This window comes from Panthera tigris, chromosome A3, assembly GCF_018350195.1.
Source record: "Panthera tigris isolate Pti1 chromosome A3, P.tigris_Pti1_mat1.1, whole genome shotgun sequence".
Lineage (NCBI taxonomy): Eukaryota > Metazoa > Chordata > Mammalia > Carnivora > Felidae > Panthera > Panthera tigris.
This window is the reverse complement of record NC_056662.1, coordinates 15,158,134-15,301,249: the sequence shown is the minus strand read 5'-3', so window position 1 is coordinate 15,301,249 and position 143,116 is coordinate 15,158,134. Positions and strand designations below refer to the sequence as shown.

Here is a 143,116-nt window from a genome sequence, read left to right as displayed (position 1 = left end):
AGTACCTCATCCCCAAGTAAGTCCCGCTCCCCTGTCTTCTACAGGCTGAGCCCATAAAGGGGAGACATTCTATGAAAGGGGAACCAAACATCCCTTTGCATTTCTCCAGGGACATTAGGAAATTTTAATTGCAGGGATTTTTCATGACTCTAAGAAGTAAATCAGTATGTTTTCAGCTTTTAAAACATTATCCTGCCTAATGCTCATCAGACGACTCTACCAGAACCTGAGCCCCATCTCTGAGACTCCCTATTCCTGGTTTCTGCCTCTTCCCTGAACCTCACTGTAGTGTAATGAACAAAATGACTATTAGATCTTTGTCTTGCTTCCAGCCACGACTCAGGAAACCCTTGTGATGTACTGTCTTTTGGGTGCTAATGAATGACTACAGGCTGGATAGCATCTGGAGGGGCTGGTGGCCAGAAAAACTGCTCAGGTTATTAAAGGGCTAGAATTTTCAGCCCCTACCACTATCCAACCTCTGGAGAGGAGGAGGGTACTGAGAGAGTTCAATCACCAATGGCCAATGATTGAATCAGCCATATCGACGTAATGAAGACTCCATAAAAACTCCTAACCATGAAGGTTCAGAGAACTTCTGGGCTGATGACACATGGAGGTATTGTGAGAGTCACCCTCCGGGTCCTTCCACCCCCCACCCTGCCCTACACATCTCTTCCATTTGACAGTTCCTGAGTTTTATCCTTTGTGATCAACTGGTAATGGCAAATCAAGTGCTTTCCTGAGTTCTGTGAATCATTCTAGTGATTACTCAGCCTGGGGAAGTGGTGGTGGTCAAGGAACCCTGTATTTGTAACTGGTTGGCCAGAAGTATGGGTGGCCCCAGGGACTTGTGACTGGCACCTAAAGAGGGGGCAGTCCTCTGGGACTGAGCCCTTAACCTGTAGGCTCTGTTCTAACTCTGAGGATTTCAGGTCAGAAGTGAATGGACTTATAGGACACCCAGGTGGTGTTGGAAAATTGGTTGATGTTGGCAGAGACAACACATATTTGGTGTCAGGAAAAAACCCCAAGACTCATTAACCCCTGTGCTTTGGTGGCTGGGGTGAGGCTCAGGGACAGGAGAGTAATGGGTGTCCTATTATCTACATTTCTGAATATCTACTTCTCACCTGCATTTTAACAATTTCCCACAGAAGTCGGGTGTTTCATCATTGGGGTTGTGGTGGACTAGTATCTTGTCCTGACCTTACCACATAATAGGTGTCACTTTGGGAAAGTCACTTATGCTCTAGTTTTTTCACCTGTCACCTGCCACCCAGGTTCTTTGAAAGGATTACCAACCACGAATATAAAGATTTAATAACACACCATGGCCCAGGATGTCCACTCTCCACTAAGGTGTCTCAGTCTGAAAGACTTGGTCTACCCATCTCCTTCCCCCAAGGAAAAAATATTCAGGTGTCCAATAATGATTTTATTTCTCCATTACTAAAATTAATCAGAAGGGCCTGGAACAGCTGAATGGAGCTTCTGCTGTGCCTGAGGCAAGCGCAGACAGAGAGCAGGAAATATAACGCTTCTGCGAGTTTGCCCTCCAGGCCAAGGCTGTGCTTCCCCCAGGCTGTTAGAATATTAGTAATAACTCAAGGCCCTTCCACTTGCCCCCATGTCTATTATTTTATTATCCTCTCAGGATACAGAATGGTGGAACCAGCTTCTTAATTATATATACAGAGGTGCCCCATCATCAAACAGATATTTTACTAACGGGAATTTCATTATAGTCATTCTATCCAATGACTGTGCACCTGGGTGAACATGAGATGGGAGATGAATTCGTTTGACAAATAGTAACTCATTTGACAAATATTTATCAAGTAGCTACAAGGCACTGTTCTCGGTGTGGGGACACAGCTATGACAAAACACAGCAAAGACCCTGCCCTCTAGGAGGGAAACAGACAATAGAGCCAGAGGGAAATAACACGCCAGGTCACGACAAGTGTTTTGCTGATGGGGAGTGGCGGGTATAAAGAAGGCTATGCCCTTTCTACAGACTGGTCAAGGAAATCGTCTTTGAAAAGGAGATGTTGGAGCAGCGCTTGGAGAAACCAAGGGTGTGCCAGCTGACCAGCTGATGGAAGAGCAGTTCAGGAAGAGGGCTCAGCAAAAAGAACTTGCCTGGAGTGTTTGAGCAGCGGTGAGGAGGCCAGCGTGTCTGGACCTGAGCGGGTGGGGTGGGGTAGTGGAAGGTGAGGAGGCCAGGGAGGCCCTGGGGAGCAGGTCGTGCAGAGCCTTGTAGGGCTTTATAAGAACTCCAACTCTGGTTCTAAGAAAGGGGTGGGGAGTTGCTAAGTGTTTGGATGTAGGAGCAATTCAATAGCACTCAAGGATCCCTCTGACTGTGGAGAGTGGTCCCTAGGGGGCTAAGGGTAGAGACAGAGGGACCAGTGGGCAGGGTACTGCAATAATCCAGGCAAACAATGATGGAGTGTGAACGTATGCGACTCCCGCGGTCTATCCAGTTCTCTTGAATAAAACAAATGCCTTACTCTGTTAAGAATGATTCTCTTCCTGGGGCGCCTGGGTGGCTCAGTCGGTTAAGCGTCTGACTTCAGCTCAGGCCATGATCTCGTGGTTCGTGAGTTCGAGCCCCGCGTCGGGCTCTGTGCTGTCAGCTCAGAGCCTGGAGCCTGTTTCGGATTCTGTGTCTCCCTCTCTCTCTGTCCCTCCCTCGCTTGCGCTCTGTCACTCTCTGTCTCTCAAAAATAAATAAACACTTCAAAAACAAAAAAGTGTAAAGAATGATTCTGTTCCTTTTGTGAGTAATTAAACATCTTTTCTTTTTTTATTTAATTTTTTTTAAATTTTTTTTTTAACGTTTATTTATTTTTGAGACAGAGAGAGACAGAGCATGAACGGGGGAGGGTCAGAGAGAGGGAGACACAGAATCGGAAACAGGCTCCAGGCTCTGAGCTGTCAGCACAGTGCCCGACGCGGGGCTTGAACTCACGGACCGCGAGATCATGACCCGAGCTGAAGTCGGCCGCTTAACAGACCGAGCCACCCAGGCGCCCCACATCTTTTCTTTTTTTAAAACATCCTTTCTTTGCTGTTTTCTGATAATACATGCAGTAATGTGTTCATTACTGAAGACTTAGAAGATAAAGAAAAGCATTAAAAAATAAAGATTTCCAAATCCTACAACCCAAAGAATACAGATGAACCATTCTACTTTGAGAGCTCTTCATGTATATGAATGAATTGATTCGCTCATCATGGAGCCTGGCCATGCCAGGAACAGCCACCACGCAGGCGAAGCTGTTCTCTGAAACCACAACCTTCCCTTTCATTTCTCCTTGTGCCCCCCCCCCCCCGCCACTTCCCTCCTCAGGGCCCTGGTGCCACCTTCCCTCTAGGTCCCTATCAAGTCCCTCTCAGGAGAATATCCAACTCATGAAGCCCACCCCGAGAGAGGACACACTTCACCTCAGCAGGAGGGCTGGGCAGGGAGGCACCTGCCTCTCACACAGAATATAAGGGAAGCCAAATACAGCCAAACCTTGGTTAGTGAGCATAATTCATTCTGAAACATGCTTGTAACCCAAAGCACTCATATATCAAAGTGAATTTCTCCATAAGAAATCATGGAAACTCAGACGATTGGTTCCACAACCCCAAAATATTCATATAAAAATGATTACAATGCTGTAATATAATACAAAATAATAAAGAAAATACAAAATATAAAGAAAAATAAACAACTTAACCTGCACTTACCTTTGAAAACCTTCATGGCTGGTGTGAGGAGGACAAGAGAGAGGAGGGTTATCGTATAGAACAACTTTCACATATCACTGCTATCTATTGGCTCAGTGAATCTTTTTCTTTTTGTGAAACTTTAACAAGGAACGTATCCAATGACTTAGAATGAAGCAAAGTATTCTTAAGGTTACACTTGTATGGAAAAGCAAAGGACTGTCCATAGGTGCTTTGAAGTGACAAAAAATACATTAGTGCCACTTGTGGGCACCTTCCCTCACTCCGAAAAATCACTGATTTCTGCCAAACACTATGGCCTCCAAGCATGGGAGACAATCACCTACAATCCCGCAGAGAGAGAGAGAGAGGAGAGAGAGAGAAGAACCATTGGCTCAGGTATGATCATGTGACATTCAGTGTCACATACTACTCGTTTTGCAAGACATCACTCATTTATCAAGTTAAAATTTATCAGAAATGTTTGCTCATCTTGCAGAACACTCACAGAACCACTTACTTGCAATCCAAGGTTTAATGTACTTAATCATTCAGATAAGCTGTATTTGAATACAATAGTTAAAAATCATAATTAATGCAAAAAGCCCCTTATGAACAGAATATTAACATTTCAATAAATGCAGGATCCATCCCTGTACTTGCTGACCTGCCTCACCTCAGTCCTGGCCCCGCTCAGCTGAAAATCAAGACCTTTACATTCAAACCTGAATAAGAGTCATTCCCAACTTCAAGTTCAGATGTCCATCAGAATGTGATTTCCTACTTCAAAAGGAAAAAACCTTTCTTTTAAATAGAGAGTTGCGATTCCTTACGTGCAAGAAAGCAACTTCCAAATCAATTTAAAGGTTTTCTCATAAATGAAAGATTTCCCTCTGCCCTCTGGACACCTAGTTGATGGTTTCAGCCTGTGTTGCACAGGATTTTTTTCCTGTTTACTTGACGGTTTATTGAAGGGGTTAGAAGTCTGTGGGTGAATCAACACATTGAAATATACAGAGACTTAAGTAAAGACTTAATATTCATCAAGGTATTTTACATTTTGACAACTTAGATCTAAAATATTAGATCTAAAATATATAATAATTATTTTTCTGATTCCTGGATAGATATTTTAAAGCTTTAGCTTGATAAAATATGTTTAAAAAAAAAAACAAACAAACACTGCAATCCTTAAAAGTAAGTCATTTACTTAATATGACTCTGAAAAAAAGAAGCATGGGTTTATCCTACCATTGGAAAAATCTGGTTGTGCTGGTTTCCAGTGGAGGGTCACTGGGAATGAGTCTATTGTGCTTCAATGGGTTGGGGAGAGGTTCAAGGGCTTTTCTTGGGCAATTTTGTCCCAGGTTATTTATAGCTTGAATATCGAGTTTGAGCATTAAATTAGAATTTAATGAGTGCACCTAACAGCTACTCAAATAACTAACACTTACTGAATATTGTTAATTGCTACTTCCTTTACAGACATCATCTCTAAGCCTCTCAACAAATCTATGAGGTTGAGACTATTGTTTGTGCTTATTTCCCCGAATAGGCTGCTGTGGCTCAGAGTGATTAGTTTTCTTACCTAAAATCACATAGCCAATGAGTGGTGAGCTTAAATAACATGCAGTGCATTTTGCCCAAGATGTTCCTTAGGCCTTGGGGGTACTGGGATATGAAGGGGTGGGGGAACAGTAGGGGGCAGTGAGAGGGCTGAGGATGGGGCTCCAGGCCCCACACCGAAGTACTTACCAGACAGCTTTCTCTTGGTAAGATTTCATTTGAGAGAAGGGATCTGCTGCTAAAAAGGATTGGCATCCACATCCGCATAGCACATATCCTATGCTTCACAAAGCCAGGATGTCACTGGATGCAGGACTTTATTACTCCACGATATCCTGCAACCATTTTCTAATGTCAGTATTCTTATATAATGTTACTTACGTGTTGCAAAAATTGTGGCATATTTATTTTAAATATTTCTTTATTTTTAATTACAAAAGGTGTATATGCTTCTTATAACTAGTGGAAGGACACAAAGATGTGTAAATAAAGTTTTAAGATTCCTTCTCCAGTGTTGGGGAGGAAATTTTTTCCTTAATCTTTCAAAGGTTCTTCTGGCTGTCCTAAGAATTAAATTGACATGAGACAAATTAATAGGAGAAAACCTAATTTAATTTTGTATTTACAGGAACCCCACGTCCATGAGCAGTTCAAAGACAGGTAAATGAGGTCTATAGGCCCTCCTGGGCTAAGGTATGGGATAGGGGCATTGGGCTTTCAAGGGGAGGAGGGCAAGTCATAGGGCAATAAGAAGAAGGGCAGATGTTTGGCAATTAGATGTTTGCCCCACCCCACAGAAGAGTGAGTCAGATAAAGTTTTTCTCTGGCAATAACTCTTACCCTAGGAGAGATCCTCAATTTAGATTCTTCTAGGTAGTTAAGGAAGGTGTAAAAATATCTCTTGAGCCCACAGGGTCTCAGCTGCCTTTAGCTTGAAATAGACCACATATCAAAGTGGCACATTTTGAGAAGACTTGTTTGGAACCCCTTCACTGGTAGGTGTTTGTTGTTTCCAGCACCTCCAAATAATTCTCTGTTTCTCAGCACATACTGACTGGGTGTCCTACCATTTAACTTAACTCTGACTGGAAATAGTGGCAGCTCCCACTGCTCAGTAAAGGCTCCGTCCTATAAAACTGCATACCTAACCCCCTCACTTCAGATGCCAATTGCAGGTCCAGATTGTTACCTGTGCTTCTTACCAACTGGTTATAGATTAGACGTTCCCATGACCCCTCCTCGGGTTCTATTAATGTACTAGAGGCTCAGAGAAACATTTTACTTACTAGCTTACTGGTTTATTATAAAAGGATATAACTCAGGAATAGCCGGATGGAGGAGATGCATGGGGGCAAGGTATGGGGAAAGGGTGCAGAGCATCCATGCTCTCTCCAAGGGTGCCACTCTCCCAAATCTTCATGTGTTCACCAACCCTGAAGCTCTCAGAACCCCAAAACCCCTTAGGGGTTTTGAAGAACTCTCAGCAAAGTGGCATGATTGATAAAATCATTGGCCATGGTTGATTAAACCAATCTCCGACCCCTCTCCCCTCCTGGAAGGCAGGGGACGGGGCTGAAATTTCCAACCCTTAAATCACACGGTTGGTTCCCCTGGCAACAAATCCCTCTCCTTTGGTTACTTAGGAGCTTTCCAAAAGTAACATCATTGAGGTTAGATGGACACCTTTATGGTTAGAAAGACACCTTTATGGCTCTCATCATTTGGGGAATGCCAAGGGTTTTAGGAGCTTTGTGCCAGGAAAGGGAGGAAGATCAAGTATATATTTCTTATTATAAATTACAACGCCACATCCCCTCAGTATCTCATTATTCCCAGCCCCTTGGGGCAGCCATGGTTAACACACTGCTACATTTGCTTCCGTGTCTTTCTTCATTACAGCAGGATTCTTTAAAACATTTTTTGAAAATAGTATAAGCTTTCAAGCATACATAAAAATACAGCGAATAGTGTAATAAATCCCCATGTACCCATCATCCGGCTTCAGCAATTATCAACACATGGAGAATATTATTTATGTCTGTCATTTTTTTTCTGGAGTTTTTTTTTTTTTGAAGCTAATCTGAGGCATCCTGCCAGTTAACCCATAAATACTTCATTAATTATATACCTTTTTTTTTTTACATTATCACTATGTCATTGTGACACGTAACAAAATCAAGAGTAATACCCCAGAAAGCAGGCCACCAAATGGAGGTTGCACACCTCATGCTCCCCACCCCCTACGACTGTCTGGAGGCATGTGGGCTGTTTCAGTTGTGCACTGTGCAGACTGAGTTGTGCTGACACCTCATAAGTGACCCAGAGCCCCCTCGCACCCCAGTAGGCTGCAGCCGGCCTTCTGCCCGGAGCTCCCTTACCCAGGTTGCTGCAGGGTCCTGAAGATCAGTGGTTCTTCAACACCGATGCTGGGCACTGCCAGACTTTCTCATATGGTGGCTGCAGAGGGAAAGAGGACTGCTTCTGGGGTGAGCAGGCGTGCATCCACACCTGCATTGGTGGGAAAGAACCCAAAACAGGTGGGTGAGGTGGGGGGTAAGGCAGGGAGGGGAAGGGGCAGGGAAGAGGTGGGGTCCAGGAGCCCGGTGCCCCTCACCACTTCCTGAGGAGAGAGTGGCCGTAGTGTCTTGTGAAAACACACACTGAGCACACTCTTCAGGGACCGGCTCCACAGAACGTCCCCGCTAGTGGTGGCCCCGAGATAATCCGAGCCAGCCCCCCTGCACCCCCTTTTCAGATGGAAACACTGAGGCAGCCTCCCTGCTGAGTGGTCTGTCGTGCTCCTGAGCAGCCACCACGGAGGCTTGGTAAGTTCCCTTTCTTCTTGCCGGCCATCCCAATAGTGGGGAGGATCCAGGGTGCTCATTCCTGGGACGGTCCAGGACCTGTCAGGGCCTAAGCTATGTGGGTCAGGGACTTCAGTGATGACAGCCAACACATTCTTTTCTCCCGAACTCCCCTGAGATGCTGAAGTTGGAGGAAGCCCCAGCGGGGCTGGGCTGTGGCTGCCTCCTGAAATAACTCAGCCTCCTCAACCCTACCCTTCTTAGCACAGCCCTGCCTCCTTCCTTCTCCGCATGGGCCTACTTGGTTTAGCCCTGTCTCTGCCTTACCCAGTAGACCCCAAAACCACAGGAGCAGGAACTAAGCACCTTTGTTCTTTCCCACCGCTTTATCCTTAGCACTTAGCGTGGTTCCCAGCACGAAGGAGACGGTCCATACATATCTGTGGAATGAACGAATCAATGCGTGAGCACATCTCCTCGCTAGCAGAGTGAGCCTAGGGGGAGAGGTTGGAAGCCAGGACTCCTCCCCGACCTCATCCTCACTGCATCCTCACCTTCATCCCCCAATATCACTGGGCTTTGAGGGTAGACGGCGGTAGAATTCTGGCACCCAGTTCCGAGCATCGTGGCGGCAGGAGTGCTTTCACCAAAGAAGCCCCTTTCTCCCCTCAGTGATGCTGTACATTTTCCGGTCTAGGACTTCAAACTCTTTGGCCTTGAGTTTAAATAAATTCGTTTTCCCATTAAGCTAACCTGAGTGGATTCTGTTGTGGGAAGCTAAGAACCTTCGCTGATACAGTCTGCCACAGTGGTGGTACGTCACATTCTCCTGCAGACCTGTGGCGTCTCTTCTTTTCCTGCCTTCAGACTGGGCCGAACCAGTAAGGGAAGCGAAGCCATCAGAGGGCCATCTACCTCTTCGCGACTACCCCAAGCCACACAAAACCCCTGGGTGACTTTAAGGCCCCTTTTCCATTCAGACTTTTGTTCTTTAGCTTTTGGGGCCAGGTCAGTTGTGCGGGCAGGCTGTTGTGGGCTCGGAGGGAGAAAAGAAGGAGTATGGGGCTCAATTGTCCACTTGTCCAAGGAACCCCTTTCCTATAGATGTGTGTGCATGCAGGGGAGGGCTCTTGCAACATGAGCAATTACCCATCTGGGGAGCACTTTCCATGTATGGGCTCTGTGCTTAGCATGTGATTTAATCACCCTAAGGATCCTGTGGGGGAGGAAACGGGGGCTTGGTAATGTCTCGTAGCTGGCAAATTCATTTCCTGGGGCCACTGTAACAAAATACTACAAACTCGGTGGTTTAAGCAACAGCTATTTATTCTATCACAGTTCTGGAGGCCAGAAACCTGAGACCAGGGTGTCTGCAGGGCCATGATCCCCCTGAAGGCACTGAGAAGGATCTGCTTCGGGCCTCTCTCCTAGTTCGTGGAAGTTCGTTGGCTTGGGGCAGCAAAAATCCAATCTCCTCATGGCATTCCTTCCGTATTCTGATTTCCCCTTTTTATAGGACACCAGTCATAGGTAGGGCCCATCCTAATGACCTTATCTTCACTCTGATCTCTGTAAAGACCCTATCTCCAAATAAGGCCCCATTCTGAGGTACTTGGGATAGGGACTTCAACATATTCTTCTTGAGGGGGACACAATTCAACCCATAATAGCAAAGAAATGGCAAAATGTGGACCTGATCGACCTCAGCCTTTGTCCTTTGGATGGAGGAAGACTGCAGAAGGTGAGAGCCCAGCCTCTCCAGCCAGGCTGCAAGGGTCCAAATGCCTGAGTCTGTCTGCATTTGGGGCTCTTAAGAAGCAGAGGCAAGTAGCTTATTACGTAAGATGGAGGCAGGTGAGAAAGGGAAGGAGAGGCAGGCAATAAACATTGAGTTCTCAAGCCCACTACCTCTGTTCGTGACTGGTGTTTAATCACATGGGGGATTCAGGGAAGTGGGTAGAACACTGTCCCTGCAGTTACCTCCCCCAAGAGGAGACGGAAAAGTGTTTACACACCAACTCCCTGTTATTCATTGGCTGAGGACTTCTGGCTTGTTCTGTTCACAGGCTTTCCTTGCGTGGCTTCCAAGAAAGCCCTCAGGCAAAGACGTGCAGGTAGTGGCTGTTGGAAGTCAGCCAGCAGCACTGAACGTGGCCGCTCCCAGAGGTAAGGGTAGGGCACATATCTTGTGCCACGCTGTTTATGTGGCTTTGAACAAGTTATTTAACCTCTCTGTTCCTATCTTCTTCCTACGTGGGGTTGTTGTGAGGATAAATGACTTCATCCATGCTGATCCCTTAGACCAGAGAGCCTGGCATATAATTAGTGCAATTGAAACATTTGCTAGGATTATAATTGACTAAATTGTACTGTCCTTTGCTGGAGAAGGAGCGACTCAGACACTACTCTTCAGAATACTCCCTTTTTCTCTTTGAACCAATAAGTCTCTCCCTCACCCCTGCCCGGGCTTGCCACATTGGTCTTGACTCTACTCCCGAGAAACCCACCCACCGACAATTATACACAGACTGGGAGATGGCCATCAAGAAAGTCCTCCCATCTCCCATCAAGCGTCTTTTAGGTTCTTGTGCAACATTTTGCTAAGTCCCCTCTATCAGCTTTCAGATTCTTGGGACTTCAAGTGGGAGGAATCCCTCTTTTTCAGTTCCCTACAATTTATGCAGAGGCTGCTAGAATGCCACCTTACTGTGTTGGGGGAGAGAGGTTCACGTAAGAACAGGATGGTCGGTAGGGTAAGAGCTTTCGAACCACCCTCCTGACTTGCTTCCCCTAGTTAGGCAAGAGAGTGGCAATCAGATAATGTGAAAATATGGACAACTGAAAGAAGATCTCGAGGTGGGGGCAGGGAGGAGGGGGGGTGTAAGCTCATGGAGATATTTCTCAGGATGTACCACTCTTCGGTTCATCATTAAACCTTCCCAGCTGCAAGGCCTTGTGGGACTTCTTCAAAATCCACGGGGTGCTCAGCCAAAGGGAGGCGCCCTAGCCAGAGTTCCCAGCTCTTGCAAGCAGATGCCCTTGACAGTGCTTTCTGGGAAGACGTGAGCTGAAGCGGCTTCGGGAGAGCAGTCTAACTGTCTCACTACAGATGAGGAAAGTGAGCCATAGAGTGTTCACATAGCAGGGATTGTTAAACAGAAGAGAGACATAGACAGAACTGGCTCTGTCCCACATTACCTTGTAGTCTTGGGCAAATTTCTCAACCTTTCCAAGTTTCACTTTCCTTATTTCTAAAACAAGGGTAATGAGAATATCTTTGGATGTCTCCATCCAAAGATCACTAGAAACATTCCTGTTTCTGCTGGAACGAGTTGGGTTTATTACTCGTTGCGGCAAGGGAGAGCGCACACACACATCTCATGAAGAGGATGTTAGAAAGGACTTACGGGATTTGGGCTTATGTCAGGTGATTTTGGGGACAGGTTCAAGGAAGCTGGCTCTGCTCTGGATCGGATGTTGTCAGGAAGTGGGGCGGTTCTCTGACCGGGTATCTTAACCCCAACAATAAGAAGGGACTGCTAGGTAGAGGTTACAGCCATGGTTGGTAAAGAAGGAACCGTCCTCCAGATTGGCTAGGATAGGGGATGCTTGCTTATTTTCGTGGCTTGTGCAGCGCTCACTCTTTGCTCAACCAAGATCACAGAGGGCCTTGTTTTTGTCTTGGTCCACCACAGGCACAGAAGGGCCTTGTCTGATGCTGATGTTCTGTGAAATTGTTTGTGTTCAGCAGGAGAACATCAAAGGTCAGCTGTGAGTGCCAGGTCAGCTCTCAGAAGTAAGCCAGGGGCTGCTTTGTTCTGTCTTGTATCAATCTCATAGAATTATGGGGAGGATTAAAATGATATGACGTTTGTCAAATGCTTTGTACAAGTGGCTGGCAGAGTACAAGAGCTCTGATAACAGCAATAATTAATACTGCTATTAATAAATGCATTCTTTAATTGCTAATTTAAAACTGTGTAATAAAAAACAGATTTGATACTAACGAGGAGTAGCTCTGGATGTTGCTGTGTGATCTTGGGCAAGTTGCTTCACCTCTCTGAGCCACAGTTACCTTCTTTGTCAAACAGGGTGGTGGTGTCTGCTTTCAGACATTCATGAGTTTGGTTATTTTTTTTTTTAATTAAAAACAAATTTTAACGTTTATTAATTTTTTCAGAGAGAGAGAGAGCACGAGCAGGGGAGGGGCAGAGAGAGGGAGACACAGAATCTGAAGCAGGTTCTAGGCTCTGAGTTTTCAGCACAGAGCCTGGCTCCAGGGGCTTGAATTCATGAGTCGTGAGATCATGACCTGAGCCAAAGTTGAACGCTTAACCGACTGAGCCACCCAGGCGCCCCGCAAGTTTGGTTATTTTTCAGGACTATGATGATTATGGTGCTGAAGTGCTCTGAACAGCACACACCAAAACAACTTACCCAAAAGCACATATGTGTTTAGTTTCTTTGGTTCTTGACTGCTTTTTAAATGTGCCATTGGTGGCATTTAAGAAAGGAACAAATAAACTTTTTTTTTTTTTTTCGTAGTGTCACCTCCCGGAAGTCTGCCCTTGGAAAGTCCCTCCAGTGCCCAAGGAATGTCACAATCTCTCTTCCAAATGGGTCCCAGGCTTCCTCAGGGGTAACTGAAGCCCTCTTGCTTCAGTGATAGGCCTCACCCAGGTCCATTCTCGCGCTCACCCCACCTTGCCTTTAATTTGACTTTCCGGTCTCTCAAAAGTGTGAGCAGGAGGTGGAAGATACCTCTGATTTTCTTTGGGATCAAGGACACCTCATCTTCAGCGGGTAGGAACCTCTCTTTGAGGAAAGCTCTGCCTGCCCCCTGGTGGCAGCAGGAGGAAGTGCCGCCCCTCCCCTGTGACAGGGAAGATTTAGCTCTTTTGGTATCTGCTTTAAAAAAAATGTGTTTTTTTTGTAGAGAAAGTGAGTTCATAAATCATAAATTAGTAGGAATAATTAATATACAATACTTGTTGTGCATCTGCATGCAGGACAATCTCTACTCTCACGGTCTTCACCTTCGAGCAGGAATTCCCGTGAGACATTGAACAAGTGATTAACAATGAATGTGGTGACCATTTGCGAAGGGGAAGGGCAAGGTGTGACGGAAAAGTTAGCAAGGGACCTGGTCAAGTGTGGAGGCCGTAGTGGTGGATGGGAGAGATGCCCTGGGGACGTGAACTTGCAGCTGAGACCCAAGGGGTGGGCAAGAGTTACTTGGAGGAAGGTGTGTGTGTTGGGGGAGAGTGTTCTAAGCAGATGGGAAAGCAAGAGGCGGCTTGCAGAAGAGAAGACACTGTGAGAATAAGTGGGAGGCCAGGATGAGATGGTAATGGGAGTAAAAGTAGGGACCCAAGGAGTCTTGCAAAACAAACTAAGAGTTTGGGGCTTTATCCAAAGGCCAGAGAAAGGGCCTGGGCATCTCAGAACCTGTTGGCTGGATGGGAGGAAGGGTGGGACCTGTGGTGTGGGGGCATGACAGTTGTCTAGACGGCAGAGGAGAGTGGCCTGCACTCAGCAGAGAGCAATGGCCTGGGGAGGAGATGGTGAGAAGTACAGTCAACAGGCTTTACTGATGGATTTCTCACAGGGGAGGTTAGGAAAAGGAAGAATCAAGGACAAGAGTCTGCTTTCTGGGAGAATGGGGAAGCAGGTCTTTGGGGGAAGGATGTGAGTTCAGTCTTGTAAATGTTGAGTCCATGGTGCCTGTAGAGCATTGAGGCGAAGATGTTGAGCTGACGTTGATTCAACCATTCACTCGTTCAGCAAATGTTTATTAGGGAGAGTATATGTGGTGATTGAAAGCAAAGACCAGACTCCATGGCCTCAAACTCTGGCTCTGCCAACTCACTAGCTGTGCGAGCAAATAAACCACTTCACTTCTCTGTCATCGTCTGATTCACCTGCAAAGCAGGACGGGTAGTAAGATTACCTACCTCTTTGGTTCTTAGTGAGGACCCAAGGAGTTAATTCATGTAAAGACGTCAGTGTCTGCACTCAGGAAGGACTCAATAACCGTGTCCTAACTGAGTGCCCACTGTGTGTGCCAGGCACTGTTCTAGGCTCTGGGTCATAGCCATGGAGCTGACCTTCTAGGTGGGGCTGGGGGATGGTACACAAGTAAATGATAATGAGCAAGATATGTTTCAGATAGTGATAGCTGCTAGGAAGAAAGGGACACAGAGTACAGGGCCAAGAGGGCTACATTAGTCCAGGTGGTTCTGGATGGAGTGAGGGAGTAACCATGTGAGTATTGGGGGGATGCGGGTGGAAGAAGGAATGCAAAGATCCAGGATGGTCGGAGAACACAAAGGCCTGCATAGAGAAAATACAGAAGTAGGCAGGGGCTCGCCCACAGGCTGTGGCACCACGTTAGATTGTGATTCCAGGTGTGGTGGGCAACCACCGAAGGGCTTGGAGCATGGGAGTATCATGGCCTGATTTAATTTTTTCCAAGTCACCCACTGGCCACCAGGAAGAGAATATAATGCACCAAGAATGGAGAGAGGTCCGGGTTAGAGGTGAATATTGGAGATTCTTCTAGATGGAAGACGGTGTAACAGGGGCCGACGATATGGCCTGGGGACTGAGTTAAACAACAGCAACAACAGGGAGAAGGCAGCCCTGTTCTTGCCTTGTCAGGTGACCCTGGAGACGGGTCTATTTACTTTGGAGGGTGGTGCTAGGTGCCCCCATGAAATAACATGAAGAACAACCACCATGAAAATATGCTGTACATGTCTGCTCCTTCCTTAGACGATTCTGTGAAGCCTTCCACACTGATTCCTGGACTAGTGGCTGTGTATGTAGGCTGCCCTCAGGACCTGTGTGGTGCTGCCTGACCTCGAGATGCCAATTCCTCCTTAGTTCTCTCCTCTATGAAGTGGGTGTGATAAAACCTGCCCTGCCCACCGCCCAGGAATACATGGAGGATATGATTAGATAAACCCTGGGGAAAGACGTCGAGGGGAGGAAGGGAGGGTTTCCTTCTTCCTCTCTTTCTACTTCACATCATGGATGTTGCAAAGGCAAACAATTTTTAGGTGTCGTGACCTAGTGCGGAGTGTGTGCACAGAGTATCTTGGTCCAGAACTTGAGGCTGTCTGAGTGTGACGGAAACATTGGAGCCCGAGGGGATGAAGCAGAGCCAGCTATAAAGAGCCCAGGGCACCTACATGGCATTTTGACAAGAGCTATTGCTCACATGTTGACACTATCTTGGTTGCTTTGCAAAAAACTATCCCTTAATCCATGTTGACCTTATGAGGCTAGAACTATTATCTTCACCTTAAAATGAAGGAACTGAGGCCCAGAGAGGTTAAAGAACTTGCCCAAGGTCACAGAGCGAGGAAGTGGTAGATCTGGACTTCAAACCAGATCTTCTTGACTCCAAATGGCCGGCTCTTAACTATTCTCAAGGGATGGGGAGTAGATGGCCATTTGCCGATGATGAGCCTACTTGCTGGGTGTCTCTTCTTCACTTCTGCTGCAGAATGATTTCTGTGGGTTAACTTCAGTAACTGACAGCCTATTCTAATTCTACATAGTTCACTGACAAGGCCAATAGGATTATAAAAAACCCTACCAACATTTTTCACCTGCTCAGTTACCTATTGGCATGGTAAACAATCCTAAAGCTAGTGTAAAATAACAATCATTTTACTACGTTCACGGATTCCATGGGTCAGGATTTTGGACAGGGCACAGCGGGAATGGTGTCTCTGTTCCATAATGCTTCGGGCCTCAGCTGGGAAAACTCAAACAGCTGGAGGTGACTCCATACTGGGGCTGGAATCATCTGGTAGAGGCTTCTTCACTCGTGTGTCTGGGCTCAGATTACAGTAAGGCTGGGCTAGCTGGGATGGTGACCCAGAGTGCTTACACGTGGTCTCTCCATGTGCCTTAGGGTTCCTTACAACATGGCAGCCTCAGGATAGTCAGACCTCCTCCACGGCAGCTCAGAGCTCCATGAGCTAGTATTCCGATAGAAACTTCCAGGAGAAAAGGTAGAAACGGCATGACATTTTATGACCTAGCCCCAGAAGTCCATAGTATCACTTCTATTAGACTATTGACTGAAGCAATCACAAGCCTGCCAAGATTCAAGGGAAGGGGACATAGACCCTCACTTCTCAAAACAAGGAGTTACAAGGAGTGTCAAAAATGTTGCAGTCGTGTCTAAACATTGCCACATTACTCTTAGTCTCAAGGTAGGAATATTTCATGGTTCTCCAACATGCTTCCATTTGGGATGCCCATGACATGCATGACAATTATGTGGATCTCCATCCTTTCTGTCCCAGGAGGGCCCAGAAAGAGCAATAGATTGATTGTTTATGCCTCCCCCAAATTCATATGTTGGCAGTCTGATCCCAGTGTGATGAAATTGGAGGTTGGGCTTTTGGGGGGTAACTTGGTCATGACGGTGGGAGCTTTCATGAACGGGATTAGTGCCCTTCTAAGGAGAGGCCAGAGAGCTAGCTAGCTCTTTCTACCACATGAGGCTAGAAGGAGAAGTTGGCGGTCTACAACCTGGAAGAGTGTCCTCACCAGAACCTGGTTGTGCTGGTGTCCTGATCTTGGGCTTCCAGCCTCCAGAACAGTGAGAAATAAATTTTTTTGCTTGTGGTACTTTGTGATAGCAGCTTGGAGGGGCTCAGACAAATAACGGGCATCCCAGCAGATGAATCGGTCACCACACAGCACCTCTCTGTGGCTTTATCTTCCTTTAGGGTGACAAGTCTAATAAATCAGCCCTGTGTTCTGGATGTTCTGGATGGACTGACCGCCACCAAGTGATCCAGGATCCTTTGCCTAGTAGAAGGAACCATTACCGCTGATACTTGGCTCAGTCGACTGCAAACAAAACAAAACAAAACAAAACGGACAAAAAACCTCCCACTGTATCTCCAGTTTCCACAGCTGCCCTCTGACAATCCATTTGTTGAGAGCAGCTGGAGTGATTTTCCTGAATTATAAATCAGATGATCTCATCCCCCTACCTCCTAGCTGAAGCCAGCCCATGACTTCCCATTGTGCTGAGAAGACATCCCGGATCACAGGGCCCTGCACAATTTTGTCTCTGCTCCAGCTACACGGGTTTTCTTACTCCTCTTGGCATTCATCAGGCATGTTCCCGCCTTAGGGCTTTTGGATTTACTTTAGACTTTTTTTTTTTTTTTTTAAACAATGGAATTTTATCTTGTTGAAAAACTCAAGTTTACAATCCCTCAGGAAATGGTGAACAAACACTTCGTTTCTTATCCCATGACTCTTTTAAAAATCGTTGGTAGATAAATATCCATGAACTGATGAAGGGTAAGGCGGACCGATGAACGGCTCTGGTGTTCACACTCCCTGCACGTGACTCACTCCACAAGGGTGAAAACAGCACTGGTGAGAAGTGATATGGCCCAATATGGGCATTGGATCGCATGCGAATCATTCAGATCAAGCCGGTGATAAATACTCATGTTTTGCTCATCCTGGGCAGCCAACTATACGTGTTTTACTGAAGAAGTATTTTGAGAGAGTCCTTATTTCAGTTATATTGTGAAGCACAACTATAAACATGGCTTGAACCGTTCCATTTAACCATCATTTGTAAAGAACAACTATATAACATTCTGCATTAGATCTGAGGTGTGATGAATATCAGTCTAGACCGAAAGTACCCCAGCTGCCGATTTCCACCATTTCTGAAAAGATCTAGATGTGTGAAAAAGGACTGTCCCCCACTCAAAGAGGACTGTGTCAGGAATTTAAGCTTTTTTTTCCTTTCTGTTCGTAGTGCCCATTCAAGGGAGGAAAAGAAAATTTCACACTGTCCCTTCTTGCCAAATCCAGACCCATCGGCTATTGATTTTTTGTCTCCAAGAGATAGCTACTGTCTTCTTGCCTCGTTGTCGCTGGGCTTGGCTTTCTGCCTGCCTGTCTGGGACGGACAGGTGCCTGGTTCTTTCTTTTGGCTCTCATTGGGACTGACTCTGGATTTCAGAAAGGTAATACTCTCTGCACTCTCCTTGGGGACCCTTCTGACGCTAAAGGCGGGGGCTATTCAACACTGCCAGAAATATTTAAAATGACAACTATGTTCTCAAAGGGAAAGAAGCAAGGTGAGGAGACTGGAGCTGGAAGAGGCGGATCAACTTACGACGGCATTTAAGTTACGGACCAGTTCTTTGAGGAGTTGAAAGCAATTTTCCACATTTTACAAATTTTACAAAACTGGAAATACAGGTCTGAAGGCAATTTAGGGTTCCCCTTTTCCTTTCCCAATCCCTGAACTTGCCCCATTTGTCTTGAACTTACAGCTTGTAAGTTACAGGCTTTAGAAAACCAAAGTCCTTAGAAAAACTTGCATTCTTTCTCCGTCCCTTAAAATGATACATCTTATCATGTTTTTTGAAATGTGAACACAGCTCACAATCACTGAAGACTGGAGGAAAAGAAAGGGAGGGGAGGGGAAGAGGCCTTTTTAAAACAGGAACTGCTAAAAGGTGTCTTGTGCCCAAATTCTCCTACATATATCTCTTTAAGAAGAATTTTAGGGACAAGTACAAATTTTAAAAATCTTCTTCACAAATATTAGTAACTACAAGGACTTTAAATCAGTGTGTTCATGTGCATGTTGTACCTGTGAGATACTGCTCTACTTTGGGACGGTATTGCTAAAATTAATTTGTAAAAGAGCCCTATTTAGTATGTTCGAAAGTAAGCACTTGTAAGGATTGGACGTTCTAAAACTCTCAGAAAAATAGAAACTAACCCCTATTTTTTTTTTTTTTCAAGTTCACCTGATCTGGGAAAACATTTTGATTGTTTGTTAAGTTAAAGTAGACATGGCTCAGGGCTCCTGGGTGGCTCAGTTGGTTGGGCAACCAACTTCAGCTCAGGTCATGATCTCACGGTTCGTGGGTTCAAGCCCCATGTCGGGCTCTGTGCTGACAGCTCAGAGCCTGGAGCCTGCTTCAGATTCTGTGTCTCCCTCTCTCTGCCCCTCCCCTGCTCATGCTTTACGTCTCTCTGTCTCTCAATAATAAATAAACATTAAAAAATAAAAAAATAAAATAAAATAAAATAGACATGGCTTAAGCCCGGCTGGCTCAGTCAGGGGAGCATATAGACTCTTGATCTTGGGGTTGTGAGTTCGAGCCCCATGTTAGATGTAGAGATTACTAAAAAAGAATAAAGTTAAAAAATAGACATGTCTTCAGAGTCATCAGCATCAAAATTAAAACTTTTATTCTGCCTGGGTTTACTTAAGTTAAATAAGTTGATATGATCTCTGTTACCAAAAAAAAAAAAAAAATTTTTTTTAATAGCTTGGGAAAATGACGGACTTTGATGTCTTATAAAGTTTCTATGGGTAATCTAAGCACAACTGTTAGTAACAAGTATGTAGGGGTAAATCAAATAAAACAATTTTTAAGTAAACTTTAAATAATCTCCCAAATCTTTTTGGTAACCTAACACCTTCAAGTTTTGCTGAGTTAGGTTAAGTGATAAGTTAAGTTAAATTCACTAAATATCTAGATCATTTCCAAATAAGATTAAATGCTCCAACATTAATTACTGAGCCTAAGTTTATCTACTTTTGGCTCCTTATTACAGGGAAACTAAAGATAAACTTGGGTCTGTTAGTAAACATGTTTTGTGCTTTATTAAAAGACTATATGGGGCACCTGGGTGGCTCAGTAGGTTGAGCGTCTGACTCTCGACTTCAGTTCAGGTCATGATCTCACGGTTTGTGAGATTGAGCCCCACATCAGGCTCTGTGCTAACAGCATGGAGACTGCTTGGGATTCTCTCTCTCTCTTCTCTCTCTCTGCTTCTCCCCTGTGCACACTTTCTCTCTCTCTTGCAAAATAAATAAATAAACTTAAAAATAAAATAAGACTATACTATGAAAAAGTACATGTCTACAAATTATGAAATGTATTCATCAATTTGCCAATCTTGAGAACGCTGGTATACAGGTCACAGCTGCTTACTTATTAGCTTTCACTAGAAATGAAAGTTTCTAAGAGTTAAAAATTCTAATAAGGGAAACAGCTCTCTATGCAAGAAAGTAAGATGTGTGTTTTTGGTAAAAAAGAAAGTATGAGGAATAGAAATTCATTTTTGTTGAGGAAAAAGAAAGTAATTTTGTCCTGAAGTGAGGCTCTTATTTAAAAAGAGAAAGCTGAAGACAACATCTGGATGTGAAAAAAGAAAGTTGTAGAAGTTTCATGAAAAAAAAATCATTGGGAAGGAATTGTATGTGTGGTCAGAACTGAGGAAGATTAGAATGAATAAGGTGGGGGTTTTGAGGGTTTTGTTTGGCTGTTTTTTTTGTTTTTTGTGTGTTTTTTTACATTACTTACTGGTAAATTGCTTATTTGTATCCTTTGCACAATTTATTTTGGAATGACCTGAGTTTTAATATCAAAAGTAAGCTGGTGCAACTAGAATTTGGTTTTCTCTCTGTTAAAAGGCCAGTGTTTTTTGTTTTTGGTTGTTTTTTTTCAGACTTGTGGTCTGCGTAAGTCTTTTCGACCTCAAACATTCCAGAAGATTTGCTAAACTCATTAGGCTTACTTGTGTTCAATTGCCTGGGGAGCTTTGTCCAATAAGAAGTGACACTAAGTTTTCTTTACGTTGTATTTGTAAGATTGTGGCACCTCCATTCTGCTTCTATAGTGATGGTCCCTCATTGCCAGACCTTTGCCATCCTGATGTCCTGGTAACATGGCAATAGTCAGCAACCCAAGCAGAGAAATTGAGGTGGGGAAACAATGGCTGTAAAATTAAGCAGACAGACAGGGCTATGGGAAAACCCAGACAACTGCTTGGTTCTTCCTAGCTTTCTGACAAACTTCTTTTTTTGGTGTTTGCATTCCTTCACCCATCAGAGGCCCTTTAAGATGACTCAAATTATAAATGGACGTTGGTGCAGAGACTTACCAGCAATGTCTGACTTGTCGGGTCCATAATCCTGGAAAAACTCTCTTTGTCTCCAGAGACCTCAGACCTCCTTCTTCCAAACACTTTGAATACCTACAGCTGGATTTCTTTTTAACTGCTGCCAAGTATGGGTTACCGATGCGTTTTTGTCATTGTTTGTATGTGTTCTGGATGGGTTGAAACTTTTCCCTCTTGCAAGGCTGATGCCCTCACTATGTAGGGAGAAAACTGTTAAAAATGTGTTTCCCACTTGGGATATACCTTCTATAATCTCCAGTGATTGGAGCACCTACTTCATTGGACAAATCATACAACCCTTAATGAAAATCTTGCAGACTTCTTGGAATCCCATCAGTGTATAACCTTCTGCCAATCCCTTGTCTCATGCTAGTATGCCCAGCTGCTGTAAACTTCTAAAGTCTTATGCTCAAGCCTATCATCAACAGGTTAAGGGAGACTTCCCAGATCCCAATGCAAAGGAAATTGCTGGTCACATTCTAAAGCCTGGTAACTGGGTATTTTAGAAATGTCATCAGAAGAAGACAGCCCTCGAGCCCTGTTGGAAAAGACCCTACCAAGTGTTCCTGATGACTAACACTATTGCAAAACTAGAAGGCATTGACCCTTGAGTCCACATTACACAGCTAAATGAGGCTCCACCTGTCACCTGATCCTGTGCAGACACCGGAGATCTCCAAACCAGGTTGGCAAAGGAAGAGAAGTAACTGACTTCTAGGTAGACTACTTCCTCCCAAGATGACTGATCGACTTCATACTTTAATTAAACGCAACACTCTTTCTCCTTCTTTTCCTTTCCTTTGCTCTGGCATTGCCCTGGAAAGTAATGCCCTCATCTGTATCTCCCAGGTCACTGCTAAGGGGATTAGCATCTAGTTTTTATCTCAGGATAGCAGAAAATCTAACTGTGCTCCTAATGTTTCATAAGCAAAATGAGACATTCCCTAAATTTACATCATGAGTTACAAGGACCTACCAAGAGGCTTTCATGATTCAGGACTCACTCCTTTTGGCAGGTTCCTACCTCCCTGGTTAAGGATAAATATAAATGAGGCTGTGATCAAGAACGTATTAATTCTTGAAATTGTTGCAAAATCTGCTGCTAAAGCAACAGCTGCCCAATGAAGATCCCTTAGACTCTCTGGCCAAAGTTGTTCTTGATAATAAAATAGCCCTTGATTATGTTTTATCTGAACCAGGGGATGTCTGCTGTGGCCAACACCACCTGCTATACCTGGATTAACGCTACTGGGGAAGTTGAAATTCAATTACATAAGATCACTTAGTAAGCTACTTGGCTTGAAAGAGCGATTCCTTCAGTGGGGTCTTTCTTTCACTTATTTAATTTTGATTGGCTTGAGTCTTGGGGACCACGGCTTCGAAGGGCAGACCAAATATTGGGAATTATCCCGTTTATAGTAATCATAATCATTCTCAAAAGCTTTAAATGTGTGTTCATAGCCACTAACCACCAAGCAAATGACCTCTCTGAGACTGAAATGTCAAAAAAGGAACAAAGATGACCAATTGAAAGCATGTGAACCTGAAGTCATAACCTGTGATTATCACAGCGATCGACCAAAAACATCATGACCTGTGAATGCCACCCAAGGGATCAGCAGAAGCTGCAAGAACTATAGAATAGCCGAGAGTAGAGCTAATGCCTTGAATTTTGAGCCCATCTCTCAGTTAAGCTGAGATTCTGGTCAAAAGAGAGTAATTTTAAAAAGAAAACCACAGGCCCCAAGTGGCTTCACCTAGGTTCAAGCCCCAAGTCAGTAAACCAAGACTTAACACCCAACCTGACTGCAGTCTCAACCCCCTAGAAATGTAACTTTTCACTAGTCAACATGGGAATTTCCTGCTCAGCCCTAGGAAACTGACCGATTCACCCCTTCTATTTCTCTTAGGGAGGGTGACCCTTGCCCAAGACAATAAATAGATACTTTGTTAATGATTTCCTTTTTTCTGCTCCTTCTTTACCTTTAAAAACCTTTCCTTTTCTGTAGCCCCCTTTGGAGCTCCCCTCTACTTGCTGGATGGAATGCTGCCCCATTCATGAATCAATTAGCAAAGCTAATTAGGTCTTTAAAATTTACTCCATTTAACTTGTGTTATTTAACACCAGGAAGTGGCCAATCCCTGACTCAGACCCAAATGTATTGGTTCTAAAGCCTCTGCCCTTATTACCTTTTATGGAGAAGGGAAATATATATATATGCATGTTCTTAGCACAGAGCCTAGGATCACAAAAGTGAAACATCTTTTCATGCTGTCGGCCATTGGCAGAGGAAACTCTTCTCCATCTTCTGGCCTACCCAACCCCCCTCAGCTTCAGACTAAGTGGCATTCCTGCAAGAAGCCGGAGCCAACCAGTAGGGAAGGTGGGGCGGGGTTGGGAGGTGGGGGGTGTAAAGGCCGGGGAGGAGCATGGCTGGGCAGTTTCCCTGCCTGGGTAGCTGTGTAAGAAAGAAGCTGTGCCCAAGGCTGAATACAGCCCAGTAAATAGCCAACTGGGTCCAAAGGCTTTTAGCCTTTTGTATGCCCTAGACTGAGTTTCAGGAGTGTGCCTAGTCCTGTCCCCCACCTGGCTCCTGCCTCATTGCTGCTGACTGTTCTCCCACCTCAGTAAACAGCCCTGACCCCCTGCAACCATGGCACATCTCTCTTCCCCAGGACGGGCTTGGGAAGTTGGGGGAGGGATTCTCGACCTCTTTTAGCAGGAGCCATCTGTGGGGACAGTGGCCTGATATATTCATGTCACCAAAGCCCTACTCACCGGTCATCCCAATGGTCGGTGCCCCAGATACCCTCTAGCCTCCAGCAGCAAAGACCTCCTGGGGCTTACAGAGCCTCAGATTGTTGGTGCAGGAAGGGTCTTGTCTAATGCCCTGGGTAACCCTAACCTTTGCCAGCCTGGATTCTAAAGCTTGGGTATATACTTACCAGGCTCGTTGGTTACAGGAGGCACCATTCATCGAGCTCTCACACTCGCTGATGTACAACGTGCTGTGTGTCCAGGCTGGAGTTCCTATGTCAATCAAGTGGACCCAGCCCTCAGTGAGTACACAGCGGGTCCATGGCAGTAACATTACATTCCTGTTCTCCCTGAATTCTTATACGGTCACCATCTTTGTGGATGACAGAGTGGAAGCTCAGAACAGGGAGGTGATTCATTCAAGTTTCCTCAGCTGGGACATAATGAAGATGAAATCATACCCAGACCCCACCACCGCGCAGTCAACGCCAGATGGCTCCTTCCATTTCTCTGCACCAACTGTCTTGCCCGATATGTGTCACGTGGTAGGCACCTGGTGAATATTTATGATGGAATGGGAAAAAACACAAGGGCTTGAAGGGAAGGAGATGTGGGTCCAGAACCTTGTCTCTAGAGCTTTGCATGGGACCTTGAGGGAAAGGTCGAAATCTCTGACTGGCATATACAGCTGATGATAATGGTAATTCTTGATTCATAGCTCTGCTGGGAAGATGGATGAGACTCCATGAGACCATGAGTACTGAGCCTGGCACACAGTCAGCCCTGACAGAGTGTTGGTGTGGAAAAGAGATGGAGAAAAGAAAGAAAGAAAGAAAGAAAGAAAGAAAGAAAGAAAGAGAAAAGAACAGACAGGACAAGACAAGGTGAGGGAGAGAGAAACATGTCCAAAATGGTTTGAGGCTCTTAAAAGGGGTTTCACCTTCATGGGCCTCAGTTTCTGTGCCAAATGGGTTCATTTATTTAAAACAAGTGCTTTTTCCGTAGCCCCTACCGTGTGCTCTGTATCACTACACTAGCCCTCCATCACTAACCCTTCAACCCTTCAACACGCTGATCTAGCTGCCCCAAATCTAACCACTTAATCCCCAGGCTCTACAGCTTTTTCCCGTGGGCCCTGCCCTTCCCTTTCCAGGCATTACAGGGAGACTCAGGAGTCAGGGGCCCGGCCCTCGCCACCGCAGCCGGGTGATCAGGCCCCAGGGGGTAGGAGGGAAGGGAGGAGCGGGACAAGGGTCTGGCCGCTGCTGGTCTATAGCTGCGCCAGGCCTGGAAGCTAATCAGGTTCCTGGTTCCCACCGGGGCCAAGAGCGACATCTGATCCTGGGGGATTGTGAAACGGAGTGAGGTGGCAGCCCGCCCGCGGTGGCCGCTGAGCCCTCTCCCCCCCGCCGGCGTCGCCCCACCCCTGCCCCACTCCTCCCCGCGCGCTTCGTTAAATCCCCGCATCCGGGCGGCGGCTCACACCAGCACCCCGCCCGGCGCAGCACCATGCCTGTCTGCCGCCCCGGCCTTCACGCCGTCCCCCTCCTCCTCGGCCTGCTGCTGCTCGGCCTCTCCCCTGTCCCAGGTGAGCCGGGCGGGGGAACCCCGGCGCCCAGAGGGGCCGCTCCCGGAGCGCCAGGACAGGCCCGGGGCTAGCTGCACGTAGCCTCTCTGAGAGCTGGAGGAATGGGGATTCCTGGGGGCGGAAGTGGGGACGCCCATGAAGACCAAAATTTGAGGATTCCCTGGTGCCTGAAGGTGGTGACCCTTGGAGCTGAAGGTGTGGGGTCCAATGTGCTGGAGGTGGGGGAGACCAACGAAGACTGAAATTTGGGGCAGAGGCTCTGTGCTGAAGGTGGAGACTTAGTGGCGGGTGGGGGGACCCTCTGCCGACACATCGGAAGCTTCTAGATGCTCAGCTGTGCGGGGGGGGGGGCGAGGATTGAGGGCTCTGAGGACAAGGGTTAGGTAAACCCTGTACTCACAAGTGTCGGGGACCCCGGGCCTGGAGGTGGGGCCCTCTGAAGGCTGTAAGGGGGGCGCCTAGGGCCAGAGACTTAATTCCTAGGAGCTGACGATCTGGGGCCCCAGGTGGGCGTCTTCCGGGACTAGGTCTCCTGGCCCCACTGACCGTCGGCCTCCCAGGCAGAGAAGCGGAGAAAACGGGCGTGTGCCCCCAGCTGCAGGCGGACCAGAACTGTACGCAGGAGTGCCAATCGGACGCCCAATGCGCCGACAACCTCAAGTGCTGCCAGGCCGGCTGCGCCACCATCTGCCACCTGCCCGACGGTAACCCCGGGGCGCCCCGAGCGGGGCGGGGAAGGGCGCTGTGCGCTGGAGGAGGCAGAGCGCCGGGATCGGGGCAGGGGGACGCTCCCGCCGCACCCAGGGACCCCTGCAGAGTGGAGACGGATGGAACCCGATCCGCCGTGCGCTCCCTCTCGGGGCCCCGGGCCGGGAGGGGGGGGGGGGGGGACAAAGGCGTCGCTGAAGCGCAGCGGGGGAGCGGGGGGAAGGGAGGTCCCCCACCCCTGGCCGGATTCCATTCCCCGGTGCGTGACGGATTTCCGGGCAAGCACAGGCTGGAAGGTGTTTCCGGAGGTCAGGGCACCCGGTTCGCAGTTTCCTCCGCGGCTGGTTGGAGCCGCAGGGAAGCCCGGGGCAGGCGAGTGGGCTGGGTCCCAACACCTGGGGCGCTCAGGCCTCTCGGAGTCCCTCCCCTGGGGCGTCCCCCAGCTCTGGCGGAAGGACTTGGAGCGCCTGGCCTGGCAAGACTCCCCTGGCTTCCCCTGTCCAGACGGAAAGACACCTTACAGAATTAGCGGAGCGCCGAGCCCATCTTAAAGATGTGGTTGTGAGCGTCAGAGAAAGGCTGTTGCCCAGGCCGCACCGTCACTCCGTAGCTCTGCAAGAGTCATAGCGAAGTTCAACTTTTGCCCCTTCTTGGAAGGCTGGTTTGAAGGAAGTTGGGACTCCTCCCAGAGCACCCCTTCCCCCTTCCTCCTCTTTAACACAATCTCTTCCACTGTAAGGAGAGAGGGGGAACTATGTGAAGACGTGGGGGGTCCACAAAAGGTCCTTGCTAGAGCTTACCCTCCCACCAGGCTATGGGGACGGTCATCAGAGCAGGGAATGGGCTTAGACAAGGTGGAATCCAAGCTTCTCACTTCTCAGAGGGAAAACTGAGGGCTAGAAGCAGGGATATGACCTGGGGTACCCAGGTATTGTGATTACTGGTCTTTATCCAGGATACAGCCCTTGTATCTTCATGCTCTGTTATTTCTCCCAAGATACCAGTAGTGGCTGGGACTGTTTATAATTAGAGACCTCAGATTTATGAGCAAGGAAGCGGAGAGGTGGAGGGACGACTGGCCCATCAGCTGGCTGATCAGCTGCCCATCAGCAGCTCCCGGGTCTGGAGGCCTCTAACCTGGAGCACAGAGAGGAGGACCAGCAGGAGATGTGGAGCTTGAGAGAGAGGAAGCACGAGGCAGACACACAGACAGACAGACGAGAGAGGTCCTTGGGGACAGAAGGAGTGCCTGACTGTTAGGTGCCGTCTTCTCTGGTCCCTTGTCTCAGATGGACAGACTGAGGCAGGAAGAGGGACGGAGCCAGATGGCTTCCTCGACTAGGATCTTAGTTCTGCCATCTGCTAGTCATGTGATCCTGAGAAAGTCGCTTTACCTCTCCAAGCCTCTGCTTTCTCTTCGGCAAACTGGGGATAATAATCCCAAACCCTGTAGGATTAACATGAGGGCTAAATGAAATAACACACTGAAGATGTGTTTGTGGAGAATAGACACTCTATACACAGTGGCGCGATTTGTCGGTAACCCTTTCCCGACTCCCTTTTGTCCCAGAGAAGCCCAGTATCCAGATCTCCTGCCCTTTGCAAGGGAATGGATTTCTTTGTGCTAGGAAATCAGCCACTCCTGTCCTCCGCAAACTAATCAGCCACTTCTGTGCCTGTGTTTGACTTTTGGCTGGGCTTGCTCCTGGGGCTTCTGGGAATTGAGCCCAGCTCCCTTCTCCTTGACCCAGGAAGTTGAGCATAGGGTGAGTGTGTGTGTGTGTGTGTGTGTGTGTGTGTGTGTGTGTAAATGGGTGGTGACAGGCTGGGCTCAGGTGTTGGTTTTGCTTCTTACCAGCGGTGTGGTGTTGGTGGCACCTGTCTGTGCCTCACTTTCCTGGTCTGAGATAGGAGCAGGGTTAGAAACAGCCCCGACAGAGGAAATACTTGATGTGAGGATTAGAGGAGGTAATGGATCTACACCAAGAACACTGTAAGCAGTACTTCTCTGCGGTGTTGTCTGTGAGTGAGCCATGGATGAGTGAGTGTATGGGGGGGGGGGGCATGGAGTGAGTGAAGAGACCGTGGGTGTGCAAACCCTCACATGTGCACAGCTTACGAAGCAGCAGGGTGTCTGGTGCGCAGACTCTGAAGCCCGATTCCTGGGTTTCCAGTCCTGCCTCCATGGGTGGCGTAATAGACAAATTACTTAACCTCTTGGTGCCTCAGTTTCCTCATCTGTAACATGAGGAAATATTAACAGTACCTCTCCCTCTTGTAGAATTATTGTGGGGATTAGAGGGGTTAATATATGTCGAGTGCAGAGAATAATGGTAGCACCCGGAGGCACAGCGGCTCTGGGACATTTCTGCTCTCCACGTTAGGCCGCAGAGATAGGAAAAGGCAGACCTGGGCCTCGACCTGACGTCCTGTGATTTCAAAATCGAGGATGGAGGGAGCAAGAGGAGGAGAGGTCTGCAGACGGTCTTGCTAGGCGACTCTGGGATCAACTCAGACAGGCGGGCAGCTCTACTGTTTGTGACACGGGGGCGGGGTGGGGGGGGTGCCGGGAGGAGTGTTCATCTCCCGGCATCCCCTCTGCCCACTTCCCGTTGCTCCTTTTTCTCCCCAGAAAAGCAAGGTTCCTGCCCCCACGTGAACACTGACTTCCCCCAGCTCGGCCTCTGCCAGGACCAGTGCAAGGTGGACAGCCAGTGTCCTGGCCTGTTGAAATGCTGCTACAATGGTTGCGGGAAGGTGTCCTGCATCACTCCCGTCTTCTGAGGTAGGTGGGGGGGGGGGGGAAGGAAGTGCACCGAAGCCTATGGGTAAAGATGGTTGAAAAGGAGGACCTGGCGAACACAGCTCTGTTCATGTCTGTCCATTTACTTGCTTTCATCCAGTCAGCAAGTATCTGTTATCTGTCACGTGCCATGCACGGCTCTGGGTACTGAGGGCGGCCCATGAGCGAGCAAACCAGACAAAAACTCTGACGGGTTTTATGTGCTAATGGGCAACAAAGAAAAATAAATAAGGAAGTAGATTCTGTAGAATGTTCGAGGGAGAAAAGTACCCCGGAGAAAAAAACGAAACAGAAGGGGAGTAGGGGTGGGGCAGGGTGGGCAGGAAGTGGGGTTGCCGTTTTTTTTTTTTTCCCCCCACAGGAATGCTCAGGGAAGGTCCCACCCAGAAGGCAGCCCTTGAACAAAGACTTGCCAGAACTTGAGGGAGGGAGCGTGAGGATATCTGGGGGGAGTGTCACAGGCAAGGGGCAGCAGGTGCAAAAGCAGGAGCATCCCTGGTGTTTCATGAAAAGCCAGGAGGCTGGGTGAGAGCGAGGAGGGCACAGGAAGAGGAAGGTCGGCCAGGGGTAAGTGGAGCATGTCTTAGGGGCCTGATAGGTCATTACAGGACTTTAGTCTTGACCCAGAGATGTGGCCGCCATGGAAATGGACGTGCTCCGACTCAGATTTGGAAATGATTGCTCCGACTGCCGGGTGGAGGAGAGGCTGTAGAGGGGCAGTGGCAGAAGCAGGAGACCAGCTAGGAGGCTCCTGCGAGAGTCAGCTGGGAGGTGATAGACCAGGGGAGGCAGGTGGCTATGTTTGGGACGTATGTGAAGGCAGAGGGGACAGCTGATGAATTGGGCTGTGAGGGAAAGAGATTTCTTCTGTTGCCTTAGCATGCACTTAGAAAGTCAGCAGTTGGGGGAGCAGCTGTGCCCTGGGAGAGAGGACAGTGGACAGTGTCAGGAGCAGGTGGGGAGGTGAGAGGCTCTTTGCACGTGGCCAGTGGGAGGCCAAAGGCTGATCCTTAGTTTCGCCCAAAGCGTGGCTTTTCAGGACACACACGGCAGACATCAGACGTATATTTGAAGCGTGAGGGGCGCTTGCTCTGTAGCAGGCCGGGGCCACATCTGGCCACCTCTGGTGGCTCTGCCCATGTAAGGAAAGGATTGTGGAGCCTCTCTTCCTCTAGTAACAACTAAAAATAAAACAATCTCAAGTCCTAGAGTAAGTGTGAGGAAGTAAATACAAGACCCCAAGCTCGTGTTTGGTTGGCCCTTGGGGACGTCGGGCACTGTGACCAGGTCTCTGTGCCAGGTGCTGGGGCAGAAGGTGTCCACTGCTCTTCGTCACAGGGCTTGCAGCCCCGTGGCTGAGGCAGACGGATGGACGGACACTCCGAGAGCCTGTCATCAGTGCTGCACTGAGGGAAGGGTTGAGCGCTGGGGGAACAGGAGAAAGCCTCATGGGGTGGGAGGTGGCGTGGTGGTGGGAGGGAGCAGGCTTGGCAGAGGGATGATCCTGGCCAGTCCTCAGGGACGACTGGAAGGTCGGTTGTGGGGTGAGGTGCAGGGGGAGCAAGAACCTGGAAGTGCCCTTTGGTTGACATCTCAGTATTGATGGTGGGGCTGCCTTGATAAGCCCTCACCCCGGGGGATTGACAGGTCACTGGTGGGGCCCGGTATTGCCCAGGTGAGAGGACTGAGGCTACAGAGAGGGGAGGGTGTGCCCGAGGCCCTGTGGGTGCTATTTCAAGGTGTCCCTTCAGTGCCTGGGAGGGAACCACGGTCTCCAGGGACCCAGAGCTCTCCAGTGATGCCAGTCATCTCCTGCCTCCCTGACTGCCAGTAGGTGCCTGGACTTGGTGGCCAGGAAGACCCGGGTGTGGATTTCACTTCACTAGCCTTTTTACCTCCCGGGGCTGCAATTATTTTGCTTGTCAAATGAGATCAATAAGATCTCCTTGACCAGCGAATCCCAGCTTAACCCAAGGAATGGAGACATTCTAACTTCCTGGTGGCAGAAGGGCTTTGAGGGAGATAAATGATGGCTGTCCCTCAGGAAGGCCCCAGCGGTCAATTGGGCCACGGTTACCCAGGTATGTCCCGGGCAGGTGTGAAGCAGAAGAGGTGAGTCCAGGACCTGCAGAGAAGTGCAGGCAGAGCCCCAGGGCCTCAGGAAGGTGAGGCTTTGCTGTGCGTGTGTGTTGCAAGGGGGGAGTCGGGGGGGTTTTGGTCCAGAATTTAAGCTGTCTTCTTGTCTAGTATTTTGCGTATTGCTGTTGATGTATTATTATGGTTTTCTTCCTCCAGCTCTAGCCACCACCACCCGAGGAGTGGGGGAGTGGAAGTTTCTGCCCGGCCCTGCCTGGCTCCAGCCCAGCTGGGCTCCCCTCTTTCTGGCTTCTGCACTCCCTCCAGAGCTGAGCACAGCTTCTGTCTTTTCCAACCAATAAAGTGACCGTTTCCAGCACTGGGAGAAGGGCCATGGCCTCCATTCTTAACCTTTCTGTCCCTGTCTCTCCTGACTCTGGATTGATGGGGGGTGGGGTGGGGTGGGGTGGGGGAGGGGGTGGTGGCGACCAAGTCATCCTGGCATGAAGTCCAGGGAGGGATCAACTCTGAGACAGTGAACATACACTCAGGGCTTGGCTCGTGTACTACTCGTATAATAGCGTTTTCTTTGGGGAGGTTGGTGGTTGTGCTTTCGGCGGGAGGGACGTGGAAGAGAGAACAGGCTAGAGATGGGATGGAACGCTTCCAAAGTCACTCCCATTCATTGCCGGGACCTGCAACACTTCTCTGTGCCCCGGACCCAGGGCTGGGAGACTTGTTTGCGAGATCTCCTGGAGCCACAAAACAACCCTCGATGTAGCTGATGACAGTCCCGTGTTCTAGCCCAGGAGTCTAGCAAGTGACTTGCTTGCGGCCACATGGACAGAAGTTGGCAAAACTGGGGTCCTTTGATTGGTCCTTTGATTGTTTTTCATTATCTATCTGTTTGTTTATTTATTTATTTATTTATTTTAATGTTTATTTATTTTGAGAGGGGGGAGGGGCAGAGAGGAGAGGGAGAGAATCCCAAGCAGGCTCCATGCCGCCAGCGCAGAGCCTGACATTGGGCTTGAACTCACGAAACGTGAGATCACGATCTGAGCCGAAATCAAGAGTCAGATGCCTAACTGACTGAGCCACCCAGGCGCCCCTTAACTGGTTTTTTAAATCAAACCATTATTTCGTACAAGTAATGCAGTCACATGGACCAAAATCCAAAAGGTGAAAACGACAACAACAAAAAGGGTCTTTCACCCTTGACCTCCTCCCCCTGCCCCGTGCCCTACGGAGGCACCAATTCTACCAGTTTCTTCTGTGTTCTTTCAGAGACCTAGCCCTGTCTCAGTCCTCACCCTCTATACCCCTTTTCTTTCCCTCTCTCTCTCTCTTTCCCTGTTTTCCCCACCATCCCTTTCTCTTTTCTCTCTCTTCCCCTTGCTCTCTCTCTGCCCCTTTCTGTTTCCTCATTGACTTTTTTTTTTCTGTTCTCCCTCCATGCCCCTCTCTCTTTATCCCCTTCTCTCAATGTTCCTCTGCCCACCCCAGGACAGCTTTTATCTCCTTCTCTGCTCTACCCACCATTGGATGTGAGAGGTCAGGGCAGCTTGAGGGCAATGGTCTGGAGACAGAAGATCTTGGTGGTTTGGTGTTTGGCCAGTCTTATCCTTCTCATCCTCTTGTGAGTCCCTGCCCCAGGCCATAAACCAGGAAAGACCCAGGGCTTCTCCATCCACCCTGTTAGGGATGCAAGGTGAACATGGACCTGTGGGTGCTCAGTGCATAAGGCTGTCCCTTGGCGATAGATGGCAGTGTAGCCTTCTCTTTTCTGATTTCTGTCCCTGCCCAGGCTTGAGTCGCCTGAGCCCTTGCGGGCAGCAGCAAAGGCATCCAGAGATGGGCTCAGTAGAAGCCCCATGATGGGACCAAATGTGTGGCTGCCACCCCCGCCACTCTCTCCTCACTTTCCCCAGGTTTGTACGGGGAGAGAGCCCTAGGCAGGGTCCCGTCTAACCCAGGGATGGCAGAGGTATGCCTTTTGTATGCATGCCATCTTCCCCTCCGGCACCCACTCTGCAAACCTGCATCGCTCATGCTCCTCCTTTCCCTAACCCAGGGCTCCAGGCAGCTGCTACCAGCTCCCCCCTGACCAGGGCCAGCGGGCAAATTTGCTGCTCCCAATTTAACTCAAATGAAGTGCCACCAACAGCATATCAGACCTGGTGGCTGAAATTTTACTGCATGAGAAGGCTGCCCGGGGCCACCCTGAGTTGGGGTCTGAGGGAGATGGACCCTCAGGGCCTCCACCAGAAACTTAAGTGGGGGTGGGACTTTTTTAAGGGGGTCCCGGCCCACGGGCCTCCTGGGGAAGATGAGGTGGGGAGGATTCCTGGAGTTACCAAGGATCCCAGTGATGAACAGGAAGAACTCTGCTGGAAAAAGAGGGTTAAGGGGTAGAGTGGGTCACGTGAGAAAATGGGTGGGTTTGGAGGAGCCCCCAGCCTAGGACATTCCTCTGATCAACTTTTGCTGCCGAGTGGCTGCTGCAGGCCAGGGACTCTGAGGGTCTTTGGTTGAGGGGTGTGAAGAGGAAAGAAGGGGGGACTGCTCTGAACTGGCCCCTTCTTCCCCTCTTCCAGGTCTCGATGAGCTATTTATTATGTAGCCAGACCACAGCCATGCTTAGTTTTGGCTGGGGGGTGGGGGGGTGGGCACGGGGTGGTGGTGGCTCCCAGGGCCAGGAGTCCTGATAAATTGCTGGCTCCAGATGGGACTGTCACTCTCGTGGAACCTCCCAGAACCCCTCAGTCCTGTTGACCCCCCCCCCCCAGAGTTCAGGGCAGAGTTTCTTCCCGCCTTTACTTTCTCTTACTTCCAACAGCAAACTGCTTTGCTGATGCCTCTGCGCCCCATCTCCAGTCCCAAGGGCTGTTCTGTGGAACAAGCATCTGCGGAAACAAGCATCCGTTCGGCAGGAAAGTGCAGGCTTCGGGTTGGATGGATGATAGGAGGTTATACACAAAAAACTGAAGTTCTAAAAACAGGCCAGTAGAGGATAGCCCTGACTGAGGAACAACATAAGCAGAGGCATTTGCTCACCCAGGAAATATTTATTGAGTGCCTACTATGTATAGATGGTGGGAGGTTGGTACCAAGGAGGTTGTGTGCGTGTGTGTGTGTATCTGTGTCTGTGTGTACGTGTGTGTGCATGTGTATGTGTGTTCATGTGTGTGTGCGTGAATGAACTCATGTTTACCATGTATATCATGTCAAGTGATAACTCAAAGATGGGTAAGAGGACTGGTGAACCCCAAGGTGGGGGTTGAGGTGGGTGTGGTTTCTTTGCAGAGGGTGTTCAGGGAAGGTCTTTCATTAAACATCATTCAAGTACTGAGTTGAGTGAAGGAGGGTATGAGCCATGTGACAGTCCATGGGAAGAGCGGTCCAGACCCAGGAAACTTCCAGGACTAAGGACCTGAGGTCAGAGTGTGCTCTGAGTATTTGAGGATGGTCCAGGAGGCTAACGTGGTTGGAGTAAATGAGGGGTCAGGGGCACGAGGGGAGATGAGCTCAGGGAGATAGCGCGGGCACAGATTATGGAAGGCGCTGTGGTCACTGCAAAGACTTTGCCTTTTATTCTAGGGAATTTAGGAGCCACGGGAGGGGTCTGAGCAGAGATGTGCCCTGATCTGACTTGTGTTTGAAACGATCTTTCAGGTTGTTACGTTAAGAATAGACTCTAGAGGGCGATGTGGGAGCAGGGAGAGAGCGTTACACTACCGCCACAGGGCAGGGAAGAAATCCCTTTTTGTTCCTGCGTCTTCATCTAGTGTCTTGAGTTCCCCCCACCCCCGCACCCCCCGCTCCGTGCAACTGCCGACCGATGCTTCAACAGCTGGGGATGTACCAACTGTACTGTCTTCTGTGGCTGCTGCCTGGATCCCTTTGCCTTCTGCAGGTGGATGCATCTTGGGGAAACTAACTCGTGAAATAATCATATTGCAAACACAACAAATACCCACCTCCTGCCCCAGCTGATAATTCTACCACAGAGTCATGGCAAAAGTGAGAGGGTGAGGAAGCTTAAGAACAGAATGACAGCTGACAGAATGCCAACCCTCCGTTCAGTGCCACAGCGTGTTGGTGAGGGTCTTGGTTTGCTCAGCTCTGAAAGGTGGTACTTAGGCGAACTGCTGCGACCCCCTTAGCCACAGAGCAACTTGGCATTGGTAGGTCCTGCCTGCAGAGAGAAGAGGTCCTAAACTCAGAAGTCTCTGTATTTCCCCCGCAGCAGAGACATCAACCCCCAGGCCCAGCCAGACCAGACCTATTGGGGTGAGCTCATTACACACAAAGATGGGACCCCTTGAGCTGCTCTGTCCCCAGTGTTTGTGCCCCTCATACCTTAAACACCCCTCTGGAAATTGTTCATCAGATGAGCAATCCAAAGCCTGCGGTTTCTTATGGGTTAGGGTTAGTTTTAGTTTCTTCTTTAACTTCTTGGTTAGCCCATTCATTCTTTAGTAGGATGTTCTATAATCTCCAAGTATTTGTTACCTTGCCAAATTTCTTCTTGTGGTTGTTTTCGAGTTCCACAGCATTGTGGTCTGAAAATATGCACGGTATGATCTCAATCTTTTTGTACTTACTTAGGGCTGATTTGTGTCCCAGTATGTGGTGTATTCTGGAGAACATTCCATGTGCGTTGGAGAAGAATGTATATTCCGCTGCTTTAGGATGAAATGTTCTGAATGTATCTGTTAAGTCCATCTGGTCCAGTGTGTCATTCAAAGCCATTGTTTCCTTGTTGATTTTTTCATTAGATGATCTGTCCTTTGCTGTGAATGGGGTGTTGAAGTCTTCTACTATGATGGTATTACTATCAATGAGTTTCTTTATGTTTGTGATTAATTGCTTTATATTACATATTTGGGTGCTTCCACATTTGGCACATAAATGTTTACAATTGTTAGGTCTTCTTGGTGGATAGACCCCTTGATTATGATATAATGCCCTTCTTTTTTTTAAATTTTTTTTTCAACGTTTTTTATTTATTTTTTTTGGGACAGAGAGAGACAGAGCATGAACGGGGGAGGGGCAGAGAGAGAGGGAGACACAGAATCGGAAACAGGCTCCAGGCTCCGAGCCATCAGACCAGAGCCTGACGCGGGGCTCGAACTCACGGACCGCGAGATCGTGACCTGGCTGAAGTCGGACGCTTAGCCGACTGCGCCACCCAGGCGCCCCGATATAATGCCCTTCTGCATCTCTTGATACAGTCTTTATTTTAAAGTCTAGATTGTCTGATATAAGTATGGCTACTCTGGCTTTTGTTTGTTGACCATTAGCATGATAGATGGATTTCCATCCCCTCATTTTCAATCTGAAGGTGTCTTTAGGTCTAAAGTGGGTCTCTTGTAAATAGCATATAGATGGATCCTGTTTTCTTATCCATTCTGTTACCCTATGTCTTTTGATTGGAGCATTGAGTCCATTGACGTTTAGCGTGAGTACTGAAAGATATGAATTTATTGCCGTTATGATGCTTGTAGAGTTGGAATTTCTGGTGGTGTCCTCTGGTCTTTTCTAATCTTTGTTGCTTTTGGCATTTATTTATTTATTTATTTATTTATTTATTTATTTATTTTTATCTTTTCTCACCTCAGAGAGTCCCCCTTAACATTTCTTACAGGGCTGGTTTAGTGGTCACAAACTCCTTTAATTTTTGTTTGTCTGGGAAACTTTTTATCTCTCCTTCTATTTTGAATGACAGCCTTGCTGGATAAAGAATTCTTGACTGCATATTTTTCTGATTCGGCACGTTGACTATATCCTGCCACTGCTTTCTGGCCTGCCAAGTTTCTGTGGATAGGTCTGCTGCAGACCTGATCTGTCTTCCCTTGTAGGTTAGGGACTTTTTTTCCCTTGCTGCTTTCATGATTCTTTCCTTGCCTGAGTATTTTGTGAATTTGATTATGATATGCCTTGTTGATGGTCAGTTTTTGTTGAATCTAATGGGGGTCCTCTGTGCTTCCTGGATTTTGATATATGTGTCTTTCCTCAGTTTAGGAAATTTTTCCACTATGATTTGCTCACATAACCCTTCTATCCCTATTTCTCTCTCTTCCTCTTCTGGGACCCTATGATTCTGATGTTCTTCCTTTTTAATGAGTCACTGATTTCTCTAATTCTTAAATCGTGCTCTTTTGCCTTAGTCTCCCTCTTTTTTTCTGCCTCATTATTCTCCATAAGTTTGTCCTCTATGTTACTGATTCTCTGCTCTGCCTCATCCATCCTTGCCACCGCGGCACCCATCCGTGATTGCAGCTCAGTTATAGCATTTTTTATTTCATCCTGACTAGCTTTTACTTCTTTTATCTCCACAGAAAGGGATTCTAGTCTATTTTCGACTCCAGCTAGTATTCTTATTATCGTGATTCTAAATTCTGGTTCAGACATCTTGCTTGTATCTGCGTTGGTTAAGTCCCTGGCTGTCGTTTTTCTGTGCTCTTTCTTTTGGGGTGAATTCCTTCGTTTTGTCATTTTGAAGGGAGAAAAGGAATTAATGAGGTAGAAAAAATGAAATTAAAAAAATTAAAATTAAAAATTAAACACACACATACACACACAAAAATCAAATAGATGATGCTAGATCCTAGGTGTGTTTTGGTCTGGGTGTTGAAAGTGGTTTGACAGATTAGAGAAAAAAAAGGGGGGGGGAAGGAAAAAAAGGAAATTGTTTGAGAATTTTAAAAAATGGATATACTGAAGTAGTCTAAAATGAGATGATGGGGTAAAATAGAATTTGAAAAAATATACACAAAAATAAAGAATATAGTAGAAAAAAAATTAAAGAAAAATATTTTTAATAAAAATTAAAAATAAATATGAATTTTTGCTTTTTCTGTATTTAAGAAAAAAGAAAAGAAACAAAAAAGAGAAAAGATAAAAAAAGAAAAAAAAGAAAAAGAAGAAATCGTTTGAAAATTTGAAAAAGTGAATACACTGTACTAGACTAAAATAAAATGATGGAAGTAAAATAGAATTTGAAAAAAATCTACATAAAAGCAAAACTATAGTTAAAAAATTAAATAAAAATATTTCAAATAGAAATTGAAAGTAAAAATGAAGTTTTTCTCTTTCTGCATTCAAGAAAAAGAAAAGAAACAAAAAAGAGAAAAAAGAAAAAGAAAGGAAAAAAAGGAAATTGTTTGAAAATTTGAAAAGGTGAATACAATGAAGTAGACTAAAATAAAATGATGGAAGTAAAATAGAATTTGAAAAAATTTACATAAAAGCAAAAATATAGTAAAAAATTAAATAAAAATATTTTAAATAGAAATTGAAAGTAAAAATGAATTTTTTCTCTTTCTGCATTCAAGAAAAAGAAAAGAAACGAAAAAGAGAAAAAAAGAGAAAGAAAAAAGGAAATTGTTTGAAAATTTGAAAAGGTGAGTACAATGAAGTAGACTAAAATAGTGATGGAAGTAAAATAGGATTTGAAAAAATTTACACAAAAGTAAAAAATATAGTAATAAAAATTAAAGAAAAATATTCTAATAAAAGTTGAAAATAAAAATGAATTTTTTCTCTTTCTGTATTCAAGAAAGAGAAGTGTAAAAGAGAAAAAGAAAAAAAAAAAAAGAAAGAAATTGAATAGATGGACCTGCTAACAGATTGAAGTAGGACTGAAATTGCTTCGTTTTCCCCTAGAAGTCAGTCTATGTAGCGCTTTTTAGTCCATAAACTAAGCCGGCAGTGAGACTTGTGTTCTTGAAGAGCGAAGTTGGCCCAGTTGGGCGGGGCTCAGTGTAACAGCTCTGCTCTCCACTAGATGGTGCTGCTAGCCTACTGGGGTGGATTGTTGCCGCGCTTGGAGGTGCGTATGCGCATGCGTGGAAGTGGGGAAATGGCGCCACCCAGCAATTTCTGTTCTCCCGGATCAACAATCGCGCACCCGTCCTCTGTCTCCAGCTCTCATCCACTCCCCGCTTTTTCACTGTCCGTGACCAGGCCCCAGGCAGTACCTCTCTCCCGAGTTTTGTCTCAGATGCAGCTGTTTTCTCTGGTCCCTTACTTCTGAAGAACTGCGGCTTTCACCCGTTCTGCCCCTCTGTGGGAGGGACTTACCGAGCAATGGCCGAATGAGCAATGGCCGAATGTCGGCTGCACCCAGGAATGCTTGCTGGACCCTGCTGCTGCCGGTGCCCCGAGACTGCGGCCAGGTGCCAGCCCGGCCCAGAAAAAGTTCGCAAGACAGTGTAGCAGCAGCGTTTCAGGGATTATGGAAAATCACAACACAAATCTGGCACCAGGCTTCACCCTTAACGACCTTGCCCCAGCACCAGAGAATGTGGCTGCCTTCCGGGGTCTGCTGGGACCAAGTGGCTTCAACGGTCTCTACCAAATGTCCTTCCAGCTGTGGAACCACTTTTCCCCGTGTGGCCCGAGAACCTCCCGGACCCGACTCTCTTCCTGGGAATTCGCCCTTCCCACCAGAACACCGCCAGGTATCGAGCTGTGGAGTTGCAGCCTTTGCGCTCCCCTTGTTTACAGTCTTAATGGAATTTAAACCCTCTCCTTTCTCCCTTTTTTAGTTTAGTCCCTGCGGCTGTTTCTAATTTTCCACTTTCTCTCCAGCTGCTTTTGGGGAGGGGTGCTTTGCTTTTCCCATAGTCTCTCCCCACCCCCTGACTGCCCCCAGTCTCTGTCCTCTCTCTGCCTGCAAAAGAGGCTCCCTGCCCACCGCCGGCTTCTCTCTCCCCAATTTCACCTCTCCATGCCGTGTACCTGCTGAATTCTGTGGTTCAGGTAGTGCAGATTGTTGTGTTAATCCGCCAATCAGTTTTCTAGGTGTGTAGGATGGTTTAGTGTTGGTCTGGCTGTATTTCAGGAACACGAGACACACAAAAAACTTCCATGCTGTTCCGCCATCTTGGCTCCTCTCCTGGAAGATAATATTTTGACATTGAATTTTTAATGTTCTCCCTTAGAGTTTTGTATGTTTGACTTTTCTATAAAATGTAGGCATTACTTTTATAATGATTTATTATAATAAGATTTTTTTATTTTTTTTATTTTTTAAAATTTACATCCAAGTTAGTTAGCATATAGTGCAACAATGATTTCAGGAGTAGATTCCTTAGTGCCCCTGACCCATTTAGCCCTTCCCCCCTCCCACAACCCCTCCAATTACCCTCAGTTTGTTCTCCATATTTATGAGTCTCTTCTGTTTTGTCCCCCTCCCTGTTTTTATATTATTTTTATTTCCCTTCCCTGTGTTCATCTGTTTTGTCTCTTAAAGTCCTCATATGAGTGAAGTCATAGGATTTTTGTCTTTCTCTGACTAATTTACTTAGCATAATACCCTCCAGTTCCATCCATGTAATTGCAAATGGCAAGATTTCATTCTTTTTGATTGCCGAGCAATATTCCATTGTATATATATACCACATCTTCTTTATCCATTCATCCATCGATGGACATTTGGGCTCTTTCCATACTTTGGCTACTGTTGATAGTGCTGCTGTAAACATTATAAGAGTTTTTAAAGGGAATCTTACTGGCTGCTCAAAAATCTTGGAAGCTACTGCTAACTGTCCTCATTTCCAGTAATCTTGGATAGAGTGCATTTCATCTCCCTCAGTTCCATTTGCAGATTTTAAGATTCAGCAAAGAAGCATTCTGAAAGTCCAGAAAGGAGCATTCTGCTACAAGTAGGTCTGACTTGGCTAAGCCCCTCACCTTCAAATTTTGACTCCTATCTCCCCCTTCTTCATCTCATCTTGCTTGCCACCAACCCCATTCCGGACTTGAATACCCCTCACCCTATTCTACTTGTTCTTTTCTCTATAGCACATTTACCATCTATTATGTGTATTATGTATTGTCTGTTTCTCTCCCACTGAAATAGGAATTCCACAAAGGCAGGGTCTTTGTTTTGCTCATTGCTTTAGCCTCAGCACCTAGGACAGTGCCTGGCACATATATTTGATGAACATATATTTGATGAAGTGAATTGAATTGACTCCCTATCCTATAAGTTAAGAAATGGACTCTCTCTGTGATGTTGGACCCCTGCCCTATTCCCAGGCTATTATTTTTTTTTTTTTCCTCAAGTTCGCTGACATACAGTGTAGTCTTGGCTTCGGGAGTAGATTCCAGTGATTCATCACTTACATATAACACCCAGTGCTCATCCCAACACATGCCCTCTAATGCCCATCACTCATTTTCCCCAACCCCCTTCTGAGGCTATTCTTGAAGCTCTAACATTCCATACCAACTTTGTCCTAATGCTGATCGAGGTTCTTGGCAGAGGGTGAGAAGCAGGAGGAATGGGAGAGAGACCTGGAGCTGCAAGCTGCCACCCAGCCTGTGGCCCTACCGGGGACTGGCATTTTAAGGGGAAAGGGGACCAAATGGGAGTAGCCTAGCTCCATGTTCAGCTAATTTACCCCTAACTTCTGCTATTTACAAGGTTGGGCCACCCCTAGAACACAGTATCCAGCCAAAGCACAGCTCTGCCTTTCTCCTTAGGCCTTATCTGATCCGATTTTATCTAAGGTCACTTTACTACACTTCAGGGTGGAAGCCCCTTTAACAACAATAAAACAACTGCTACCATTTGTTGAGTGCCTTATCTTTCCAGGGACCATATAGAATACTTTTCACACGTTACCTCTCTTGAATCAGCATAGGATTCCCACAAAGCTTAAAACCCATCTTATACACAAGGAGAGGTTAAACTACTTTGTTGTCACATGGATAGCAGGTTTCACAGTCAGGACTGGGACCCTGGCCTGTCCAGCTCCAATGTTCTTGTATCATTCATTCAACAGACACCTATTGAGCTCCCATAATGTGCCAGGGATAGTCTTAGGTACTCTCTCCCTTCCCTCTGGGGATGTCAAGGAATTGTTGGAACAACACATACATTGTCCAGAGGTCAGAAACAATCACCTACTTGGAGAAGATGCAGACTCAGTATATCTAAACAGAAATATCAAAAGCACAGCGTGCAAAGAGGGCCCAACTTTGTTTGGGTTAGAGAATCATTTGTCTAACCACATGTCCAATCACCAGAGTCCAGCACATTCCCCACCCAACTCCTTTCCTGGATCCTCCAGAGATTTGATTTTTCAGAAGACAAAGCTGGCATGCTTTAGTGGGATTTAATGAGCCTTGGATTTGAAGTCTGAGGTTGTGCTTTTGAGTCCAGAGGCTCTTGAACTTGGGCAAACTATTTAACCTCTCTGACCCTCAGTTTTCTCACATATAAATTGAAGTGGATTATGCTGGTTTGGCTTGCTTCCCAGAATCTGGCACAAGTGTTCAATGAACATGAAAATGTAATTGCATCATTCATTGTAAGTGCACACAAAGGCACATGCCATTTGCAGGTGTGTGTGTGGGGTCATGAAGCCTTTCTGGAAATGAGGTGCTAACCAGATCAGGACCATGCTTGGTCCCTAAAGACAAGTGTTACACATTTTTCTTATCACTGGTAGCTCTTCCTTCTCTTGAAACGCGCTGAAGCTATGATACTCATCCTTTGGACACTGCTTCTCCCAACTGTAGTTTACAAAATGGTTGGTAAACTCCCTCCACCTGCCGATTTTCACTGCTTCCTCTACCTTTATTTCCTATTTATCTCCTCTTCAGAGGAGACGCATATCTACATATCAACATCTCTGGGATTCATCTTCTTTTGTACTTTGGTGGTTCGCCAGCATTCTTCCTGGGATCTCTTTCCTTCGCTCTCTCAGGTGGTTAAATCAGTTCATCAGAAACCAAAATAATGGCAGAAGGAGGCGCCCAGGGAGTGCACAGACTGGCATTCACCATTCAGGCAGAGGAAAGGCAGGATTGCTCCTTTGTGAGAACTTACCAGGGTGCTCCCGCTTCTAGAGTAGCTGGCCTAGAAGTAAGAATTGGTCTTTTAACATACTATATAGAAGAGCAGTTTTCATCTGGGGAGGGGCAATTCTGCTCCCTCCAGGGACACTTGGCAATGTCTAGAGACTTTTGATTGACACAACTCCGGGGTGGGAAGGGACCTACTGGTAAAGGCCAGGCATGCTACTAAACATCATCCAATGTACAGAACAGCCCTACCACACAGAATTGTCTGTGCCCCAATATCAGTACTGCCAAGGTTAGGAAACTTGCAGAAGAATTATGGACGTAAGTACTTTTTAAATTAAAAAACATTTCTAACGTTAGCAGCATGATAAGAATTGCATGCAGTGAGGGCAGTACTTGACAAAGTGTACCTGTAATTTTTTTTGCTGTACAGCCTTTGTGGGTGGGTGTGGGAGGCACTGGACTTTGAAAACCAGGCACACTGTACCTGCTTGTCCTGGGGGATCTTTGACCATGACTCAGTAACTTGGCCCTTTCTCAGGTGATTGGGTGCAGGGTTACTGTGATTCCAGAAGATGGAGGGCAAGTTTAAGATTTATTAAGTGCACATTAGAGAAGCTGGCAGGTTCTTGCTGGTTATCCACCTCTTATCAAAGGACTCTTACTAACCCCACATCAACGATATGTGCATGTATGCATGTGTGTATATGTATGTCTGTATGTGTGTAAATAATTAATTAAATCGCTTTTGACTGAGACCCATTTGATTTGGGTGGTATGGGGATAGGGGAAGTAAACTGGATGGAATTTTAGAAGAATGAAGTTTCCCCATTTATATTCTAACCTCCATATAACCTTTCTCTTATCTAGAAAGGAAAGGAGACTAACAACACTTGAGCACTAACTATATGTCAGGGAGATTTCTACCTTGTCTTATCACATTCTCATAAAAAGTCCTTGGAATAGATTTTATTGCCATACTCATTTTATAGAACAGGGGAACCAAGGCTTAGAGAGAAGACATGCTTGTACATATAATGAATACATTTATCATAAGCATGCACATACCAAATGAGTTGATTTCTATTTTTACCTTATTTATGTCCCAAATAAATGTCCAGAGGGCAAAAATAAGGTTAATCACTTTTAGAGTCAATTTATGTCTTAAGAAATCCAAGAGGAAGATTTAGGAGACAATGACAGTTATATGGACTCTGTTGATCCTTCCCGATATGTTATCCCCACGGAGTGCAACTCATTTGGTGAGAGGAAGACGTAGAACAAGGGCTTGGAGCCTCAGGTCTTCCTGGGAGGTGTGTGGTCTACAGTATGTTTTACTGAATCCTCTGTGGCTCTGCACAGATCCACCCTTCTCCCATCAATACCACCACTAATATGTTTTTGAACATCACTGGAGGTGGGAAGGATGAGATCCTCAGGTGAGTCTACGGGGGAGATCCTTTCTTTGTCTTTCCCAGTGGTTCAGGTGTGGTAACTGGGGCCCAGAGAAGAGACTGATTGGCTCATTATTGCACAGAAAATAAGGGCTGGGGTCAGCTTTAAAGAAGAGTTCCTCAAGCCCAAAACTTTTCTACTGTTTATGGAACTAGTCTAGCTTTACCCTGTTATTTTGGAGAGAATGTTCTCTCTGTTTCTCACTCAAGCTCCAATTCTTTCTGATAATTAGATCCTTCCAATGAGAAAGTAAGATAGTAAATGACCTCGGTGTTGCACACTTCTGGACATCCATGTTCTAAAGGGCACCTCTTCCAAGGTAAAATGTAACTCAGAGGAATATGGGGTCCACAGCATATGATGACAAGCTTCAGGAACCAATAATGGGGAAGGACTCCATTGGACACATCACATAAGGGTGACAAACTCTCTGGCAATAAAAAAAGTCTCTTGTGCTCATTCAGACTTTTAGGCTCAAAGTCCCCTCCACGTACCATCTTCCACCGTATCCATCAGCATTTCTAATTGCAAATGCAACTCTGGTTATTTTGAGCAGGAAGGAAATTTATTTTTAAAAAATTTGGGTAGTTCACAGGATCACCATCAGGACTGGAAAATAAGACTAGGAGAATGGCTGGGAACAAGGAAGGCTGCAAAGTTGAAGCCACAGTGAACAGAACACTGGGCACTTGTACTGTCTTGCCCCATCAATGCCATCACCATCATCCCTGCCAGTACTGTTCCCAGAAAAAGGATGAGGCTGTCTGTTGTCACTGTTGCCATCAGAATGAATTCTCCATTGGCCTTGCTTCCTTGCCTACTGGCTCCTAGTTCAGTGTCTGCTCAACGTGGGAGTGTCTGATTGGCTGAGCCCACGATAAGTACCTACTTCGTAGCTGCAAGAGAGGCTTCGAGGGAGAGTGTCTATGCTAGTAACTACCTACTGTCTCTCAGCTGTAAGCCCATTCTTTCACACTCTTCTCTGTGATGCAGCCAGTGGGACTGTGAAAACTGAGTTTTCCCTCATTCTTTTGCCAGTTGCGTCTAGTTAGACTCTGCGTGGGAGACACATAGAAGAAACTGAGGGGAAAAAGTAAAATGAGGGGAGATGAGGCAACAGAAAGAGACATCAAAGAATCAATCACAATTGAAAATAGAACTACCCTAAGAGCCAGCCATTGTACTACTAGGTATCTATCCAAAGGATGCAAAGATGCAGACCTGAAGGGGCATATGCATTCCAATGTTTATAGCAGCGCTATCCACAAGAGCCACATTATGGAAAGAACCCAAATGTCCATTGACTGATGAATGGATACAAAAGAAGTGGTATATATACACACAATAGAATACTACTCAGCGATCAAAAATAATGAAATCTTGCCATTTGCAATGACGTGGATGGAACTGGAGTGTATTATGCTAAATGAAATAAGCCAATCAGAGAAACAGTTATCATGTGATTTCACTCATATGTGGAATTTGAGAAACTCAGCAGATGAGTATAGGGGAAGGGAAGGAAAAATAAGATAAAAATAGAGATAAGGCAAACCATAAGAGACTCTTAAATACGGAGAATAAAGTGAGGGTTTCTGGGGTGGGGGCCTGGATTAAATGGGTGATGGGCATTAAAGAGGGCACTTTTGGGGATGAGCACTGGGTGTCATATGTAGGAGATGAATCACTGGGTTCTACTCCTGAAGTCACGAGTACACTGTATGTTAGCTAACTTGAAAATAAATTTTTTAAACAAACAAACAAACAAATAAATAAATTTTACCTGGTTTAAAAAAAAGAAAGAAAGAAATAAGGGGAAATGGGATTTTTCTTCCTGTTTCTGGCTCCAGTCAGCATGTCTCCAACAGCAAAAAACAGTTACACTTCCAGCTTCTGGATCCTTTTGGCAGTTTTTAAGCCACATGTATTGCACCTCCCCAGACACACCAGCACCAGCTGGATGCACCTCCCAACCCAGTGGGCCCAGCACTATCTGAGCCAGGTTCCCCTCAGAGGTCTGAACGCCAGTCACAAGTCTTTTAGAAGACTGAGTCCCAGCCACACAGCCCCCATCTCTCTGTCCTGCCAGAGGCGTGAGCTCCAGCTGTGCCTGGGCCCCTTTTATGAGCGCCTAGGTCTGAGATTCCCAAATAATTTATTCTCTCAAATCTTGGAGTCATGGACGCACTCCCTACCACTGCCAGTGCTCATATAACCAATTCTCAGCATTAAATCCTCTCTGTTTGAGATACTGAGTATAGTTTCTGTGACCTTTACTGAACCTTGACTGATAGGGAGTCTAGCTCTTTCAACTTTTATAGTGGAATTCTGGCTTTACCTCATATCAAGACTCCCTGTAGGGACTTCTTCAACTGTAGGAATGGGATTAAGATGTAGGAATGGCTGACAAAGAGCCATTATACACATCCTGATTTCCAACTAGGCCGTAAAATCTGGCAACACCTTGTCACTCTTCAAACCTGGATTTTAACTTCAGTTTTGCTATTGATTTGCTGTGAGGTCTTGGACAAGTCTATTTCCTACTAGAAGCTTCCATTTGTACACGTGTAAAAATAAAAAGGAAAGTTATTGGGGCTGAGGAACTCAACATTTCCTGAGTTTCCAAATCATCTCCAGCTTCCTCTGGGCATCTCTGGCTCTGGAGACAGCTTCCAAGAGAGAATAAAGAGAGGGAAGATAAGGGGTCCTGGGTCTGCATGACACCATGAGAAACACTCGAAGATTCTATTTTGAGGTGTCCTCTGGGTTCTAATGGGCAGAGTAATGAGAAAATAGTTGATAACAAAAAAAAACACAGCATCTTCCACTGAGGACCTTGTAAGGTAGAGTGTTCCCTCCACTCAGCCCCTGAGGGCTTTGAGTTCATTCCTGAGGACAGCAGGTGAGAAGACACTGTCAACTGCAAAGCACACTCTGGCCATTTCCAAGGGCTGCTCTGGTCCATGGACCTTCTAGGGCAGAATTATTTTGTTCCAGTCATTCATGTATGTAAACATAATCAAGAACTGAGAGGTACTAATGGGATGGACAAACTTCAGGTCCTTATCAGATTTGGCTGGGTACCTGAACAGCCATAGTTCTTCAAATTGAGAAGTACTCTTTGACATTATTAATCCATCACCCTCGACTCATGGACAGGAAACTGAGGTCCTGAGAGGAGCATCCCTCCACCCTACCCTGTCTCAACCAGGTCATACATTCAACCAGGGGCAAAGTTGGGATTTGTATTTGGATTTGGATTTGGATTTGGATTTGGATTTGGATTTGGATTTTTATTCCAAGATAAGCGTTCTTCCCACAGGATGTTGACCAGTGATGACTTGAAAATTTGGTCTGAATCATAAAGATGTACAAAGACGGGTTTCCCAGGAAAGGAGACTAACTCTCACAGATGTGTGCAGGCAAGGGCCACGTAAATGTGGGAGATGCCACACACAGGAGCCATTTGGCTAGATGGTCACTCTGCAAAACTGCCAGATTAGCAGGGCTTTGGGGGTCTTCCAGACAATCTTTCCCCAATGCTCCCACTTTTAATGATTCTAACATTCATCTAATGATTTTAATATTTTCTCCTGATCTCCTTCTGTAAAAGGAGCAAGCACCAAGATACTTCTTAAGCCTTTTTCCCGCCCCCTATCAGTGGATTGGCCCTTAACTATCATCTAATCCACAAATTCTGAAACTTTAAAATCACTTGGCACTACTTGTTAAAAATGCATATTTATGGTGTCTTGAGGACCCAATTTTTATTTTGTTGTTATTGTTGTTGTTTAGTTTTTATTTCATAATCATAAAGTTAACTCTGCAATCCAGCTAGACTTGGAGGAGAGTAAGGAAAATACGAAACCCATAGAACTGCAACAAAAGAAAAAAAAGCTTATAGGATATTTCAAGAAGATGGGGGTGAGGGGATGCTCTCCTGATATAAAGAAGGAATGGTCTGGTAGTTAAGATAAAACACAAGTCAAATTTATTAGATTTGTCCACAGTCAGCAACAGTGACCTTCTTGCTGTTTGTGCCATTCCTGGGCCTAAAGCGCCCCATGGCTTTCACAATATTCATGCCTTCTTTCACCTTGCCAAAGATCACATGCTTGCCATCTAACCACTCAGTCTTGGCAGTGCAGATGGAAAACTGGGTATTGTTTGTGTTGGGTCCAGCATTTGCCACGGATGAGATGCCAGGACCTGTGTGCTTCAGGATGAAATTCTAACCATCAGATTTCTCCCCTTATAGACAGACTAGCTGCCAGTGCCATTATGGCATGTGAAGTAAAGTCTCCACCCTGGCCAATAGTCCCAAAATAATCCAGTGAAAGAATAAAACTTTATCACCTATTTTTTTCCTCCCCAGTGTTCAGAGCACAAAAGTTCTCTGCTATCTTTGGTACTGTGTCTGCAAACAGCTGGAAGGAGATGTGGCCCAAAGGGTTGCATCCCACCTTGATATCGAAGAACACGGTGGGGTCAATTGTGGCTGGATGGTGTCTGCAAGGCCTGAAGGACATGTATTTTAGACAGCTCCTGCCCACCCCAAATGACCTAATGTAAGTGTTTGTCAAAAGCATTTTCAGAAATACCCAACAGTTTAACCAGCCCTTTTTAAAGAGGGTGAAACTGAGCGAAGTGGAGAGGAAAGGAATTACTGAACAGTAAGTGGACCCCAGACTTTCATTAGAGCTTCTTGATTCAAGTTGTACAAAACAATGCACTTACTCAAAAGATACATCCAGGTTTTGGTGTGCGGTGGTGGCCAAACCTCCTGCTGTGGGGCTCAATCCTCAAGCCTGGCACCTTCTTATCTTGCCCAGTCCTTTGGGGACCCCTGTCATTCTTCCCCATGCCTTTTCCCTCTCCCATCCCTCCCCTCCTTATCCTTCCTCCTCCTTCTACTTCCTTTCCATATGTTCCTGTTATCTACCTATTGCAGCGAACGAAATTTCCCAAAACATTTTCTATTTCTCACTATTTTGTGGGTGGGTACTTTGGGAGGGAATCAGCCCAGTGGTGCTCTCCTGGGATGTTCACCTGGTTGCAGCCAGATATCTGCTGGGACCACAATCACCTGAAGCTCTGCTTGGTGGAAGCTCATTCATGTGGCTGGGACGTGACACTGATTCTCAGGTAGAGCTTTTCTGGGGCTTTCGGCCAGAGTGTATGATTGGGCCTCCCCAGCATGGTTGTCTCAGAGTAGCTGAACCTCTTACATGGAAGCTGCTTCACACACACCCCCAAAAAACATCCAGAGAGGATCGAGAGCACTTTTCCTGGCCTATCCTTGGAAGTCACACAGCATCATCTGGCTTTACTCTCCTGGTCAAAACAGTCCCAGCATTTGCCTGGACTCAAAGGGACAGGATGTGGACTCTACCTCTAGACTGAAGTATGTGAAAGAATTGTGAGTCCCTGCTTTCAAACTGTGTCTTTCCCTCCTTCACCCCTCCTCTCTTCCTCCTTCCTCTGCATCTTTTCTTTGCTTTCCCTAAGTCTTCCTCTCGTGCCTCTCCCCAGTTACCTTCTATTTGTAGTGACTGTGCTGGACTCTGGAAGTGTATCCTTTATTGAAAGCTCAGGGAACAAGTCTATGAGCCTTTTTGGAGATGGATCTACCATGAAGTTGATGGAGCTCAAGGCTCATGATCCCTCATCTGAGCAAACCTACTTCCATTCCTAAGCATCTTATGACAATTTTCCCAGGGCCACAGGGTCACCAGAGTTCCCATTTTGCAGGATTTCCATACTCCTCTCTCTTTCTTTTGGTGTTCCTGGAGGACCCAATGACTTCTTGTTCTCCGAACACTGCACAGGAGTAGATGTGAATTATTCATTCTCACAGATACCAGACCTCACAGAAAACTTTATTAGGGAAACTGGTGGCTTCCAAAGGATACATGGGGGCCCCGAGAGTTGAAGAGATAGGATCTCACACTGAGAAAGGGCCAAAGGGTAAAGGGCATTATGTTTGGAAAGAAGCTGAGCTGGAGGAAAGAGAGTAAGCAAATGCGGGGGTTCGGTTTTGGAGCAGCCAATGTCTTGGCAGCTGAGGAAGCCAATAAGAAGCATCAGTCAGGCACACATGGAGAGAGCCCTGGATTACAACCAAGTTCTGGAGGTTGTTCTACTTCTCTTTATCCTGCCCAGGGAGTTGGTGACTCTGCAAGATAACAGAATAGAAAAGGATGAGATGCTTGGGCCATACTCACCTTAGGAACCAAATCCTAGAGTTAATGGAAAGAAGGAGATGGGGTCATATTTATATCTTTGCACAGGAAGAGAAAACAGAAGTGGAGTGATTTTGGGGGCTCATAGGGTGATCATGTGCTCCGTCTTTTCCTGTCAAGACCCAGTTTAAGGCTGTTATCCCAATGTAGTAACGAATGGCATCCCCTTTCACTGTCAAATTTCTCTGTTTGGTCAATAAAGCATGTGGTTGTCCTAGCTATAATCACCTTAAAAAGGAAAATGAAGAGGACGGGTGATGGTGCATGGTGGCCAGCCCTGGGCTCTGGGCTGGTTCACTGGGCCTCCTTCTGACATGGTCTTGGGCACTCCACCACTTGTGCTGCCACTTTCTGCACCCCGTTTCCATCTCCTACTTGCCAACTTCCCTTTGACTACTGCTTCTATTCCCACCTTCTCTTTCCCAAAACGTCCTCTATTTACCCTTTGCAAGGTGCATTCTTATCTCATGATTGGACTGATTCTGTCAGCTCCAGGCCCGCCAACTTCCTGGAATGGACCAGTTAACACCCAGACCTCCCACGGGTGCAAGTGAGCTTGGGAGATGGGACCCCTGGGACTCACACATATCTGGGCAGAAGGACCTGCAGACAGCTTCAGACTGGAAGTTGTTGTTGTTTCCAGCACAACCACCGTAGGTGAATTTGGAGCAACTTTTGGTTTCCTTGTTGTACCACCAGCGTGGAATGACGGCCAGGCAGAGGCCAACTTCCTTGGGCAAACTGCATACGTCTGCAGGGAGATTGCAGAGCAGTACTCTTTGGGTTCTGCCTTGCTAGAGAATATTCCAGGCTTGTGGATAGGCTTGGAACAATGTAAGGCATGATATTTTTAGAGCTACGTGAACATGCTAAAAAATATTATGCTGCTCTACTCCTCCATGCTTTTGCACATGCCTGGAGTGTCCATCCCTCTTCTGCTTACTAGGTGCAATCTTATTCAGTCCTCAAAACCATCCCTAGACATCAAACTCTTTGATGTCTTTCCTGGCCCTATTCCTCACTCTTTGCTTTTCTTTATTGCTTTTTTTAAATTTAAATTTTTGCTCTTCTTGTTTTCAATCTTGCACACATATTGATCACTTCTGTGTAATTATTTGTTCATATTTTCTGACTCCTCCATCAGAATGTGAGGTTTGCACCTTATGTTATTTTGGTACACCAGTTCCTAGCAGATAATTTGGCACTGAGAGGATGCTTTAGGAATATATATCTTGCACTTCAAGAAATACTTATCGAGTAACCATTTTGTTCACAATACTACAAAGTACAAATAGAGTTCTTTAGAACCTCATAGTCTAAAGCATAACAACAACAGTATTTATTAAAGTTCTTAGCACTTGACACATATTAACCTATGACCTTTTGAGGTAGGTCCTCTTATGGTCCTCATTTTGCAGATGAGGAAACTGAGGCTCATAGAGGCTAAGTAACTTCCCTAAGGAAGATGACATAGGGATTTGAACATAAATACTCTATTGCTTGTGGGATCAAGACAAGATCCCTTACTCTGGCTGGCAAAAACCAACGTTGTCAGAGTCTTGCCTACCTAGCCTGGCTTTACCATCCTCATATTTCTCTCTCTTATCATGGGCACGCTTGCTCTCTGGTCTCTAGACTTTCTAGACTTGAGCAGGCTATCTCCTCACACGGGACCTTCGCACATACTATTACCTGTGCCTGAAAGCTGTTCCCTCCAATTTTTGCCTACTTACAACCCATCTTTCTGATCTTATATCTTGGATCTTTTCCCATGAAAACCTTCTTGCTTCTCTGGATTATATTGAGTAAGCAGAGACCATCATGGGTGTAAGAGGCACCAGCAAATACTTGTTGAAAGAAAGAATGAATGAATGAATAGTCCTTGATGGTCCTCTTTAGAGCTCAATCATATGGGCACAGCAGAAAGAGTGTAGGAGGTCAAAAATGGTTAGGGAAGGCATCCTGGATTTATACAGACAAAGAGGCCTGGAAAGATACTTGTTTCTTAGAGCTATCATATCTCCTGATGCCATGTTGGCATTTGATAGGACCTCCGTGGTTCCTTGACATCTCAGAGGATCGCGGAAGAATAGCCAAGAGACCATGTGGTCTAATGCCTATATCTTTCTTACACATGGGGAGACTAAGGCCCATAAAGGAAAATCTCTGTTACTCACACCACATACCTAAATAGGGGAGAAAAGAAATAAACTCCATCCCAGTCCAGCACTGCTAGGATTTGCGTCAGGCAGAAGATGCATCCAGACTCTTGGTCAGAGACCAGCCATCATTCAAGGGGAGGGGTCCAGCAATGCCAGTGCTGATGGGCAGAGAGTGCGGGTCAGGAGTGAGGGCACTGGATAGTTCAGGGAGTTTGTGTGTTACCTTCATCTGGGTCTACACATTTCTTTGCACAGTTAAATTTGCAACACTTCATCTTCCCCGAACAACGTTTTTTCCTCCCACAGTGGTCGATTTCTTTGAAACTGCATGGTGGTTTGTTTTCGGGACACTTCTCTGAGGGAGAAAACAAGGGAAGAAGGGAGGCCAGAACCCTCCAATGCCAGGCCCAGAGCACCACTGCAGAGTTAGAGAAGCCTTTTTTCACTTCATCGTCCCCAGAAGGTAGTGACCTTTAGATGGCACAGGATTTTCACACCACTGTCCCCACTCCCAACCCGATAACGACTCACCATGTAGTACCTACACCCAGCCCTACCCCCAGCCCCACCACTCATAGGATGCTCTCCACTAGGACTGCTCTGGTCACTTGGCTTTCTTGTATTTGGATGTTCCCTGGGTGGGGGCAAGAGTGCTGTAGCTCCTCCAGGTGACTGAGATCTCCATTTGTGGAGTCAAGTGGCTGGACTTTGAATTCTGTGCAACCCTTAGTATGACAGGCATCATCTCTGGACCTTGCCTCTTTCATCTGCCTATAGAGTTGGTTTGAGGATTAGGCGACAAATCTTGTAAGCCATCGTCAAGCTGCCTGGGGCGTAATAATGATAACTAATATTAACGAGATGCTTACTGTGCCCTTGTCCTTTTCTCCTTAATTCTCATGACACCTCTGTGGGTGAGTCCTATCAAGATCCACATTTTATAAACAGAGGAATCTGCAGCACAGGCAGGTTATGTGAACCTTTCCAAGGTCACACACAGCTACCGAGGAGAGGAACCAGGATTTGAACCTGCAATGAATGTATGGCTTCACTGCTGAGTGCTCAGTGTATTTTAGCTGCTACTTAAGGGATCTTCATACTTCCGCATTTCAAGGGACTTCCAGAGACCATTCTTTACTCCAAAAGCAAGGACCTTCTGGGGGTGTGGGTATGGGGAGACTTTTGGGGCTGCAACTGGGAGATTTAAAGGTGCTAAGGGTGGTGCTGGGCGGGGGGGATCTTTCTTATAGGAAAGGTCCATAAGGTTCCAGCACCGTTTTAGTCCATCTTATGGCCCCCTGGTCTAGAAGGAATCCCTCTCATAATGACAGTGGGGAGTCCGTTGCTACAGACTCAGGTCCCTGTGCTCGTGGAATGCATCTGACCAGGAGTTTGGGGTCTGAGAAAAGGACTGAGAATATCTCCCATTTCTCCTGCCCAGGGTCCCAGGCTGAAGGTGGAAGTGTTCCTCCTCTGTAGAATTCTTTGTTTCCCCCTCCCAGAAACTTCTGTTTTTCCACCGGGAGGGCTAGTCCCTGATACTTACTGCCAAGCAACCCCTCAACCAGCTCAGGCTCCTGAACTCTCCCCAGGAGGATGAATAGTGCCAGGACTGGCACAAGTCCCAAGGGCCCCATTTTAAGAGCTACTGGCCTGGCTGCTGGCACGAAAATTAGGAACTGCTCCGCAGTAGCTCCTGCTTCTGATCTTTGGCTGTCCTGGCACAGGAGCCACACTTCCTGTGCCGGGGAACGCCAAGTCCCCGAGGCCACCGGTGGGAGTAGCTGGCACCCACAGCACCAACCCTGGGGGAAGGAGCTCTTGAAAAGCAGCTCCTACTCCTCAGTTCGCTGCGGCTCTCTGGCTCTCTGGTCAACCAGGGAGAGAGGCAAAGCCTGTCTGGGACTTCTAGACTCCCTTGGAGAAAGGGAAGTTCAATTCCAGCATCTTCCATTTTCCAGTGGAGTTTAGAGATCAAGAATATTCCAGTTTTCTTTCCAGTCTTACCCTTCTCCTGACATGTCTATTTGTCTCCTTATTTTTCTCACACTTTATTTTTCTTCTTTCTTTTTTTTTAAATTTTCCTTACATTTATTTATTTATTTTTGAGAGACAGAGACAGAGCGCAAGCGGGGGATGGGCAGAAAGAGAAGGAGACACAGAATCTGAAGCAGGCTCCAGGTTGTCAGCACAGAGCCCGACGCAGGGCTCGAACTCACAAACCACGAGATCATGACCCAAGCCGAAGCTGGACACTCAACCAACTGAGCCAGGCGCTCCTATTTTTCTTCTTTCTGTGCTTCCTCCTTTTGCTGTGTGCCTGCCTTTTTCTCTTTTCCTGTGAGTCTTCTTCCGGGTCTCTTTCTCCCTGCCCTTCATTTCCCTTCTGTCCTTCTCCTTTTTCTTCTTTTTGGGCCATCCCTTTTCTTTAACCATCGTCAAAAAGTAAAGGTATTACCATGTGTAGCATGTGGGGAAGGAGACAGGTTTATCTCAGGTTGGACCAAATCTTCAGAAAGTATTTGTCAAGATCATGCTGCTTTGAGAGCAGGAGAGGTTGCCAGCACTAACAGAAAGCCTCTATTATTGGGTGCAGTTTGGAATGGTTGATGCAGGAGGGAAATAATAACTATCAGTTATGACATCAGAACCAGCAGCTATGGGGCATGAAGATTCTTCCATTGGGTTCTCCAACTTAAGGTTTGAAGGTTTAATAAGGCATGTTCTTGGCTCGCCTCTGATTTCACCTGTAGCTACAGGAGACAGACCTGGTGCACATTTTTGTTTTTCCTAACCCACTTTTAGAAAAATTGAGGTGGGATTCACATCAGATAAGATTAACCATTTTTAAGAGGACAGACCAGTGGCTTTTTAGTACCTTCACAATGTTGTGTAACCACCACCGTTGTTAGTTCCAAAATATTTTTATCACTCCAAAAGAAGCCACCTTGCTGCCTCAATTGGAAGAGCATGTGACTCTTGATCTCGGGGTTGTGAGTTCAAGCCCCACGTCAGGTGTAAAGATTACTTAAATAAATAAAACTTAAAAAACGAAAGCAAAAACAAAAGAAAACCTTATACCTACTAGCAGTTGCTATTTCCCCCCAGCCCAATCCCATCCCTGGCAACCACTAACATACTTTCTATTGCTAGGGATCTACCTATTCTGGATACTTCATAAAAATGGATTCATACTGTAGGTGACCTTTTGTGTATGACTTTTTTTTGCTTAGAGTACGTTTTCGGTTTTTGTGGCATATGTTAGTGTTTTGCTCCTTTTGTGGCCGAATGACACCCAGTGCTTAGAGACAGCTTCCAACTTCAAGTGTCAGAGTCTCTACTTCTGTGCTATGGGTTTTCTCTGGCTCCCTGACATCTTGCTAAGCTTGCATGTGGAAAAGTCTGGAAGAGCAAGGGCTTTAATACCCCCAGGCATCCAGGAAGGAATGGGAATCAATGACTAAATGACTCAGCTGCCCCGTCACTGGAGATGAATGCAGACATTTGGACACATGTTTTACAGCATTCCTTAGAAGGCCCCTGGGAGAATAAGCTGCAGTTTCCCCCCACGGTAACCAGCTTATAGTCGACTCCTCTCTTGCCTGTATCACTTACCCGATCCCCACCTTGTGTGTCTTGAGAGATCTCCCAAGTAAACTGCTTTCACGCATGTCCTTGTCCCAGGATTAGTTTCTGGGGGATCCAAACTAAGGCAATGCCCAAAGACCTTTGTCTTAAAAGGGTCTTACAATTTTTTGAAGAAACAGAGGAGGACAATGTCCCTGCAGCTCTCAGCTCTCGAGAGCTGACTGTTTCCCCTCCCTTTCATTGTGTCACAAGAGGCCTCAGTGACCCTTTATTCTCTGCAAAGTGTAATGTACCAACAGATGTGAATTATTCAGCTTCAGAGGCACAAGACTACACAAAGTACTTTATTGGGGTAAATTGGGAGCTATGCAGGGGGCTCTAGACATTGGACATAAAGAAAAGAAGCACAGAGATGGGTCAAAACAGAATGATACCATGTTTAAGAGTCTGAGATAGAGGAAGGCGAATGCAGATCCTGGGGCTCCGTAAGGGGAAGAGCTGAGGTCTTGGAATGTGAGAGTAGAACAGTGGAAACCAGCATGGACCATTGGTCAGGCACACAGACAGAGCCTTGGATCATGAGCCAAATCCTGGTGGTTGTTCAGGTACATCCTTAATGCAATGAGGATTATAAGCCTGGAGAGAATGTAGGACAGGATCAGTTAAGCACTTGGACTCAGCTTATCTTCAGAACAAGTCTTGAAGTTATGCTCGTATATCTTTGCACAGCAGATTAAAACAAAGTGGGTTTGCTTTGGGGAGCTATGGCTTCCTCCTTAAAAGCGGAATTGGATGTGGTTGGGAGCAGATTGCTGGCAATCCAGCACTAATCTGGATGTCTTGTGACCTCTCTGAAGTTGGTCTCTGGGATTTCATCATGTCTGCATCCTCCTTCCATCCCTCATACTTGCCAGCTTTGATTCATGACCATGTCCCTTCCCAAACTCAATTCCCAGAAAGCTGTTATCCAACCCTCTGCCAGGTGCATACTTACCCCCCAAGTGGAGCTGGCTCTGCCAGCACTGGTCTGCCAAGGACATAGCCAACCCTGAACAAAGCAACCAACACCCAGACCTTTCAGCGTGGCCCTAATGAGGTTGGGAAGCCCCAGGGACTCACGTTTTTTGGAGCACATGTTCTGGCACATGTCTTTGGTTTGGAAGTTGTTATTGTTTCCTTTGCAGCCACCATAGATGAACCTGGAGCAGGTACCCTTTTCCTTGTCATACCACCAACGATGAAAAAAGGCCATGCAGGGGCCAGTTTCTTTGGGCATATCACATATGTCTGTAGGGAGACCCCAGAGCTGAGAAATAAGAGTGCCCACCCCTCAAAAAAGGAGCTGTTATTGTTACCCCTGGACACCACCAGAGATGAAACTGAGCAGGCTCCTTTCACCTTTTCACACCTCAGGAGCCCAGACCCATTGGTATATTGTGCACATTGTAGGGAGACCCCAGAGTGGAACTGTTTGGGTGTCTGCATCCCCGGAGAACATCGGTCTCTCCCATTCCTTCTGGTCACTGTCCCTGTTATCTTCCTGAGAGTGAGGAGACTAATTTGAAGGCTCTGCTCCCAAATCAGTGTGTGTATTGACCTCCCACATTACCTGTCTTGTCCTTGACTTCCTCTTCTGTACAATGGGAATGCAAAATCTCACCCTGCTTGTGGCACAGAGCCATCCTGAGGTACAAGTGAGACTGCCTTCATGGCACTCGAGGTTGTGAACTCCTTGATTATATCTGAATGTGCAGCTTCTAGCAGTGCCTGGCATAGAGTAGCTGCTCAGTAAATACATCCTGAATGGATTAAAGATATGGAAGTGCCTTGGAAATGGCAAATTATAAACCACATACTCTGCCCCCTAAACCATGCCAGGAAGAGAGAATATGAATTCATGAGTAAAGGGGAAGTCCACTCAGGGAAGCCAGGGACTAGTATTTTAGATGGTCCAGCACCTTTCTTCCCTCAGTTAGCTTCAGTCCTGTTATGGGTTGGATTGTGTCTCTCCCTACTCACCCCGCCCCCATTTGTATGTTGAATCTTAATCCTCAGGATTTCAGAATGTGACCCTATTTGGAAATAGAGTTGTGGCAAATGTAATTAGTTCAGATGAGTTATACTGGAGTAGGATGCATCCCTAATCCAACAGGGCTGGTTTCTTTATAGAAAGGGGAAATTTGGACACACACACACACACACACACACACACACACACAGAGAGAGAGAGAGAGAGAGAGAGAGAGAGAGAGAGAGAGAGAGAGATGTGAAGCTGAAGGCAGAAGTCTACAAGCCCAGGATTGCCAAATATTGCCAGCAAACCATCAGGAATTAGAGGAAAAGCATGGAACAGATTCTCCCCCTCACAACCTGAGAAAGAACCTGCTTTGCCAACACTTGACCTTGGACTTGTAGCCTGTAGAACTGTGAGACAATATATTGTTGTTTAAGCCACCCAGTTTGTGGTCCTTTGTTGCTGCAGCCCTAGCAAATGAATGTAGATCTGAACTCAACTCTGAGTTCCATGAGGGAAAACTTCCCATAGCTGAACAGGCAAGTCCTGCTGATTCTTATCCTCCTCTTAGCTCACCTCTCTGACACTCTCTTTAAATCTTGGTGTCTCATGCCTGGGCTGTTGGGATAGCCTGGAACTGATCTTCCTGGCCCTGTCTCTGGCCCTTCTAATCAGTCCTTCATTCTGCCTGCCAGAGGGAAGCACCTACTGGACCTGAAACAAAGCTGACCATGTCATTCCACAGCTAGGACCTTTACTTCATGGCAAAGTCTTCCACTGACCCACAAGCCTTTTGTAGTCTGGATCCCGCTTGTGGGTCTGCACCACCACCTGACACCACAGTACCATTTGAGGTACATGCTCCTGCAGCCTTCAACACCCCATGCTATCCCACACCTCCACACCTTTCGCTTTCATTTCCTCTGTCCACCCTGCTGTTGTTCATTAGCGACAGTCCCACTCTCCCTTCAAAACCTTCCTCAGACATCAGCTCCTCTGTGATGTCACTGACTCCAGTCTAAACCCCACACCCCCATAGCTTCCTGGACCGATCCTTCATTGTTCCACCATGCTTCTGAATCTCTTGTGCATGGTTGTCAATGGATTCCCTCCTCAGTCTTCTCCATGAGGTCATGAGCTTCCAAGGGAGCAGAGATTGTGTCTGATTTCATCTTGGAGCCCCATTCCTAGCAGGTGGTCTGGCATAGAATAGGATCTTGCAGAACGTTGAGGGTAAAACAAAATGCACCCTGACCTGAACCGAATAAGCCATTCATTGAGCACCTACTATGTGCAAGATGCTTTTTAAAATAAATATTTATTTTTGAGAGAGAGAGAGACAGACAGAAAGTGCCAACATGAGCAGGGGAAGGGCAGAGAAAGAAGGAGACAGAGAATCCTAAGCAGGCTCCACACCATCAGCACAGAACCCCATGTGGGGCTCGAACTCACAAACCTCGAGATCATGACCTGAGCTGAAACCAAGAGTGTGACACTCAACTCACTGAGCCACTCATGTGCCCATCAAGATGCTTTAAGAGACAAAAGGCATGGCCTCTGCTTTTTAGGAACTCCCTAAACAAATAACTTAAGCTAATATGTGTCACTTGGCTAAATTGCGTCCAGGAATTGCTCTAAGCACTTCCTGTGCATCATCTTGTTTGGTCCTCCAAATAGCCTTTAACATTGGTTCTTTTCTTATCTGGGGAAAGTGAGGAACAACAGGGGAAAGTTGTTAATTTGCCCAGGCTGGTGACAGACTAAGACTTGAACTCAGAAAACCTAGATTCAAAAACACTCACCTTTATTTTATTTTATTTTATTTTATTTTATTTTATTTTATTTTATTTTATTTTATTTTATTTTTTAATGGCATGCTTTTATTTATTTATTTATTTTCAATATATGAAATTTATTGTCAAATTTGTTTCCATACAACACCCAGTGCTCATCCCAAAAGGTGCCCTCCTCAATACCCATCACCCACCCTCCCCTCCCTCCCACCCCCCATCAACCCTCGTTTCTCAGTTTTTAAGAGTCTCTTATGCTTTGGCTCTCTCCCACTCTAACCTCTTTTTTTTTTTTTTTCCTTCCCCTCCCCCATGGGTTTCTGTTAAGTTTCTCAGGATCCACATAAGAGTGAAAACATATGGTATCTTTCTCTGTATGGCTTATTTCACTTAGCATCACACTCTCCAGTTCCATCCACGTTGCTACAAAGGGCCATATTTCGTTCTTTCTCATTGCCATGTAGTACTCCATTGTGTATATAAACCACAATTTCTTTATCCATTCATCAGTTGAAAACACTCACCTTTAGGCAAAGGAACAACTCACCATCCTCTTGCCCACTCTGCCCCATTGTCCATTGTCAAGTCCTGCTTACTTTACTGCCTAGACATCTTTCAAACACAGCCCACTCTTCTCCATCCCCTCAGCTACCTCTCTGGTCCAAGCTACCATATCCTCTTTTCCTGAAATCCTTCTGTTTCTCCTCTGTTAGTGATAAAACCCTGATCGCATCACTGTCCACCTCAGTGGATTTTCATTGCTCTTGGGATCAAAGTGAGATGCTAGCCCACCAGACCCTATCTCACCAGATCCTTTCCCTCATGCTGTGCTCATACACACTCTTGCTGTCTGGCCTCTCTAAGCCCCACCATTGAGCCTTTGTGCATGTTATTCCCTGTGCCTTGAAATCCCTCCCATCCACTCTTTGCCTAAATTTCCTACCCATCCTTCTGAACTCAACTTCAGGTTTGCTTTCTCAGGGAAGGCTTCCTTACCTCCCTGACCACATGAGTCAAATCCCATTATGACTCTCAGAGACACTCAATACATATTTGTTAAATAAATGAGTAAAGAATCTTTGATAGTCTTTTTGGAGCCCAAGAAGATGGGCATGGAGTTAAGATTGCAGGAACAAAGGAAAAACCCTCTGGTCTGCAGTAGTCAAGGGATGTTTCCTGGTGCTAAATTGAACTTAGAGAAGCAGACAGACAGCCCCTCAGCAACAAAAAGCTGGTAAATACCAATAGCTTACTTATCACTTGCAGCAACAATGTGCCAACAATAGCCACATGGAGACTAAGAAAATCATGAGTTAGAAATAGACAAAAAAAGAAAACCATAAGAGTGAAAGCAGCCAAGAGACTATCTGCTTCAATCCTACACTCACATTCTGTTTGGGGAAATCAAAGACCAGATTGGATGAAGATACTACCTAATGTCACACATAATATTAGGGGCAGTGATGGATGTAAATTACAGGTCTCCCCGTCCAGCAATCTTGCTGAAAGACCAGCCCTTAGTAAAGCAGGGATGATGCTACACAGGTGGACAGAAGGTGAGGGTGTGGGCAGAGGGGCTGGTTATTCTGAGGCTCCTAGTATTACCTTGGTTGAGGTCTAAACACTTTTTTCCACAGCTGAAGATGCAACACTTCTTGTTGTCCAGACATTGTCTGTCCTTCGTACATTCATCCCTTTCTTTGAATTCACATTTCTCTTGGATTCTGGGGCATCTCCCTAAAGGAAAGGACAGTTTTACAACCATGAATCTTAGAGGGCACAGTGTCCACTCTTCTCCCAACCCAAGGCAACTCTGTAAAGTCAGGGATGTTTGCTTTCTCTTTGCTCATCCACAGGAGTCCTTTTCCTTAGGGTGCTCTCATGTATTTCCAAGCACTGCCTACACTGACTTCCCTTCTGACCGCTCTCTACCTTCTTACCCCATCCCTAGTTCTACCCCTTAGCCCCATCCCCTCTAATGCAGGATTTCTCAAACTTGCCACTCTTTATGATCATTATTTATGGGAGGAGGAGGGCTGTCCTGTGCACGGTAGGGTGTTCAGCGTCTCGGGCCCCTATCCACCAGAAGCCAATAGCACTCTCCAGTTTAACAATCAAAAATATCTGCAGATATTGCAAATGTCCCCTGGAAGGCAAAATCGCCCATTGAAATCCACTGGTCTAAGTTAATCTGGTCATTTTGGCCTGGTTGAGGAGTCAGTGTTTTGGAGTTCCTCCCAGGGGCACTATTGCACAATGATTAATAACACTCACCCTGGCGTCAGAGAGTTGGGTTTTTAAATTCTACATCTTGGTTTACCACTCACCTCTCTGAACCTTGGTTTCTTCACTTGTAAACTTGTTTTAGCCTTACAAAGTTGTTGAGGAGGAAATGAGACAAAGTGCGTAAAGTTACAATCATAGGAACTGATGCATAGCAATGTTAACTAACGTTTATCCACTGTTTACCATACGCCAAGGACTTTTCTGTGCATTTTAAATGCTATCTCAGGGTGCTTGGGTGTTAAGTGTCCAACTTTTGATTTCAGCTTAGGTCATGATCTCACAGTTGGTGAGTTCGAGCCCTGCATCGGGCTCTGTTCTGACAGTGCAGAGTCTGCTTGGGATTCTGTCTTTCCCTCTCTCTCTCTGTCCCTCCCCTACTCCTGTTCACACTTTCTCTCTCAAAAATAAACTTAAAAAAAAATTTAAATGCTATCTCCCACAATCCTCCTAATACCTCTAAGAGGTCAGTTCTACTGACATCCACATTTTGTGCAGGAGGAGACTGAAGCACATGGAATCTAACTAACTTGCCCTAGTTTATGGCTACTGAACAGTGAAACCAGAGTTTGGACCTACCATGTCTGACTCCAGATCTCTCTAACTCCCTACTTTCTGACTGTTGACTGAATGGTAACCAATTGTCATTATTACTCTATAGTCATGGAAGATTACTGTCTTCAGTTCAAAGAAACTTCTGGATACTGTGTTTTATCCCAAAGGTACGGAACCCCTAGGGATGCAGGAATACTTCATAAGACTACATTTGAAAGAATCAGGAGTTGATAGAGATAATATCCTGAGAAAGGGGGCTATTTTTTGTGGGGTAAGGGGAAGATCCCCTAGACTTCCCAGATTCTTAAAGCCCCTCCCATAAATGCAAGATCCTGTGACTCTTCCTTCCACCCCCAATCGACCCTCCACTTCAAAGGGGCTGAAATTGGGCGTTGCCTCAGGTCCAGATTCTTGCATTCAGAGAGGGCATTTCCATAAAGGGGGAAATTGGAAGAAATATTCCAAATACCTCCCAACCTTGGACCAGGGCTAACATGGTGGGAAGCAACTCAAGTCTTAGCACCTATTCCTTGTTTCATTCTCCCAGCACCCTCCCTCTCTTCAGCACGAAGGCTGAGGCCCCACTACTTACTGGGAAAGATCCAGTCACCGAAACCCTGGACATTCACTAGAAAGGCGGATAAGACCAGGATGCTCAAAAGTCTAGAAGACGCCATTCTGAAGAAGAGCTGGCCTGTTCAGTGGTTCCAGAATATGAAAATGTCTGGCCAGCCTATTTCTTCAGTAGTCAGTATCTTGGATGTGAGAACTGGAGTCAAGCCAGACACCTCTTATCCTGCTGGGAACGCCAAGTTCCTGAGATCGTCAATGTGGCCAGCTGGTATCTACAGCCCACAGCTCTGGGGAAGAGTCTTTTCTTGGATGGTTCATGATGCTCAACAGCCTGGGCTAGGCTAGGCCCTCTGGTCCACCGTGGGGTGTGGGCAAAGCTTATCTCACTTTCCATGTGAACTTAGAAGTACATGCCACCATCAGGGGTCTTGATAACTTTGAGAGTTACGGAATGTCCTCATTCTCCATTCATTTTCCACTTTATCTGCACACTAACTGCTATGCCCCTTTTGTTTATCTCTGACAATGTATCTCTATGGATGTCTTGGTATCTCTTTGTTTAGATGCGCTTCTCCGTGTTGGTGTCTGCCTTATTCTCTTTTTCTGTGGGCTTCTCATGGTCTCTGTGTCTCTTTCTCCCTCTCCCACCATTTCACCCAAACTTCTCCCTTTTCTCTTTGGGTAGTTCATATTCTTTGACAAAGGCCAAAGAGTAAATATGTTACCACAGAGTGGAGTGTGAGGGAGGAGGAGCCTGTCAGCAGAGTTTTCAGATACTGTTTGTCAAGGTCATATTGCTTTGAGAGCAGTGGAGAATGTCAGCAGGGCTTCTAGTGAGTGTCCTCCATCCATCTTGTTGTCTGAGGAGGAACTGTAAAATGGGGAGGCCTGCCTGAGAGACCACACCCCAGTTGAAGTGCATAGACAGTAGAGTTGCTGGCTTCTGACTGGACTGGTGAAAGGGCCCTGGAGAGAGTGCTGGAGAATTTGGCAGCATTCCTACATGGACTCCACGATGCCTGCCAGCCAGCCAGTCAGTCCCGGTAGAGGGAGAGACTCTCCTTAGAGAGTAAATGTTGTCTGTAGGGTCCCTGTTTCTTTCTTCAACTAGCTGTTGCACTTTGGGTCAAGTTGTTCTCCATTTGTCCTACATGATGGGCAGAAGCCAGACAAAGCCAGCTGTATCATCAGTGAGTGACTATATGGTCACAGAATTTAGGATCACAGACAGAGCCCCCTGTGGGAATCTGTGGTGTGTGTCTCAGCCTATTGACAGTGATATTCTCAGCTAGGAAGGCCCGAGACACTCTTGGGGGCATATTTACTCAAAGTGAGGCCCACAGACATTCCCTTGACAGACATGCCTCCACCACCACGGGGAAGCATTGTGGTTGGACCAGCCTTTGTGGTTCTTATTGTTATCACAGGACTTACCTCTGCCACACCATCAGGGAACTTCAGAGCACACAATTTATTATTACTCACAAGCCCTGGAGGGTATATGGCATGCCAGAAGGCCACACAGAAGGTTGTGGACAAAGAGAAGGGTAGGAAGTGTGGACCTGGGACTCTCTGCCTTTATTAGGGTCCAAGGGTGGAATGTCTAGGGTTTCATGGATTCACTTTTTATTGGCGAATTTAAAGCATATAAAAGTGGGAATCAGGGTGTGGGGAGGGAGAAGCAGGGTCACTCGGGTGGTCTGTTATCTGGGATCCTCGAGGCCTTTCCAAAGGGGGAACTTCATGGGTGAGGACAGCCTGGTTCCTTATCTAGCTGTGTTGTTAATATCTGTGTTATACAGCTGGTGCTGCATTTATTCGATATGGATGTCTTCGAAATGGATGCCTCAGCACTCAAAAGCTTAGTGTCAGGCACTTACATTAAAATAAAAAAGCTGCATATCAGGCACTTATACCACACAGTCCAATCCCATCAGTTTCTGGATCCCACTGAACCCCACAAAGGGAGCAGGGAATAGAATTTCTAACGAACCACCAAGATGTCTTGAGCAGTGCTGTCCCTCCCCTCTTATTCTATGTCCCTCCCATACTCAGGCCAGGAGAGAATACAAAGCTGAACCACCTGGTGCAAGGACTCTGAGGGCACACGTCCATTTCTTCATCTTAGAGGGGTCATAAGGCCCAGAGGAGTGCAGATTATGACTCCATGTCACCGAGTGAGTGTCTGAGATAAGGGTAAAAGGGAAAGGAGTATCTGAGTTCTTGTCAGAGGTCACTGTGGAACCTTCTGATATTGGTGTGAATATAATATCTTACTATGGAGTTGCAGGTAGGGAGGAATAGTGCACACAAAGGGGATGAAGGTGATGTCCATAGTGGGGACAGAAGCTAGGGACCCACAGAGACTGTAAATGTCCAAATGGTTCCCAGTGCCCCAGGGAAGGCTGAATTCTTCTCTAAATTTTCTTGAAAGTAAATGAAAACTCAGAATTTCTAGTTGTTCTATCAATTCTGCCTTGCCTAATTTCAAGTCCCACCCAAGGGTCTCACTTTTCAAGCAGATGAGATGAAATTTATGTCTTGGGGGCCTAGGATGAGTGACCTCTTTTGCCCCTTCCCTTACTCAATTTCTTGAAGAAGGCTGAGTAAGGATCCATGTGGATCTTTGCCCTCCTTCCCTTATCTCCTCTCACCGATGGTCAGTCATGGTGCCCTCCCTCTACCTCAGCCACACTTCTATTCTAGCACCAATCTGCTGGTCAGAATGAGGGACTCCAAGGGGTACCAAGGTAGATGGCCTCTACCTGGAGATTTCTGCTTGTTAATTAGGCCAAGACGTTGATCAAGCTTCCTGTGCTTGGCTTTCTGTGTTGTTTTCTGTGCCTCTAAGTGTGTTACTGAGTTTCGTGTTTGTTTCCTCAGATAAACCCTGAGCTCCATTGAACAGGTCTGTGTCTAAGACCTAGTGTTTAGAACATTAATAGGGCCAGAATAAACACTCGGTGCAAACTACTGGATGAGCAAGGTAGCTATGTGGATAGATGGATGGCTCATAGTATGATGAATGGGAATATAGTTGGAAGAATACAAAGGATGGGTGAGGGTATCATGGATATTTGGGTGCATGAATGCCTGAACATGGCTGGGGGGATGAATGGCTGGGTGAATAAATGGATTGGATTGAACATAAGGATGGATAGGTTAGTAATGGGACAAACGGGTAATTGATGGAAACTCTGAATGGCAGGTAAATGAGTGAATTGTTAGGTGGATGGAGGGGAGATGGGTGTAGAAATGATGGAGACCTATGTTGACAGGTATGAGAGAATGTGTTTGTATGAAAGATGAGTAAAGGCTAGATATAAAACAGGCAGCTGGATATGTAGAAAGAAGGTGGGTGAGAAGGGTAAGTGGGTGGATATATGAGTGAGAGAATGGGTGGAAAGATCAATAAGTTTAAAGGTATTTCAATGCAAGCTAGGTGAGCGGATGGATAGGTGGTAAATGCTTTGAATGATTGGTGGATAGTGTAGGTGGGGTGGAAACATGAGTATATTGAAGAAAACATTATACAAAGTTAAAGACAAAGAATTATGTACAAAATCAGTTATACTACTTTAAGGTAATACATTTGAAAATAGAGAGAAAATGGATCAATTTTAGCAACGTATAAAAGGCCAAAATTTACAGAGGAGGAGGTAGAGAGCCTATGTACACTGTAAGGTAAAGTACAAGAAAAAAATTAGTAAAAATAGGGTTGCCCAGGTGGCTCAGTTGGTTCAACACCTGACTCTTGATTTTGGTTCAGGTCATGATCTCACAGTTTGTGGGATCAAGCCCTGTGTTGGGCTCCAGGCTGAGTGTGGAGCCTGCTAGGGATTCTCCCTCTCTCTCTCTTCCTCTCTCTCTCTCTGACTTTCCCCTGCTCGTGCTCGCTCTCTCTCTCAAAATAAAGAAATGAACATTAAAAATTTATAAAAAATTATTTCAAATATACCACTATAGAAGAAACCTTACCTAGTTGCTTTTGGAGCTCAATTTTGTGTAGCCCTAAAAAATAGAGAATATTATTAAAATATTATTATGGAAATTTTTATTTAAAATCTTACAGACCATAGGTGGTGCCTGGCTGCTCAGTAGGTAGAGTGTGCAACTCTTGATTTCAGGGTCATGAATTCATGCCCCACATGTTGGGCATATATATTACTTAAAAGAAAATAAAAATAAATTGAGATATTAAAATATTACAAATCATAGGAAAAATAAGTAACCTCCCAATTAGTTTTCCATGCTAGTTTGTTGAAAGTAATATGATTCCAATAGCAAAACATACAAAAGTAATAGGCCTATTTTTCTCTTGATTGTTGATGTGAAATTTCTGAATAAACTATTTGCTTAAAGTACCTTCGGTGTATTAATAGAAGTATACCCTCAATATGATTAAGGTCAGTCCTGGAATGCAAGGATGGTTCAACATATGGAAATTTAATAATATAAGTTCTTATACTAACAAATTAGAAGAGAAAATTATTACATGATTAGATGCTTAAAGTGTATGATAAAATTCCACAGTAATATCCAATAACAATAGTAAATGTATAAAAAGAAAACCATCCAAGTGCAGTAAAATCTATTTATCCCAAAGCCCACAACAAATGACATTTCATACTGCAGGAGACACTGATTTTAAGATAAAGAACCAGACAGGGATAGATGTCATTACCTTTATTTTCAACATTATTTCAGAGGCTCTACATGATACAAAAAGGCAAGAAAACAAAGTCATGACATTGGGAAACAAGAGAGTCAAATTACTCATCATTTTCAGATATGATTATATATAAAATATAAGTAAACTCATTAAATATTGTTATACTTCTTTTTTTTTCCCAACAACAATTTTTAAAATTATCTCAAATGCTTTGTTTTAATCAAGAATATCTTCTTAGAACCTGTCGTGTTTTTTTCCATTTCATTGCTTCTAAATATACTATTGTTTTTGCTTCACAAATGATATTTCTGAATCCATTCTTCATATTTTAATCCAACCTCATTTATTTATTTGTTTTTATTTTTTATTTAAGTCCAAGTTAGTTAACATGTAGTCTAATAATGATTTCATGAATAGAATTTAGTGATTCATCACTTACATGTAACACCCAGAGCTCATCCCAGCAAGTGCTCTCCTTAGAGTCCATCACCCATTTAGCCCATCCACCTACCCAACATCCCTCCAGCAACCCTCAGTTTGTTTTCTGTATTTAAGAGTCTCTTATGGTTTGTTTCCCCTCTCTTTTTTTTAATTTTATTTTTGCTTCCCTTCCTCTATGTTCATCCCTTTTGTTTCTTAAATTCCACATATGAGTGAAATCATATGATATCTTTTTCTGACTTATTTCACTTAGATTTAATGCACTCTAGTTCCATCACATTGTTGCAAATGGCAAGATTTCATTCTTTTTGATCACCAAGTAATATTACAGTGTGTGTGTGTGTATACACACACCACTTGTATGTGTATCTATGTATACCACATCTTCTTTATCCATTCATCAGTTGGTGGACATTTGGGCTCTTTTCATAATTTGGCTATTGTTGATAGTGCTGCTATAAACATTCGGGTGCATGTGCTCCTTAGAATCAGCACTTTTGTATCCTTTGGATAAATACCTAGCAGTGCAATTGTTAGGCTGTAGGGTAGTTCTATTTTCAACTTTTTGAGGAACCCCCATATTATTTTCCAGAGTGGCTGCACCAGTTTGCATTCCCATCAGCAGTGCAAAAGAGTTCCCCTTTCTTAACATTCTCACCAACATTGGTTGTTTTCTGAGTTGTTAATGTTAGCCATTCTGACTGGTGTGAGGTGGCATCTCATTGTGGTTTTGATTTGTATTTCTCTGGTGATGAGTGATGTTGAGCATCTTTTCATGTGTCTGTTAGCCATTTGAATGTCTTCTTAAAACATTTTTTAACGTTGATTTATTTTTGAGAGAGACAGAGACAGAATGCGAGTGGGTTAGGGGCAGAGAGAGAGGGAGACACAGAAGCAGAAGCAGGCTCCAGGCTCTGAGCTGTCAGCACAGAGCCTGACACGGGACTCGAACTCAAGAGCTGTGAGATCATAACCTGAGCCAAAGTCGGACACTCGACTGACCAAGCCACCCAAGCGCCCCTGAATGTCTTGTTTGGAAAAGTGTCTACTCATGTCTTCTGCCCATGTCTTAACTGGATTATTTGTTTTTTTGGGGGGAGGGGTGTTGAGTTTGGTAATTTCTTTATAGATTTTGGATACTAACCCTTTACCTGATATGTCTTTTGCAAATAGCTTCTCCCATTCTGTCAGTTGCCTTATAGTTTTGCTGATTGTTTCCTTCACTGTGCAGAAGCTTTTTATCTGATGAGGCACCAATAGTTCATTTTTGCTTTTGTTTCCCTTGCCTCTGAAGACATTTCAAGTAAGAAGTTGCTGTGGCTGAGGTCAAAGAATTTGCTGCCTGTGTTCTCCTCTAGGATTTTGATGGTTTCCTGTCTTAAATTTAGGTCTTTCATCCATTTGAGTTTATTTTTGTGTATGGTATAAGAAAGTGGTCCAGGTTCATTCTTCTGCATGTCTGTCCAGTTGTCCCAACACCATTTGCTGAAGAGACTTTTTTCCATTGGATATTCTTTCCTGTTTTGTCAAAGATTAGTTGGCCAGATATTTGTGGGTCCATTTCTGGATGCAAAAATTCCCAACAAGATATTACCAAACCATGTCCAATAATACATTAAAAGAATTATTCACCACAATAAAGTGGGATTTATTCCTGGGATTCAGGGCTGGTGCAGTATCCACAAATCAATCAATGTGATACATCACATTAATAAAAGAAAGGATAAGGACTACATGATCCTCTCAATAGATACAGAAAAAGCATTTGACAAGATAGAGCATCCTTTCTTGATAAAAACCCTCAAGAAAGTAGGGATAGAAGGAACATACATCAAGATCATAAAGGCCATAAATGAAAGACCCACAGCTAATATCACCCTCAATGGGGGGAAAGGGAGAGCTTTCCCCTAAGATCAGGAACATGACGAGGATGTCCATTCCCACCACTGTTATTCAACATAGTGTTGGAAGTCCTAGCCTCAGCAATCAAACAACAAAAAGAAACAAAAGGCATCCAAATTAGCAAGGAGGAAGTCAAACCTTCATTTTTCACAGACAACATGATACTCTAACATGGAAAACCCAAAAGACTCCACCAAAAAACTGGTAGAACTGATTACATGAATTCAGCAAAGTTGTAGGATATAAAATCAACACACAAAAATCAGTTGCATTTATATACACCAATAATGAAGCAGCAGAAAGAGAAATCTAGGAATCAATCCCATTTACAGTTGCACCAAAACCCATAAAATACCTAGGAATAAACCTAAGAGGTAAAAGATCTATACATGAAAAACTAGAAAGCTTATGAAAGAAATTGAAGATGCAAAATAAATAGGAAAACATTCCATGCTCTTGAGTTGGAAGAACAGATATTATTAAATTGTCAATACTACCCAAAGCAATCAACATATTCAATGCAATATCTATCAAAATAACATCAGCATTCTTCACAGAGGTAGAACAAACAATTCTAAAATTTGTATGGAACAAGAAAAGACCCCAAATATCCAAAGTATTATTGAAGAAAACCAAAGCTGGAGGCATCGCAGTTCCAGACTTCAAGCTGTATTACAAAGCTGTAATCATCAAGACAGTATGGTACTGGCACAAAAACAGACACATAGATCAATGGAATAAAATATTGTTATACTTCTTAAGACAGCTTGGCAAGGTTTCCACTTACTATTCATTTTTGAGGTTCCAGGCACTTCAGTCCACAATGTGAACAGCACTTCTGTGACACTGGGCAATCATTATCCTGAAGGCACTTGGGTCTATCAAATGTGGAACACACCACAGGCTTGTGTGGGCAGAAACCTGATTTGGCTTTATGGGATAAAATAAGACACTTGATCTTGAAATACTTGATTATAGTTTCAGACAAAGTTGGGAGATTTGGGGAACCCTAAACAGGGCTTTCTTCTGATGAAGTCTCTTACCCTTCCCCCTAGAGTAACAATAGATTGTACAAGGCAGAGTATCAACTTTCTATGGCTAATAATTTGAGGAGTATCAAAAAGGCTTGACATCTCTGAGTTACAAAATCTGATAGGATTCCTGCTGGCCCTCAAAGAGCTAATGGATTTATTTGGGTTATCTGATCCCAGATTACCAGAGATAAAAGGAATATGGGAGAGCACCCAGAACTTCCTTTTTAAATATAAACTGTACAAATTGAGGATCATGTAGGGAAAATGAGTTGTCTACGGCCATAATGAAAATGAGTAGAAGAGTTGAAGTCAGTTGAAAGGACTTGGATTTCTTCCACCATACTGTGCTGTACCTCAAAACACTAACAATCTCTGGGACAAGACTATACTAACTCAGCACTACATGAAGGAGTGAGACCTAACCTCAGAAACTACAGAGTTCACTTCTGCCCCAACAACATTTTGCTGCCAATCATTACTCCAGCACACCTACAGGATGTGGATATGCTCTACATGCTCTGAAGTTCTGTGCAGACATAAGGGCTTATTAGGAATGTACCTAATGGTTATCATTTTTTTCTGTACAAATAAGTGGGTATTGTCACCTGTCAGCCATTGAAGATGAGACTTAGAATAAATAAGTTCTCATGGGGAAAAATAGGAAGTGATACTATGCATGATTGTCTTTGAAGCCTAGCAAATAATTTTCCTGAGATCAGCACGACAACACAAGAGCAGTGATTGGGCATTAAAAAAGGAAAAGTTCCCAAGAGACGCCTAAGGTCAACTGAAGGGGTATCTCCTATTCCATGGGACAACATGACATCCTTAGCATATGCCCCGGAGACTTTGGGAGGTATACCCCCAGTCCTCACCTGTCCAGGCCATGGCACAAACAAAGCCACACATGGATTCACAACATTTGTCCCTTTGGGGGCAATCGATGTCACTCTTACACAGAGATGAACATTCCATACGGTTCTTGAAAGGGAAGAGTGGGCAATGTCCTTTCTTGACTAAAACAAGAGCAGATGTGAGTTCTCTCAAACCCCAGCCCATCTCACTGTTTTAAACAGCTTTCCCTTCCCCTCCAAACTAGTATCTCTTTCTGTCACTTGGTTCACTCTACCCTGATGACCTCTGGTAGGCTGTGAAGGAATGTAATGCCTCACCATCTCATGGGATGTAGTAGAAAGAGAGTAAGGCTGGGTGTTTGAAGCCCCAGGTGAGAAGATGACTCCCCAGACCAGGGTGGCAGCTGTTGATGTGGTAAGAAGTGGTCAGATTCTGGATCTATTTTCAAGATAGATCTAAAATGATTTCCTGATGCAATGGATGTGGATTGAGAAAGCGCAATGCTGATTCATCAAGAGTTACTTAGAAGTTTGTGTTGTTTTGTTTTGTTTTTTCAACCAAGCTGGAGAGAAGTATGGACAGAGCAGGTTTGAGATGGGAGAGCAAAGATGAGTGGTTCTCAAACAAATGAAGTGTGAGATGTTTTTGAGATCCTGATGGAGGAGAAGACAAGGCAGTTGGAGTTTGGGAGTCAGATTCAGGCTGGAGATACAACTGTGTGAGTCACTAGGGTAGAGATGGTATTGAAATGAATTCTTTAGAATTTTGTTCATGTTTTCTGTTGTCCTTATCTGATTGCAAATTCTATGAGGGTAGGAGGTGCTTCCTTTCTCCTTCCCCTCCACCTTCTTCTTCTCTTTCCTTCTCTTTCTACCTCTTCTTCCTCTTCCTGTTCTCCTTCTCCTCCCTCTTCCTCTTCTTCCTCCTACTGCTTATCTTCCTCCTCCTCCTCTTTCTTCTCTTTCTCCTTCTTCTTCTTCTCCTCCTTCTCCCCTTTTTCCTCCTCCTCCTCGTCCTTCTTCTTCTTCCTCAGGTCAGATTCTAACAGACCATGGTGTGTTTGACTCTCAAAACTATTGTTAGGTTCTTTCTGAGGTCTAAACATAAATTTCCCCCAAACCAGCTCAAACCAATTTCCCTGGCCTCTTCTTCTGGTTTCTGAGAGAGAGCCAAGGTCTAGTTTATAGTGCCATAATTCCTTACAGCCTCCCACAAAGGGTCAGGCCACAAGGTTGCCTTGGCCATTCAGGCTCACTAGGCCTATAGAATTAAAATTTCAGATCTACCCCTGACCCACTGTGAATCCTTGGGCAACTAAATTTACCTCTCTGTTTTCTTGTCTGTAAAATGGAGGTGATGGTATACATTTCAGCCTGCATTGCAGAATCTGAGGTCAAAGTTCTAGTGCTGCTTTGTAAAGTCACACAGTGCTGTGCATTTTGAACATCAACGGCCACCACCTCAATTATTACCATTTAGCAAACCGGCACTACTGAACAGCCATCATGTCAAATATTTGTGTCCTGATCACATATAATCATACCAACAACTCAGCAATGACTTTTGTTATTCCAGTATTATGGGGGAGGGAACTGAAACTCAAACAGGTGAAGAAATTTGCAGTAAGTGGGAAAAGGGGGATTTTTATCTACATCATTTGTCACTTAAGCTCTGTAAGACATTCTCTCCCAACATTAATGCTAATGGTCATTATAGTAAGGAATTAATCCACAGCCCTCACCTTCACTCCACCCTATTCTTCACCTACTCCGTGCTCTATCCCTACTTCTTGGGAAACCAGAGCTGACCTGCTTATGTTTCATTTTTGAGTAAGTACTTAGGTAACACTCAACAGGTATGTGCACTATCTGTTTCCTGGCACAACAACTCCATCAGGTCAATACTATCATGACCCCCCCATTTTGTAGACAAGAAAACTGAAGCTCATGGAAACAGGAAACTGACCCAAGACCACCTGTTCAGTGAATGATTGAGCTAAGAGTTGAACAAAACATTTTAACCTTAAAGCCTGAGCATATGAATATTCTGATGTACTATTTCCAGTTACACTAGGCCCTCAGATGGCCAGGCATATAAGTCTTACCAATTAATGTGCAAGCCATTATGCAGTGTTCCTTGCTGATGAAGTTGTTAGCATTCCCATAGCAGCCTCCATAGGTAAAGGGTTTGCAGAGGTGATGTTTATTGTCAAAATACCAGTGCATGATATTACTGTTACAGTTTCCTTGCTCTGAGGGTAGCATGCAGGGTTCTGAGGGCAGGAAACAAAGAGGGAAGAACATAAAGGGTAGCAAAAACAAAGAAGGGTTCAGGCCCTCACCTTTGTGCAGTTCTTGGTATTAGATCCAAGTGATTAGGAGACCATCATCAATAAAATTTCTAGCCTAGCTCTACTACAAATACTCTATGTTGCATTGAATCTCTGAGCATCATTCACACCTTTCAAAAGACATAGTGAAAAGCATATGAGGTGCTTTGGAGCTGATCTTTCTTCTCTACTGCCTGAGCTTTGGGAGGACAAGACTTGTTCAATGACTCTATCCAAAGTGCCTAACAAAGTGCCTGGCACATAGATAGAATGAAACATCAAGAAGGAAAAAAAAAAAACAATCTCTCATGTTTGGAAATTGATCAGAGCTCACAGCTGAGCCACGGTGTGCCCCTGTCAGATATTAACCAGCTCACCAGACAGCTACATCAAACAAGGTCACTCTGGGACCATGATAAAGGGAGACCAAAAACAGTAATTGTGAAAGCCACAGAATACCCAACATCTATGAGTGATTTATGTTTCTCTACATTATGGCTTTATCCTCAGTCTAGCCTCCCTTCTCTGTAGATAAGATAACATGAGATAATCATAAAATTGCCCCACTTTCTGACAACACCCCATATAGACCAAATCCACCCCTGCAAATTACTCAGTCAAAGCCTCAATCCCATAGTAGATTCTTTCCAACAGCTTCTTACTGAGATCTCTCAGGTTGTCTATGGTGAACATTCTCCCTCACTGCAATGAGTAGTAAATCCAACTTGTTCAAATACATATGTGTTCCTGGTGGTCTTTGGCCAAAGGACACTAACAGTAGATATTTTTTGAGTGAATAAATGGATATCTATATCTATAATGCACAATTTCCTCTTATGAGATGCTCTATACTTTGAGTTACCAGAAAACCTCTTTGAAGGCCAAAGAGTCCAAAAATAAGACCAGCATCTAAGCTGACTGGGGTTTACATTTACCACAGTGGCAACAATAGCCTCTTGACACATAGGAAGCATACGACAAGTATTAGTTATTTGTGAATGCTTGAATGTTGAACCAAGAGGACTAACATCAATATTATCCAGTTGCCATCCACCATGCTTAGACTCATTGTTTGTACTTGAGGGTTGGAATATAATTAGAAAAAGAGAAAATCATGAGCCCTGGCCTCTTTGTCCTACCATTCAAGGGAATCATTCAGCAAGTTCTAGACGGGGCAGGAAGTAAGACACCTCAAAAGGCACCTGTGCCCTCAGCCCTGGTGCCACTACCTTGGAGTGGATCCATGCACTTCTTCCCACAGGCAAATGAGCAGCACTTCATCTGTTCCGCGCAGTGCCCATCAGTTTGGCACCAATCTGGAACTTTAGTTTCACAGGTGATCCTCTCATGGGGGCACACTCCTGGTTTCTCTGCAAGAGAACAGTGTCCACATTCACATCCCTTGAGAGTTTCAGCTCTCCCCCCCGCCATGGCAAAGGGGAATAGTGACATTCTCTCAGCCCTCTCCTCTACCTTCCATCCTCAGTGCTTGCTTTGCTTATCTTATGGGCTGGGTCTGCCTCTCACCACTTGTAGCTCATTCAGATTGATCTGAATCAGGAAACTGTGTTTCCTGGAAGAAGGAAAGGGAAGGGAAGCATCTCAGATTCTACAGCAGGGAGTTAAATAGGGACCAGGAGCCTTACCTTAGTCTGGGAACTCCTCTCTCCTCTTAAAGCTTAATATTTTAATGTCTAATCCCTCTGCCTCCAGTATCTCAGTTGACAGGGAAATTAGTGAGGAGTGGTGTAAATATCATGGAAATAGGAATATTGTGGTCGCGATACCCGATTTGGGCCCCCGACTCCTTGTGAGCTCAAGAACAACCTGAGTTCCACTATGTAACTTCACAGTTATCTTTAAAGTGGGCAGGAATGGTGCAGCGAGAGGAGCACTATAAGACAGACCTGGCGTGGGAGCCTGACTCCAACACGACTAGCTAAGTTATCTTGGAGAAAAAAGTCTTCCTTCTGAGTCCTAAGCTTTCCACCTATAAAATGAGAATTTCAATCTCTTCCTTACAGTCTGCTTATAAGCATTAAGGAAGATGATGTCTGTAATGCACTCACCACAGTACCTGGCACATGGGAACAGCGTGGCAGATATGGGATTGCTTCCTCCCTCTGTAGGGTTAAACATGGCTGCCTCATATCCGTCCCGGTAGGAGGCAGAATCTTAAAGTCGCACCCCCCCAGATTCCCATCCTCTGGTTATTGAATTAAACATGAATTTAGGTACTGCTGTGGAGAAATTTCATAGATGGGAGCAAAGTCCCAAGTTAATTGACCTTAAAATACAGAGATTATCTGAGTGGGCCAGACCGAAGCTGTCGAGTCCTTTAAAAAGGAGGGGTTTTCCCCTGATTAACAGAGAAGAGGTAAGAGAGATTCGAAGGGTGAGAGGAATCCAACAGGCTATCAGTAGCTTTGAGGATGGAAGAAGCTAATTGCCCTGGACTAAGGGTGGCCTCTGGAAGCGACCTCAGTAGTGCAAATGCTACAGCTAGTAAGCATGGACGAGGACCCTGGGTCCCAGATGGAAACTGCAGCTCTGGCTGACACCTGGATGTCAGCCTGGTGACAGCCCGAACAGAGACAGAACCTGAGCCAGACGCACCACACCAGACCTCTGAACTACAGGTAGTGCGTTACACAGCCAGAGACAAATGTCTCCTCACTAGTGTTGACTTTACCCAGGCCCACCTCTCTCCTGCTTCTGGGGGCATTAAACCTTTTTTGGGTTCTACACTTCAGCTCCTTCCCCCTCTGTCAGCTTCAGCTCCCACTTAGAATCCTCCTCCCTCCCAGCCAGCCTTCTCCAGCCACTTAGCTTGTCCATGTGGTCTCCCCTGAAGCACACAAACTGGGGATTCCTCTGCAGCTACTGGGAATGCTCCCCAAAGTTTGGGTCTTGCTCTCTGCTGTCATTACTTGACACATACTTCCCACAGACCACATCCATTCCCACGATGCTATCTGTGGTTCCTATGCCTCCCTCCTGACCTATCCCCACTTCCCAGCTAAGACACATATCCAAGCACCTGGCAACATACACCTGGGCATCTCATAAGACCTCTTTTCCCACATGGACAAAACTGAACTAGCATCTCCCTATGCCTTAGCAGTGCCTCCTTCTCTCTGCTCCCATCTTTATATTGGCATCAATATGCCCCCAGGCTATCGAGAGAACCCTGAGATTCACTCCTCCCTCTCTGTCACCCCAGCATCCTGTCAGACATGGACTCGGGTCAGTTCCTCCTCCTAATCTCTCTCCAAGTCCCATGGCTTCCCCTCTTGGCCACCACTTCCAAGACAGCTCCCGACCTCCGCTCATGTCTCTCTTCCACTTGTGCCACCTCCTCCTCACTGTCCTCTCACCTCAGGTCCTCCCCAGTGTCTGATTCACCTCCAAAAAATTAACTTGGAAAAGATACAAATGAGGCAAAGTTAAGGAAATAATTTGGGGGCTCCAGTCAGAGAAGGATTCAAAGGTCCCAGGGTGGGTGAGCAGGGCTAGTCCTCTGAAGCCACAGTAGAAGTTCCTTCATCCGACGTGAGTCCTTGCCTGCTGTCTGACCCTCAGTCCCAGGAAGGCCTCCTGAAGAAGGGGCAGCCGTAGCTTCCCTCGACCCACCTTTGACTCTTTTCATTGGCGATGAAGATGTCTCCTCCAAAGAGAGAGAGAGAAGCAGCAGGAGCACTACATTCCTTGGGGAGAAGGTGGAACTGTGGACAGGAAGGTGCCTGTGTGGGGTGACAAGAGGTGGGGGATTAGGCACAAGCCAGACAGAGATACAGAGGGTGTGCTGAGAGCCATGCAGATGGTCCACACTTCCCTCAGTTCACAGATGAGGAAATCAAGATACACGGTGGGGAAGGGGGTTGTCTGAGGTCACGTGGAGAGTACGGCAGGCCCTTCAAGCCCAGGACCCTCCTGTTGGCCCCACACTCTGTCCCGGCACTGGGCCATGTCCCACCGGGACCCTCGCCCATTGTGTCACTCCTACATGAGAGGTCACATATCAGTGATCACAGGGATTTGTCTGGAACAGTTGCAGGGCTGGTCTGCCCACTGTCATTCCCAGGGCAACCCCAGACACGAGAGAACACCGTTTTCTTGCTCCACTGATGGCAAGACACTGATGGTAGGAGACTTTCAGGAGGGCCTGAGATGTCCCATTGGGTCCAGGAGCAAGAAGGTCCCAGATGACCGAGGGTTAACCAAAGGATCCCTCATTTCCTTTCTGTTGTTATCCAAGCCTAGCTTCTGATACTCCTAGAGCACCTCATAAATAGACGACCCCCCCCCCCACTCAATCCCATTTCCATATGTCTCTTCCTGGTCCTTATGTACTGTTTCATTTTGTGATGTGAAGAACTGAGAAGGCCATACAGTGTTACCTCTCAAACTAAGACGCGTTTTGAGGGGCACTTGTCTGGCTTAGTTGGTTGAGCATCTGACTCTTGATTTTGGCTCAGGTCCTGATTTCACTGTTTGTGAGATTGGTCCCCCGCTGTCTGTGGAGAGTATCCTGCTTGGGATTCTCCCTCTCCCCGCCTCTCTGCCCCTCCCCCACTCGTGGGTGCTCACTCTTTCTCTCTCTCTGTCTCTCTGAAAATAAATAAACTTAAACACATTAAATTAATAAATACATAAATGCAATTTGAAAACAGCAAGAGAGGAGGGAGGCAGACAGGAAGAGAGAAAGAGAGAGACAGAGAACGTCATTATGCCCAGAATGCACCTATATTATTGGTGGAACTTCAGACCTTGCCAGGAGTCCTTTTCAGATCTCCTGAACCATATTATGTGGCTGCCTAAGAGGAAAGACTTGTAGCAATTTATCGTTTCCCACCCCCGCCACCAGAATTCTAATCCTGTATCCTCTCTGAATGTTACAGCAATGCCTGGACTGTTCGGAATGGCAATTATGGCCCCAAACTCAGTGACAACTGGTTTTTGGTCCTGGCTTGGTAACTTACAAGTGTAGCTGTATGCGGATCCTCAGTTTCCTCATCAAGGAAATGGAAATGATACACCTACCTGGCAGCTTTGTTGTCACTGTGAGAGTTAGATGAGATTGTGTGAGATTCCTCCTGAGTGGTATGGAGTGGTCAAAAGCAGTGCTGGAGGTTGGACCCGAGTTCACACTGTGGATCCCCCACTTGCCAGCTATGTGGCCTTGGCTCAGCCACTGAACCTCACTGAGCCTCAGTTTTACCTTTCTTTCTTTCTTTCTTTCTTTCTTTCTTTCTTTCTTTCTTTCTTTCTTTTTCTTTCTTTCTCTCTTTCTTTCTCTTTCTCTCTCTCTCTCTCTCTCTCTCTCTCTCTCTCTCTCTTTCTTTCTTTCTTTATTGATTTTATTTTTAAGTCTCACCCAATGCTGGGCTTGAACTCACAAGCCTGAAATCAAGAGTCGCTCATTCTGCTGACCAAACCAGCCATGCTCCCCCAAGCCTTGGTTTTCTTTAAAGGAAATAGTAACACAACTACTTCATACACATTAGAACAAATTGAAGTATGTGGAAAGCATGGTGACTGGCATATAGTGCTTAATATATTTTAGTCAATAAAAAAATAATTCACTGAATGAAAAAAAAAGTTATTACCTTTTCAGCTTTTGAGTGTCCTGTAACACTGTGTATATCATTGCTTTTATTCCCCCAAAAGATTAGCCAAGGCCCTCGGGTGCCTTAAATTCTCGTAATCAAATCACCCTTTTGGTGTGAAGTCTTACACCTGTTAACCCAGTCTTCGGAATTCATTGGTTAGATTAGCCTGTAGTCAGTTAGTAGGAATCAGAGCATCCCGGGGATGGGTGGGGGGGGGGGGGGCGTGCAGGGCGAGATGCAGACCAAAGGTTGCCAAATATAATACAGCACGTCCGGTTAGAATTTTTCATTGAAGTATATCCCATGAAATACAAGGACCATCGTTACACTAAAAATTATTTGGTGTTTATCATTCAAATTTAGTCGGTCAGCTTATATTGTTATTTGCTAAATCTGGCAACTTTATTTTTTTTTAATTTTTTTTTAAGTTTACTTATTTTTGAGACAGAGAGAGACAGAGCATGAATGGGGGAGGATCAGAGAGAGAGGGAGACACAGAATCTGAAACAGGCTCCAGGCTCTGGCTGTCAGCACAGAGCCCGACGCGGGGCTCGAACTCACGGACCGTGAGATCATGACCTGGGCCCAAGTCGGACGATTAACCAACCGAGCCACCCAGGCGCCCCTAAATCTGGCAACTTTAAGACAGTGGATTCATTTTGATTTGAGGAGGATCTGTTTGGGCAAGAGACTACAAAACATGGGTCCTATGGGGAATGAGCAAATGCGTGTGGGGGACTTGCCCAGTGGCCCTAGGCAGCGGGACAGACGTGGGAGGCATGGGCACTAGGGTGCTGTAGCAACAGCAACGAACCAGGAACGAAGAGACTTTGAAGCCATGCCATTTGGGGCTCCTCTTATGTCAGTCTACCCATGTGAAAATGACGAGATTCAACTCAGTCCTGATCATGCTGGCGCACACGTACCCCTGAGGGCACAGGAAGGTTTTCCAGAGGGTACACAGGCACGGACAGATTTAAGGACATGATGTCCTGCTTCTCAAATTCCGCATTTACTTCTTCCTGAAGTTGGTCTGCCTGAGGAAGAGCCTGCAGTCTGCCTTTCTCCTTCTCTGTCTCGCACAAAGCCCCGTGCTGCTTCCAAAAAAGGAGGGGTAGGGACCATACTCCTTACCTATCTCTTGCATGTGTCCAAAGTGTAAAAACTGAGTTACAAACAAAGGAACACTTTGAGAGTGCATTTTCCTGAGGACGCTTCCCAAAGAGCAAAGCAAAAATGTGTGGGTAGGAAATACTAAGAGGTTGGTCGGTACCCTGTTTCACTCAGGTGACAAAGTCATAGTATGTCACTGTGCCTTTAGCTCCCTCTTCTAGAGTTAGAAATCCCAAGAGTGATGGCACATATCCACAGGGATGTGTATGAAAACATTAATTTCAATTGAAAAATGAAGTCAGCTGTATTGTGGGAGAAAGTGGCCTGATTTGGCCGATTGAGGACTGACTTTGCCAATTAGTTGATTTGTTTAACATTTTCCATAAATAAAGTGAGTTAAATCTGTGGCATAAATTTTTTGTAATGCTTATTTGTTTATTTTAAGAGACAGAGAGAGAGAGTGAGAGAGAGAGAGGGCCAGGGGTGGGGTGCAGAGAGAGGAGACAGAGAGAATCCCAGACAGGCTCTGCACTTATAGCTTGGAGCCTGACGTGGGACTCAATCCCACGAGACCATGGCCTGAGAGAGAATCAAGAGTGGGATGCTTAACTGAGCCACTAGCTGCTTCCCCCAACTTTACAATGTATTTAAAGCATGCAATAAGATAAAAGCATTTTATAAAATATATATTATGGAAGGTCTATGGAAGCTAGTAGTATTCAAACTTTCCAGTGCTTACAGTGTATCAGATTAAACAATATGTCTACATAAAAGAGTAACAAGTCTAATTAATAACATTATTGATCATTTGGTAAATACTGGTAAAGCCTTTTTGGTAAACTTTCCAGAAATGGAGAAAGTCACGTGTGATTTGTGATCAGTATCCTAATTCCTAGGAAACAAATTCTTTTCAAGTATAAGGTTTCCAGTTCTATGCCTTGTAAACATAGAAAGGGGATTTAAGTAAGCTTATATGAATATTTAGATTAGATCATTAAAAATAGTTTTTTATTATAGAATATTACATGATTGGGGGGCAATGATCTGGAAGTTTGAAGAACCACGTGACATACCTATAACAAAACTCCTTTTGTTCCCATGCACTTACATATCACCAAGAGATTCATTACCTATAGAATTTTGTTTATCAGTAAAATTTTGCCAATCGATAATTTCAATGTATTTACTTATATGGTCACTATTATAATGTTATCGAAGTAACAAATGGAATGAAAAATCAGTCCGTAAGAAAACATTTTATTCCTAGAGTCTTATGGTCCCAGGAATTGAAAACTTTACATTTTAATCTATATACATGTGTTTATGGCATAGCAGTATGAAAAGGTCGTGATTAAAAGGCTTTTGAGCATAAGATTATATTGCATTAGATTGTGAGTCTGTGGGGCAATAAGAATGGAAATATGAGTTCTACGAGAAGGAGAAGTGTTTTGAAATGTCCAACTCTTAAAGAAATGCTTTCCATATTTTTTTCCTCTTTGTTTTTTAAATTTTTTAAATTTTATTTTTTTAAATTTACATCCAAATTAGTTATCATATAGTACAACAATGATTTCAGGAGATTATATGTATATATATATATATATATATATATATATATATATATATATATATTTGATATGAAATTTATTGTCAAATTGGTTTCCATACAACACCCAGTGCTCATCCCAACAGTTGCCCTCCTCAATACCCGTCACCCACTTTCCCCTCCCTCCCACCCCCCATCAACCCTCAGTTTATTCTCAGTTTTTGAGAGTCTCTTATAGTTTGGCTCCCTCTCTCTCTAGCTTTTATTTCCCTTCCCCTCCCCCATATATATATATATATTTTTTAATTTTTTAATGTTTTATTTATTTTTGAGACAGGGAGAGACAGAGCATGAACAGGGGAGGGTCAGAGAGAGGGAGACATAGAATCCGAAACAGGCTCCAGGCTCTGAGCTGTCAGCACAGAGCCCGACGCGGGGCTCGAACCCACGGATCGGGAGATCATGACCTGAGCCGAAGTCGGCCGCTTAACCGGCTGAGCCACCCAGGCGCCCCTCCCCCATATACTTTTTAAGTGGATGATTGTGGGTATCAAATTAGGATGGTATTTTGGCTCCAAAGGATTTGTTTTAAAAGTTATGCTGCAGGGGCGCCTGGGTGGCTCAGTCGGTTAAGCGTCCGACTTCGGCTCAGGTCACAATCTCGCGGTCCGTGAGTTCGAGCCCCGCGTCGGGCTCTGGGCTGATGGCTCAGAGCCTGAAGCCTGCTTCCGATTCTGTGTCTCCCTCTCTCTCTGCCCCTCCCCCGTTCATGCTCTGTCTCTCTCTGTCTCAAAAATAAATAAACATTAACAAAAATTAAAATAAAATAAAAGTTATGTTGCAGTGTTTAAAATATTAACGTTCACAACATGTTTTCATAATGCATTTGAGATTCCCTCATGTTGTTGTGTGTTGTCTGGACCTTCTTGTTGCTGAGTTATGTTTCATCGTATGGAGGCACCACGGTTGTTTATCCATTCACTAGTTAACGCGCACTTGGGTTGTTTCCAGTTTGTGGTGATTATGAATTAACTCCCTACAAACAGTTTCATACAGGTTTTTGTATGAACATAAGTCGCCATGTCTCTTGGGAAAGTACCAGGGGGTAGGATTGTTAGGTTGTGTGATAAGTATATGTTTGCAAGAAGCCACCAAAATGTTTTGCAAAGTGTCTGTGCCATCTTGCATCTCCACTAGTGGTGCAGGAGAGCTCCGCTTGCCTCACTTACTTGCTAGCATTTAAGATCGCAGATGTTTTACTTTAGTCGTTCTAATACGTGCGTAGTGGTGCAACTGTGAGAAATTTTAAGAGATTAAGGCAATTTGCTTGAATTTCTGGGACCATAAGATTCTAAGTCACTTAAAACGATGGTGGGGATATTTTCCCTATTTCCCAGCTGTCCCTTTGACAATGTTCCAAACCCAGTGGGCTCCTCCTTTCTTGAGCCTGGGTAGTCAGAAGCTTCCCCAGAACCCCATCGTCGAACCTACCTCTTTGCCCAGCTTCCCCACATGGCAGAGGTTGCTCTTTGCAGCGAATGGAGGAGCGTTTTGCAACCGAAAGGTCCACAGGTGGTCAGCAGCTAGGGGAACAGTTGAATTTCCAGGTTACCATTTCCAGAAACTACAGGTAAGGCCTCACTATGATTCTATCACATCCCATAACCCCCTACCGCTCCCCCCACTCCCAACCCATGCCGGGAGTACACCCAGCCTCAGGTCCCACGTCCATGGCCGAGAGCTCCTTCCTCACATCTTCCCCCTCTCAATGGCACGGCACGTCTCCTGCTTGGCTACTCAACCAACAATGTGCCTTTTGCCTCAGTCACTTGGCAGACCTTGAGGAGGACAATTAGCTCCATGGATCTCCTTCATACACCCTGTCCCACGCTTGGGCACAGTAAGCAGATGCTTCCTCCCAAGATGTGATCTTCTACATAACTCCTATCCAGTGATCTACATTCCGATACTGAATCTCGCTAAGTGTGGCATGCAGAGCACTGCCTATCTCCACAGTGTGTTGTTTAAATATCTTAAATCTTTGGAATTTTTTGTCTCTTTGACTGTCAATAATTCGGAACGGTGTGTGGAGGGCTCTCACTACAAAGATTTCTCAATTTATGTCTGCAATTGCATCGGTGTTTGTTTAATAGATCTTGATTCTATTGATTTAGGTAAATGCAAACATTCCTGGTGAATGGAATCTTTTATCGTTATACAGTGACTCCTCCTCTATCCTGAGAATAAATTCGTCTTACGGTTCTGGATTTCCTGATATCGATCTAACTATACCATCTCTTTTTTTGTTTGCATTTGCCTCGACTTTTCCCCCTCAGTTTGCTTCAACCTTTCCATGCACTTGTGTTTCATTTTTGAAACAGTGTAAATCTACATTTAAAAAATCTACATTTAAAAATCTACAATCTTTACCTATTCATTGATATTTATGGGATTTAATGACATGTGGGTTCATTTCTACAATCTTATTTTGAGTTTTCTATTATCTATCCTTATTATTTGCAGATTCTGTATTTGCAAATTGGTTTTGTGTGTTTGTCAAACAACTCAATAACAAGAAAACAAATAACCTGATTAATAAATGAACAAAGGACTTGAGTGGACTTTTCTCAAAAGAAAACATACAAATTACCAACCACATATGAAAAGATGTCAACACCACTAATCATCAGGGAAGTAAACACCAAAACTACAATGAGATATCACCTCGTGTCTTCTTAGAATGCCTATCATCCAAAAGTCATAAGATAACAAGTGTTGGCAAGGATGTGGAGAATGAGGAGTCTTGTGTGTGTTCGGTGGAAATTTAAATTGGTGCAGCCACTGTGGAAAACAGTCTGGAGGTTCCTCAAAAAAATAAGAAACAAAACTACTATATGATCAAGCAATCCCACTTCTGGGTATACTATATCCAAAGGAAATGAAAGCAATACTGAAGAGATATCTGCACCCCCATGTTCACTGTACCATTATTCACAATAGCCAAGATATGGAAACCATCTAAGTGTCCATGGATGGATGAATGGATAAAGAAAATGTGATATACATGAATATGATTCAGCCTTTAAAAAAAATCCTGCCATTTGCAACAACATGGATGAATCTGGAGGATATTATGCTAAGTGAAAGAAGCCAGACACAGAAAGGCAACTACTGCAAGACCTCAAAAAGTGGAACTCATAGCAGCAGAGAGTAGAATAGTGGTTGCCAGAGACTAGGGGATGTCTAAGGGGACAAGCCTTCTGTTGAAAGATGGGTAAGTTCTGGGGATCCAATGGATAGCATGGTGACTATAATTAATAATACTGTGTTGTGTACTTGAAATTTTCTAAGGGAGTAGGCCTTAAGTGTTCTCACCACACATAAAAAGGCGGGGGGGTACTATTTGAGGTGATAAATATGCTAACTAGCTTGATTATGTTGATCATTTCACAATATGTACCTATATCAAAATTTATTATACCCACCTTCAATATACACAATGTTTACACATCAATGTACCTCAATAAAAGCTTACAGATTTTTTTTAAATACAAAGAAGGTTCCAAAGGGTATTCAGAACTAGATTAATTGCTTTAAGCCAGCATGTTGAAAAAATTTTTTTAAATGTTTATTTGTTTTTGAGAGAGAGAGACAGAGTATGAGCAAGGGAGGGGCACAGAGAGAGAGGGAGACACAGAATACCAAGCAGGCTCCAGGTACTGAGCTGTCAACACAGAGCCCAACACGGGCCTTGAACTCACAAACTGTGAGATCATGACCTGAGCTGAAGTCAGACACTTAACCAACTGAGTCACCCAAGCACCCCTAAAAATTTATTTCTACTCTCTCTATGCTTCTGGTGCTACTCTTGAGTAATCCTCGGTGAATCAATCTCTTTCTTTTTGCTTTTTACTTCAGGTATATGTTGTGTTTCTAGATATTCTACTTGGTACTTTTTCAATATTCTGGTGATTTTTTTTTTTTTTTTTTAGATTTTATTTTTAAGTAATCTCTACACCCGACATGGGGCTTGAACTCACAACCTCAAGATCAAGAGTCATACTTTCTACCAACTGAGCCAGCCAGGTGCCTCTTAAATTCTTCTGCTTCCCAGTCCCTAACAAAATCTCTAGTAGTGATGGGCAGCAGCTGGAATAAGATTGGAAGGAGCCAAAACTCTGAGAGAAGTGAAATCTTCCTCCGTTGGGTCAGCTGTAATTCTTTTTTTTATTTTTTATTTTTTCACGTTTATTCATTTTTGAGAGACAGAGCACAAGTGGTGGTGGGGTAGAGAGAGGGGGAGACACAGAATCTGAAGCAGGCTCCAGGTTCTGAGCTGTCAACACAGAGCCCGATGCAGGGCTTGAACCCAAGAGCGATGATATCATGACCTAAGCCAAAGTCGGACCCTTCACTGACCAAGCCATCCAGGGGGTCAACTGTAATTCTAAGAGAGTCGGTGGACCCCTGTTGTCCTTGTTTCTCTTTTCTCTCTTTGGTTTGTTCTCCGCCACTTGGCTCTGGATATGGAGCTGAAGTTGCGGAAGGGCCTGGCAATGCAGGGTAAACAAAGCCTAAGTTGTTTGGAGACTTGGGGAAACAGAAGTCTGTTTCTGGGGAGAAACAGGGGAGATCACCAAGGGAAGGAGTTGAGAAAGCAACTGGGTTATTCCTGGGTTCACCTCCAAGCTGTGCATGCTGACATGCATCGAGAAATGAACTAACAGATACACCATGACCTAGGTCCCAGACTAGTCACTTGGTGGTGCATATGCAAGGAGGCACCAAATGAACTGCAAACAGAGGCTTTGAAAAGCTAAACTGACATTGGAACACAACCCACCCAAGACAGATTGAACTTTTCAGCCTGAACCTAATCATTTAAACTACTTTTCAAAACACAGTATCAACCTTCTCCATTCGGTGTAAGCAAGACCTAGAGTCTTGTAAGTTTCATAATGTCCAGGATATAATCCAAAATTATGTAGCCTATGAAGGAAAAGGAAAACATCAACTCCTATGGCAAAATATCAACCTATGGCAAAAAGCTACCAACAGACTTCAGTTTTGAGATGAAATACATGTTGGAATTATCTTTCAAAGTTGTTAAAGCAACTATTATAACAATTCTTTTTTTTTTAATATTTATTTTTGTGAGAGAGAGAGAGAGACAGAGAGACAGAGTGTGAGCTGGGGAGGGGCAGAGAGAAGGAGACACAGAACCTGAAGCAGGCTCCAGGCTGTGAGCTGTTAACACAGAGCCTGACACAGGGCTCGAACTCACAAACTGTGAGGTCATGACCTGAGCCGGAGTTGGATGCTTAACCAACTGAGCACCCAGGTGCCCATATAACAATTCTGAAGCAAGTTATCATGAACACCCTTGAAACTGATGGAAAAATAGAATGTCTTGGCAAAGAAACAGAAGACATAAAGAAGAAGGAAAAGGAAATTTGGTAAGAACATAACAACTGAAATTAAACACTCACTGGATTGGCTTGCTATCAGAATGCACATGACAGAAAGAGGAGCAGTGACCTTGAAGACTGACCCATGGAAATTATCTAATTTGAACAACAGCAACAAAAAATATACTTAAAAAAGATACACAGAGCCTCAGGGACAATAACCAAAGTCCTGACATCTGTCACAGTCATGGAAAGAGAAGAGAACGGTACAAGGCTGAAAAAACATTTGAGGAAATAATGACTTGAAATTTCCAAGGATGTTGGAAGACACAAGCCTATAGACTCAAAAAGCTTGTGATGAACATGTAAGATTGACTCAGCAGCTTGTAAGTATGCACTACACTATTATTGACTATAATCAACATGCTGTACATTAGAGCAGGTCACTGTTTGCCACAATCAATGCCACTGTGTGGCTGCTACTGTTTTTATTTCCTGTTAGTACTTGTCTCTATATGTTTCAGCTTAGTTGGTCTGTGTGGGGTGAAACAGAAGCCCACCCTTTGTGTGATACCCCGGAAAGCTGGTGGGGCACTGACCCACCCTGCTCTCTCCTTCCATGGTGAGGGGACTTTAATGGGAGACTTCCCTTTGGCATGGAGCGTGCAGGGATGGGATGATGCAGGCGAATGTAGCTGCCCTTTCTTCTCTTCGTATGCAATTATTCTCAGGTGTATGTTCCATTTTGCTGAAGTTTCTACGTGGACTCCAGAGCTTGCCCAATTACACCTGTGTAATTGTTGATCTTTGTTGTGGGACAGAGGCTGGGGTCTCATATGTTGTCATTTGGTGAACATCCCTCTGTATGCATATGTTTTGAAATGTCATATTTTCATTTTTGGTTCAAAATATTTTCTATTTTCTATCATGATTTCATTTTGACCCACGATCCCTCAGAATTGCTTTGCTTAATTTTTAATCATATGTAAAATCTTTCTAGCCATTTTAGTTTATTTATTTCTAGCTTAATTCCACCGTGGTCAGTTTGATTTCAATTTCTTGACATTTGTTGAGAATTAAAAAAAAAAAAATGTTCCATTTGCTCTTGTTAAGAATGTATGTTCCACAGTAATTCTGAATTCTTTTTGATAGACATTAGTCATTTATTATTTGTGTTGTTCAAATCTTTTAGATCGTTACTGGGTTTGCTGTATTTTGTTTTGTTTTTTCTTCCTATTCTATAAGTTACTGGGAAGTATGTTCAAATTGTCTCTTGGTCCATAATGCTTCTGGCAATGGCAGACCAGTTTACTTGGGACCTTGAGATCCTTCCAGGAAAGCAAAATACCATTCCTTGAGGATTGTCCAGCAACATTTTGGATACAAATCACCTCCCGCTTCTGCTTTCAGAGTAGGTTAGCTCTGGGCTTTGAAGTGAGACACCCACAAGCAAAAGCTCATCATGTTCCTTAATGCACCTGCAGGTTAAGAGTGTCCTATTGCTTGGTGGTTCCAGAGTTTTTCTCAACCCCTTTTTTATGCTAATTTCTTAGCAGGAAACAGTTCACTGGTTTTGTCCTAAGGCAGTCACCCCCTGCTAGTCCAGAAGAAAACCACAGACCTGTCCTCCTTCATCCATCTCAGCTAATACTCTTTCTGCAAAGCACCCCTCCCAACCCTATTCCCTACTAGAACCCCTATTTAAGTATATCTCTGGCCCTTAACTTGTATGTATTTCAGGAAATTGGCACAGGGGCTTTTAGACAATGAAGTCTACATATCTATTTGTAATAACCTGCTGAGTGGACTATGGTAGTTTCAGCCACCTGTCTGTGCCTGTTCGTTTTCCTTTGTTAATTTTAGCAAACAATACTTGTGCTCTGCAGGTTTTATGGGTATAACAACAGGGACCCAAAAGGAAGAGTTGGCAAATTAGAATATGCGAGGGTCATAGAGCTTAATACCAAATTGATAACCCAACCTTGTCTGCAACTTCATCTGTTGGTGTTGGGATAGTAGAAGGTAGGATATCAGCCTTTTATTTCCTTCAAGTTCTCATTCTTTTTCCCCCAGTCTGTATTTAATTCCATCATGGAGGAAAACTAACTTTCCTTCTGAGCTATCCCAATTCCTCTCTATCCCTCAAGGACCAAGCATCTCTTCTTCCAGAAAAATGATACCATGACACGGACATGTAGCAACCCCTCTATATTGTCTCATTCATCCCTTCTGTCTCATTCATCCCTTCTTGCCTTTTCCCATCCTGGTTTCTGTTTGCTTGGATCATAAGACTTAACCCTTCTTTGGACTATCTGCCAAAAGATAGAGTTAGCCACACCTGCACTCATGAGGAGTGGCCCTTGCCACAGCCTGAGCACAGTGTAGGCTCTATAACCCTCTAAAGCTTGCCTATTCTTTCTAGGAGTATTTATATTTGAGAAAATTCCTCCAGATTCCAAGTGACTGAGTAAATAATGATAACAAAAGAGGCATTGTCTGAGAGGACAGCTTGGAGAGGTCAATGGCATTTCTTTCCAATTGTAGACCATGGGTGCTGCCACCTTTAAGGAAGATTGTACTTCCCTGGATTAGTTAAAAGGGAGGCCACTTGTGGGAACCTGCTAGAATCACAGGCCAGAAATAAGAAAGAAAGGCTGCACCAAGGTATGGGGAACCCAGAGAGATGGTGTTTCCTGTAACCATAAGAACATCCCACACATAAGCAGTTTTCCCCAGGTATGTTAGTCAGTGAACCAAGAGAGTCCAGGAGTCTTGGCTAAGAAGAACAAACTTCCAAACGTTGAGAAATCAGGGAAATGCACTGGGAGACACGGTTTGGGGGCTTAGGGAAAGGTGGAGACAGTGAATGGTCCTGGGATTATAGAAGAAGAGACAGAGCTTCTGAATTACTTCCACAGTTTATTTGTCAAGGAATTGAGATTGATAATATAATGTTTCAGGGAAGAGGGCTGTCAGGTAGGAGAAATTGCCCTGGGACCCCTCTTCCTCCCTCCCCCTCCTTTCCAGCTGGGACAAGATGATGGTCCCACTGGACATCAAGTAGTATTATTCTGATGCCCCGTATCCACTTATTAACCAGTCAGGGTGGTGGTCATGGAAAAAGTAAACGCTGGCGTGGTGGTGGTGGTGACGGGTGTATAGTCCTCAGTATCAGCCTCTGGAAGAGAGAATGGGTAGGTATTCAGTGGCCACACAGTCTGGTGAAAAACATTTCTTTAAGTATAACAGATCCTCCCAAACTCTGGTGGTAGGCATATTTTCTGTGATTTAGGATATTCACACACCACGCTTCTCTCAAGATGTTTTTTGTTTGCTTGTTTGCTTTAAGCAAGCCTCATGCTCAGCACAGAGCCCTATGTGGGTCTTGAACTCACGACCCTGAGATCAAGACCTGAGATGAGATTAAAAGTTAGATGTTTAAACAAATGAGCTACCCAGGCACACTATAGATGTTTTAAGCCCAATGAGTAAAGACACATAAATGTCAGACCTATGGGGTTTGGATAAATCAGGTGGGCCTGCAAGTGACTTGGAATGGAGGGAGGACAGGGATTTGGGATGGGAGGAAGGGGGGGGGTACCTCAAGTTGGACTGGGTACCAGGACTAGGAAGACATATTCTGTCTGTCCCCTCAGTAGGGAGTCCACGGTCTTAAAAACCAAATGGCAAGAGAGGGGTGCTTCTGAGGTCCTACCATGTTTTCTGACGGTCATGCAGATAGGACCACAGAGAGAATAGCAGCAGCATTCGTAGCCCGCACCGCATTGCCAGGCATACTTGCACCTTCTGCCGCACCCGTAGTTACTGGGAAGCCTCGGGCAGTGTCTCAGTTTCAGTTCTACTACAACTGAGAAGGAACACATGAGCAGTGGCTCCAAGAAGACCACTTTTTCTCACTATTATCCACCCCTTTAAAGCCACAGGACTCACTCCATTGGTTTTTCTTCTTCTTACTCTGTGTCCAGGGATCTGGGTGGGCTTTTTTGTTCCTGGAGTCAAAATCCAGCTCCCACCCCTAACAAATCCAGCAACCATAAAATCACCTGCATGCAACTTAACATCACAGGACCTGAGTCCTGCAACCCAATTCCCAGAACAAAGAGTCCCAAGAGATCCTCTTGTCTCTTGCCCTCATTTACAGGGTAGGGGGAATGGATCACAGAGAAGAGGAAGAACTGTCTTGTACTTTTCCCTGTCTCATTGAGACAGCCCTCCAAACCTAGCTGCTCCCCAGAAACCTCTGCCACCAGTTATGGACCCACAACTCCCCCCTCAATTCTGCTGATTTCAATTTTTTACCCCAGTGATTCCAAACTTCTCTTGGTCAAGCACACATTTAACTTCTCCTCTACATGCCCAATGGTCTAAAATACCCAATGCCCTTGACAAAGGGCATATTTCAAGAAATGATTAGTACCCCATTCCCAATTTGGTGCTCATGCTTGGAACTCCTAACTGGAGTCATAAACTCCTAGTGGCTCAGTCTAAGCACCTTCCACCTGGGTTTTGAAACCTGTGGAGGTTTCCACTGCTAAGATCCTCTTTTTAAAAAAAATGCCACGTAGCCACCACTGTCCCCACAACACACATAAACACATCATTACTTGTAACATCAGGAGACCCTCAAACTTGAGAAGTGCACATTCAACTTTCCTCATATCCTGGCTTTAAAAAGGAACCAATGCTTTTATAGATGCCAGCCAGTCCCTTTGTTCCTTTTGTTTTATACCCCTTCTTCGTTTTGAAGCTCAACCAGAATACCTACCTGAATAAGGAGACTGAGTCTCAGATTTTTCTCTCAGTGTTCCTGCCACTGACATGATGATCACCACACAATACAGTGTGAACATCTGGAGAAAAACCCCTTCATGATGTGAACTCGGGATGTCTGAGTGTGAGCCTGGCAGGAGACCCAGGATTTCACCAGGTCCTGCTGGGGGTAGCGAAGGGCTTTGGGGTGTGGAAATCACGTGACTGGTCTCTCACTGCCCCCTCTGGTTCTGCCTCCTGTCCTCCACGCACCATTCCTTGGCTGGGCACGGGTGTCTCCTGAGCTACTTGCCTTCTCCTTATGCTTTCTCCTCCTCTCATTGCAGAAATGAATTCTTCATAGCATTATCATTTATTTTAAAATTTGAAAAACAGTGCAAAGTACAAAGAAAAGTATTAAGATATGATCGGCTATCTATTAGCTAGATAGATAATAGTCATCTAGCTTATCATGACAGATAGCTTTAGAGTTTATCTCTCAATAAAAAAAATCATACATATTTCTTGTATTAGTATTTCACTGCATTTTAAAAGCCATTTAAACTATGTGGCAACGAGAAAGAATGAAATCTGGCCTTTTGTAGCAACGTGGATGGAACTGGAGAGTGTTATGCTAAGTGAAATAAGTCATACAGAGAAAGACAGATATCATATGTTTTCACTCTTATGTGGATCCTGAGAAACTTAACAGAAGACCATGGGGGAGGGGAAGGAAAAAAAAAAAGAGGTTAGAGAGGGAGGGAGCCAAAACATAAGAGACTCTTAAAAATTGAGAACAAACTGAGGGTTGATGCGGGGTGGGAGGGAGGGGAGGGTGGGTGATGGGCACTGAGGAGGGCACCTGTTGGGATGATCACTGGGGTGTTGTATGGAAACCAATTTGACAATAAATTTCATATTTAAAAAATAAATAAATAAAAGGACTGGGGAAAAAAAGCCATTTAAGAACATAAGCACATGGAAATGCCTTGGAGGCTCAGTTGGTTAAGCGTCCCACTCATGATTTCAGCTCAGGTCATGATCTCAGGGTTGTGGGACTGAGCTGGGAGTCAGTCCCCACCCTGGGCATGGAGCCACTTAATATCATCTCTCTCTCCCTCCCCCTCCCCCACCCCCCTCCATAAAAATTACAACAAAAACAAATCAGTAAATATTAGTAAAAAAATTTTTTTAATCTCCAGACTTATAAATTGATCACAAAATTTGAAGTGGAACAACTTTTCCTAAGCCGGAATTTCCCGAATATTTCCTGTCTTTCATAAGAATTAGGTCCTAATGATACCAGCATATTTCCTATTTAAAGCATAATTAATTCACAATTTTTGTAGATGCACTAACTTTCTATCACTCGATTCCATTACAGTGATTTTGGGGAGTGAGAGCAGCAAGATGGCTGAATAAGAGCCCCCTGCTTGAATCCTCCCTCTACGACAATTTGGCATCCACCCACACACAAAAGTACCCCTGTGGAAGCTTCAGGATCCAGCTCCTTGCACCAGGGCACCTGGGAGGAATATCCCCCACGCGTTGGGTCATAGGCCATAGGTAACTCAGTCTTGTTACCGGGGACTCTGAAGTGGCCCGTGGACTGGCTGTATTCCCTCCTCAGCCACAGTCCAGGAGCCAGGGGAGAAGCCTCATTTAGACCATCACCCACACATGACAAGCTTTGTGGAAATCCAGGCGTGAAACAGAGATGTCCCATCACACTGTTGGAGAGAAAAAGCAATCCAAGTGTGGACACATTGGAGAGGTTACAAGTCACAGTTTGACTTTACCTGCATCACATCCACCCAGATTTTTTTTAAAAATCCTCTAAGGAATTGTGCCTGCAAGAATGTTGAAATGTCCTCCGTGAACCCAGGCAAGAGGAAGTATATACAGTCCCTGCGGCACACTTCTGCTTGTTCCACGCTCACATTATTTACACATATTGTGCATTATCGACTCATCTTCCGCACATTACTAAGTGAAGACATCTTCTACACAAATTAAACCTTATGAATGAGGTTGGCATGAGCCAAGGGGGACTGGAAAAGCCCACCATATTAGGAGAAAAGTTGCTAAGTGTTCAGCACTTGAGGATGGTGAGCACATAAGAGACCACATGATTCTTCTGTGCACAAGAAAATAAATTATGAAAGCTTTGTAGGCTCTAGAAAGCTAGGTGAGTCACCGGAGCATGGCATGATATTTTTGAATGCTGGCAAAATGGCTTCAGTTCTCTTTTGGGTTCTTTGGCTAAACCAGCTCTATTTACATTCCTCACCCAGCCCCGCCCAAATTCTCAGGAATCCATACAAATCCGCCAGGCAGTTTGGGTTTATCTTTTCTAATGAATTAAGATACTTACTAGTTAAGCCATGGCTTTCCAGCTTTCAATTTCTTGAAAATGCTTATTCCCCATTTCCTCTCCTATTCTCTTCAACCTTGCATATTAGGGTGAGTTTTTTCTTTTATGTCATTCTAGTGAGGTTTTAAGTGTAAGCAGAGAGAAAAAGGATAAAGGTCCCTCTAAATATGCCTACGTCTTAGTTCCAAGAACCGGAACTAGCTGACCTGGAGCGGTGAAGGGGCTTTGCAAATGAGATGAAGGGTAGTGACCTTGAGATGGGGAGGCTGGTGGGTCCAGTGTGACCATGAGTGGATGAAAGCACGGATGTTTCCTGACTGCAGTGGGCTAGAGACCCACAGAACGAGGTGAGACGCGAAGCATGAGGACCCAGTTGGCCTTTGCTGGCTCTGCAGATGGAAGAACGCGGCCCACGCCACGGAATGTGAGTGGCCTCTAGAGGCTGAAAACAGCCCTCAGCTGACAGCTGGCAAGGGAATGGAGACCTCAGGCTCATAACTTCAAGGACCTGAATTCTGCCGACAATCTGAACGAACGCAGACATGGGTCCTTCCGTCTAGAGAGGAAACGCAAAAAGGAGCACTGCCCTGCTGACACCTTGATTGTCATTGGAAGAGACCCGTGGGGCACTTGCGACCTACAGAGCTGTAAGGTAATGATTTGTGTGGTTTAAGCCCCTAAATTCGTGATGACTTATTACAGCAGCAACGGGAAACAGATATTCATATTCAAATACCCTGTTTAACCGGCAGGCCCAATTTTGTGTTGGGATATCCAGCCTATCTGGATGTTTCTGTTTCTATCCTAACCCACTCCTCCAGCGCTCACCTTGCCCTCCAAGTGTTTATACGTTCGCAGTGGACGAGAGCCTTTCTTACATATTTACCTTTATTCCTAATTCTGAGGTTGTGGAATGAACTCCACACTCGTGAGAGCCAAAGCAGAAGCTTTGTCATCTCAAACACAAGACAAACTCGGAGAAACAACTTTTCTCTCTCAATGACCAGTAATGGCTTTCAAAATACTCCAGCCCTCAGATTCCTGAGCGTGACTCTGTACTTGCTGGTTAATTTTGTGACCTCTTTTCCCTGGGGAAGCAAACCTCACCTGCATGTTCTGGTTTCATGGTCAAAGGGCTTGATGGAAAAACAAGGAACTGCAGAAGAAGAAAAATTGCGACTTGGTTAATATTTTTTAAAATGCTGCACCACAGCACCATTTTATTATTAAGGCCACAAAGTCTTTCCTCGTCCAGTTTTGAGCAATACAGCATTCCATTTTCCTCTAGTTTGGCTATGGTTCGAATGTTCTTACTTGGATTTGACATTTGAAGTAACTGTCTGAATTTTATTCTTGGGGGAGGGGGGTGTTTCATATCTTGCTTAGTCCTTGTGGGTCGTGAGGTGATCTTGGAAGTGGAAACTTCATGTCAAGGACAATGGAGCAAAGAGGTGAAGCGGCCTGGATCTTCTATGGTTTGTGGTGTCCCTACACTGGTTCGGGACACCTAATCCTCAGTCTTCCACATGAACAAATATTGACCCGTCCTACTTTAAGCCGCTATTTTCTTTGTTGTTGCTGTCATCATGCATTCGAAACGAATCCGAACTGAAACACCAGCCGAAGTGCATATTAATGGAGAATGGTGGCTTAAGAAGTCTCTATCTTTTTTATTTCTCACGTGCTCTCTCAGGAAGCCTGGTGAGTTGTATGTTACCAAAATGAGGTCGTTAAGAAAGAGGGAGGGGTCGGATCTAGGAACTGGGTGCTCTGATCTTGGAGGAACTGAAGTGCCACCGTGCTGGTGAAGAGAAGTCCCCAGTGCTGCTGTGTATGGCCCTGGAGCACAGCATGCTGGTGCAGAGGCTGAAGACTTTCGGAGTTTCCACGGAGGAAAAGCTGCTACTTCCAGGAGGCTTAGGACGAGTGGCTTCAGCCGCGGGTGCATTCTTTGGCTCTACCCTTGTACCGCCCGATGTGCTCCCATTCTGTCCCAAGTAGAAAGAGGAAAAGGTGACAAAAAGTATACAGTTCTGGTATTCTGACTGTCAAGGAGCTAACTGTCCCTCTTAAAAGGATTTCCTTTTTGGAATGCCCCAGATGAACTGAATGAAATCCCTTCCAGTAGTCAAAGGGAGGAAAATAGGAGATGAAAGCCAAAGCTCCAAATGTAAGCAACTGCTCGCCTGGGGCAACACATCTTCTCTCCCTTCCGCCTCTCCACGACTCAGGATTGCATTAAGCAATCTCTTGCAAAAAGGTAACTTCTATTCAGTTTTCAGAGCTTCACCTGTGTCTGCTGTTTCTTAAAAAGAACCAGTTTAAAATAATGAATATGCCATAGAGGCAGATCTTTCAGTTGGCAAAAATTTCTCCCCTTCATAAGAGACATTTACACGCATGAGGGAAGTCTCCATTTGTAAGCCTGTCCTCCTCTCTGGATGTGGAAGAGAAGGATGACTTTCAGCCCCTAGAAAGTCTTTATCAAGGGAGCCTGCAGCAGAAATCTGCATAACGACCATGCCTTTGTCCACTGTGCCTTTCCTGGTGACTTCCCATAACGGGCCTTCCCTTTCCTTTCCACATCTTTTGTCTTCAGCTGAAGATGTCATTGGAGGAGATGGCTTGGGCCACTTGGGGCCCTAAGTTTTCCTGGTCTCTCCCAGGTATACTGGAGGTATACATGTTGGGAAACTTCAGTTTGTTTTTCTCCTGCTAATCTGTCTTTGATTGCAGTGGCAGGGGGGGTTGTGGGGGGGTCTCAGACAAGAACCCAGAAGGGGAGAGGAAAAGGCACTTTTTCTCCCTATACTATCCTGGATACCCAAGAGGACAATACCTTCTTCCTTCCCTCATCCTTCTGTTGGGTGTCCCTAACCTCTTGTTTTTCTTGACTTCTTTTGTCCTGAAGGAATAACCACTTTGACTCAATCGAGCTCCAGGTCACCCTTATCCCTGAACGTCAAGACAAAGCCCCACTCCTGAAGGATGTTTGCCTGAGCCGCTGAGTCCTTGTGCCTTTTCCTTACTCTGAGCTCTAAGGCACTAACCAGTGTTCTGTTAGGCCTTAATCCTTGCTGGCCTCGGTCTTTGCTGTATCACATCGTGGAACCTTTCCTTGGGCTCCACCGCTGATAAGTGTGATCTGCTGACTCAGCCCCTCTAAATGAATATATACTGTCCTCTGGATCAGGAAGAGGCACAGATATGAATACATCCTAGGGACTTTATAATCCCCTCATCCAAGGGAAGTTATATCTCTAAACGATCTTCAAGGGGAGCTTGGATGGCTCAGTCGTTTAAGCGTCCGACTCTTGATTTGGCTCAGGTCATGAGTTTGTGGTTCGTGAGATCGAGCCCTGCCTTGGGCTCTTTGCTGGCAATGGGGAGCCTGCTTGGAATTGTCTCTCTCTCTCTCTCTCTCTGTCCCTCTCCGACCCTGAAATAAATAAATAAACATTAAAATGGTCTTCAAGATACTAATGGCAGAATATAATATGACATATATTATATTCGAATTTAATCTAAGGGAACACTATGGGCCGGAAGCCTGCCTGGCATTACCAGACATGTCAGGATATGACTCATATTACCCACGTAAAACTACCATGCAGACACAACAGGCAGGAATAAGAGGATGTAAGGAGGCAGAAGGAGGGACGATTCTGGAAGCTGAGTGCCCGCCTTGAGGGCAGGACCACCTTCTCTAATGAGAGGAGCCACCAGCTTTCCAGGGGGCGCTTGTTCCATTTTGCAGTGATGTGGAGGCCAAGGTCTTGGGTCTTGCTTGAGGAGTTTGGCTTTGCCTAAGTAGACAGGTCGGAGACCACCCTGTGTTCACCAACTCCTGCTTTCTGTTCTCCTTGGGCATACAGCGAGACTATATTTCCCAGTCTCCTTTGCAAATAAGGGACCGCATGACCACATTATGGCAAATAGCATGTGGATGGAGCAGAGCTCCACTTCTAGGCCTGGCTCTTAAAAACCTTCTGCAGGAGCTTCCACGTAACCTTCTCCCATCTGTTGGCTGGATGCAGAGGAGGCTCTGCGAGATGATGGAGCTATAGATAGAAAGATGTATGGTGCTTGAATCATGCATGGCATGGGGGTGTTCGCCAACCACCCGCAGTGAAATCTATTGTGAATGAGAATAAGCTTTGTGTTTACTGACATTTTTCTAAATCTCTGCATTGTTGCTACAGCCGTGAGTCTACTGAATAAGTGGGAAGGCAGACTAACTGGGTTGTCTATAACCCGTCGTGGGGTGGGAAGAACAGTTCGATCACTGTGAAGAGACAAATGGAACCACAGGAATGGAGTATAACACACTGCAGAGCCCTCGGGTTGGTTGTCAGTTTATTTGGCTGAGACTTGAACCTTCTCAGGACAGAGAGATCAAGGGGAGAATAGAATGGTCCTCAGCCAGGGCAAGGGAATAACTCAACAGGTAGCCAGGCAGCACTCTTCTTAGACTACATAGGCGTCCTCTAGCCCACATCAGTGGTGGGGCAGCTAGAGCCTAGAGGTTTAGCATGGATTTAAAGGGTTCTCTGGAAGAGAAAAGTCAGGTGGTTAAAAGGGAACACCCATTCCCAAACTTAACAACACCCCTGGCCCCGGTTAATGGGAAAAGGAATTTGTTCTGTAATTCAGGGGTTACCCACTTTTAAGCAATTTCTCCCAAGAAGTTTGCCAATTCATCACACAGGTGGAGGCTGGGCCTCGTGGGCCTGCCTGAGACAAGGGGCCCACACAGAGGCCAGACTAAGGAGTCCATAATCGGGGCCTTGGACAAAGGAGGGATGAATAACTGATGGGTGACCTTTTGGGGGAACTGAATGAGAAGGGAGAAAAGTGGAGCCCCCCATGTTTGTGTCTTGATTTATTTTGCCCTGAATGTCAGCCTAGGTACAGAGATAGTAGGGCATCGACTTATGCTGCCTGTTTCTTTGTCCGGGACTTGGGTGACTTCTGTTCCAGGTCCCACCTTCTGAACGAGGGTGACCAGTAGTGAGGAAGCATATCTAGGCCCGACCTTGCCACCCCAAACAACTCACTCATTGTCCAAGCAGATGTTTCCACAGAAGGTCCAGCAGCATGTATGATTGGGAGATAAACACTCATGTAATTTAGTGCACCTCTTCTCACAGTACTGTAACAGAGGCTGTATCCAGCACTGCTCGACCACTGTTCTTCCAACTGAAACTGAGACGATAGATGTTGGCAGATCCATCCACCCACAACTTAGAGAAGAAACCCTTCTCAAGCTTAACTATCCCCAAGCTCTGGAACCTGAGCTTGAAGTCACAAATAAAACATTTCTCTGCGTTTTAAGAAAATCCTTTTCTTGAGTTCTAGTTGTGTCTGTTCACAGAAGACCATTCTTGCATGCCATGCCTTCCCTCTCTCCCCACATCCCTACAGCACTGCAGGCATTCGGGTCCTCCCCAAGCTCCCTAAAGATAGGACCCAGGACAACCTCATCTTCTAGTGGCACCACTTCACCAAGTCTATTCTCATGGGACGTTGGATTTCAGGGCCTGCAATATACTGTAGCTCCAATTTCCACACTCAGTTTGCAGAATGGAAAACTGAGCTGGGGGAGAATAGGCACTTATATTTCCCCTTGTCTATTTGCTTCCTTGCTGGTACCACCTAAGCACTCAGCCTCTCCCCAGATTCCCAGTATCTTTCCCTGGCCCACAACCCTCCTTTTAGTATCCCCATTTTATCCTCTGACCCCAAACTTAGACTCTAAGGATCCCTTATTAGTTTTTTCCAGTTTTCATATTCCAAGGAAATAATATTGCCCTTTTGGTATTCATCAAAGGCACAGATTCCGAAAAGAAGGGCTCAGAGGGAAGCTCTGTGTTGGTGCTTCCCCTACCTAAGGTAGTCTACCTTTGTCAAATATCATTTCCCACAAGCTTATGGAATGGACTTATGGACTGAACTATGTTCCCTTTCCATATACCCATGATTGTTGCTTTCAGAGATGAGAGGGGGAGCATGGAGGGGCACTTGATTGGCAACATCCAACCAAAATCTTTCTTGGGTGTCTCAGCTCTAAGGAGGGTTGGGATCCGGGAAAGGTGGTCCCTGAATCAGCTACACCAGACATCCCGGGCCTGGGCAGAGACCCCTCCTCCCTTGCCATACCACCTACAAAATGTCTTGTTCCTGAGGCCTCCCAGCACAGGCAGAGGCATCACAACCCCATAGATGATCACGTTGAGTAGGAGAACCCAGGGCTTCATGGTAGTAGTCTCTATGTGTGTTTGGGTTAAGTTCTGGTCTTCTCCCAATGCTGCCAGAGGTACAACAGGAATTAAGGAGAGTAGGATCAGAAAGGGAGAGAACATGCTTATGAATATTGGGTTATTCTTTCTCCTACTTTCCCTTTACACCCTCTGTCACCCAACAACACATCAAACTAGCCATTGGCTTCCCGAGGCTACTTCCCCATCTCACATTACAGCCACTTCCTTTGCAAAATTTTTTCGTTTAAAAGTGCATTGCGAGAAAGAATGAAGTCTGGCCATTTGTAGCAACATGGATGGAACTAGAGGGCATTATGTTAAGTGAAATGAGTCAGGCAGAGAAAGACAGATACTATATGTTTTCACTCATATGTGGATCCTGAGAAACTTAACAGAAGACCATGGGGAAGGAAGGGGAAGGGGGAAAAAAAGTTACAGAGAGGGAGGGAGGCAAACTATAAGAGGCTCTTAAGTACTGAGAACAAACTGAGGGTTGTTGGGGGGTGGGGGAAAGGGCAAAGTGGGTGATGGGCATTGAGGAGGGCACCTGTTGGGATGAGCACTGGGCATTGTATGGAAACCAATTCAACAATAAATTATATTTAATAAAAAATAAAAATGCATTGCATTTTCTGATTAAAAATCGATAAATCTTCAGTTTGTATAACTAGTCAAACAACAAAAAATATAAGAAGGAAATAGATAGGCATTCGTAATTGCACCACCCAGAGATAACCAGTGTATGTGTATCCTTTTTGTTGCCCTCAATATTTTTATGAACCTGGATAATAGAACCCGCCAAGTGTCCTGAATATTTTTTTTTTTTTACTTAAGAACATATGTAATAGGATAATATAATGGAAGTGTTAGTCTAGACGCTACGACAGAGTGCCAGAGTGAACCCAAAATGAATTACGAGAGATGGGTTACTCGGTAGGACTTGAGAAATTTGACAGCCAAGAACGGGTCAGGGACCTCTTAAACTTTGATCTAATCAGATGACCCAAAGTTAAAGGAGTTGTAGAGAGGCCTTCAACGATTTTATTGGTACAAAGCTCTGCTTGGGAAGCAGGGAAGCTGTCTTCTAATTCCAAGTTGAGAGAAAAGGCTTTGTGGATACTACTCATAGAGCTTACTGTGTGTCCCAGAAGTTTGTAGGGATACCATAGATCTGAGTCATGACTGAAGGCTCTAACGGGTGAGGGATCTGGCCAGAATGGCCTTTAGTAGCAGAGAAGAGGGCTGCAGTTGGGGCACATCTAAATTGTAAATGGCCAGATAGTGTTTTGTGTCTGCAGCGAACCCTTGGAATCTCCCACGAAAAGGCGCCAGCAGCACAAAGCCAGCTTAGGATAGCATCTACTGTGTGAGAGCTGTCCTACTTCCTCCTGTTGGTTCTCCCTGCCTCTACTCTCTAGGAAGCAGAAATGTTTTTTAGCCAGATGGGGGTGACAGAACAGAATCACAAAGAGCCCAAGATGGAGATACCGATCACACCCTTTTCCACAACTAGAGCTTCTGAGGGAGGAGCGAGTCCACAGTTCTCAACAATTGGTGGAGTTGTGGTTCCTTACATGGACCTGCACATTTATTAGGTTGAGATGTTTTGTGACTGAGCAGTCACACAAAAGGTGGGGCTCCTGCCTACATTTTCCAGGAGGAGAAAAGAAACAACTAGCCATTCTGAGTAAAGAATACACACAAGGGAGACAAAATAATATGATCACATCACACAAGTCATGCCAACAAGCCAACCATAAATATCATGGTCATTCCCCCAGAGATGGTTAAGGAAATTGTTAAGGAAAAAAGAGTGAAGCAGAAGATGAGATAGCCTGCTGACAACTGGCAGCTGAGGGGTGGGGGGAAGATAATTACCAGTCAATTTTCCCAGCGCTCTACTGTTCTGCCCCCTTTAACCTTTATCTTCTGCTTTGCCATCCTGAAACCAGAAAGGAAGGAAAACAAAAGAGCCCAAGGAAAGACCAAAATTGTAATGTTATGATTGCATCGTCACAGGTAATGATTGTCCTTGTTCCTGAAAGTCTTTATATTTGCTCAGAAGTTTTCAACCAAGCAGAAGAGACTCCTCTGCACTGTCCAGTGTGGTGGCCCTTCCCATATGTGACTATTTTAAGTCAACTTAAAATTCAGCTTCCAGTCCTTTCAAGCATTCCATAGCCACACGTAGCTAGTGGCTATTATATTGGGCAGCTCAAACATCAAACATTTCTATCATCACATAAAATGCTACTGAAAAACGCTGCTCTAGACGAATCGACCAAAATGCCTCTGCTCAAAAGCAAGTGTAAGTCATACAGATCATTTAAAAGGTGCAAAATGCTTCCAAGGGGCCTTTGAAAACTTACTCTCCTTTCAGAATAAGTGAAATTTAGAAGCTGGAGAAATGCAAGTTTTAGGCATGTGAATGTTTGGCACGCTGACTTTGAGCAGGTTGGATTTAGGAGACCTGGAGGGAAGAGGAGAGAAGGAGATTGTGGGGAGAAACAAAGGAGAGCAGCTTTACATGTAAAAGATCAGATGCTGGGGGGACTTCCACTCTTAGGTGCTCACATCTGCGCTCCCACATTCTCCGTTCGGAAACCGTGTCCCTGCCAGCCTGCCTCAGCACGGCTTGATGAAGGAAAGCTGCCAAGTGAAGGCATGGGGGCTCATTTACCATGGGGCGGTGTTTACCAGAGGATACAACCGAACTGGTGAAGCTCCAGGGCGAAGGCAAACTGTCTTCGAGCACGATAGCTTTCCAGAAATCCTATAAACCACTCACGTTGTTTGCACAAGCAAGCCAGCTCAAGGTGCAGGGCGTCCGATTCCTGAGCCTGGCTCAGACCGTGTCTGTGGTCCTCTGAGGGCATCGGCACACGGCAAGAGAGACACGCAATGCCGACGCTCCGTCCTCCACTTACAGGTGGGGATCTGAGGTAGGAGGTAGCTGGGGGAAGGTGGGCACGCACTGGGGTACACCTGGGTTCCTGGAAACTGCCTTTTGCACAAAGAAGGAGGAAGGCTGGTGCACAGCAAATCCAAAGCCACGGGTTCCATGCAGCGATTTATTTGTATCTAAAAATATCACTCTCCGCCCAAGTTTTCCAGAACTTTGAGATCTGTTCGTTGACAAGGCCTTGCTCTTAGTCCAGTTTTCTGCGTTCCTTACTTGCCCTTAAAGGGTGTTGAGGATCCTGGGGGTGTCCCATCCCCTTCTTCGCACACCTCAGGTGCCCTAACTGAGCCAGAGAAGAGAAATAGAATCGCGCCCAGGCTGGGCACTGCTCACATAGAGAATGCTGGGCGACTCTTTGGGCATCTTCTGAGACAGAGTGTAGGGTGATGACGAGGCCCCTGGGCATCACAAAGACCCAGAACTACTGCTCCCCTCAGAATTCAGGGTCCTCGGCTTTCCAGATAATGTTTAAGAGGAGAAAGTGTTCGATTTAGTTCGAGTCAGCGATACGGGGGTCTCGTGTCACGTCTGCCCCTTTTATTTGTGTGACCTCAGACAGGTATGCCACCTCTCTCTCAATGTTCTTATTTGAACACCAGAGACAACAATCCCCATCTCACAGAAATGGTGTCGACACCACCTGGGCCGGGAACTCCTCCAAGAAGCCACAAGTAAAATGTCACGCCTCAGGACCCTTACCCCCACCTACCTCTGAAGGTGTCTGAGGTGAGTGTGTGCGGTAACTGGCTGAAAGCTCTTTTATGTGGCCACTTCCACCCGGGGAGCGGGAGGGGAGGTAGTGGCTTGGAATGGGGGCAGAGGAGCAGAAAAACAAAGTTCAAAGGCCTGGAACTTAATGGTGATTGGGTCGTGGCGGATCTGTAAGTTCTACCCAGGAACCACACGGTGGCCGTATCACAGACTCTTTCCTTTGATATTCTCCCATTCCAAAGTATCGGATTTTCTTTGATGTGAGCAGCACCTCCTGTAAGCTGGGAGGAACGCTGTGCACCCGAGTCAGCTCTGGCCACCTAAGCAGACCCAAGTCTAGACTCTTTCTGTGGCGCCTCCGATTCTACCCAAAGGTGGGGAGTGAAGGGCGGTTTGTACAACTATTTGCCTTGGACTTGCTTGGTGCTAATAAGGTCCCACCCTCCTCTGTATTGATTCTCTTTTGCTATTTCGGGCATCACACTGTCTCCCACCAAATGCCCTGGGGGTCGTATGTGGACACAAAGAGACTGTCTAGGAAGGACTTTAGGGAAGACAGATGACCACCCAGCAAATGAGGGAAGGGAAGTGACGGAATCTATCACGAATCTTGGCAGTCTGTGAGGTGAGGGGTGGGCGGATCTGCTCACCAAGTATCAGAGAGGAGCAGTGTATTGGGCACTCGCACCCATGCCTTGGAGCTGATTAGACAAAAGAGAAGAGTCAGGTGGGCAGGGGCCAGGGCTCCCGAGGAGCAGACCTCCTGCTTGCGAACTCTGTCTCCAGGAATATTTCCTACACTGTCTGGAGACACCCATATGCAAGTGATGTGCCCCAGGATGCGTCGGGTGCATCGAGCAGTGGGATTCCAGGGACTTGGCTGAGGAGGGTGGACTGTATAGAGACAAAAGGCAGGATTTGGGGACCTGGGTACAAATGTGTGGGAGCAAACCGAAGGGAACTTTGGGGGGACCGCAAATGGTGCCAAACCTAAAGCTACTGAATTATGGATTCCCAAGTCCTTGCTTTCTATGGTAGGAAAACGATGTTCTGTACAGGGCAATCACAGCCCTGCCCTGCGTCTGGCCCGGATGTTAGGGGCCCTTCGGGGTCTGTTTGAGGAGCACCGTCGCTGAGAGGGCCAAGGAGCTTCCTCCCAGGATTCTTGCCACTCTTGGTTCCGGATCACGCGGATGGGTATGCAAAAAAGCTGTGTAGAATTTAGGAAAACAGCAGGCTCTGGCTGTCACTATCCGTATATGTTATACACACAGGCACACACACTCACAGTGTATATGCACACACATATATAAACACACACATTTTTACACACATATATAAACACCCCTCATATACATACACACATGCACACACAGACGTACAAACACACATATGTTTACACACACCCATATGGACACAGATGTATGTATAGGTTATTATGTATGTGTACATATTATTATACGATTATATATACACATACGCACACATATATTACACCTGTATATAATACTTGCTCATGTATTTCTGATCCATGGTGTGCCTATGTGTTCTTCCACAGCTGCAAGGTTGTGTTGTTGGTGCCTGCTCTCATAGTCTCCGTTCCCGAGCTCTCCATATATCCTAGAAATCGATTACTCCACATGCGTTTGCATTTTCAAATGGATATATAATTGACATATAACATTATGTTAGTTTCAGGTATACAGAGTAATGATTCAAAATTGGTGTAGTGAAATGGTCATCACAATAAATCTAGCTAACAGTCGTCACCACACCACTACACGTTTGTTTTCCTTGTGATGAGAGCTTTTAAGACCTAGTCTCTTAGGAACTTTTCAGTACTGCTACACGGTATTGTTAACCACGGTCACCATGGTCACCATGCTGCACAGTACATCCCCAGGACTTACTCATTTCATAACTGGAAGCTTGTGCCTTTTGAACACATTTTGTTCACACCCTACCTTCCACCTCTGACAACCACCGAATTGTTCTTCGCACGCGTGAGTTTGGGCTGTCTTTGTTTTCCACTCACATAGAAGTGAGATCATACAGCGTTTGCATTTTGAAAGGGATCCAATCTCCAAAGAAAAAAATGGCTGCTCGTGGAAATGTAAGCATCACTTAGGAATTCTTTTTGGATAGGAATCCTTTTTGGATAGTTGGCCTCAGGGTAAAGGGTGAGGGTTGAGTGTCTTGGGCTAAAACTATCCCACCCAGGAAATGCTGAAAGAGGACGCAGTTTGTGGAGATCTTCCCACAGCCACTAGGACGAACAAGTAGAGAAGAGGAGGCGGGTGAGAAAGGAAAGGCTGAGGGACCCCCCACTAAGGGAGCAGAATGTGGAGAACAGAATGGAGGTAGATTAAATTTAAGAGGCGGCCCCCTTGGGGTCTCCTACTCTGTGCCTCAGAGTGTAGCCCCATCTACCTCATTTTTAACTCGGCCCTTCTGACTCCAGGCTGAGGAGTGTTCTGGTTAGCACTGGGAGATACCATAAATGAGCAGTTTCTCCCTGGCAGGACTGTGTCAGTGAGCAGATCAACAATGAGGCTGGGCCTCAGGGGCCTGCAGGGGAGCAGGGGCCGATGGGAGAGAAAATAGAGAAGCATGACAAGGGGAGAGAGATCAGAGCCCCGGACTCAGAGAAAGGGTCTGCACTGGGTCAATGCTTACAGGCACAGGGAGTAAAACAGGCAGGTCTGTGAACATTTGTGCTGGTTTATTTGACAGGAACAAGCGGTTCAGACAGGAGGGAGGGTGCATTCCTCTTGACATCCTGGTGCCAGGGATCTGCGGGCCTGGTGTTGGTCCGCCTAGAGGGTTAGGGGAGCAGGGTGCACAGCCCATCCCCCTCACCCACTCCCTAGAGTGTCATGCAGATATTCCCACAGAAGGTTGAACAGCATATGTTATTTGCTTGACAATCTTGGTGATATTCACATGGACGTCTGCACATATATATGTTGGTGTGCTTTTCACAAACCTTGACTTCATTGAACTGCTCTATTTCTGAAACAGAGCAGGAGCAGAGTCAGTGGAACCAGACCCCTAGAGATCATGTGTCTCAAGCTTAAAGCCTCCCCAAAGACCCCAGTACCCAGGTCCCGTTTATGAAGCTCTTGGACTTTTCAAGGCACTCACTTTCTGCCCTTTACACCCAATCCTGGTGATTGGTAGTATCTTAAATCCTATATCCCTCCAGTCTAGCCAACAGATCTCAATGCCTGGCCTCCCTGGGCCCTCTCCTTTCTCTGCAGCCAGGAACCTGTCTCCCAAGTTAGTCATGGTCTTGGTGAAGTCACCCCCACAGAGTCTACACTATAAGAAACTCAGCAAAGTCTGAGACATCCCGCAGAGCCACTCACTCCCCAGGATTTGCAGGGTCCAGAGAGGAAGATGACCTGTCACCTTCCCCCCTCTCTCCTGTGCCTGTCACTGTGTCCAGGACCCCTGCCCCTTCCCAGAAAATACCACTTGCACTGTTTCCCTTCCGCTGCCATCATCCTGGTCCCTCTGATGAGAACTTTGACTTGACCCTGGACACCCCAAAGCTTATTTTCCCGGGGCCCTTTCATTCTGTACCCACCCCCATCAATATCTCTGGATGCTTGCAGGTCACATATGGGCAGAAATCCAAGAATAGTGGTTCGGTGTCCCCAAGTGATTCTCAGCCCTGATGGGGGTACCCTGCTCTGTGTACCATTTGTGTCTGGGTACTTCGCATGGAGAATCAAAAGACAAAGTTTCCCCCTCCACCCCCATCAGTGTTCCCGGTGCTGGGTAAAGGGGCCAGAGGGCTATCGTTTGGAAAGACCCAGAATCTTCATAGTGCTGTGGTCAGAGTAGGGTGTGATTTAAGGTTCCAGTTTCCAGGTCCTCCCCAGACGGGACACAGCCTCTCCTGGCCCCTTTCCCTCCCCACCCCCTTAGTCCATCACCTACTCTGCATCCTGTTCAGTGTACGGTGCCCTCCCTGGACCTGTAGCAGCAGCAGCAACACAGAGAGGAGCGGGATGGGCGGGAGAGCCTGGGTTGGCATGACTCAGGCCGGAGTGGAGAGCTCTCAGTTTGGGAGCCTCTGGGTGCTTGTCCTGGGCTCCTCCCTGCTTCCACTGGCCAAACAAGGAGGCTTTACCCTCCTCCTCTTTGCCTGCCCTTACCATGGCCTGTTCTCTGGGACTTAGACTCTTCAGATGACTCCTCCTCTTACATGATTTACTCTCTCCTTTGCAAACAATATTTCCTACTTTCTAATGATAAGATGATTCACAGAAAGAGGGAAGAAGGTATAATTTTTAAGAATTGTCATAATCTAACTGCAGAGAATTAACCTGTGCCTGTTTGCATTACCATTCTATTTTTTGCATATTTAACATAAAGTATCTATCGTTTTCTCACATTTAGAACAACTGACCTTTTGTTACCCATCTGGTCCCACCCTCATCTAATCAGGAAAATATTCCCCAGTGTGGTTTTCCATAATTACACATGTCTAACTTAAGACAAATATCTATTGTCAGGGTGCCTGAGTGGCTCAGTTGGTTAAGTGTCCGACTTCAGTGTAGGTCATGAACTTACAGTTTTGTGGGTTCGAGCCCCAGGTCGGGCTCTGCGCTGACAGCTCAAAGCCTGGATCCTGCTTTGGATTCTGTGTCTCCCTCTCTCTGCCCCTTCCTTGTTCCTGCTCTGTGTCTTTCTCTCAAAAATAAACATTGAAAAATTTTAAAAACTTATCTACTGTCAAGCATTTGCCTTGTTCTAATTACTGATTATCTAGACAATATTATGTTGGGCATTTTCAACCATAAACCTTTTAGTTTTTAGACTAATATAAGAGAGGTAGAATTTATGGGTGTAAGAGTTAAGTTATTTCAAGTATAAATAAATAAATGCACACATATATACATGTTCACCTGTATAGACACACACATACTTGGAGACACAAACAGAGAGAAGGAGAATGAGATTTGTAATTAAACATGTTTGCATCATGTTGAACTGAACAGAGGTTGACTGTCAATCTCCTCAAACTTTGAAAGGCACCACGGCATAAATCAGGAGATGTTGTGGGGAATCAGCCCTCTATTGGCTATAAAAAATTGAGTAGCAGAGGAATGTCCTTAGGTTTTGTGCTTGTGATAAAGCAGATGAGGAGTGGAATCCTGATTCCAATATTTGCCAGCTTTGTAATACTGGGACTATCCTATGACCTTTATAGACTTCGTTTACTCATTATTTCTTGGCACCTCCGCTGTGAGGATGAAATAAAATGGCATCTATAAGCACCTTCATACTACCTGGCACACAGCAAGTGCTCAATGTAACACTGGTCTTCTCTCCATTCTCCCCTCCCAACCACACATAGCAAGCCCCGCACAAAAAGGACCAAAAGAAGTCTCTTACCTCTTAGTTTATATTGGGTATTAAGACCCAGCCCTGGAATTGGACTCTTAGAAGAAAAACCTTTTGGTCCAGGAGTCAGCGGGACTCTCATGCTTATGCAAGCAGATCCGGTGACTCCACGTGGATTGGAGGCATAGCCAGGAGTAGACGTACAGGAACCCCAAAACAGCCATTTCAAATGAACTATGTCTACTCTCTTAAAGAACAGACAGTGTGGGGGAATTTGTTCTGGTTTTCTGGAGGGAGGAGGTGAAGTCTGCTCCGGGGACCTTTTCTCATCCTATGAGGTTGAGGGTCAATTACTCTACCTTGTCCTTCAACTTATTTCTTCCTGTCGATAGGCTCCACGACCTACTCCCTTAGGGGGAGTCCCTCAGCCTTTCCTTTCTCACCCGCCTCCTCTTCTCTACTTGTTCGTCCTAGTGGCTGTGGGAAGATCTCCACAAACTGCGTCCTCTTTCAGCATTTCCTGGGTGGGATAGTTTTAGCCCAAGACACTCAACCCTCACCCTTTACCCTGAGGCCAACTATCCAAAAAGGATTCCTATCCAAAAAGAATTCCTAAGTGATGCTTACATTTCCACGAGCAGCCATTTTTTTCTTTGGAGATTGGATCCCTTTCAAAATGCAAACGCTGTATGATCTCACTTCTATGTGAGTGGAAAACAAAGACAGCCCAAACTCACGCGTGCGAAGAACAATTCGGTGGTTGTCAGAGGTGGAAGGTAGGGTGTGAACAAAATGTGTTCAAAAGGCACAAGCTTCCAGTTATGAAATGAGTAAGTCCTGGGGATGTACTGTGCAGCATGGTGACCGTGGTTAACAATACCGTGTAGCAGTACTGAAAAGTTCCTAAGAGACTAGATCTTAAAAGCTCTCATCACAAGGAAAACAAACGTGTAGTGGTGTGGTGACGACTGTTAGCTAGATTTATTGTGATGACCATTTCACTACACCAATTTTGAATCATTACTCTGTATACCTGAAACTAACATAATGTTATATGTCAATTATATATCCATTTGAAAATGCAAACGCATGTGGAGTAATCGATTTCTAGGATATATGGAGAGCTCGGGAACGGAGACTATGAGAGCAGGCACCAACAACACAACCTTGCAGCTGTGGAAGAACACATAGGCACACCATGGATCAGAAATACATGAGCAAGTATTATATACAGGTGTAATATATGTGTGCGTATGTGTATATATAATCGTATAATAATATGTACACATACGTAATAACGTGTATGTACCTATACATACATCTGTGTCCATATGGGTGTGTGTAAACATATGTGTGTTTGTACGTCTGTGTGTGCATGTGTGTATGTATATGAGGGGTGTTTATATATGTGTGTAAAAATGTGTGTGTTTATATATGTGTGTGCATATACACTGTGAGTGTGTGTGCCTGTGTGTATAACATATACGGATAGTGACAGCCAGAGCCTGCTGTTTTCCTAAATTCTACACAGCTTTTTTGCATACCCATCCGCGTGATCCGGAACCAAGAGTGGCAAGAATCCTGGGAGGAAGCTCCTTGGCCCTCTCAGCGACGGTGCTCCTCAAACAGACCCCGAAGGGCCCCTAACATCCGGGCCAGACGCAGGGCAGGGCTGTGATTGCCCTGTACAGAACATCGTTTTCCTACCATAGAAAGCAAGGACTTGGGAATCCATAATGCAGTAGCTTTAGGTTTGGCACCATTTGCGGTCCCCCCAAAGTTCCCTTCGGTTTGCTCCCACACATTTGTACCCAGGTCCCCAAATCCTGCCTTTTGTCTCTATACAGTCCACCCTCCTCAGCCAAGTCCCTGGAATCCCACTGCTCGATGCACCCGACGCATCCTGGGGCACATCACTTGCATATGGGTGTCTCCAGACAGTGTAGGAAATATTCCTGGAGACAGAGTTCGCAAGCAGGAGGTCTGCTCCTCGGGAGCCCTGGCCCCTGCCCACCTGACTCTTCTCTTTTGTCTAATCAGCTCCAAGGCATGGGTGCGAGTGCCCAATACACTGCTCCTCTCTGATACTTGGTGAGCAGATCCGCCCACCCCTCACCTCACAGACTGCCAAGATTCGTGATAGATTCCGTCACTTCCCTTCCCTCATTTGCTGGGTGGTCATCTGTCTTCCCTAAAGTCCTTCCTAGACAGTCTCTTTGTGTCCACATACGACCCCCAGGGCATTTGGTGGGAGACAGTGTGATGCCCGAAATAGCAAAAGAGAATCAATACAGAGGAGGGTGGGACCTTATTAGCACCAAGCAAGTCCAAGGCAAATAGTTGTACAAACCGCCCTTCACTCCCCACCTTTGGGTAGAATCGGAGGCGCCACAGAAAGAGTCTAGACTTGGGTCTGCTTAGGTGGCCAGAGCTGACTCGGGTGCACAGCGTTCCTCCCAGCTTACAGGAGGTGCTGCTCACATCAAAGAAAATCCGATACTTTGGAATGGGAGAATATCAAAGGAAAGAGTCTGTGATACGGCCACCGTGTGGTTCCTGGGTAGAACTTACAGATCCGCCACGACCCAATCACCATTAAGTTCCAGGCCTTTGAACTTTGTTTTTCTGCTCCTCTGCCCCCATTCCAAGCCACTACCTCCCCTCCCGCTCCCCGGGTGGAAGTGGCCACATAAAAGAGCTTTCAGCCAGTTACCGCACACACTCACCTCAGACACCTTCAGAGGTAGGTGGGGGTAAGGGTCCTGAGGCGTGACATTTTACTTGTGGCTTCTTGGAGGAGTTCCCGGCCCAGGTGGTGTCGACACCATTTCTGTGAGATGGGGATTGTTGTCTCTGGTGTTCAAATAAGAACATTGAGAGAGAGGTGGCATACCTGTCTGAGGTCACACAAATAAAAGGGGCAGACGTGACACGAGACCCCCGTATCGCTGACTCGAACTAAATCGAACACTTTCTCCTCTTAAACATTATCTGGAAAGCCGAGGACCCTGAATTCTGAGGGGAGCAGTAGTTCTGGGTCTTTGTGATGCCCAGGGGCCTCGTCATCACCCTACACTCTGTCTCAGAAGATGCCCAAAGAGTCGCCCAGCATTCTCTATGTGAGCAGTGCCCAGCCTGGGCGCGATTCTATTTCTCTTCTCTGGCTCAGTTAGGGCACCTGAGGTGTGCGAAGAAGGGGATGGGACACCCCCAGGATCCTCAACACCCTTTAAGGGCAAGTAAGGAACGCAGAAAACTGGACTAAGAGCAAGGCCTTGTCAACGAACAGATCTCAAAGTTCTGGAAAACTTGGGCGGAGAGTGATATTTTTAGATACAAATAAATCGCTGCATGGAACCCGTGGCTTTGGATTTGCTGTGCACCAGCCTTCCTCCTTCTTTGTGCAAAAGGCAGTTTCCAGGAACCCAGGTGTACCCCAGTGCGTGCCCACCTTCCCCCAGCTACCTCCTACCTCAGATCCCCACCTGTAAGTGGAGGACGGAGCGTCGGCATTGCGTGTCTCTCTTGCCGTGTGCCGATGCCCTCAGAGGACCACAGACACGGTCTGAGCCAGGCTCAGGAATCGGACGCCCTGCACCTTGAGCTGGCTTGCTTGTGCAAACAACGTGAGTGGTTTATAGGATTTCTGGAAAGCTATCGTGCTCGAAGACAGTTTGCCTTCGCCCTGGAGCTTCACCAGTTCGGTTGTATCCTCTGGTAAACACCGCCCCATGGTAAATGAGCCCCCATGCCTTCACTTGGCAGCTTTCCTTCATCAAGCCGTGCTGAGGCAGGCTGGCAGGGACACGGTTTCCGAACGGAGAATGTGGGAGCGCAGATGTGAGCACCTAAGAGTGGAAGTCCCCCCAGCATCTGATCTTTTACATGTAAAGCTGCTCTCCTTTGTTTCTCCCCACAATCTCCTTCTCTCCTCTTCCCTCCAGGTCTCCTAAATCCAACCTGCTCAAAGTCAGCGTGCCAAACATTCACATGCCTAAAACTTGCATTTCTCCAGCTTCTAAATTTCACTTATTCTGAAAGGAGAGTAAGTTTTCAAAGGCCCCTTGGAAGCATTTTGCACCTTTTAAATGATCTGTATGACTTACACTTGCTTTTGAGCAGAGGCATTTTGGTCGATTCGTCTAGAGCAGCGTTTTTCAGTAGCATTTTATGTGATGATAGAAATGTTTGATGTTTGAGCTGCCCAATATAATAGCCACTAGCTACGTGTGGCTATGGAATGCTTGAAAGGACTGGAAGCTGAATTTTAAGTTGACTTAAAATAGTCACATATGGGAAGGGCCACCACACTGGACAGTGCAGAGGAGTCTCTTCTGCTTGGTTGAAAACTTCTGAGCAAATATAAAGACTTTCAGGAACAAGGACAATCATTACCTGTGACGATGCAATCATAACATTACAATTTTGGTCTTTCCTTGGGCTCTTTTGTTTTCCTTCCTTTCTGGTTTCAGGATGGCAAAGCAGAAGATAAAGGTTAAAGGGGGCAGAACAGTAGAGCGCTGGGAAAATTGACTGGTAATTATCTTCCCCCCACCCCTCAGCTGCCAGTTGTCAGCAGGCTATCTCATCTTCTGCTTCACTCTTTTTTCCTTAACAATTTCCTTAACCATCTCTGGGGGAATGACCATGATATTTATGGTTGGCTTGTTGGCATGACTTGTGTGATGTGATCATATTTTTTGTCTCCCTTGTGTGTATTCTTTATTCAGAATGGCTAGTTGTTTCCTTGCTTCCGCAGGAAAGCTTAGGTAAGTCCCCCAAATTTTGTGAAAGATATGAATCTGGGGAGAGGTTGATTGCTTAGGTGGTATCAGCACAGAAGAAAACACACAAGGGGAGAGATCAGTACCTCTTCTCCTCCAGCTCAGCTTTCCAGTCTGCACATGGGTATGGAAATTAGAGTTTCAGAATATTGTAGGCCCTGAAATCCAACATCCTATGAGAATAGTCTTTCTGATGCCTATGATGGTGAGGTTGTCCTGGGTTTTAACCTTAGGGACCTTAAGGAGGGCCTGAAAGCCTGCAGGGCTATAGGGACATGGAGAAAGAGGGAAGTCATGGGATGCCAGAATGGCTTCCTGTGAAAAGACACAGAATTCAAGAAAAGGATTTTCTTAAAATACATAGAAATATTTTGTTTGTGACTTTGAGCTCAGGTTCCAGATTTTGGGTTTGTTATGCTTGAGAAGATGCCTATATAGTCTAAGAAGAGTGCTGCCTGGCTCTCTGTTGGGGTTTCACTTGCCCTGACTGAGGACTCATGTTCTCCCCTTGACCTCCCCACCCTGAGAAGGCTCGAGTCCTTGACAAATAAACTGATAACCAACCTGAGGACTCTGCCTTGTTTTATACTCCACTCCTGTGGTTCAATTTCTCTCTTTACAACGATCAACAGTTGTCCCCTCCCACCATGGGTACTAACATATGTAAGTAGACTCATGACTCTAGCAAAATGCAGAGATTTTTTTAAAATATCAGTAAACACAGCAAAGGTTTATCCTCATTCACAATAAATTTCACTGAATGTCGTAGGTGAACAACCCCCATGCCATGCCTGATTCAAGCTCCCTGCATCCATCTATCTGTAATTCCCTGTTCCATCTCTGTTACATGCCTGGACTTCCACAAAACTCTGTCATCTGCGGTGATTGTCTATGAGGGTTCTCTGATGGCTGCTGGATTGTGGCTGAGGGAGAAAACAGTCAGTTCACAGGCCACTTCAGAGTCTCTGATCTCAGAGACTGAGATCTCTAGGTCTATGACCCACACATGGGGGAGACTCCTTCTGGGTTCATTGGTGTATGGAGTTGGATCCCGCAGCTTCCACAGAGGTACTTCTGTCTGTGGGTGGATGCCAAATTGTTGTAGGGGGACGATTCAAGCAGGGGTGTCTTATTCAGCCATCTTGCTGATGCTACTCCCTAAAAATACCTTCCTTAATGGAATTGAGGGATAGAAAGTTAGTGTATCTCCAAAAATTGCAAGTTAAGTATGCTTTAAAAATGAAATGGGCTGGTATCATTTAGGAGTTAATTCTTGAGAAACACAGGAAAAGTAGGGGAAATTCAGGCTTACTAAAAGTTCTTCCACTTCAAATTTTGTGATCAATTTTTAAAAGTCTTTGTTGTATGGAAGCCAATTTGACTGTAAATTATATTAAATAAATAAATAGTCTTGGGTGATTTTTAAATTTTACTTTACTTACATTTTGATATTCTTTAATGGCTCTTAAAATGTAGCAAAATACTTTTACAATAAATATATATATATATTTCTTATTGGACATCATTTCTAAAGCTATCTTTCATGAAAAGCAATTGACACTATTACCTATCTAGCTAATGGATATCTAATCATATCTTATTATTTTTCTTTGTAGTTTTCTGTGTTTTTCAAATTTCTAAAATAAGAAATGATAAACTTATGAAGAATTCATTTCTGCAATGAGAGGAGGAGAAAGCATAAGGAGAAGGCAAGTAGCTCAGGAGACACCTGCCCAGCCAAGGAGTGGTGCGTGGAGGACAGGAGGCAGAACCAGAGGGGGCAGTGAGAGACCAGTCACGTGATTTCCACACCCCAAAGCCCTTCGCTACCCCCAGCAGGACCTGGTGAAATCCTGGGTCTCCTGCCAGGCTCACACTCAGACATCCCGGGTTCACATCATGAAGGGGTTGTTTCTCCAGCTGCTGATACTCTACGGCCTGGTGATCTCGCCAGTGGCAGGAAGTCTTAAAGACAAAACTAAGACTACAACTAAGCCTCCAAAAGACAGTAGGTATTCTGGTTGAGCTTCAAAATGAAGAAGGGGTTGAAAGCAGAAGAAACAGGGACTGACTGACATATATGAAAGCATTGGTTCCTTTTATAAGCCGGGATGCTGAGGAAAGTTGAATGTGCACTTCTCAAGTTTGAGGGTCTCTACTGTTTCACGTAATGATGTTTTTATGTGTGTTGCGGGGACTGTGGTGGCTACATGGTGTTTTGTTGAGGAGGACCTTAGCGGTGGAAAGCTCCACAGGGTATAAAGCATGTATGGAGGGTGCCAAGATTGAGCCACCACGAGTTTGTGTCCTCCAGTTGGGAGTTCCAAGGGCGAGTACCACATTGGGAAAAGGGTACTAAGTATTTCTTGAAATATGTCCTTTGCTTGGGGAATTGGATATTTTGGAACACTGGGCATGGGGAGGATTAAGAGAAGTTTGGAATCCTTGGGTAAAAGACTTGAAATCAGCACAATTGAGGAGAGAGTTGTGGTTTCATATCTGGTAGCAAAAGTTTCTGAGGAACAGCTAGGTTTGGAGGGCTGTCTCACCCAGACACAAAGAGTACAAGACAGTTCTTTTTTCTCTGTAATCCATTCTCCCAACCCTGTAAAATGAGAGCAGGTGGCAAGAGGATCTCTTGGGTCTCTTTGTTCTGAGAATTGGGTTTCGGGACTCAGGTCCTGTGATGTTAAATTCCGTGGAGGTGCGCTCACAACTGCTGGGTTTGTTAGGGGGTGGGAGATGGATTTTGAGTCTAGGAATGGAAAAGGCTACCAGATCGCTGTACAGGTAGAAGAGGAAGAGAAACCAATGGAATGGGTCCTGGGGCCTTACAGGGGCTGATAATAGTGAGAAAAAGTCTTCTTCTTGGAGTCATTGCTAATGTGTTCCTTCTCAGTTAAACCAACACTGAAACTATCAATATGCATGGAAGTTCCCACCTACGCTGGTTGCCAACGAAATTGTGAATATTACTCAGAGTGTGGTTTCCGCTATGAATGCTGCTATTCCGGTTATGGAAAAATCTACCTGAAAATTCCAAACACTGATAGGATCTAACAAGCACCCCTCTCTCGCCATTCAGTTGTCAAAAACTATGCACCCCCTAACTGAAGGGATGGACAGAAGGAGAATATGCCTCCCTCGTCCTGTTAACCAGTCCACCTGGGGGCCCCCACTTTTTTATCACACCCCAAACCCCAGTTCTTTACTTGCAGACTTACCTAATTTAGCCAAACCTCAGAAGGTCTGACATTTATGTGTCTTTGCTCACTGGACTTAAAACATCGGAGAGAAGCCTTGTGTGGGTGTCTCCTAAGTCACAGAAAATATTCTTGCCCCCAGGGTTTGGGAAGATGTTACACTTAGAGAATGTATTTCGCCAGACTGTGTGACCACTGACTACCCTCCCCTTCTCTCTTCCAGAGATCAGCACTGCGAACTATGCACCCAACCCTTGGCCGGAAGTTACTATATATCCCATAACCATCCCTGAAAGCCAGGAACAGACACCGGAGGGCCATCAGAATAATACTGCCTGATGTCCAGTGGGACCATCTTCTTGTTGCAACTGGAAAGCAGGGAGAGGGTGGAGGAGGGTGGGTCCCAGGACAATGTCTCTCCTACTTGACAGCACTCTTCCCTGAACCATTATATCATCAGCCTCAATTCCTTGACAAATAAACTATGGCAGTAACCCAGAACCTCTGTCTCTTGCTCTTTCGTCCAAGGGCAATTCACTACCTCCACCTTTAACCTAAGTCCCCACTCCCTGCCTCCCAGGCATTTCCCACCTTCACAATTTTCAGAAGCTTGTTCTCCTTAGCCAAGACGACTGAACTCTCTTGGTTCATTGATTAACATCCCTGCGGAAAACTGCTTATGTGTGGGATGTTCTTTTGGCTACAGGAAACACTGTCTCTCTGGGTTCCCCATACCTTGGTGCAGCCTTTCTTTCCTTATTTCAGGCCAGTGCTTCTAGAAGGGTCCTACAAGTGGCCTCCCTTTTAACTAATCCAGGGAAGTATAATCTTCCTTAAAGGTGACCATGCCCATGGTTTACAATTGAAAGGAAATGCCATTGGCCTCTCCAAGCTGTTCTCTCTGACCTCATTTGTTACCATTATTTACTCAATCACTTGGAACGTGGAGGAATTTTTTCAAATGTAAATACTCCTAGAGAGCCTACACTGTGCTCAAACTGTGGCAAGGGCCACTCCTCATGAGTGCAGGTGTGACCAACTCTATCTGTTGGCACATAGCCCAAGGAAGGGTTAAGTCTTAGGACCAAGGAAGCAGAAACCAGGTGGGGCAGGCAAGAAGGGATGAGTGGGGCATATAGCCAGTGCCTTAAGGTATAAATACCCTGAGGTTGTTACATGTCCAGGTCATGATATCAGGTTTCCTGGAAGAGGAGATGCTTGGTCCTACCTTGAGAGATAGAAAAGAATTGGGGTAGCTCAGAAGGAAAGTTAGTTTTCCTCCATGACAGGGTTAAATATGGATTTGGGGAGAAAGGAAGGGAACTTGAAGGAAATGAAAGGTTGATACCCTATCCTCCTCCTGCTCCCAAAACCAACAGGTGAAGTTGCAGACAAGGTTGGATTATGGATTTGGTATTAAGCTCTATGACCCTCGCATATTCAAACTGCCAACTTTTCCTTTTGGGTCCCTATTGTTATACCCATAAAACCTGCAGAGCACAAGTATTGTTTGATAAAATTAACAGAGGAAAACAAACAGACACAGACAGGTGGCTGAAACTACTCAGTCTGCTCTGAAGGTTGATGACAAACAGATACGTAGACTTCAGTGTCCCAATGCCCCTGTACTCAAGCTTCCTGAAATATATACAAGTTAAGGGCCAGAGATGTGCTTAAATAGGAGTTCTAGTGGGGAATAGGGTTTGGAGGGGTACTTTGCAGAAAGACTATTAGCTGAGATGGGTTAAGGAGGACAGGTCTGTAGTGTTCTCCTGGATTAGCAAGGGATGATTGCCTTGAGACAAAACCAATGAACTCTTTCATGCTAAGCAATTAGCAAAAGGGAGCATTTGAAAAAACTCTGGGGCCTCCAGGCAGAGAGGACACTCTTAACCCTCAGGTGCATTACGGAACACACTGAGCCTTTACACTCTGGTGGTTCACTTCAAAGGCCAGAGTTAACCCACACTGAAAGCAGAAGTGGGAGGTGATTAGTATCTAAATGTTTGGTGAGGAGACACCCAAGGGATCTCATTTTGATTTCTTGGAAAAACTGTTCCCAAGGTAATGGGCCTGCCATTTCCAGAAGCATTATGGACCAAAAGACAATTTGAACATGCTTCCCAGTAGCTGATAGGAAGATACTACAAACCAAGGTACAACAAACCCAGTAGCACAAGTTTGAACAACTCAAGTAAGAAGTCTATCGAAAAGAATTCAGAAATACTGTGGAACACACATTCTTTACAAGAGCAAATGAAACATTTAAAAAAAGGAAAACTGAGGCTTGGGGCGCATGGCTGGCTCAGTCGGTAGAACCTGCAACTCCTTATTTCCGGCAAGTGAGTTCAAACCCCGTGTTGGCTGTAGAGATTACTTAAAAATAAAATCTTAAAAAAAAAAAAAAAAGAAAAAAAAAGAAAAGTAAAACTGAGGCTCAGTGAGGTTCAGTGGCTGAGCCAAGGCCACATAGCTGGCAAGTGGGGGATCCACAATGTGAACTCGGGTCCAACCTCCAGCACTGCTTTTGACCACTCCATACCACTCAGGAGTAATCTCACACAATCTCATCTAACTCTCACAGTGACAACAAAGCTGCCAGGTAGGTGTATCATTTCCATTTCCTCGATGAGGAAACTGAGGATCCGCATACAGCTACACTTGTAAGTTACCAAGCCAGGACCAAAAACCAGTTGTCACTGAGTTTGGGGCCATAATTGCCATTCCGAACAGTCCAGGCATTGGCTGTAACATTCAGAGAGGATACAGGATTAGAATTCTGGTGGCGGGGGTGGGAAACGATAAATTGCTACAAGTCTTTCCTCTTAGGCAGCCACGTAATATGGTTCAGGAGATCTGGAAAGGACTCCTGGCAAGGTCTGAAGTTCCACCAATAATATAGGTGTATTCTGGGCATAATGACGTTCTCTGTCTCTCTCTTTCTCTCTTCCTGTCTGCCTCCCTCCTCTCTTGCAGTTTTCAAATTGCATTTATGTATTTATTAATTTAATGTGTTTAAGTTTATTTATTTATTTTCAGAGAGACAGAGAGAGAGAAAGAGTGGGCACCCACGAGTGGGGGAGGGGCAGAGAGGCGGGGAGAGGGAGAATCCCAAGCAGGATACTCTCCGCAGACAGCGGGGGACCAATCTCACAAACAGTGAAATCAGGACCTGAGCCAAAATCAAGAGTCAGATGCCCAGCCAACTAAGCCAGACAAGTGCCCCTCAAAACGCATCTTAGTTTGAGAGGTAACACTGTATGGCCTTCTCAGTTCTTCACATCACAAAATGAAACAGTACATAAGGACCAGGAAGAGACATATGGAAATGGGATTGAGTGGGGGGGGGGTCGTCTATTTATGAGGTGCTCTAGGAGTATCAGAAGCTAGGCTTGGATAACAACAGAAAGGAAATGAGGGATCCTTTGGTTAACCCTCGGTCATCTGGGACTTTCTTGCTCCTGGACCCAATGGGACATCTCAGGCCCTCCTGAAAGTCTCCTACCATCAGTGTCTTGCCATCAGTGGAGCAAGAAAAAGGTGTTCTCTCGTGTCTGGGGTTGCCCTGGGAATGACAGTGGGCAGACCAGCCCTGCAACTGTTCCAGACAAATCCCTGTGATCACTGATATGTGACCTCTCATGTAGGAGTGACACAATGGGCGAGGGTCCCGGTGGGACATGGCCCAGTGCCGGGACAGAGTGTGGGGCCAACAGGAGGGTCCTGGGCTTGAAGGGCCTGCCGTACTCTCCACATGACCTCGGACAACCCCCTTCCCCACCGTGTATCTTGATTTCCTCATCTGTGAACTGAGGGAAGTGTGGACCATCTGCATGGCTCTCAGCACACCCTCTGTATCTCTGTCTGGCTTGTGCCTAATCCCCCGCCTCTTGTCACCCCACACAGGCACCTTCCTGTCCACAGTTCCACCTTCTCCCCAAGGAATGTAGTGCTCCTGCTGCTTCTCTCTCTCTCTTTGGAGGAGACATCTTCATCGCCAATGAAAAGAGTCAAAGGTGGGTCGAGGGAAGCTACGGCTGCCCCTTCTTCAGGAGGCCTTCCTGGGACTGAGGGTCAGACAGCAGGCAAGGACTCACGTTGGATGAAGGAACTTCTACTGTGGCTTCAGAGGACTAGCTCTGCTCACCCACCCTCCCCTGTTCCCCTAAATTACTCCTAGAGCACCTAATAAACTGACAACCCTCCCCCACTCACTCAATCCCATTTCCATATGTCTCTTCCTGGTCCTTATGTACTGTTTCATTTTGTGATGTGAAGAACTGAGAAGGCCATACAGTGTTACCTCTCAAACTAAGATGCGTTTTGAGGGGCACTTGTCTGGCTTAGTTGGTTGAGCATCTGACTCTTGATTTTGGCTCAGGTCCTGATTTCACTGTTTGTGAGATTGGTCCCCCGCTGTCTGCGGAGAGTATCCTGCTTGGGATTCTCCCTCTCCCCGCCTCTCTGCCCCTCCCCCACTCGTGGGTGCCCACTCTTTCTCTCTCTCTGTCTCTCTGAAAATAAATAAACTTAAAGAAATTAAATTAATAAACACACAAATGCAATTTGAAAACAGCAAGAGAGGAGGGAGGCAGACAGGAAGAGAGAAAGAGAGAGACAGAGAACATCATTATGCCCAGAATGCACCTATATTATTGGTGGAACTTCAGACCTTGCCAGGAGTCCTTTCCAGATCTCCTGAACCATATTACGTGGCTGCCTAAGAGGAAAGACTTGTAGCAATTTATCGTTTCCCACCCCCGCCACCGGAATTCTAATCCTGTATCCTCTCTGAATGTTACAGCAATGCCTGGACTGTTCGGAATGGCAATTATGGCCCCAAACTCAGTGACAACTGGTTTTTGGTCCTGGCTTGGTAACTTACAAGTGTAGCTGTATGCGAATCCTCAGTTTCCTCATCGAGGAAATGGAAATGATACACCTACCTGGCAGCTTTGTTGTCACTGTGAGAGTTAGATGAGATTGTGTGAGATTACTCCTGAGTGGTATGGAGTGGTCAAAAGCAGTGCTGGAGGTTGGACCCGAGTTCACATTGTGGATCCCCCACTTGCCAGCTATGTGGCCTTGGTTCAGCCACTGAACCTCACTGAGCCTCAGTTTTCCTTTCTTTTTTTTTTTTTTTAAGATTTTATTAATTTTTTTTTGTAAGTTTATTTAGAGAGAAAGAGAGAATGGGGGAGGGGCAGAGAGGGAGAGAAAGAATCCCAAGTAGGCTCCACACTCCCAGTGTGGAGCCCAAATCTAACTCAATGATTTGTGAAATCATGACCTCATCGGAAACCAAGAGCCGTTTAACCGACTGAGCCACCCAGGCGCCCTTAAGATTTTATTTTTATGTAATCTCCACATCCTATGTGGGGCTTGAATTCATAAGCCTGAAATCAAGAATTGCATGTTCTACTGACTGGTCTAGCCACAAGCCCCAAGCTTCAGTTTTCCTTAAAAGAAATATAACACATCTACTTCATAGACATGAGAATTAACTGAACTATTGTGGAAAGCATGGTGACTAGCATATTAGTACTTAATATAGTTTAGTCACTAAACAAATAATTGACTGAATGCAGAAAAATATTTTTTAAATATTTTAAAATATATTTTAGCTTTTGAGTTTCCTGTATAAGACTTTGTATATCATTACTTTTGTTCCCCCAAAAGATTAGCCAAGGCCCTAGGGTGCCTTAAATTCTTATAATCAAATCACCCTTTTGGTGTGAAGTTTTACACCTATTAACCCAGTCTTCGGAATTCATTGGTTAGATTAGCCTGTAGTCAGTTAGTAGGAATCAGAGCTCCCGGGGGGGGGGGGGGGGGGGGCAGGGCGAGATGCAGACCAAAGGTTGCCAAATATAATACAGCATGTCCGGTTAGAATTTTTCATAGGAGTATATCCCATGAAATACAAGGACCATCGTTATACTAAAAATTATTTGGTGTTTATCATTCAAATTTAGTCGGTCAGCTTATATTGTTATTTGCTAAATCTGGCAACTTTATTTTTTTTTAATTTTTTTTTAGTTTATTTATTTTTGAGACAGAGAGAGACAGAGCATGAATGGGGGAGGATCAGAGAGAGAGGGAGACACAGAATCTGAAACAGGCTCCAGGCTCTGGCTGTCAGCACAGAGCCCGACGCGGGGCTCGAACTCACGGACCGTGAGATCATGACCTGGGCCCAAGTCGGCTGCTTAACCAACCGAGCCACCCAGGCGCCCCTAAATCTGGCAACTTTAAAACAGTGGATTCATTTTGATTTGAGGAGGATCTGTTTGGGCAAGAGACTACAAAACATGGGTCCTATGGGGAATGAGCAAATGCGTGTGGGGGACTTGCTCAGTGGCCCTAGGCAGCGGGACAGACGTGGGAGGCATGGGCACTAGGGTGCTGTAGCAACAGCAACGAACCAGGAACGAAGAGACTTTGAAGCCATGCCATTTGGGGCTCCTCCTATGTCAGTCTACCCATGTGAAAATGACGAGATTCGACTCAGTCAGTCCTGATCATGCTGGCGCACACGTACCCCTGAGGGCACAGGAAGGTTTTCCAGAGGGTACACAGGCACGGACAGATTTAAGGACATGATGTCCTGCTTCTCAAATTCCGCATTTACTTCTTCCTGAAGTTGGTCTGCCTGAGGAAGAGCCTGCAGTCTGCCTTTCTCCTTCTCTGTCTCGCACAAAGCCCCGTGCTGCTTCCAAAAAAGGAGGGGTAGGGACCATACTCCTTACCTATCTCTTGCATGTGTCCAAAGTGTAAAAACTGAGTTACAAACAAAGGAACACTTTGAGAGTGCATTTTCCTGAGGACGCTTCCCAAAGAGCAAAGCAAAAATGTGTGGGTAGGAAATACTAAGAGGTTGGTCGGTACCCTGTTTCACTCAGGTGACAAAGTCATAGTATGTCACTGTGCCTTTAGCTCCCTCTTCTAGAGTTAGAAATCCCAAGAGTGATGGCACATATCCACAGGGATGTGTATGAAAACATTAATTTCAATTGAAAAATGAAGTCAGCTGTATTGTGGGAGAAAGTGGCCTGATTTGGCCGATTGAGGACTGACTTTGCCAATTAGTTGATTTGTTTAACATTTTCCATAAATAAAGTGAGTTAAATCTGTGGCATAAATTTTTTGTAATGCTTATTTGTTTATTTTAAGAGACAGAGAGAGAGAGAGAGAGGGAGAGAGGAGACAGAGAGAATCCCAGACAGGCTCTGCACTTATAGCTTGGAGCCTGACGTGGGACTCAATCTCACGAGACCATGGCCTGAGACAGAATCAAGAGTGGGATGCTTAACTGAGCCATCTAGGTGCCCCCCCCCCAAATTTTAAAATGTATTTAAAGCATGCAATAAGATAAAAGCATTTTATAAAATATATATTATGGAAGGTCTATCAAAGTTAGTAGTATTCAAACTTTCCAACACTTACAGTGTATCAGATTAAACAATGTCTCTACATAAAAGAGTAACAAGTCTAATTAATAACATTATTGATCATTTGGTAAATACTGGTAAAGCCTTTTTGGTACTTTCCAGAAATGGAGAAAGTCACGTGTGATTTGTGATCAGTATCCTAATTCCTAGGAAACAAATTCCTTTGAAGTATAAGGTTTCCAGTTCTATGCCTTGTAAAAATAGAAAGGGGATTTAAGTAAGCTTATATGAATATTTAGATTAGATCATTAGTTTTTTATATAATCGCTTCTTGGCCTTTTGGCTAAGATCAAGTATAAAAATAGTTTTTTATTATAGAATATTACGTCACTGGGGGGCAATGATCTGGAAGTTACAAGAACCACGTGACATACCTATACTAAAACTCCTTTTGTTCCCATGCACTTACATATCACCAAGAGATGCATTACCTATAGAATTTTGTTTATCAATAAAATTTTGCCAATCGATAATTTCAATGTATTTACTTATATGGTCACTATTATAATGTTATTAAAGTAACAAATGGAATGAAAAATCAGTCCATAAGAAAACATTTTATTCCTAGAGTCTTATGGTCCCAGGAATTGAAAACTTTACATTTTAATCTATATACATGTGTTTATGGCATAGCAGTATGAAAAGGTCGTGATTAAAAGGTTTTTGAGCATAAGATTATATTGCATTAGATTGTGAGTCTGTGGGGTAATAAGAATGGAAATATGAGTTCTACGAGAAGGAGAAGAGTTTTAAAGTGTCTAACTTTTCAAGAAATGCTATCCATATATTTTTTCCCCTTTGTTCTTTTAAATTTTATTTTATTTTATTTTTTTCAATATATGAAATTTATTGTCAAACTAGTTTCCATACAACACCCAGTGCTCATCCCAACAGGTGCCTTCCTCAATGCCCATCACCCACCTTCCCCTCCCTCCCACCCCCCATCAACCCTCAGTTTATTCTCAGTTTTTGAGAGTCTCTTATAGTTTGGCTCCCTCTCTCTCTAGCTTTTTTTTCCCTTCCCCTCCCCCATATATTTTTTAAGTGGATGATTGTGGGTATCAAATTAGGATGGTATTTTGGCTCCAAAGGATTTGTTTTAAAAGTTATGTTGCAGGGGCGCCTGGGTGGCTCAGTCGGTTAAGCGTCCGACTTCAGCTCAGGTCACGATCTCGCGGTCCGTGAGTTTGAGCCCCACGTCGGGCTCTGGGCTGACCACTCAGAGCCTGGAGCCTGCTTCCGATTCTGTGTCTCCCTCTCTCTGCCCCTCCCCGTTCATGCTCTGTCTTTCTCTGTCTCAAAAATAAATAAACATTAAAAAAAATTAAAATAAAATAAAAGTTATGCTGCAGTGTTTAAAATATTAATGTTCACAACATGTTTTCATAATGCATTTGAGATTCCCTCATGCTGTTGTGTGTTGTCTGGACCTTCTTGTTGCTGAGTTATGTTTCATCCTATGGAGGCACCACGGGTTGTTTATCCATTCACTAGTTAACGCGCACTTGGGTTGTTTCCAGTTTGTGGTGATTATGAATTAACTCCCTACAAACAGTTTCATACAGGTTTTTGTATGAACATAAGTCGCCATGTCTCTTGGGAAAGTACCAGGGGGTAGGATTGTTAGGTTGTGTGATAAGTATATGTTTGCAAGAAGCCACCAAAATGTTTTGCAAAGTGTCTGTGCCATCTTGCATCTCCACTAGTGGTGCAGGAGAGCTCCGCTTGCCTCACTTACTTGCTAGCATTTAAGATCGCAGATGTTTTACTTTAGTCGTTCTAATACGTGCGTAGTGGTGCAACTGTGAGAAATTTTAAGAGATTAAGGCAATTTGCTTGAATTTCTGGGACCATAAGATTCTAAGTCACTTAAAACGATGGTGGGGATATTTTCCCTATTTCCCAGCTGTCCCTTTGACAATGTTCCAAACCCAGTGGACTCCTCCTTTCTTGAGCCTGGGTAGTCAGAAGCTTCCCCAGAACCCCATCGTCGAACCTACCTCTTTGCCCAGCTTCTCCACATGGCAGAGGTTGCTCTTTGCAGCGAATGGAGGAGCGTTTTGCAACTGAAAGGTCCACAGGTGGTCAGCAGCTAGGGGAACAGTTGAATTTCCAGGTTACCATTTTCAGAAACTACAGGTAAGGCCTCACTATGATTCTATCACATCCCATAACCCCCTACTGCTCCCCCCACTCCCAACCCATGCCGGGAGTACACCCAGCCTCAGGTCCCACGTCCATGGCCGAGAGCTCCTTCCTCACATCTTCCCCCTCTCAATGGCACGGCACGTCTCCTGCTTGGCTACTCAACCAACAATGTGCCTTTTGCCTCAGTCACTTGGCAGACCTTGAGGAGGACAATTAGCTCCATGGATCTCCTTCATACACCCTGTCCCACGCTTGGGCACAGTAAGCAGATGCTTCCTCCCAAGATGTGATCTTCTACATAACTCCTATCCAGTGATCTACATTCCGATACTGAATCTCGCTAAGTGTGGCATGCAGAGCACTGCCTATCTCCACAGTGTGTTGTTTAAATATCTTAAATCTTTGGAATTTTTTGTCTCTTTGACTGTCAATAATTCGGAACGGTGTGTGGAGGGCTCTCACTACAAAGATTTCTCAATTTATGTCTGCAATTGCATCGGTGTTTGTTTAATAAATCTTGATTCTATTGATTTAGGTAAATGCAAACATTCCTGGTGAATGGAATCTTTTATCGTTATACAGTGACTCCTCCTCTATCCTGAGAATAAACTCCTCTTACGGTTCTGTATTTCCTGATATTGATCTAACTATACCATCTCTTTTTTTTGTTTGCATTTGCCTCGACTTTTCCCCCTCAGTTTGCTTCAACCTTTCCATGCACTTGTGTTTCATTTTTCAAATCGTGTAAATCTACAAAAAAAAAAAAAAAAAAAAAAAACCAGGTCTGCCAGTCTTTATTAATTGACATTTATGGCCTAATTACATATGTGGGTTCATTTCTACAATCTTATTTTGAGTTATCTATAATCTATGCTTATTTTTTGCAGATATTTGCAGTATTTGCAAATTCATTTTGTGTGTTTGTCAAACAACTCAATAACAAGAAAAAGAATAACCCAATCAATAAATGGACAAAGGACTTGAAAGGACATTTCTCAAAAGAAAACATACAAATGGCCAATTGGTATATGAAAAGATGCTCAACAACACTAATCATCAGGGAAATGAAAACTACAATGAGATATCACCTCATATCTTCTTAGAATGCCTATCATCCAACATTCATAAGAAAACAAGTATTGGCAAGGATGTGGAGAAAAGAGGATTCTAGTGCATGTTTGGTGAGAATTTAAACTGATGCATCCACTGTGGAAAACAGTCTGGAGGTTCCTCAAAAATCAGAAGCAGAACTACCATATGATCCAGCAATCCCACTTCTGGGGATATCATATCCAAAGGAAATGAAAGCGCGATCTTGAGATATCTGCACCCTCATATTCATTGTAGCATTATTCACAAAAGCCAACACACGGAAACTGTCTAAGTATCCATGGATGGATGAATGGATAAAGAAAATATGATATACATGAATATGATTCAGCCTTAAAAAAAATCCTGCCATTTGCAACAACATGGATGAATCTGGAGGATATTATGCTAAGTGAAAGAAACCAGGCACAGAAAGGCAAATCCTACACGATCTCACTTACATGTGGAATCTCAAAAAGTTGAACTCATAGAAACAAGAGAGTAGAATAGTGGTTTCCAGGCATCAGGGGGTGTATGAAAGGGAAGATGCTGGTCAAAGGAGACAAGCCTTCAGTTAAAAGATGGGTAAGCTCTGGGGATCCAAAGGATAGCATCGTGACTGTAATTAATAATACCGTGTCTAGGAGAGTAGACCTTAAGTGTTCTCACCACACATAAAAAAAAGAGGTGATTATTTGAAGTGATGAATATGCAAACTAGCTTGATTTTGGTGATCATTTCACAATATGTACCTATATCAAAATTTATGATACCTACCTTTAATATACCCAATTTTTATTGGTCAATCTACCTCAAAAACCTGGACAGAATTTTTTTAAGTTTATTTATTTTGAGAGAGAGCAAGTGGGGGAGGAGCAGAGAGAGAGGGAGAGAGAGAATCTTAAGCAGACTCCATACCCGGTGCAGAGTCAACGTGGGGCTCCCTCTCATAACCCTGAGACCATGACCTGAGCCCGTATCAAGAGTCCGATGCTTAACTGATTGAGCCACCCAGGTCCCCCTGACAGAATTTTTTAAAAATAAAAAGAAGGGGCATGCCTGGGTGGCTCAGTCAGTTAAGCGTCTGACTTCAGCTCAGGTTATGATCTCATGGTTCATGGGTTCAAGCCCCACATCGGGCTCTGTGCTGATAGCTCAGAGCCTGGAGCCTGCTTCGGATTCTGTTTCTCCCTCCCCTGCTCATGCTCTGTCTCTCTCTGTCTCTCAAAAATAAATACAAAAAAAAAACTTTAAAAAAAATAAAAAGAAAAAGAAGGTTCCACTGGGTATTCAGAACTGTTTAATTGTTTTAAGCCAGCATGTTGAAAATTTATTTCTACTCTCTTTATGCTTTTTTTGCTGCTCTTGAGTAATCCTCAGTGATTCAAACAATTTCTTTCTTTTTGCTTTTTATTTCAATTATATATTTTATTTCTAGATATTCTACTTGGTACTTTTTCAATACTCTGGTGATTTTTTTAAAAGATTTTATTTTTAAGTAATCTCTAGCCCCCAACATGGGGGTTGAACTCACAACCCCAAGATCAAGAGTCACGCTGTCTACCAATTGAGCCAGCCAGGTGTCCCTTAATTCTTGTTCTGCTTCCTAGTCCCTAACAAAATCTATAGTAGTGATGGGCAGCAGGTGGAATAGGATTGGAAGGAGAGAAAACTCAGAGAGGGGAACTCTTTCTCTGTTGGGTCAGCTGTAATTCTAAGAGAGTGGGTGAACCCCTGGTGGGTTGCCCCTGTTTCTCTTTTCTCTCTTTGTTCTCTGCCACTTGGCTCTGGATATGGATATAGTTGCAGAAGGGCCTGGCAATTCAGGGTAAACAAAGCCTAAGCTGTTTGGAACCTTGGAGAAACAAAAGGCACTGGGGAGATCACCAAGGGAAAAACTTGAGAAAGCAAACACATACAGTTGTTTATGTATTCCTGGGTTCACCTCTAAGCTGTGCATACTGACATACTTTGAGAAATGAATTCACAGATACACCACCACCTAGGTCCCAGACTAACCACTTGGTGGTGCATATCCAGGGAGGCAATAAATGAACTACAAACAAAGCTTTGAAAAGCTGAACTGACATTGAATACAACCCACTCAAGACAGGTTAAGCTCTTCAGCCTGAACCTAATCATTTCAACTACTTTTCAAAACACAATTATCAACCTTCTCCATTTGGTGTAAGTAAGACTCAGTCTTATAATTTTCAGAATGTCCAAGATATAATCCAAAATTATGTAGCCTATGAAGGAAAGGGAAAATATCAACTCCTGTGGCAAAAAAAAAAAAAAAAAAAAAAAAAAAAAAACTACCAACAGACTCTAGTTTTGAGATGAAATAAATGTTGGAATTATCTTTCAAAGATGTTAAAGCAGCTATTATAACAATTCTGAAGCAAGTAATCATGGTTTCTATCCATTGAAACTGATGGAAAAATAGAACGTCTTGGGAAGGAAACAGAAAACATAAAGAAGAAGGAAAAGGAAACTTAATAAAAACATAATAATTAAGATTAAACACTCACTGGATGGTGGGTGGGCTTAATATCAGAATGCACATGACAGAGAGGAGCAGTGACCTTGAAGACTGACCCATGGAAACTATCCAATTTTAATAACAAAAAAATATACTAAAAAAAGATACACAGAGCCTCAGGGACAATAACCAAAGTCCTGACATCTGTCACAGTCATGGAAGGAGAAGAGAACAGTACAAGGCTGAAAAAACATTTGAGGAAATAATGACTGAAAATTTCCAAGTATGTTGGAAGACACAAGCCTATAGACTCAAAAAGCTTGTGATGAACATGTAAGATTGAGTCTCTCAGCAACTTGCAAGTATGCACTACACTATTATTATCTATAGTCAACATGCTGTACATAGGTCCCCAGCACCTGTCAGTGAAGACCTGTGGTGGGGGTGGGACCAGGAATGTGCAGCTGCACAGCTAGAGGGCCATCTGTAGATGAGTGCTGTGGTACAGGCCAGTGACCGAAGACAGGGCCTGATCCAGGACCACAAGCAGCTGCAGGGGCCATGGGGGTGAGCATGCCCTCCTGGACTTCACAGTTTCCCCCAGCCATGTGCATTACATGGTGGCCTGTGACAGCTGGAAAGGCCAGCCCCAAGTATGCACCCTTTGGTGGGAGTCAGCCATGGGGGTCTAGACTGGCATCTTGCAATTGCACAGCTGCAGACGTCTGGATCAGCTACCAGTGCAGTTACTGGACTCCAGGTGGGCAGGCGGTAAGGAGTTGGGAGAGACTCAGGTGGTTGATGACAGTGGATGCAAATAATCGTGTGGCAAAAGCTAGTGAAATCCGCAGGAGTCTATGGTGGCCATGCTGGCCATTGGTTTCTTCAGTGGAAAATCTGCTGGGTTTGTTTGCAGGGCAGGTCACTATTTACCACAATCACTGCCACTGTGTGGCTGCTACTGCTTTTCATCCCTGTTCCTAGCTGTCTCTAAACGTCTCAGCTTTGCTGGTCTGTGTGGGGTGAAACTGAAACCCGACGTTTGTGTGATACCCCAGAAGGCTAGGGGTGGGGGCAGTGACTCACTCTGCTTTCTCCTTCTGTGGTGAGGGGAGCTTTAATGGGAGACTTCCCCTTGGTATGGAGCAAGGCCAGCTGGGGGATGGGATGACATAGGCGAATGTAGCTGCCCTTCCGTCTCTTCGTACGCAATTACTCTCAGTTGTATATTCCCTGTTTTGCTGAAGTTTCTACGTGGACTCCAGAGCTTTCCCAGAACTATTTTTGTTCCTGGATTCTTGTGTAATTGTTGATCTTTGTTGGAGGACAGAGGCTGGGGTCTCATATGTTGTCATTTGGTGGACATCCCTCTGTATGCATATGTTTTGAGATGTCATATTTTCATTTTTGGTTTGAAATATTTTCTATTTCTATCATGATTTCATTTTGGCTCTTGACTCCTTTTAATTGCTTTGCTTAATTTTTAATCATATGGAAATTTTTTCTAGCCATTTTACATTACTTATTTTTATTTGCTTCTACCATGATCAGTTTGATTTCAATTTCCTGACATTTGTTGAGACTTTTTAAAAAATGTTCCATTTGCTCTTGTATATTCTGAATTCTTTTTGAGAGAAGTTAGTCCCTTATTATTTGTGTTGTTCAAATCAAACAACATAATTTAGGTAATTACTGGGTTTGTTTTATTTTGTTTTGTTTTTTCTTCCTATTATATAAGTTCCTAGGAAGTATGTTCAAATTGCCTGTTGGTCCATAATTCTTCTGGCATTGCCAGTCTAGTTTACTCGGGACCAATCCTTCCAGGAGAGCAAAAGAAATCCCTTGTGGGTTACCCAGCCCCATGGCTGGATACAAATAACCTCCCACTTCTGCTTTCAGTGTGGATTAACTGTGGCCTTTGAAGTGAGACACCCAAGTATAAAAGCTCAGTGTGTTCCTTAAGCACCTGTGGCTTAGAGTGTCCTCTCCACCTGGTGTCCCCAGAGTTTCTCTCAATTGCCTTTTTTTGCTAATTGCTTAGCATGAAACAGTTCATTTGTTTTGTCCTAAGGCAATCACCCCCTGCTAGTCCAACACTACAGACCTGTCCTCCTTAACCCATCTCAGCTAATACTCTTTCTGCAAAGCATCCCTCCCATCCCTATTCCCCACTAGAACCCCTGTTTAAGCACATCTCTGGCCCTTAACTTGTATATATTTCAGGAAACTTGAGTACAGGGGCATTGGGACACTGAAATCTACGTATCTGTTTGTCATCAACCTTCAGAGCAGACTGAGTAGTTTCAGCCACCTGTCTGTGTCTGTTTGTTTTCCTCTGTTAATTTTATCAAACAATACTTGTGCTCTGCAGGTTTTATGGGTATAACAACAGGGACCCAAAAGGAAAAGTTGGCAGTTTGAATATGCGAGGGTCATAGAGCTTAATACCAAATCCATAATCCAACCTTGTCTGCAACTTCACCTGTTGGTTTTGGGGGCAGGAGGAGGATAGGGTTTCAACCTTTCATTTCCCTCAAGTTCCCTTCCTTTCCCCCCAAGTCCATATTTAACCCTGTCATGGAGGAAAACTAACTTTCCTTCTGAGTTACCCCAACTCCTCTCTATCCCTCAAGGTAGGACCAAGCATCTCTTCTTCCAGGAAAACTGATATCATGACCCAGACATGTAAAAACTCTTCTGGATTTATTATACCTTAAGGCACTGACTATATGCCCCACTCATCCCTTCTTGCATACCCCACCTGGTTTCTGCTTGTTTGGATCATAAGACTTAACCCTTCATTGGGCTATATGCCAATAGAGAGTTGGTCACACCTGCACTCATGAGGAGTAGCCCTTGCCACAAACCTGAACACATTGTAAGCTCTCTATAACCTCTAAAGGTTGCCTATTCTTTCTAGGAGTATTTACATTTGAAAAAAATTTTCCAGATTCCAAGTGACTGTGTAAATAATGGTAATAAATGAGGCATCATCTGAGAGGACAGTTTGGAGAGGCCAAAGGCATTTCTTTCCAATTGTAGACCATGGGTGCTGCCACTTTTAAGGAAGATTGTTAAAAGGGAGGCCACTTGTGGGAACCTGCTAGAATCACAGGCCTGAAATAAGGAAAGAAATGGGGCCCTAGGTGGCTCAGTCAGTTGAGCGTCTGACTTCAGCCCAGGTCATGATCTCACAGCTCATGAGTTCGAACCCCACGTCGGGCTCTGGTGCTGACAGCTCGGAGCCTGGAGCCTGCTTCATATTCTGTGTTTCCCTCTCTCTCTGCCCCTAACCCACTCACATTCTGTCTCTGTCTCTCTCAAAAATAAATAAACATTAAAAAAAAAAAAACAAAAAAGGAAAGAAAGGCTGCACCAAGGTATGGGGAACCCAGAGGGATGATGTTTCCTGTAGCCATAAGAATCTCCCACACATAGCAGCCTTCTTCAGGGATGTTGGTCAATGAACCAAGAGAGTCCAAGACTCTTGGCTAAGGAGAATAAGCTTCTGGATGTTGAGAAGGCAGGGAAATCCACTGGGAGGCAGGGGTTTGGGGCTTAGGGAAAACATGAGGGCAGCGAATGGTCCTGGGATTATAGAAGAGACAGAGGTTCTGGGTTACTGCCACAGTTTATTTGTCAAGGAATTGAGGATACAATGGTTCAGGGAAGAGGGTTGTCAAGTAGGAAAGACATTGTCCTGGGACCCCTTCTCTTTTCTCCTCTCATTTTCCAGCTGGGACAAGACAATGGTCCCACTGGACTTCAGCTAGTATTATTCTGATGCCCCTCTGGTGTCTGTCCCACAGCTCTTAGTGGTGGTTATGGGATGTCATGTAAGCACTTCCCTAGGGCTGGGTGTATAGTTCTCAGTGCCAGTCTCTGGAAGAGAGAAGGGGTAGGTAGTCAGTGGCCACATGGTGTAGTGAAATACATTTCTCTAAGTGCAACACCCTCCCAAACCCAGGAGGCAGGAATATTTTCTGTGGCTTAGAAGATGCCCACACAAGGTTTTTCTCCGATGTTTTAAGTCCAGTGAGCAAAGACACATAAATGACAGACCTCCTGAAGTTTGGATAAATCAGGTAGGCCTGCAAGTGGAGAATGGGGGTTTGGGCTGGGATGAAGAAATGGGGGTCTCAATGTTGGTTTGGGCACTGGGACTAGGGAGGCATAGTCTCCTTCTGTCTGTCCCCTCACAATTAGGGGGTCCATAGTCTTTGAAAACTGAATGGCAGAAGAGTGGTGCTTTTAAGATCCTACCAGGTTCTGGGTTTTTCATGCAGGTATTTCCACAGATAGAAATGCAACATTCATAGCCTATATCACAATTTGAGTTAAGCTGGCATTTTCTTCAGCATTTGTAGGCATTAGGAATCCAAGTGGCATTTTCTCAGATTTGCCTTTACCATAACTGAGAAGGAACACATGAGCAATGACTCCAAGAAGAAGACATTTTCCCATTACTATCAGCCCCTTTAAGGCCCCAGGACCCATTCCATTGGTTTCTCTTCTCCCTGTCCAGGCATCTGGTGGCCTTTTCCATTCCTCGAGTCAAAATCCAGCTCCTATCCCCTAACGAATCCAGCAACCATGAAGTCACCTCCATGGAACTTAACATCACAGGAACAGAGGCCTGAAACCCAATTCTCAGAACAAAGAGACTCAAGAGATCCTCTTGCCACCTGCTCTCATTTTACAGGGTTGGGAGAATGGATTACAGAGAAAAAAAGAACTGTCTTGTACTTTTTGTGTCTGGGTGAGACAGCCCTCCAAACCTAGCTGTTCCCCAGAAACCTTTGCCATCAGTTATGGATATACAATTTTCCACTTTATTGCTGATTTGAATTCTTTACCCCAAGAATTCCAAATTTCTCTTCAATAAGCATGTGTTTTATTTCTGCACCCCACGCCCAATGTTCTAAAATACTCAATTCCCTAAGCAAAGGGCATATTTCAAGAAATAGTTAGTACCCTTTTCCCAATGTGGTAGTCACCCTTGGAACTCCTAACTGGAGGACACAAACTCCTGGTGACTCAGTCTAAGCACCTTCCACGTGGGTTTTGAACCCTGTGGAGGTTTCCACTGCTAAGCTCCTTTTTTTAAAAATGCCATGTAGCCACCACAGTCCCCACGACACACATAAAAACATCATTACATGAAACATCTGGAGACCCTCAAACTTAAGAAGTGCACATTCAACTTTCCTTAGTATCCTGGCTTATAAAAGGAACTAATGCCTTCATATATGTCAGTCAGTCCCTGTTTCTTCTGCTTGCAACCCCTTCTTCATTTTGAAGCTCAACCAGAATACCTACTGTCTTTTGGAGGCTTAGTTGTAGTCTTAGTTTTGTCTTTAAGACTTCCTGCCACTGGCGAGATCACCAGGCCGTAGAGTATCAGCAGCTGGAGAAACAACCCCTTCATGATGTGAACCCGGGATGTCTGAGTGTGAGCCTGGCAGGAGACCCAGGATTTCACCAGGTCCTGCTGGGGGTAGCGAAGGGCTTTGGGGTGTGGAAATCACGTGACTGGTCTCTCACTGCCCCATCTGGTTCTGCCTCCTGTCCTCCACGCACCATTCCTTGGCTAGGCACAGGTGTCTCCTGAGCTACTTGCCTTCTCCTTATGCTTTCTACTCCTTTCATTGCAGAAATGAATTCTTCAAAAGTTTATCATTTCTTATTTTAGAAATTTGTAAAACACAGAAAAGTACAACAAAAATAATAAGATACGATAAGCTATCCATTAGCTAGTCAGATAATAGAGTCATTTGCCTTTCATGAAAGGTAACTTTAGAATTGATGTGTCAATTAAAAAAAATAGGTATTTATTGTAAAAGTATTTTGCTGTATTTTAAGAGCCATTAAAGAATATCAAATGTGGGGCGCCTGGGTGGCTCAGTCGGTTAAGCGTCCGACTTCAGCCCGGGTCACGATCTCGCGGTCCGCGAGCTCGAGCCCCGCGTCGGGCTCTGGGCTGATGGCTCAGAGCCTGGAGCCTGCTTCCGATTCTGTGTCTCCCTCTCTCTCTCTGCCCCTCCCCATTCATGCTCTGTCTCTCTCTGTCTCAAAAATAAATAAACATTAAAAAAATAAAAAAAAAAAGAATATCAAATGTAAGGAAAGTAAAATTTAAAAATCATTAGTGACTTTTAAAAACAATTTTTTTTAATGCTTATTTTTGAGAGACAGTGAGAGATGGGGAGGGGCAGAGAGAGAGAGGAAGACACAGAATCTGAAGCAGGCTCCAGGCTCGGAGCTGTCAGCACAGAGCCCAAGGCAGGGCCCAAACCCACAAGCTGTGAGATCATGACCTGAGCCGAAGTCGAACACCCAACCGACTGAGCCACCCAGGCGCCCCAAAGATCACCAGAGACTTTTAAAAATTGATCACAAACTTTGAAGTGGAACAATTTTTTCTAAGCCTGAATTTCCCCTACTTTTTCTGTGTTTCTCAAGAATTAGCTCCTAAATGATAACAGCACATTTCATTTTTAAAGCATACTTAATTTACAACTTTTGGAAATACACTAACTTTCTATCCCTCAATTCCATTAAGGTATTTTTAGGGAGTAGCATCAGCAAGATGGCTGAATAAGACACCCCTGCTTGAGTCATCCCCCTACAACAATTTGGCATCCACCCACAGACAGAAGTACCTCTGTGGAAGCTGTGGGATCAAGCTCTGTACGTGAAGGGAGGTGAAGGAGTCTCACCCATAGTTTGGGTCATAGGCATAGAGACCTCGGTCTTGGCATGAGACCCTGAAGTAGCCTGTGAACTGGCACTCTCCCCTCTTGGCCACAGTCCAGGAGCCAGGGAGAACCCTTATTTAGACAATCACCCACATATGACAAGCTTTGTGGAAGTCCGGACGTGTAACAGAGATGTTCCATCACACTGTTGGGAAAAAAACAATCCAAGTGTGGACACATTGGAGAGGTTACAAGTCACAGTTTGACTTTACCTGCACCATATCTATCCAGATTTTTAAAACAAATCCTCTAAGGAATTGTGCCTGCAAAAATGTTTAAGTTCTCCGTGAACTCAGGCAAGAGGAAGTATATACAGTCCCTGCAGCACACTTCAGCTTGTTCCACACTCACATTATTTACACATATTGTGCATTACACATATTGTGCATTATCGATTCATTACTAAGTGAAGACATCTTCTACACAAATTAAACCTTATGAATGAGATTGGCATGAGCCAAGGGGGACTGGAAAAGCCCACCATATTAGGAGAAAATTTGCTAAGTGTTCAGCACTTGAGGATGGTGAACACATAAAAGACCACATGATTCCTCTGCGCACAGGAAAATGAATTATGAAAGTTTCGTAGGCTCTAGAAAGCTGTGGTGAGTCACCAGAGCATGGCATGATATTTTTTAATGCTAGTATAATACATACATAGATTGCTAAGCACAATCACTATGCGGGGGGAGTCAAGCACCGGGTTGATACAGCAAATTGTGATGGATAGCCTCAAATATCTCAAGAAGAAGGCAGTGGACAAAGGAGGTAGTTCTGTGAAGAAGGTGAATTTCAAAGAGTCGAGAAGAGTTTCAAGAGATTTGAGAAGAGTGAAAGACTGCTTAATTTACGTACAGAAGATAAAGACAATGTATAAAGGCAAGTTTTGACTGTTCTGGTTTTCCAACAACCTTTTTTTCAACCACATCCACATCCCCACCTTCAGACACTTGATGGCTTCAGTTCTCAGACATTGTGTGATTCTTTGGCTAAATCAGCTGGGTTTGCATTCCTCACCCAGCCCCTGCCCTAAACTCCTATGAATCTGGACATATACCCCAGGGAATCTGGGTTTGGTTTTTGGTTTTGGTGTTGGGTTTTGGTTTTGGTTTTGGTTTTGGTTTCAGGAGATTTTAGTGATTCATCACTTATATAAAACACCCAGTGCTCATCACAACCAGTGCTCTCCTGATGAATGGATAAAGCAGATGTGGGGAACAGATGATAGATAGATAGATAGATAGATAGATAATTACTCAGCCACCAAAAAGAATAAAATCTTGCAACAATGTAGATGAAACTAGAATGTATTATGCTAACCAAAATATGTCAATCAGAGAAGGACAAATACCATATGATTTCTCTTATATGTGAAATTGAAGAAACAAAACAGATGAACATATGGGGAGGGACGGTTTATGTTTTCTAATGAAGTAAGATACTTACTAGTTAGCCATTGCTTTCCAGCTTTTAAGTCCTTGAAAATGCTCATTTACCATTTCCTCACCTCTTAAGGTGGGGTTTTTTTTCTTCTTCATCTTTTTAGTGAGGTTTTCAGTGCAAGCAGAGGTAAACAGGATAAAGGCCCATCTAAAGATGCTCATGTCTTAGTCCCTGGAAACTGGGACTACCTGACCTGGCATGGTGAAGAGCAGGGACCTTGAGATGGGAGGCAGATGGGACGGGTATAACCATGAGCCCTTGAAAGCAGGCATGTTTCCTGACTGCAGTGAGTCAGAGGCCTGCAGAAGAAGGTGAGACCTGAAGCATGAGGACCCAGTTGGCCTTTGTTGGCTCTGCAGATAGAGGAACACAGCCCATGCCAAGGAATGTGAGTGGCCTCTAGAAGCTGAAAACAGCCCTCAGCTGACAGCAGACAAGGGAATGGAGACCTCAGTCTCATAACATCAAGGACCTGAATTCTGCCCACAATCTAAATGAACACAGGGGGTGCCTGGGTGGCTCAGTCGGTTGAGCGTCCGACTTCAGCTCAGGTCATGATCTCACGGTTAACAAGTTCGAGCCCCTTGTGGGGCTCTGTGTTGACGGCTCCGAGCCTGGAGCCTGCCTCGGATTCTGTGTCTCCCTCTCTCTCTGCCCCTCCCCCACTCATGCTCTGTCTCTCTCTGTCTCAAAAATAAATAAACATTTTAAAAAATTAAATAAATAAATGAACACAGACATGGGTCCTTCCATCTAGAGAGGAAATGCACAAGGAGCGCAGCCCTGCTGACACTCTGATTGCAATCAGAAGAGACCTGTGTGGGACTTGCGACCTACAGAGCTGTAAGGTAATAATTTGCGTGGTTTAAGCTCCTAAATTTGTGGTGACTTGTTACAGCAGCCATAGGAAACAAATATTCATATTCAAATACCCTGTTTACCTGGTGGACCTGTTTTTGTGTTGGGATTTCCAACCTATCTGGATGTTTCTGTTTCTATCCTAACCCAGTCTTCTGGTGTCCACCTTTCTCTCCAAGTGCTTATACCTTCCCAGTGGACAAGATCTATTCTTACGTTATTTAGCTTTTTCCCGAATTCTGAGGTTATGGAATGACTCCACACTCATGATAGCCAAAGCTGAGCCTTTGTTATTTCAAACACAAGACAAACATAGAGAAACAACTTTTCTCTCTCAATGACCAGTAATGGCTTTCAAAACTATTTGTGACCTCAGATCCATGAACATGACTATCCTCACTGGTTTATTTTGTGATCCCTTTTCCCTGGGGAAATAAACCTCAGCTTCATGTCCTAGTTTCATGGTCAAAGGCCTTGATGGAAAAATAAGGAATTGCAAAGTAGAAAAAACAGTATCTAGATTAATATTTTTTTAAAATGGTGCACCATGGGGGTGCTTGGGTGGCTCGTCAGTTAAGCCTCCAACTTCAGCTCAGGTCATGATCTCATGATTTGTGGGTTTGAGCCCCGTGTCAGGCTCTGTGCTGACAGCTCAGAGCCTAGAGCCTGCTTCGGATTCTGTGTCTCCCCCCTTCTCTACCCCACCCCTGCTTGCACTCTGTTTCTCTCTCTCTTTCTCAAAGATAAATAAACGTTAAAAAAAATTGTAAATGCTGCACCACAACACCATATTTATTATAAGTCCACAGAGTCTTTCCTCATCCAGTTTTGAGTAATACTATATTCCATCTAGTTTGGCTATGGTTTGAATTTTCTTACTTTGATTTAACATTTGAATTAGCTGTCTGAGTTTTATTCTTGGGTGAGGGTGATATTTCATATCTCGTTTAGTCCTGGTAGGTCATGAGGTGATCTTGGAAATGGAAACTTCATGCCAAGGACAATGGAGCAAAGAGGCAAAGCAGCCTGGATCTTCCATCGTTTTGTGGTGTCTCCACACTTGTTTGGGACACCTAAATCCTGAATATTCCATGCGAACAAATATTGACCTATCTTATTTAAGCCACTATTTTCTTTGTTGTTGTAGTCATCGTGTACTCAAAACTAATCTGAACTGAAATACCAACCGAAGTATATGGTAATGTAGAATGGAGGCTTAAAAGTCTCTACTTTACTTCTTTCTCACATGCTCTCTCAGGAAGCTCCTGTGCAGTGTATGTTACCAAAACGAGGTCCTCAAGAAAAAGGGAGAGGAGGGATCTAGGAAATGGGCTCCTAATCCGGGAGGAATTGAAGTGCCTCCATGATGGTGAAGTGAAGTCCCCGGTGCTGCTGTGTATGGCCCTGGAGACCAGACAAGCTGGTGCAGAGGCTGAGGAATTCTGGAGCCCCCTCAGAGGAAAAGCAACTACTTACAGGATGACTAGGACGTACTATCTACAGCTGGGCATGCATTCTTTGGCTCTACTCTCCTACTACATGGGCACTCAAGTAGAAAGAGAAGGAGGAGACAAAAAGTATACAGTTCTGATATTCGGACTGTCAAGGAACTGTCTCCCTTAAAGTTATTTCCTTTTTTGGAATACTCCAGATGAACTGAACAAAATTCCTTCAGATGTTCAAAGGGAGGGAAATAGAAGGTGTCTGGAAATAAGAAAGTCAAAACTCCAAATTGAAGCAACACATCTTCTCTCCCTTCCATCTCTCAATGGCCCGGGATTACATTAAACAATCTCTTACAAAATGGTAACTTCTATTCAGTTTTCAGAGTTTCACCTGTGTCTGCTAGTTCTTAAAAATAACCAGCGTAAAATAATCAATATGCCATAGAGGCAGATCCTGGGTTGGCAAAGTTTGCTCCCCCTCATAAGAAACATTTACACGTATGAGGAAAGTCTCCATTTGTAAACGTGTCCTCCTCTCTGTTAAGTGGAAAAGAAGGGTGACTTTCAACCCCTAGAAACTCTTTATCAATGGAGCCTGTAGCAGAAATCTGCATAACAACCAT

At 45.0% G+C, this 143,116-nt stretch overlaps 4 protein-coding genes and 1 long non-coding RNA gene across 6 annotated transcripts; 2 read left to right on the top strand and 3 right to left on the bottom strand.

Moving 5' to 3' along the window:
* Window positions 1–25,298: 25,298 nt before the first annotated feature.
* On the top strand, window positions 25,299–31,391 carry WFDC2 (WAP four-disulfide core domain 2). 2 transcript variants are annotated; one of them, XM_042980297.1, is made up of 4 exons: window positions 25,299–25,419; window positions 25,926–26,123; window positions 28,760–28,912; window positions 31,226–31,391. In XM_042980297.1, the coding sequence occupies exons 1-3, from the start codon at window positions 25,341–25,343 to the stop codon at window positions 28,909–28,911; spliced, it is 429 nt and encodes a 142-aa protein (XP_042836231.1). In that variant the 5' UTR covers window positions 25,299–25,340; the 3' UTR covers window position 28,912; window positions 31,226–31,391. The 2 variants fall into 2 exon arrangements, with proteins under 2 accessions (XP_042836231.1, XP_042836232.1); XM_042980298.1 differs by having other exon boundaries at window positions 25,300–25,419; window positions 25,980–26,123.
* Window positions 31,392–56,588: 25,197 nt separating this feature from the next.
* On the bottom strand, window positions 56,589–63,785 carry LOC102966423 (eppin). The gene is made up of 4 exons (XM_007077766.3): window positions 63,508–63,785; window positions 61,683–61,814; window positions 57,393–57,560; window positions 56,589–56,909 (listed from the first exon to the last, which is right to left on the bottom strand). The coding sequence occupies exons 1-4, from the start codon at window positions 63,590–63,592 to the stop codon at window positions 56,902–56,904; spliced, it is 393 nt and encodes a 130-aa protein (XP_007077828.1). The 5' UTR covers window positions 63,593–63,785; the 3' UTR covers window positions 56,589–56,901.
* Window positions 63,786–71,293: 7,508 nt separating this feature from the next.
* On the bottom strand, window positions 71,294–84,724 carry WFDC8 (WAP four-disulfide core domain 8). Its single transcript, XM_042979663.1, has 7 exons — window positions 84,719–84,724; window positions 84,484–84,575; window positions 78,355–78,464; window positions 75,951–76,091; window positions 74,497–74,664; window positions 72,413–72,553; window positions 71,294–71,433 (listed from the first exon to the last, which is right to left on the bottom strand). Exons 1-7 carry the CDS (start codon window positions 84,722–84,724, stop codon window positions 71,294–71,296), a joined length of 798 nt encoding a protein of 265 aa, XP_042835597.1.
* A 3,943-nt stretch (window positions 84,725–88,667) lies between these two features.
* LOC122237179 lies at window positions 88,668–119,320 on the top strand. The gene is made up of 2 exons (XR_006215412.1): window positions 88,668–88,786; window positions 119,043–119,320. It is a non-coding gene; the product is annotated as an uncharacterized LOC122237179 (long non-coding RNA).
* WFDC9 (WAP four-disulfide core domain 9) lies at window positions 100,052–101,801 on the bottom strand. Its single transcript, XM_042980296.1, has 3 exons — window positions 101,711–101,801; window positions 100,602–100,749; window positions 100,052–100,094 (listed from the first exon to the last, which is right to left on the bottom strand). Exons 1-3 carry the CDS (start codon window positions 101,799–101,801, stop codon window positions 100,064–100,066), a joined length of 270 nt encoding a protein of 89 aa, XP_042836230.1. The 3' UTR covers window positions 100,052–100,063.
* Window positions 119,321–143,116: the final 23,796 nt, after the last annotated feature.

What these genes read in the sequence shown, in the direction of transcription:
- WFDC2 (XM_042980297.1), top strand. Translation starts at nt 25,341, where the DNA reads ATGCCTGTCTGCCGCCCCGGCCTTCACGCCGTCCCCCTCCTCCTCGGC. An exon ending in CGGCCTCTCCCCTGTCCCAG is followed by an intron (nt 25,420 to 25,925) that starts GTGAGCCGGGCG and finishes CTGGGGCCCCAG; the next exon opens with GTGGGCGTCTTCCGGGACTA. An exon ending in CATCTGCCACCTGCCCGACG is followed by an intron (nt 26,124 to 28,759) that starts GTAACCCCGGGG and finishes TTTTCTCCCCAG; the next exon opens with AAAAGCAAGGTTCCTGCCCC.
- LOC102966423 (XM_007077766.3), bottom strand. Translation starts at nt 63,592, where the DNA reads ATGGCGTCTTCTAGACTTTTGAGCATCCTGGTCTTATCCGCCTTTCTA. An exon ending in CGGTGACTGGATCTTTCCCA is followed by an intron (nt 61,815 to 63,507) that starts GTAAGTAGTGGG and finishes CCTTTCCTTTAG; the next exon opens with GGAGATGCCCCAGAATCCAA. An exon ending in GTGTTTAGACCTCAACCAAG is followed by an intron (nt 57,561 to 61,682) that starts GTAATACTAGGA and finishes GTCTCCCTACAG; the next exon opens with ACATATGTGATATGCCCAAA.
- WFDC8 (XM_042979663.1), bottom strand. An exon ending in TGGGGAAGCTGGGCAAAGAG is followed by an intron (nt 78,465 to 84,483) that starts GTAGGTTCGACG and finishes CACCCCACACAG; the next exon opens with GCACCTTCCTGTCCACAGTT. An exon ending in GCCAATGAAAAGAGTCAAAG is followed by an intron (nt 76,092 to 78,354) that starts GTGGGTCGAGGG and finishes GTTCTCTTGCAG; the next exon opens with AGAAACCAGGAGTGTGCCCC.
- WFDC9 (XM_042980296.1), bottom strand. Translation starts at nt 101,801, where the DNA reads ATGAAGCCCTGGGTTCTCCTACTCAACGTGATCATCTATGGGGTTGTG. An exon ending in CCTCAGGAACAAGACATTTT is followed by an intron (nt 100,750 to 101,710) that starts GTAGGTGGTATG and finishes CTATCGTCTCAG; the next exon opens with TTTCAGTTGGAAGAACAGTG. An exon ending in AACATCTGCTTGGACAATGA is followed by an intron (nt 100,095 to 100,601) that starts GTGAGTTGTTTG and finishes TTTCTCTTCCAG; the next exon opens with AGAACCCTTTAAATCCATGC.